The 144,179-nt window shown below is 28.6% G+C and overlaps 12 protein-coding genes and 6 pseudogenes across 17 annotated transcripts; 5 read left to right on the forward strand and 13 right to left on the reverse strand.

Moving 5' to 3' along the window:
* Positions 1-9,936: 9,936 nt before the first annotated feature.
* Positions 9,937-11,540, reverse strand: LOC111304425 (pentatricopeptide repeat-containing protein At1g31790 pseudogene; annotated as a pseudogene).
* A 1,650-nt stretch (positions 11,541-13,190) lies between these two features.
* LOC111304411 (epoxide hydrolase 1-like) lies at positions 13,191-15,014 on the reverse strand. The gene is made up of 3 exons (XM_089742752.1): positions 14,444-15,014; positions 13,881-14,122; positions 13,191-13,715 (listed from the first exon to the last, which is right to left on the reverse strand). The coding sequence occupies exons 1-3, from the start codon at positions 14,912-14,914 to the stop codon at positions 13,466-13,468; spliced, it is 963 nt and encodes a 320-aa protein (XP_089598878.1). The 5' UTR covers positions 14,915-15,014; the 3' UTR covers positions 13,191-13,465.
* A 22,093-nt stretch (positions 15,015-37,107) lies between these two features.
* LOC111303953 (epoxide hydrolase 1-like) lies at positions 37,108-38,936 on the reverse strand. Its single transcript, XM_022900509.2, has 3 exons — positions 38,355-38,936; positions 37,798-38,039; positions 37,108-37,632 (listed from the first exon to the last, which is right to left on the reverse strand). The coding sequence occupies exons 1-3, from the start codon at positions 38,823-38,825 to the stop codon at positions 37,383-37,385; spliced, it is 963 nt and encodes a 320-aa protein (XP_022756244.1). The 5' UTR covers positions 38,826-38,936; the 3' UTR covers positions 37,108-37,382.
* Positions 38,937-42,677: 3,741 nt separating this feature from the next.
* LOC111304426 (pentatricopeptide repeat-containing protein At1g31790-like) lies at positions 42,678-44,334 on the reverse strand. The gene has a single exon (XM_022900977.2). It carries the CDS (start codon positions 44,097-44,099, stop codon positions 42,864-42,866), a length of 1,236 nt encoding a protein of 411 aa, XP_022756712.1. The 5' UTR covers positions 44,100-44,334; the 3' UTR covers positions 42,678-42,863.
* Positions 44,335-45,933: 1,599 nt separating this feature from the next.
* On the reverse strand, positions 45,934-47,771 carry LOC111304427 (epoxide hydrolase 1-like). The gene is made up of 3 exons (XM_022900978.2): positions 47,192-47,771; positions 46,624-46,865; positions 45,934-46,458 (listed from the first exon to the last, which is right to left on the reverse strand). The coding sequence occupies exons 1-3, from the start codon at positions 47,660-47,662 to the stop codon at positions 46,209-46,211; spliced, it is 963 nt and encodes a 320-aa protein (XP_022756713.1). The 5' UTR covers positions 47,663-47,771; the 3' UTR covers positions 45,934-46,208.
* A 3,675-nt stretch (positions 47,772-51,446) lies between these two features.
* On the reverse strand, positions 51,447-53,411 carry LOC111304428 (pentatricopeptide repeat-containing protein At1g31790 pseudogene; annotated as a pseudogene). The gene has a single exon (XR_016327073.1). The product of XR_016327073.1 is annotated as a pentatricopeptide repeat-containing protein At1g31790 pseudogene (transcript).
* A 994-nt stretch (positions 53,412-54,405) lies between these two features.
* On the reverse strand, positions 54,406-56,234 carry LOC111302718 (epoxide hydrolase 1-like). The gene is made up of 3 exons (XM_022898494.2): positions 55,653-56,234; positions 55,096-55,337; positions 54,406-54,930 (listed from the first exon to the last, which is right to left on the reverse strand). Exons 1-3 carry the CDS (start codon positions 56,121-56,123, stop codon positions 54,681-54,683), a joined length of 963 nt encoding a protein of 320 aa, XP_022754229.2. The 5' UTR covers positions 56,124-56,234; the 3' UTR covers positions 54,406-54,680.
* Positions 56,235-59,976: 3,742 nt separating this feature from the next.
* Positions 59,977-62,311, reverse strand: LOC111303955 (pentatricopeptide repeat-containing protein At1g31790 pseudogene; annotated as a pseudogene). The gene has a single exon (XR_016327074.1). The product of XR_016327074.1 is annotated as a pentatricopeptide repeat-containing protein At1g31790 pseudogene (transcript).
* A 731-nt stretch (positions 62,312-63,042) lies between these two features.
* On the reverse strand, positions 63,043-64,746 carry LOC149515259 (epoxide hydrolase 1-like). Its single transcript, XM_089742753.1, has 3 exons — positions 64,251-64,746; positions 63,554-63,795; positions 63,043-63,387 (listed from the first exon to the last, which is right to left on the reverse strand). Exons 1-3 carry the CDS (start codon positions 64,719-64,721, stop codon positions 63,138-63,140), a joined length of 963 nt encoding a protein of 320 aa, XP_089598879.1. The 5' UTR covers positions 64,722-64,746; the 3' UTR covers positions 63,043-63,137.
* Positions 64,747-67,109: 2,363 nt separating this feature from the next.
* On the forward strand, positions 67,110-69,014 carry LOC111303899 (molybdopterin synthase catalytic subunit pseudogene; annotated as a pseudogene). Of its 2 annotated transcripts, none has more exons than XR_016327075.1 (2): positions 67,110-67,297; positions 68,174-69,014. The product of XR_016327075.1 is annotated as a molybdopterin synthase catalytic subunit pseudogene, transcript variant X1 (transcript). The 2 variants fall into 2 exon arrangements; XR_016327076.1 differs by having other exon boundaries at positions 67,161-67,301.
* Positions 69,015-69,414: 400 nt separating this feature from the next.
* LOC111303898 (G2/mitotic-specific cyclin S13-7-like) lies at positions 69,415-72,431 on the reverse strand. Of its 2 annotated transcripts, none has more exons than XM_022900404.2 (8): positions 72,139-72,431; positions 71,271-71,365; positions 70,954-71,187; positions 70,733-70,858; positions 70,376-70,624; positions 70,121-70,282; positions 69,841-70,022; positions 69,415-69,758 (listed from the first exon to the last, which is right to left on the reverse strand). In XM_022900404.2, exons 1-8 carry the CDS (start codon positions 72,176-72,178, stop codon positions 69,602-69,604), a joined length of 1,245 nt encoding a protein of 414 aa, XP_022756139.2. In that variant the 5' UTR covers positions 72,179-72,431; the 3' UTR covers positions 69,415-69,601. The 2 variants fall into 2 exon arrangements, with proteins under 2 accessions (XP_022756139.2, XP_022756138.2); XM_022900403.2 differs by having other exon boundaries at positions 71,271-71,368; positions 72,139-72,408.
* Positions 72,432-75,095: 2,664 nt separating this feature from the next.
* Positions 75,096-77,832, forward strand: LOC111304429 (F-box/kelch-repeat protein At5g26960-like; annotated as a pseudogene).
* Positions 77,833-78,522: 690 nt separating this feature from the next.
* On the forward strand, positions 78,523-87,074 carry LOC111303901 (uncharacterized). Its single transcript, XM_022900407.2, has 13 exons — positions 78,523-78,729; positions 78,834-78,929; positions 79,047-79,124; positions 81,644-81,724; positions 81,803-82,022; positions 82,102-82,160; positions 85,194-85,243; positions 85,357-85,444; positions 85,532-85,792; positions 85,895-85,987; positions 86,152-86,256; positions 86,434-86,550; positions 86,668-87,074. The coding sequence occupies exons 1-13, from the start codon at positions 78,664-78,666 to the stop codon at positions 86,737-86,739; spliced, it is 1,386 nt and encodes a 461-aa protein (XP_022756142.2). The 5' UTR covers positions 78,523-78,663; the 3' UTR covers positions 86,740-87,074.
* Positions 87,075-87,228: 154 nt separating this feature from the next.
* On the reverse strand, positions 87,229-89,107 carry LOC111303902 (feruloyl CoA ortho-hydroxylase F6H1-3-like). Its single transcript, XM_022900408.2, has 2 exons — positions 88,557-89,107; positions 87,229-88,019 (listed from the first exon to the last, which is right to left on the reverse strand). The coding sequence occupies exons 1-2, from the start codon at positions 89,051-89,053 to the stop codon at positions 87,446-87,448; spliced, it is 1,071 nt and encodes a 356-aa protein (XP_022756143.2). The 5' UTR covers positions 89,054-89,107; the 3' UTR covers positions 87,229-87,445.
* Positions 89,108-94,777: 5,670 nt separating this feature from the next.
* On the reverse strand, positions 94,778-96,664 carry LOC111304412 (inorganic pyrophosphatase 2-like; annotated as a pseudogene).
* An 11,290-nt stretch (positions 96,665-107,954) lies between these two features.
* LOC111303904 (Copper transport protein family) lies at positions 107,955-108,517 on the forward strand. The gene is made up of 2 exons (XM_022900411.2): positions 107,955-108,039; positions 108,132-108,517. Exons 1-2 carry the CDS (start codon positions 107,955-107,957, stop codon positions 108,272-108,274), a joined length of 228 nt encoding a protein of 75 aa, XP_022756146.1. The 3' UTR covers positions 108,275-108,517.
* Positions 108,518-109,247: 730 nt separating this feature from the next.
* LOC111303903 (cysteine desulfurase 1, chloroplastic) lies at positions 109,248-114,589 on the reverse strand. The gene is made up of 10 exons (XM_022900409.2): positions 114,316-114,589; positions 114,103-114,236; positions 113,836-113,995; positions 113,548-113,734; positions 112,833-112,978; positions 112,684-112,756; positions 112,487-112,550; positions 110,564-110,663; positions 109,915-110,073; positions 109,248-109,607 (listed from the first exon to the last, which is right to left on the reverse strand). Exons 1-10 carry the CDS (start codon positions 114,502-114,504, stop codon positions 109,437-109,439), a joined length of 1,383 nt encoding a protein of 460 aa, XP_022756144.2. The 5' UTR covers positions 114,505-114,589; the 3' UTR covers positions 109,248-109,436.
* Positions 114,590-116,849: 2,260 nt separating this feature from the next.
* On the forward strand, positions 116,850-119,062 carry LOC111303905 (cysteine proteinase inhibitor-like). The gene is made up of 3 exons (XM_022900412.2): positions 116,850-117,003; positions 117,121-117,331; positions 118,805-119,062. The coding sequence occupies exons 1-2, from the start codon at positions 116,902-116,904 to the stop codon at positions 117,328-117,330; spliced, it is 312 nt and encodes a 103-aa protein (XP_022756147.1). The 5' UTR covers positions 116,850-116,901; the 3' UTR covers position 117,331; positions 118,805-119,062.
* The last annotated feature ends 25,117 nt before the right edge of the window (positions 119,063-144,179 follow it).

Genomic DNA, 144,179 nt, shown 5'->3' on the forward strand with positions numbered 1-144,179 from the left:
AAATTTTTATTTAATTTATTTATTTGTTTTATTGAGTTTTTTATTTAATTTATTTATTATTTTTATTGTTTAAAAAGGAGACAGTCCAAAATTATAAAAGAAAAGAATTTGGATTGAAAAAGGATTGAAATCCTTAAAAGTGTGTTTTATTTAAAATTTTGAAGTTGAAACCAAATAAGAAAAAAGTTAAGGTAATTGTTTCAAATTTGAACTCTATTAAAGTTAGAATTAAATCTCTATTTAATGTCCCACAATTAACACAAAGAGAACAATCAAGAAAGAATCAAGATCAATCAAAGAAGAAAAGCAAGAGAGTAAAAAACATATTTGTGAAAGTATTAGGCAAAAAAAAAAAGTTTCAAGAAAATTGTTTTGGTAACGTTGTTTGTTAACTCGCTCCATTGCAGTTGAGTAGCCAAGCTGCTTCTTTTTGTCTTTACAATTTAGTCAAGTTGAGTCGAGCTGGATCTTTATTCAATCAAGATAATTTTTTTGGGGTTTTTTTTTTATGTATTTAAATTTTTTTAGATATAAATTTTATATTAAATATATATTTTTAATTTTACTAAATTTTTAGATGATTTAGGCAAAAGCAAGAGAGTAAAAAACATATTTGTGATAGTATTAGGCAAAAAAAAAAAAAGTTTTAAGAAAATTGTTTTGGTAATGTTACTTGTTAACTCGCTCCATTGGTATAAGTCGAGTCGCCTGTCTAGTTGAGTAGCCAAGTTGCTTCTTTTTGTCTTTACAGCTTAGTCGAGCCGAGTTGCACCTTTATTCAGTCAAGCTAATTTCTTTGGGTTTTTGTTTTTATTTTTATGTATTGAAATTATTTTTTTAGATATAAATTTTATATTAAATATATTTTTTTAATTTTACTAAATTTTTAGAGGATTTAAATCTCAAATTAAAATTTACCAAATTATTAGAAGGTTTAATTATTTTTTAGAAAAAAAAAAGTTTTTAAATAAAATCAATACTATTAAACTATTAAAAGATTTAAATATCGAATTAAATCTTATCAAACTATTTGAAGATTTACTAATATTTTAAACAAAATCATAAATAAGTTTTGAATATCAATATTACCAAACTATTAACGAATTTAAATATTGTAATTAAATCTTATCAAACTATTTGAATGTTTAATTATTTTTTTTGAAAGAAAGTTAAATTTATATATTTTTTAATCTTACTAAATTTTTAGAGGATTTAAATCTTAAAATAAAATTTATCAAACTATTGAAAGATTTTATTAATTTTGAAGCAATAAATTATTTGGTAAATTTAAAAAAAAATTTTAAGGTTTTTGATAACACAAAATCAACTGATATCTTTTTTTGGATGGACGTTGTAGGGGTGTTATAACCTTCCATGCACATAACAATACTCTCGAACCCAATTTTAGTTTCGTAGACTTGAATATATTCTTTTAAAGATACTTGAGTCAATTAGGACTTTTTTTTTTTAAAGGAGATATATTTATTTAGGTGATTAATTATACTTAAAAAAAAAATTAGTGGTAACTTTTAAAATTATATTTAGCGATAGGTTCAGGGATTTATATGTTAAAATAAAAATAAAAAAAAGAGTAAATAGAAAGTACTACATTAACATCTAATATTGAATTTAAAATAAAAAATTCTTAAATTAAGATAAAAAGAATTAATTTATTATTATAATACATATATATGTATAAAATTCAATAAATAATAAAAAATGTATACACTTCTAATCTAATCTCTCCTTTTTTAAAAAAAACTCAAATTTGTCACAATTAAATTTTGATTTTTAACAATCACCCATTTTATCGAAATGAGATGGGTCAAAATCTATGAAATACGAATTATTTTGATAAACATCTTACGTTGTAAAATTTATCTTATTAAAAAATACAAAAAAAAAACAAAAAGCAAAAAAACTAAAATTGAGGGTCATGTGAATATATTCATAGTTCTTTTTTTTTTTTTTTACAAAATTACTATTTTAAAAAAGATAAAAAATAAAAAAAGAAAATAGTGAAAAAAAGTGATGGTTAAAAAAATTAACAAATGATAAAAAAGAAAAGAAAGCTTATTGAAATATTATGTGGACATTTCAATTGAGTAAGACTTATCAGGTAACAATTGTTTCACAATTTGCTATGAATTAACGCTTTTTGTTGCAAAATTTTTTTGATTGAAAAATTGAAAGGAAAAAAGTAAATTGGGGTGTCACGTTGGCACCTATATTGTTTTTCACAAAATTTATCTAAAAAAAATCTAAAAAAAGGTTAAAAGAAAAAATAAAAAATATAAAAATAAACATAAAATGAAACATTGAGACTTCAAATGGGAGTAAAAAAATTAAAATTAATCAAAATTAATATAATGGATGGATTGATTGATTGATTGATATATTACATTTTAATTAGGCATAACTATAATGTTTTATTAAATTAAGATATCAAATAATAATTTTATTAATATAATATATAAATATAAAATTAAGTAAATAATTTAACATATAGAGTCAAGATAAGGGAAAACATTTATAAATCCATCTTTGACTTGACATTAGTTTTTTGTTAAAAAACCTTAATTCGATCCCACGTAAAAAGGCACCGATTAAATCTTAATGAATTGAAATTCATTGGATACGTATTATTTTATTATTTATATTTTTATTAAATTTTTTTTTTATAAATTAATTTATCGATTGTTTTTATTATCAATTTTATGATTAAAAAGATAAAAAAGCAAAAAAATTAAAATACATTGACGTGTATGCATGAGTTGATTTTCTTTAAAAAAAATTATCTAATTAAAAAAATTAAGGAAGGATAAAAAAGTAAAAAAAAAGAAAGATGTAATAGCTAAAAAAAAGGGGAGAAGTTGAGCGGCCACACCATATTAGCAATGATAAATCTTTCTTGCAAAATTTATATTTATATTTTAATATTTTTTTATATTTAATATTATTTTGGTTTATACTGTATTTTTTTTCACAGAGCCAATTTGATATTATTAATTAAAAACATTTTTTTCTTATTCAAGAAGATTTTAAAAAATGTTTGAAAAAATATCAAATCTAAATGCTACGTTAACATCTACATTAATATATATTTTTTATAAAATTATCTAATTACAAAAAAGTAAAAAAAATATTTTTAATTATTAATATACAACTGACCTTACTCATAAAAATATAAATATAAAAATATTTATTAAATATAAAAAAGAAGAGAAAAACTTAAGAAAATGAAAAAATGAAGAAAAGAAAAAAAAAAGAGTTGGCACATAATATGAGCAATAATTATTTTATTTTTTAAAAATTTATAACATGGATTTGGAAAGAAAACCAGAAATAAAAAAAAGAAAGGATGATACAATAAAATTAATAAATTTAATATGTGATGTTGACACCTCTGTTAATATCATTTTAAAAAATTTATCAAACAAAAAAGCGAAAGTAACTAAAAATATATTTTTAATAATAATAATACTAATAATAATAATAATATCAAATGAGCTAACATTTTAAAAAATTAAAAAAAATTTCAAAAATTTATTAGATAAAAAAAGAAAAAATATAAATAAAAACAAAAAAAAAAGAATTATATTATTTGACACGTGTCATATTTTTTATATCAAGCCAATAAAAAATGATATCTAAAAAATAATTTATTAAATATAAAAATAGAAACAATAGAAAATGAGAGAAAATATAAAACTGAAAAAAAATACGTGGCATACTACTAATATAAAGTGGGTTTAACAAGAAATAAAAAATAATAATTAATATTTTTTAAAAAGAGAAAAATTGGTATCAAATAAGTCCAAATATATATATATATATATAGTATGCATTTAAAAAAATAAAAAAGAAAATGTGTCATTAAAAAAAGGAAAAAAAGAAAAAAAATAATAGAATAATTGATCTGTCAAACAATAGTGGGTCCTATTAAAATAAAAATAAAATACATAAAAAAAATTAAAAATTTTGTAAAGATAAACCATAAAAAAGGCCCGTTAAAAAAGAATTATGTGTCTCACTTAAAAAATTGTTTAATATAAAATATAGTGGAAAAATGAAAAAATATAAAAATATATATAAAAAATTTTTAAAAACAAACAAAAAGTGGATCTCACGAAATAATGGGCTCCATTGAAGAAAATACATAAAAAAATTTTTTTTGAAAAGCCAAATTGTGAAAAAAAAAAAAAAAAGTGAGCTCCACCAAAATAAAAAAAAAATTTGTGGTTCTCACTTAAAAAATTTTATAAGTCATTATAAAGAATCTAATATATATATATATATAATATTATAACATATAAAATTATGTGATAAGATCTACTTACATATAATTTTATGTGTATAATCTATTTTGATGACACATATGATAATTTTGAATATACAATTAGATAAAATTTTTTAAAACTTAGACGTACACTGTATCTAAATGATAAATATGATATTTTTTTTAATCTTATTTATTTATCAAATAATTTTATTCAATTAATTATTTATTTTTTAAAATTTCAAAGTTAAGATCATCTAAATCTTTCAATATATATAAATGTTATCCTACATTTAAGTAACATAAAAAAATTTCATAACTCACATTTATATATATATTTTAAATTTTAAATATAGCTTTTAAAATTAAATTACTAAATCTTAGAAACTATATATCATACCCCGATAAAATCATTCACAATCTCAATCAATAGTTTTATAAATTTAATAGAAAAATAGCTTTATAAATTTAAATTAATTAGAATTTGTGGTTGAGTAATTATGGTTTTCCAACTTTCTTATTTCTTTTTTTATAATTTAAAATAAAAAATATCTTATCTCAATTTAAAACACATACATATTTTAATTAAATTTATACAATTTTTTTATCTTAATATAAAAATATGCATTATCACTAAATGGTTAAAAATTATGAGATAAATAAACAAGCCATGCAAAAATAAATGAGAGCAATTGAGATGCATCAAAGATTAAAACCTTCGTAATATTTAATCTCAACAATGAATACATTGTAAAAAGTTATGGCAAATGATGTCAAGAGCAAATTAGATCTAAAAAATGCAGGAAAATGCAGTAGCACTCAATATTTTCAAAGGTAAAAATATGTAAATGACTATCAACTTTAATTTAATATTTTTTCGTGTTACTCATTTTTTATTTCTTATTGCTTTCTTTTTTCTCTATTTGTTGCTTTTTTTTGTTATTATTTAAATTTATTATCATATTATAGGTGCCCATTTGATCTATTATATGCCACTTTGGACTTTTTGTCTTTGTATGCACAAGCTCTTTTATATTATTACTTGCACATTATTTAATAGTGTGTTCATCATAATTAATCAATAAATTGAACATGAAATTTTTGTTTGGATAGCATTTTTTTTTATTTTTTCAATATTTGCAAAATTTTTTTCTTTCTTTTTTCTTTTGTATTTGATTGTCTTTAAAAAGAATTTAAGATTATAATGAAATTTTATTTTTTTAAATAAAAAGAACATATTTTCTTTCCTAATTTTATTTTCCAATTTACTTTTCATATTGTAAAGGTTTATTTTAGTATAATTCTTTTGTAATTTACATTCTATTTGTATATTTTTATTTTAATTGGATACTTGGTTAGAAAATTGATTAGATTATTTAATTATCACAATGGTATCCTTACTAAAACCATTACTTCAAATTTCATTGGTCAACATTACTATTTCAATATTATATGTAGTATATACTATATGTTATAAAATCATATTGAATCAAGCCTTCGTGTTTTAAACTTTATATATGATTATATTTTTTTATTTATCTTTCTCAATTGTAATTGTTATCTAGGATTGTTAAATTAAATGAATTATATATTAAAAGGTTTTTGAAGAAAACAAAAGATAATATGAATTTAAGTATGAATTATAAGATAATGAAAAAATTTTGGGAGTATACAAATTGAACCTTTATATGAGTTTTAGTACATATATTAATTATCATATCTCCTTAAATTCCATAACTTTCAATATCATTTTAAAAAAGTTTTATTTCTTAAAAAAAAAAAAAAGAAATTGGATTAAGGAGTATAAATGAAAATAAACAAAACCAAATCTATTTTTACCATTCGTCAAATAAATTTTAAAAATTAAGTATATCAATCTAAAATTGTCAAATCTTTTTTTTAATATGCTATTTAATTAAGTTGTAATTGATAACATTTCTTTAATATTTCATTTAATTATACTGAATATCATATTTAATGTTTAACATTTTTTGCTTTTTTGTTGATTTGAATTGGTAAGTCATGAATCAATAAATTTTTTTTTATTTTTTGAACAAATAATTTTTTTAAAATTTTTATTTATCATGTTTTTATTATCTTTATATTAAATAAAAATTGGACTATGAAAATGAAAGAAATATATGGCTTTTCCATTACTATTTCTATTACTATTTTTTTAATAGTTGATTTTTTAATTAACATTTATATCAGTTTATAACTATCTCAACCATAAATCAATTCAAGATATGATGTAAAGTAACTACTATACATATTATATATATAATACGTGTAGTAAAATAGTAAAATTAAAAAAAATAAAGAAAGATAAAGATACTTTTGATATTAAATGTAAAAAATGAAAAAAAAGAAAAGGAAGAGATCAAAAGAGGAAGAAGAAAGAGGACAACAAAGGGGCTTTGTGGCGTTGACTAAATGATTAAAAAAATAGGAAAGGTAGAAGGTTCGCGAGAGGGGTGAAGAAATCTGAAAAAAGATAAGTAAAGAGTGAAAGGGAGGAAAATGGGGATAGATGCAGATTATTTACCTCAATTTTCATTTTTTTAATTGCCATATACATTTTTTTACAGGACAGTCTTCGGCCCAACACCTGTGCACTTAGGACATAAAAGAAATTTTGTATGAGGGAATTTTTGGATTTTTATTATTAAAAAATCTAAAAAGAAAAAAGATTCTTCTAGAGAAAGGGCAATGAAAAGACGAGAGGGAGAGAGAACAGAGATGGAAGGGGTGGGAGGAGAGTCCGAGCGAGAAAGATAGAGAAAGGTTTAAAATAGTCATTATAGAAAATGAATTATAGGTTGACTATAGCCATTTCTATGGAAAAAAAGACAAGGAAAGAATTGTATCAATTGTTGAATTTTGGCAAAAATTTTGAGTTAAATGAAAAGAAAGCAATTGGGCAAAGAGATGGAGACAAAAGAAAAATGAAGGGAGAAATTGATTGGATGAGAGAAGATAGATAGATAGCCATTGAAAGCCAAAATCCAATCTATATCAGGTTGTTTCCATGCATACAATGGTTGGAGTTGACATTCACCGACTGTATTTATGATTATTTTTATTTTTAAATAAACTTGTTTAAAAAAATGTTAAAGCTTTTCATTAAGTTTTGAGAGATATGCTTACTACAGTTATTCTTTTAGTGACAGCTGTTTTGGGATATGATCGATTTAAAAAAATATGTGCTCTTTCTCGTGGGCAATGGTAGGGACGCTCAATTTGGCAGATGAGATCTACCATGGGATGGATTGTTTCAACGAGGACAAACTTACTATTTAATATATTTATTTAAAATTTTTTATTTAATGTAAAGTTGATGTTTTTTAAAATGTAAAACAGACTTTTAACAAAATTTTTTTTCTATATTTCTTATAATATCAAATGTATAAATAGTTTAAATAGAAATTAACACAAATACAGTAAAAATTTATAATATTGAGACTGAAAGTTTAAATATCAAATTTTATTATTTTAAAATTAAAATAATTAAAACTCTATAATTGAGTAAATAATTTTCATAATTGAAAAATGTTAGACTTTTTTTCCTTGTCAATTTATATATATTGATTTGATTTTGTATATTTTCTTCAAAATTTAGTTTCTTTTATTAAGATATTTGTCCTTAATTAATTTAAATCAAATGCTAATTTAGTTTATCTATAGTTTATAATGCATAAAATAACATATGAAAAATACAAAATAAGATCAATAACATGCTACTTTCATAAATATACATTAACTTTTTTAATAAATTTATAATTGATGTTAGCTTTTTTAAAATTTTAAATTTTGTTAGATTATACCTCTATATCATTCTTTTACACTAAATAATATATTATTAAAAATTTTAAATAATATTAAATAAACACCTTATCAAATTGTCCATATAAAAGAAAAACGATAAAAAAAGAGTACTTTAATATATTAAAAATAAAATTTTATATCATGGGTTTTTTTTTGTGATTGTTTCATTTCACCTATTATGTAGTTTTAAGCTGCAAAAGTTTTTTAGCTCTAATTTTTACTTATTTTTTTATTTTACAAATATTTTTATGTTTGACTTGGATAATTTTACATTAATGTTAATGGGTATTTGTCACAAATTAAAAATGAAGTCTGAAAATAAAATAAAAGATAATAAATAAATAGAACAAAGGAGAAAAACAATGGTAGGTTATAACTTTAGCTAGTTAAAGTAAGATTTACATAAATTAAATTATTTACAAACCAAAATTTATTAATATTTATATATAATACCCCAAATTTTTTTTAAAATAAGAAATTTTCTACTACTAAAGTACATTTATTCTTTATAATATTTCTAAATCCTTTTCATTCATATTTTTTACATTCTATCTAGTGGGGGAAAATGTAAAATTATTAAAAAATTTTCTAAATTTATATTATATTTAAAAAAGATTTTAAGATTTCACTTAAAGGGCAATTGCTCCAGCCTCCATTGTAAATCCGTCCTTGATGGAATATGTTGGGATTTGAGTTAAAAATGTATTTGATAATATTAATAATGATACAATTATATATTTTTAAAAATATTAAAATTTATATTGAATAATTATAATAATATATTATTTCAAAATTTTACTTATAATAGTATTAAATATATTATAAGTGAACACACTAATAAAAAAATTCTGAACCTGTCATTACAGTAGACTAGTGAATGGGTGAGTTATTTACAAACTTAATAAATTTGAAAGTTAATATATAATATAACTGTTTATAGTTTAGAAAATTCAAGTAAATTAATTATGTAGACTTGATATAATTTTGAGTGCAAATTATAGCCTCCTGAGGAAAAGCAGGGAGTTTTCCATCATTTTGATTTGCTGTCCTCTATTCTGCTAATTTGTTGGATATGATCAGGAATACAATTTGTACATTAAGCTTTTTTTTTTTTTAATAAAATCATGTTAAATTGTGATTATGTTGGTTCCGGATGAACCAATCCATATCAGCTAGCCTACCATAAGGCAACTAATATTTATTTAAAAAAAAATCAATTTAAAACATCTGCATGAAAACATACAATTGCACAATCCACATTCAATTATATATGAAATTAAAACCAGTAAATGGACATCTAAATTTCATATTCAGAGGAATGGTTGTTGCTCGTGAAATTCTTTTCCTCCTCAAGGAATGGTTGTTGCTCGTGAAATTCTTTTCCTCCTCAATTTCACATTTCAGCAGCTCATTTGTGACAGTATATGGGAGATCAACCACTGCTCTTTTAACCTTAAGTTTTAATGTTCTTGCAACATTAATTTGGAAAAAACATGCTCACCCATCGGCAATGCCCAAATATAATAAGTAGCTGGCTTCGTGTTAAAGTTCATAAATAATAATCTGCAATTTGTGGCGTTGATACAAAGCATATATACAATGACATACAAGAGTTGAAAGTATAGCAATGTTAAACATTAGACAAAAAATCGATTGGCAATAAATGAAAAAATCCAATTTCAATATACGATCGCAGACATTTCAAGATTTAACCAAAGTGAAGTCACTCGTAGGCGCAGCTACCATGTAACAAACTCAGAAAGATATAAACGCATGTACCCACCACATATGAGCATAACTATCAAGTGTTCAGAAGAGATACAAAGCAGAAAGAACATAAGAGAACCTGATTCTAATATCATTTTAAGCATCAAATTTAAAATCAATTGTAATAGGTGGTGAGACCCAAATTGAGTATAAGATCACATGTAATCCTAAACTTTAAAGATGTGAGACAACATCACTTGACAATAAATATATGATTTACAAGTTCGTGATTCAGCTATCTCTGTCATATTTCTAGTTTTGTACTAGCACAAGCAATCCTTACATCATTGATCAATGATTCTTGAACCTTGATTCCAGCTTCTTTCATTCGATACAGAAGTTTAATGGCCTGAATACAGAACTCATTATGTACATAGCCCAGAAGCATGGCATTCCAACATGCAATGTTTCTTTTATCACCAACAATCTCAAATGCCTTTTCAGCATCTTTCACCAATCTGCATTTACCATACATGTTGATCAATCCGCATTGTATGAAAACATCTGATTCTAAACCAAGCTTGATAGCACTGGCATGAACCTGCCGACCGGACATGCCGTCATCATTCATCCCAGCACATGCCTTTAAAACACTTGAAAAAGTAAAGCTATTTTTCTTAATAACCTGTCTGCCCATCTCAATAAAATCATCAATAACCTTACTGAATTGATCCTCCCTACAGCTATTTACGATTTTTGCTGTCCAAGTCACAGTATTACGTCGCGACAATTGATTAAATACATAGTTGGCATCATCTAGGCAACTGAAGTTTCCATAAAAGTTGATTAAGGACCCAGATAGAGACAAATCATTGCCAATACCCAACTTGAGTAACTGCCCATGCAGTTGCTTTCCTAATTCCATATTCTTTGTCAAAACACATGACTTGAGAAGACATACGATGATCCAAGCAGGAAATTTGAAGATAAGATTGCGCTGTTCCATAAGCACGAAATAAGCAATAGCCTGTTCAGAGTCACCAGCGTGGAGACATGCAACAATCATGATTGCCCAAGAGTTGAAGTCTCTAAGAAACATCTGATCGAACAACTGACGGGCAAGTTCCAGGTGACCGCATGAGACATGCATGAGAAGGAGGCGGTTAAGCAAAGGTAAGGAGAGCTTGATACGGCTCTTTTTGACGTGTGCATGTAACTCGAGAGCCCTCCGGGAGTGGCGGGTGATGGTACATTCTTTGATCAGGGAAGCATATATATCAGGTGGTATGGGAAGGGAAAGGCTATCCATTAAGCGCAAAATATCGGAGGTTGTGTGGCTGCTAGTACTTGGGTTGGTCGACATGGGTTTGGTGGTTGGAGTAGGAATGGCTGGTGGTGTTGTTTTCGACGATTGTTTCAGAATTCGAGGGGGCAATTGAATCTGCCGTTCGGATTTGGTTGGTGTTGAGATGGCTTGAGAGTTGAGCAAAAACTTGTTGGAATGTAAAATCTTAGGGAGACATTGGGAAACCACATCCATTTCTGATAAGAAAAAAAAACAATGTTTCATCTGTTTGACAGAAACTATACCTACGAGAAAGGCTGAGGAGAAGAATAGCGTTGCGTTTGAGAGGAGTAACGTACAGAAATCAGATTAAGGAAGTGTCTCTTGAGTTTTGACTAATTTTATGTACTCAATCACGAGTTAAGGGCACATATCTCCAAATGATTCAATGTACATATGAAAATCATATTTTATCTAAATACTATATCCCAAACAAAATGTATGCCCAAAAATAAATTGAAAAAATAAAAAAGGTTTGAGTGGTTGAAAATTTTAAATATAATAACATGATATGAAAATCATATTAAAAAATAAAATTATAACATGATTTAAAATTTTAATAAAAAAATCATATATATATTTACTAAAAATTAAAAAAATACATGTTATATTTAAAATGTCAAATGATAAAATAATTTTATATTTTATATATATTATATATATTTGATACCAAATAAATAATATATATACATAAATTATTAAGTCTAGCTTTGATTGGTTATAAACAATTTTACAACCCAACGATTACCATATAAAAATCAAAATTGTGAAACAAAGAAGAGGACATACGAGCTTTATTGCTATGACCATGGAATTGGAGATGTAATACAGAAAGGAGCTAAATTCTTCAACCTGATTTACTTCCAGTTTTATCTACCTAACCAAAAGGCAAATTTTATAACTGGAGAGAGGAATTTAGAGGGTTTCAGTTACAAGCATTAATTTTAGATTTTTTGGTTTTTTCACGTTCACGTTCGATTCGAATTATCAGGGATCAACGAATGAAGAAGAGTTCCCTATTGCAAATGTATTGTATGGACGAGGATGATATACACCAACTTGATTCTCAATACCAGCTAAAGAGGAAGAGATGAAGAAAACAAATCCACCTATTCCATAGAGAAAATTCACTCATAAAATTGAAAAATCAGTAAAATATTGATAAAAATATGTTCAATGGTGTGTCAAATCGATTCTTCAAAATGTTTCACAGGAATAACATCCAAAGCAACTTCCCATGAATCTCTGTTTAGTAAAATACCCTGAACAATTATATGCTGTTACCAACCAAACCTGAATGTGTGTTGAACATCAGTTTCATGATCTACCACCATGTTCTGTTGAGGTCATCAGGACCACCTCAAAAAAGTTTATAGGCCACTAATTTGCTATAATTTTCTGGTGACTGAGATCAGTTCTTTTGAGATTCCATAAAAAATTTCGTCATGTTAAGGTAAGCAACCGGCGAAAGCAGAAAATATTAGTAGTTTAAAATATGAAGTATCTTATATTAAATAAAAAAATTATTTGTATATAATTTAAAAGAAATTATTTATGTTATTTAAGTAATTAATTTAAGTGTTAAAATGGAGCAAATTATTTGGGTTTGTTAGAAATTTTTTTAATGAGTTAAATAATTTTAAAAGTTAAAAATTGGATATTTGAATTTGTTTAATAAATAAATTTATTTTTTTAATCTTTTATTTAATATATTTTTGAAATAAAATAAAATAATATTAATTTTATTCTCAATAACTTGTTTGAACAGAAAAATATAATCATACAAAATATCATAATTCTTTTAATGAAAAATTGTAATTATTCATTTATTACAGATAAATATTTTTACATGATCAATTTTACTAATTTTGATTTGAAAATTTTTAATATTTTATATCGTATAAGCATAATTACTTTTAAAATAATATTATTTACGTCTAAAAATTATATATATTTATTATTTCTATTTTCTTAAGGTTTTCTAACAAGAAATTAGTAAAAGAGGGATCAAACAATAATTTAAAAAAAAAAAACTAAATTAATAATTAATAGAGACTGATTATTATATAATATGGAGGTAAAAATTTTTTGGAGGCCATGGCCCCGCCTGCCCCACTCTAGCTCCACCACCGTTTATTGCAGATTTATCACTAGAGAGAATCTTCACAGTCACTCTCTGGCAGCGTTGGATCATCACAAACAAGATAATGAAAATTCCACCCAACAAGATATGTTGAATAAAGATTACATTATGATAAGACAAGTGGGAATTCAAGTTATTGCAATAGTTAAACACACTGGAGAACAAATTAATGGAACTTGGAGAAGAAATCAAACATTTGTTTGTTGATGTCATCAGGCTTTTCTTGGTTGATCCAGTGAGTAACTCCTTTCATTACAACTGCTTCCTCCAGAAATGGTACATCTCTCTTGAACGCGCCATTGTGAATGTATTCCTTCATACCAGGCATAGTGTAAACAAGATCGAGATTACCCATCACAAACTTTACGGGGACCTTAATTTGACTTCCAGACCATGGGGCTGATAGTTCCCAGTTTCTGTGATCAAGAGAAAGAGAAAGAAAAAGGAGATTAACGATCAGGAAATGCGGGTTGAAGAAAGAGATCAATGATCAGGAATCGGGCTTCCCTATGGACGAAAAGTTGAAGAAGCCAGAATTAATAGTTAAAGCGGGAAAATATTAAGAAATTTGATAAACGTACCGATCAAAGTTACGGTAATAGTTGAGAGCACCACTAATGCCGGTTTTCTCAAATTGGGTGGCATAGTAGTTGGCATCTTGGTGTGATAACCAAGGGGGCAAATTAACTGGATCATCTAATGGATGCCCGAACAGATTTCCTTTTGGTAAATAAGGAGGATCTGGTACACGGTACGATAGTAACTCCAATACAGCTCTTCCCACACCAATCTCTGCAAATTCTGCTTCCATTACTCCAGGCTCCTGCACCATTGTTACCATCAAACATAGATCACATTTTTCTCTTCTTTTCTTGGAAGAGAGCTACCATCTAAGTCAATCGAGTTTAGGATAAAGAACAGATCAAAGATTTAAAGAATCAAAGATCAAAGAAGGACAAAATCTAAGATTTAAATCCCTGTCGACAATATATATATATATATATATATACACACACACACACCAAAAGAAACAATTCATATGACCCAATTTATGGATCACAATTGGAAGCAAAAGAGTGAGAGAGAGAAAAGAGAAAGAACAAAGGAAATTATTTGGTTAATGAAAAACACAAAAGAATTCAACCTGAAACCTGACGATGTAATGGTCATTCCCAAAGAAAGATTGCCAGGTCTCGATGGGTTTAAATCTTGGATTATAAGGAATAAACGGCACACTCAAATTGAACAAAGCTTTCACTCTGTCCGGTCTGAACAAGCACAAGTACCAAGCAATGATGGCACCCCAATCATGACCAACCACGAACACCTTATTCTGATCCGGTGCAACGGCGTCAAGGAGGGCGATGAGGTCCCCCACGAGGTGGAAGCAAGTGTAGCTAGCGATGGAGGGTGGTGCATCGGTTTCGCCATAGCCACGGAGGTCAGGGGCCAAGGCTCGGTAGCCAAGGGAGGCTAAACCATTGATCTGGTGACGCCAAGAGTACCAGAGCTCAGGGAAACCATGAAGGAATAATATCACTGGGCCTTCCCCTTTCTCTGCTAAGTGCATGTTTATGCCATTTACTCTCACTGTTTTGTGCTGAATCCCCTCCATCTTAATTTCTCTGATTCAGTTCAATGTCTACTACTTTCTTCAGCTATTGGTATTTATAGAGAAGAAATTATGAGCGGTGATGGCTTAAATTTCCGATTTAAGAACGAGTTTGGTTTGGGGGCTGCAGCCACTTCTTATCCTTCAAATCCTATCCATTTGTCGTAAAAAGAATACGTCACTGATGAGAACCGAAAATGCTAAAATAACTTAAAAGTTATTAGATTTTGTAAATTTATTTAAATAAATTTTTATATTTTTGTTAGATTCAAATAAGTTTTTTATCTTTAATTTATATTTAAATTAATTTTTAAATTTTAATTTATATTCAAATAAATCTTTAACTTTTAATTTACATTTAAATAAGATTTTAATATAAATTAATTTATTATTTGAAATAAAATTTTATTTAATATAAATAAACAAAATTTATTAAATATAATAAAAAAACATATAATTTAATTAAAAAAATAATCCAAAGACTTTTTTTTTTAATATTTTAGCCAACCGAAAACGATGACAATCAATAAGCATTTACCTTCGGACGAGACGTGTTCACATGCCCAACGATTTGCATTTAGTTATTATTATTGTTATTATTATTTAGGTATGATTTGCTGTTAGCTATTAGTGAAATTTATTTATTTAGAAAAAATACGAGTAAACGTCATTTAAACTTTGATAATTTGATGGAAAAATAAAAAGATAAAAAATTAGTGAGAGATATAAAATAAAAACTGAAAAAAATATTATTTTTTATTAGTATGTTTGATAGAATTATAAAAAAGATGGAAAAGTGAAAAAAATTTCTTTCTATTTATTATTTTATAGAGTTTTTGAGAAAAATTAAAAAAAAAAGAAAACAAGTTTATGTTATTTTATTAATTATACTTTTATAAGTTAAAAAAAATAAAATTTTAAAAAATTCAATAATCTTATAAATATACACACTTATTTATATGTTTTCCATTTTCTATACATCAATCTTTTTAATTTGAAATAATTTGTTATTAAGAGTAAGGATAAAAATGACAATCCGCTTCATTTTCTTTCTCTACATTTTTCTCTCTTATCAAACACCTTTTTTTTTTTTCATTTTTTTTATCCACTCTTATTTATTTTTCATTTTTTCACTTTAAATTTGGCTTTTTTTATATATAAATTATTACTTTCATCTTTGATAAAAAGAAGTTTAATAGTTATCATTCACAAATTTAAGACTTGGTTGTCCTTTAAAAAAAAAAAATCAAGTTTTCTTCATGTGAATAAGATGATATATGTAGGGATTTTAATTAAGTATATGATACGATCATAAGTAAGTTTTAAATAGTTAATGTGATTATAATAATTCGATTCGGATTAATATGATTTTAAATAGTTACACATGAATGCAAGTAAGTTTAACTTACATAGTAAAATTAATACATATGTTATATGTAGTATATAATGGTATACTATTATAAACTATTTCAATATTATATGTAGTATATACTATATGTTATTTAATTATCACTGTAGACATCCAATTTGGTATAGGTCCGGATCAATTTGGCCTGGTCCAAATGGGTAAGTCTGTATTTTTTTTCTTTTCTTTTTCTCTTCATTTTATTTTTATTTTTTTAATTTATTTTTATTTTGTATTTTACATTTTTATTTTATTTTTATTTTTATTATTTTATATATGTATATATATTTTTCTTTTCTTTTATTATTATTATTATTATTATTATCTTAGATTTATGTATTTATTAATATGTATATATCTTTATTATTATTTATTTTTCTTTTTTTTCCTGTTAATATTTCTGTAATTATCTGTTATTTAATTTTAATTTATCTGTTAATTTTTTTGATTTATCTGATTTATTTTCGTTTGATTTTTTTTATTTTTTTTTATTTATCTGACTGGAAATTGGATTGGGATTCAATCAGAAGAGTTCATGTTGGATTCAATGATTGAATCCCGATTCAAAGAGGAATTGTGATTGATCAGAAACTCCTGATCAATCCCTATAAAATGGACCCTCTGGAACAAAACAAAATACATAGAAAATCAGTGAGCAAAAAACTACTGATTTGAGAGAAAATAGGCGTATAGAAGAGTATAGAAGGCTAAGAACAGGTTTAAAAGTGTTCTAGGAGTTAGCAGAAATTTTTTTGAGATTTTTGGTGATTTTTGGTGATTTTTTTTCTGGAAATTTTTGGAAAATTTCATATTTTGGTTGAATTTTTCGACGAAATTTGCATTTTTCGACGATGATTCCGGCAAACTTTGAAGTTTTCGATGAGCTGCCCAGTTTTCGATGAAGGATCCAAAAATCGACCAACTTTTCGATGAACTTCCGACCGAAAACCCAGATTTTGACGAAAATCCAAGAATTCGATGAATATTTAACCGGAGTTCTTCGACCGTTTAGAGAGAAACGAGAGAAAAAGGAAAGAAGAGAGAGAGAGGGGAAAGGGTTTCTATCGAAAAACAGAGGGAAGAGCCTTATATACCATCCCAAAACGACGTCATTTTTGCCTTAAGTAACTCAGAAGATCCACGCGTTTTGTCAAGATCCGACTCTACCCGAGCGTCGACCCGCTTCCTGACCTGCGCGTGTCTCCTTCCTCCGAGTCGATAGCCGAGCCGAGCCGAGGTCTTAAGCCGCTTCTCCTAGTCATTTTCTCTTCCTTGAGCCGAGCCGAGCCATACTTCAAGTCGCTCCAGGTTTTTTTTTTTTGAATTTATTTATTTATTTATTTGTTTATTTTTTTATTTTTATTTATTATATTAGGTTTATTTAATATTCTTTTTATCTTTATTTTATTTTTATTTTTGTTTTACTTTTTGTTTTATTTTGTTTTATTATTCTATTTTCTTTAAATAAAAACCAAAAAAAAAATATTTTGGGGAAAAGTTGAAAGTATCAATTTTTTTTAAAAATAAAATTTCAAAAAAAATATTTTTGGGGAAAAGTTGAAACTATCAATTTTTCTTGAAAATCAAAATTTTCAAAAAAATATTTTTGGGAAAAAGTTGAAAGTATCAATTTTCCTTAAAAATAAATTTCTAAAAAAATATTTTTGGGGAAAAGTTAAAAGTATCAATTTTTCTTAAAAATAAATTTTTAAAAAATCAATTTTTGAGAAAAATTGATACTATTCCTTGAAAATCAAAGTTTCCAAAAAATATTTTTGGGGAAAAGTTGAAAGTATCAATTTTTCTTAAAAATAAATATTCAAAAAGGGTTTTTGAGGAAAAGTTGAAAGTATCAATTTTCTTTAAAAATAAATTTTTGAGGAAAAGTTGAAAGTATCAATTTTTCTCTAAATTAAAGTTTCAAAAGAATATTTTTTCTGAAAAAAGTTGAAAGTATCAATTTTCTCTGCAAAAAAACAATCATTCTTTCTTTCCTTTTTATTTTGATTTTGATTTTTATTTTTTCTCTAAATAATCCGACGACGGAGCCTCTGCAAGTGAAACAGTAGTTTTTTTTGAATACTCTTAAGGTAAGGGAATTTTCTCAATTTTTTACTAAAAGTATTAGAGTCAATTGAGAATAATTTCCAACAATTAATTACTTGGTAAAATTTTAAGGCTCATTGGATAACACAAATTTAAGCTGGTACCATCTTTTGATGGGCGTTGTGAGGGTGCTATAACTTTCCTCACACGTAACCAAACTTTCGAACCCTGTTCTGGTTAGTAGACCTGAACCTATTCTTTTAGGGACCCTTAAACTTAGGTGTTCCCTAAAAGGACAGATTCTTTAGGTAGCCAATCGCACCTAGATAAAAAAGATTGGTGGCGACTCCTTTAAGTCAATGTCTAGTGATAGATCCCCGGATCTAGACGTTATGACAGCTTGGTGACTCTACTGGAGACTTTGAGAGTCAGGCCAGCAAATAATTTGTGTTATCCAAAAGCCTAATAAAATTGAACCTTTTTGTATATATGTGTTATTATTCATTCATGTTTATTTACTTTGTTAATTATGTCATTCATGTGCATGTGCATAACATGAGCTCTATACCTGAACTCCATTCCTCTAGGAGGGAGTAAAGTACCTATTGCTTTCGTGAGGTCTAATGCCTCCGCAATGGCTAGCGAAATACTTCCATTCAAATTGAACCTTTTTCGCTTGTAGCCTGTAATGGGTGAGGATTAGGGTACCTTACTAGTCTGTGATGGACAAGGATGTAAGGAGTAATTTGAGAACCTTTAGACTTTGACCCTAAAACCGCATATAGTGAACCTTAAGAGTGCCTAACCTATAGATAGAGCCATCACTCTTTCCTTTTAGAATTGACCAAAAGGATAAGATTTATCCCTTTTACTTTGTGTGATGTTTAAATTTACTTAGTTATTTGTTTTTTTTCTGGGTATACTAACCTTTTTCTTATTCTTTTGCATTGGTTCATACACATATCATAAAGTTGCATAAAGAATATTTGTTTGAAAAACGGTCTTCAACAAATTTTTTTCATGGACGTCAATGAACGCTTAGTTTGTTTTTCATCAGTATTAGCACCCTGTGGGACACCCAATGAAGTAAGGGCCCAATCAAAAAAGACTCAACTGAAGATGGGAAATTGTTTGCCAATTGGGCATGATTCTACTTTGTCTCAAGAAACATCTATCCTCCTCAAATAGAATAATTTAGAACATTTGGTTGATATCTGGAAGAAGATGAGTCCGTCAAGACAAAAGCAGTTTTGTCAGAAACATGGGCATATAGTACACCTTCTAGCAGTAGTTGTTGATGACCAACTAATTAGAGCTACATCATAATTTTAGGATCCTGCATACAAGTGTTTCATCTTTAATGAAGCTGATATGACTCTCACGATTGAAGAATACTCGATTTTGTTGGGTCTACACCTCAAGACTCCTGACAAGATATATGTCAAAAAACATAAGTCAGGATTTCATAAAAGTCTCGCTCAACTCATGGGGATAGACAAAGAAATTATGGATTTTCATACAAAGAAGAAACAAGAACAGGTTTACCTACCTTGGAAGTTTTTTCATGAGTTTCTGATGTAACATACCAATGAGGAACGGGGGTTAGACATATTTGCCTTGGCTATATACAGACTGGTAATTTTTCCAAAGGTTTTGGGACATATTAAGATACGGTGGTTGATTTCTTCCAAAGTGTGGTCAATGGCTGTAATTCTTCAACGGTAATATTAGCAGAGACTATCAGATCTTTGAGTTATTATCGTCAGAATGGAGGGCGCTTCATAGGATGCATACAATTATTGTACTTATGGATGAAAAGCCATTTTGAACAAGAAAATGGTGCTTTCTCGAAGCTTTATATTCGTAATTATTTTTCGATCAAAAAATTTTATGTAAGTGGATGGTCAAAGCGGAAGTTTAAACAAGAATGGATAACTTTTTTACAAAAGTTAAAAAGTGCCAGGGTGAGATGGTTGGCCCCATGGATGAATCGTGAGCCTATGTTGTATCAATGTAGGGATAGTACAGTGGTTCCACTTCTGGGTTTATGGGGAGTGATGAATTATGCACCACTCTTAGTGATAAGGTAATTTGAGGGAGAATAGTTTATTCCTATGACTTATGGGCTTCATCAGTTAGATTTCTCTTACAATGAGCTTAAAGCATTTCAAAGGATGAATGAGATGATTAAAGCATGGAAAAATCCCCAAAGAGTGAGTCCTGGACCGTTCACTGAAAAAGTCACCCCAGGGTACTTGGTTTGGAGAATAAAGAGAAGACAAGAAATGGTATTCACTTATGAAATCTCTCAACCACCAACAGAAAAAAATTTTGAAGAGATACCATCAGAGTTAGAGTTGGAAACAAAAGAATTTGAGTCTGAAAAGAGCAAGTTAAAGCAAGATATTCAGAAGCTTCAAAAAGAAAAAGCCTAGTGGAAAGGTAGAGTCGAAAGTTATAAAGTTAAAGTTCACAAGATTGCTAGAGAACGAGATACAGCTACTGAAGATCTAACAAGGTTACACCAGGAGCATAAGAGGCTATGTGTGAGAGAAAGAACCAAAGAGATAACCATTATCGAGCTGACTGAGAAAAATACAAGATTGAAATAAGAGTATACCGAATTGAAAGAAGAAAGTACCGAAGTACAGGCAAAAATTAACATGCTAAACAGTTATTTGAGCAGGATGAACAAGATGAACAAGTCTGGTGTGGTAAAAGAGAGAACTTAAGAAGGCAAAAATACATTAAGCACTTAACAACCCAAGTTCATAAAGAGGTATGTAAGGTAAGAGAGATGGTGGAAGAGGCAGAGGCATTAAGACAAGTGGTGGCCCCAGTAAGAGAACATGGACAGCATCTCTTGAACTTCATAGAAGAAGCCAAGGCTCAGTATGAACAGATCAAACAAATTTATGGCTATAATTCTAGGATGATAAACTCAATGTAGATCAAAGTTTTTTTGTAGTAAATGAAATTTTTAATTGAATACCGTTTCTAAAGCAAATGTTCTTTGCATACATGCATTTTTCATTCATTGCATTTTCATTCATTGCATTTTCATTCATTACACTTAACAAAGTAACCATGTGATAATCATGCAAATTTACTAATTCTAAGATATGGTACTCAAAGTTCCAGGATAGCTCCATCTAACGAGAACACTACCCATCGATACAACACAAGATCCAAAGCAAGACAAATGGAGCAAAAAAATTATCATAGATTTGAAAAGATAAAAAAAGTATAAGAGAAAATTGAAAGTGAGCTAAGTAAGATTTTGGAGGCTCTTAATAACATGAATAAAGAAAAAAGAGTTGAAGAAAATACAAGCCAGCAAGTTCCCCCATTACAAGAAGTGGCTGACCCTTTGTACCCTCCAGGTTTTGGCCCACCTCAAGCTCCGTCTGCTCAAGAGGTCCCGCCACAACACTTCGTATATCCAATATATCCTGGAATGCCATCAGCTTCCAACGCAGGGCAATATAATAGCTATGTAAATCTTGTCTTCACTGAAAAGGTAGCAGAATCAATTCCTGATCTAGATGATTTAAAAGATAAGAAAAAAGAAAGGATAAAAGTGAAAGTTTAGGAAAGCTTCAAGATTAGCATGCTAGAGCAAAAGCTACGGGCTGTGAAAGGATTTGGCTTTTATGGGTCAGTTGATGCTGCTGGGCTCTGCCTAGTTTCTAATGTGGCTATTCTCCATAAGTTCAAAGTACCAAAATTTGAAAAATATGACGGTACAAAGTGCCCTAAGACCCACATCATCATGTATTGCAAGAAAATGACAGCTCATGTTCATGATGAAAAACTTTTGATGCATGTTTTTCAGGACAATCTTACTGGCTCTGCGGCCAGATGGTATGTTCAGCTGGACAGAACTCGCATTCACTCTTGGAGTGATATGGCACATGACTTTATCTGTCAATATCGACATATCATCGATTTGACCTCTGATCGTTTATCTTTACAGAATCTGGAGAAAAAAGTAAACGAATCTTTTAAAGAGTATGCCCAGAGGTGGATGGATGTTACTTTTCAGGTACAACCTTCTCTGATCGAAAAAAAAACTACAATACTATTTGTTAGCACTTTAAAACCTTCATATTATGAAAAGATGATAGGGAATGCAACGAAAAATTTTGTTAATATGATAATCTTGAGAGAAATCATTGAGAGTGCCATCAAGAATGGCAAACTAGAAGGAAATGAAGCATCTAGCAAAAGAGTCCCGAAGAAAAAAAAAACTGAAGCTCAGGCTGTAAACTTTGATAGACAGCAACTTAGAGGTTATTCACCCTACCCACCATCAGAATATATGCCATATCACCCCGCTATAAATAACACTTTCTTTCACCCATATCAACCATTTACACAATCACCATACCCTCAAACATATCAAACCCTTCATAGACCCTAAAATACCATGTATAGTTCTAACATTCAACCTACCTCAAGACCCTAAAATCACCCAACTAACCCCATTGATGGCTCGCGGGAGCAACGAACCACTCGTGAGAAACCTGTTTTGACCCAATTCCAATGTCTTATACAAAATTATATAAAAAGCTCTACAATAGTCATTTGATTGCTCAAAGTAAATTGAAACCCCTCAAACCACTTTACCCCAAGTGATATTATCCCACCGCCCACTGTGACTACCATTATGGGATTGCTGATCACTCTACCAAAAATTACACTACCCTAAAACATAAAGTGCAATGGTTGATCAAGGATAGGATGATTTGCTTTGATACTGGAGAGATGACTGCACCGAATGTTAGTGGCAATCTTTTGTCGAATCATAATGTGAATGCTATAGGTGAAGAACATGAGCGTCATGTGAAGAAGAAAGTGGCGGATATTAAGACACTTTTCAGCCAACTATTCGATGTTTTACGAAAAGTAGACATGATGCAACTGGTAAGTCCACACAACTATCATGGAGCATATATAGTTGGTACTAGTTGTAAGTATCATAATGGGGCAATGGGCCATTCCATTGAGACCTGTGAGCAGTTTCATCAGGAGCTGTAAAAACTCTTGGATTCACATCAGATGGAGGTCTATGAAGGAAAAGAAGACTTGAAGAATATTGAGGTACATATGACTGATAGGCCTGTAAAGCTGTTTCCAAAACCAGTGACAATTCAGTGTGGAAACAAACCAAAGTCAGTCATAGATAAACTCTTTCCCAGGTCGATAACTTTTAAAGTCTCGACTTCTTTTTCATACAAAGATGATAAAGCTATACCCTAGAGATATGGCTATGACACTGTAGTTCAAGGACAGAAAGAAGAGGTTTCTAAAACCGATGCTTCTAATATTACTGATGTATGAGGCATTACTCGAAGTGGGAGATGTTACACTCTAAAAATGCTAGAGAAGGCTAGAAAAAAGAAAGCTAAAGAAGGAGAAAGGTAAAATAATCCTGAGATACAACCTGAAGAAGATCAACCGAAGCCAGTATCAGAAAGAGAGGTTTGTGAATTTTTAAAGCTGGTAAAATATAGTGAGTATTCTGTTGTGAAAATAAAATACCAGCTCGAATCTCATTATTATCATGCTACTGAACTCAGAGCCACACCAAAATGCCCTGTTTATAGTGTTGAATCAGGCATACGTGGCACATAACGTGTTTGTTGAATATGTGAACCACTTGGCTGAAAATCTAGTCATGCCAAATCACATTTCATTCAGTGATGATGAGATTCTTTTGGAGAGAAAAGAAAATGCTAAGGCTCTGTATATCACAGTCAAGTGCAAGAGTCATATCATAGCCAAGGTCCTTATTGATAATGGCTCTGCCATCAATGTCATGCCTATGTCAATTTTGGCAAGGTTACCCATTGATTACTCTCATATGAAAGACAGTCAGATGATTGTAAGAGCCTTTGATGGGACAAGAAGAGAAGTCCTAAGGGATATTGAGATGCCTTTACAAATTGGGCTATGCACCTTCAATGTAAAATTTCAAGTGATGGATATTTCTCCATCCTACAGTTGTCTGTTAAGAAGGCCATAGATTCACATGGCAGGAGTTGTGCCCTCTACTTTGCATCAGAAGATCAAGTTCAACGTAAAAGGTCAATTAGTAGTGGTAGTTGGGGAAGAAGATATGCTAGTGACCCAACCATTGAACACTCTATATGTAAAGGCTATCGAAAAAGCATTGGAATGCTTCTATCGATCTTTTGAATTGGTCAATTCTTAGAAGAAAGATTTTAAAATCAATCTTTTTCAAAGATAGTGGTGAGCCAAGTCATCAATAATGGTTGATATCCAGGACTTGGGCTAGGAAAAAATTTACAAGGAATTAAAAAACCTCCGACAATAATAGATAATAGTGACAGGGTAGGCCTAGGTTATGAGATGGCAGAGTGGGAAGTCAAAAGAAGGTAATCAAGAAAGACAGTAAGACTGATGTTTATCCCACATTTGTATGAAACCTTCAGACCTGGAGGATTCATGTACCCAGATACAAGAAAAAGTGTGAAAGATGATTTTGTCCAGTTAACCATTAATGCTGTTGAAGATGAAGTAGAGGTTAATCAAGAGGAGTGGGTTCGCCTTTGTCCACCAGATTTTGAGCTCAATAATTGGAGTGCCATCAAGATGCCTTCGACTTTTGATTTTGATGCAATGTAATTGTAACATCTCAATAGCTATTGCCCAAGGCATTGGGGTGATCTTTTTGTTTGGGCCATTCATCATTTATTATTTTTAATAAAAATTAAGAAGGATGCATTTTCATTTATTTCTTCTTATGTCTTCATTATTTCTAAGCACATTTTTCCAACATATCCCATTTCATTCAATTGCAGTCCTTTAAATGAACATGAAGATAATCATGATAACAATCAAGAGGTTAGCTTTGAGAATTCAATTAACACTGATGAACTTGACAATGAAGAAAATTTTGAAGAATATGTTATGCCTCCGGACCTAATGAGGATGATTGAACAAAAAAATAAGCCAATTAAGCCTTATCAGGAGGTAGTGAACTTAGTGAATCTGGGAGATGAAAAGAATAAGAAAGAGGTCAGAATGAGCACTTCACTTTCATTAGGAGATAGGCAATGATTGGTAGACCTTCTTCGAGAATTTATAAATATATTTGCTTGATCTTACCAAGATATGCCAGGGCTAAGTACAGAGATAGTGAAGCACAGATTGCCTCTAAAGCCAAAATGTAAGCCAGTTCAGCAGAAACTGAGACGGATGAAACTCGAAATGCTACTAAAGAATAAAAAAGAGGTGAAGAAACAATTTGATGCAGGTTTTTTGCAAGTGGTTGAGTATCCAGAATGGGTAACCAATATAGTCCCAGTTCTTAAGAAGGATGAAAAAGTATGAATGTGTGTAGACTATCGAGACTTGAATAAAATTAGCCCAAAAGATAACTTTTCTTTACCTCATATTGACACACTGGTAGATAACATGGCTAAGCATTCGATTTTCTCTTTTATGGATGGTTTTTCGGGGTATAATCAGATAAAAATAGCTACAGAGGATATGGAAAAGATTACTTTTATGACCATGTGAGGAACTTTTTGCTATAAAGTTATGCCTTTTAGGTTAAAAAATGCTGGGGTAACATATCAAAGAGCCATGGTAACACTTTTCTATGACATGATACATAAAGAGATTGAGATGTATGTAGACGATATGATTGTAAAGTCTTGTGAGGATGAAGATCATGTCACTAGCCTCAAAAAATTATTTGAGAGATTAAAAAAATTTCAGCTAAAATTAAACCCAGCCAAGTGCACTTTTGGGATAAAGTCAGGAAAGTTGCTAGGCTTTGTGGTCAGTGAAAGAAGAATTGAAGTCGATCCCGATAAGATACGGGCTATTCAAAATCTGTCACCTTCCAGCATACCAAAAGAAGTTCGAGATTTTTTGAAGAGATTGAACTACATTTTTCGATTCATCCCTCAGCTTACTTACAAATGTGATCCCATATTTAAGCTTTTCCGTAAAGATAATCCTGAAAAATGAAATGAAGAATGTCAAGAGGCGTTTGATAAAATGAAGCAATATTTATCAAACCCTCCAGTATTGGTGTCGTCTGTTCCAGGGAAACCTTTAATCTTATACTTAACTGTATGTGAAAATTCAATGGGATGTGTGCTGGGACAACAAGACGAGGCTAGTCGAAAGGAGAAAGCTATTTATTATCTGAGTAAAAAGTTCACAGAATATGAATCCAAGTATTCTTCATTAGAGAAAATGTGTTGTGCATTAGTGTGGACTGCCAAAAGACTCAAACAGTATATGCTTTATCATACTACATAGCTCATAGCGAAACTGAATCCAATTAAGTATATCTTCGAGAAGCCTTCTTTGTCTAGGAGAATCGTTAGATGACAAGTAATGCTATCGAAATATGATATTATATACGTGAGCCAAAAGGTAATAAAAGAGGGCGTTATAGCAAAATTTCTTACAGATCATGCTATTAAAGAGTATGAGTCGATGAAGCTGGAATTCCCTAATGAAAACTTAATGAATATCTCCTAACTGAAGAAAAGGGAGCATGGAGAAAAATATTGGAGAATGTACTTTGATGGAGCTGCTAATGCCTTGGGGCATAAAATTGAGACAATTCTAATCTCTCCAGAAGAACAATACTACCCTGTAACAACGAGGTTAAATTTCAATTACACAAATAACATCGCTGAATATGAGGTGTGTGTCATGGGCTTACAAGCTGCTATAGATAAAGGAGTGAAAGTACTAAAAGTGTTTGGAGACTCAGCTCTAGTTATATACAGTTGAAAGGAGAATGAGAGACTAGAGATTTAAAACTCGTTCCGTATCATAAGTATATTCTAGAGTTAACGAAACAATTTGAAGATATCTAATTTGATCACTTACCTCGAGAAGAGAATTTGATTGCTGATGCATTGGCTACTCTGGCTGTAATGATTCGAATCAATGATAATACCGACATTCAACCCATCAAATTAGACGTTAAGGATACACCAGCTTATTGCTCTAATGTAGAGGGAGAAGAAGATGGAAAACCTTGGTATTGTGACATCTTATAGTATATTAAGGATCAGTAATACCAATTCAAGCAACAAAAAATAATAAAAGGGTCATCCGAAGATTGGCTATGAGCTTTTTCCTGGATGGGGATGTCCTGTACAAAAGAAATAAGGATCAAGTATTATTGAGGTGCGTAAATAATACTGAAGTGAAGAAAATCATTAAAGAGGTGCATGACGAAATATGTGAGGCACATACCAGTGAACATATGATGGTAAGACAGATCATGAGAGCAGGATATTACTGGTTGACGATGGAGAATGATTGCATTGATTATGCTCGTAAATACCATAAATGTCAGATATATATTGATAAGATTCATGCTCCGTCGTCTGCTTTACATGTTATGGCACCACCATGGCCATTTTTAATGTGGGGCATGGATGTCATTAGTTCAATCACTCCAAAAGCTTCTAACGGGTATAGATTCATTTTTGTGATGATAGATTACTTCACAAAATAGGTAGAGGCAGCATCATATGCAAGTGTGACACGCTCTGTGGTTTGTAAGTTCATAAAGAAAGAGATCATCTGTAGATATGAACTTCCGAAGAGAATTATTTTAGACAATGCCAAGAATTTAAATAGTAAGATGATGCAAAAAATATGTGCTCAATATAAGATCAAGCATCATAACTCGGCACCATACCGTCCGAAGATGAATGAGACAGTTGAGGTAGCCAATAAGAACATAAAAAAGATTTTAAAAAAAATGACTGAAACTTACAAAGATTGGCATGAGAAGTTACCATTTGCATTACATGCATATCGAACGTCAGTTCGCACCTCTATTGGGGTAACCTTATTTTTTTTGGTTTATGGGATGGAAGCTGTATTACCAGTGGAAGTAGAGATCCTCTCTTTGAGAGTTTTAAAAGAAGTTAAGTTAAAAGAAGTCGAATGGATTTGAGAACATTATGAGCAATTAAATTTCATAGAAGAAAAGAGATTGACTGCACTGTGCCATGGTCAGCTATATCAAAAAAGAATGATGAGGGCTTATGATAAGAAAATTCAGCCCCGTTGCTTTTGAGAAGGAGAGTTGGTCTTGAAAAGAATTCTCCCAATCCAACACGATAGTAGAGGAAAATGGACTATGAATTGGGAATGATCGTATATGGTGAGACGAGCTTTTTCGGGTGAAGCGCTGATACTAACTGAGATGGATGGAAATGATTTACCCCATCCTATAAATTTTGATGTTGTGAAGAAATACTATGCTTGAAAAAAATGAAAAAATAAAAAAATAAAAAAAAAGTGAAAAAAAAGACTCAATGTGAAAACCCTAAAAGGACGGTTTGAGTCATAGGGGGTTTGTCTAAGTTGAAAACTTGAAAAGGCAACTTAGATAAGGAGAATACAGCATTGAATTTAAAAGTCCACTGATATGGAGGCTAGCAAATTCGGAAGAGTTCCAAGTTGTTAAATACATCAGAAGGTTGAGTTTTTAGAAAAAACTTTGAGATATGTTATCATGATTATCTGATTGTTCATTTTGGGCTTTGTCCCCACACTTATCCTTGTAATTCTTTCTTGGCCAAAGTTTGTCAACATTTTGCTAATAAGAGACATTCTATTTCATTCTTTGTGTCTTTTTCTTATAACTGTTTCTCAACATTCAGATTCTTTTCTTCTTAATACCCCACTATTGAAGAAATGTGCAAATGTATTCTTACTTTTTGAATTTGAAATAATGATAGATGAATGAATAACAACATGAAAGATTTTTACATTACATTGAATAAGTCAAAAGTGAAAAAGGCAGAATCGAGATGTTCAGCTCCTGATTAGGACATTGAATCTGGGAAGAGTTTTTTACAGGAAGAATGTGAGTGGAAGAGACAATTAAGAGCTACATTGGTTCAATCTTAGAAGAGCAGTGTAATTGAATCTCTGAAGAATCAAAAGGCTTGATGCCAAAAAAAAAAAAGCTTGAGAAACTTGAGTACCATACATTGAATAGGAATTAATTGGCCAACATTTGCATAGCATGCATTGAAATTCATATGCATTGCATAGCATACACTACTTTCAGGAAAGTATAGTGTATAAATTCAAGAAGCAGGGTGTTCCAACATCCCACATAGAGAAGACAGATATGAAGATATTTTACAAATTTGAGAAGAAACTTGTCAGGTAAGTTCCTAATCCTTGAAATAGGATGTCTTTTGGTATCAGGGTTGATTTATAAGACCTTTGGGCATAATCTCCTGAAATTCTTTCAAACACAACTTTCAACTCCTTTGGACATGATTGTCGATGAGTAATTTACTTTTTCAAAGTCGTGGTGCCTCTTTTTAGAGGAGCAATTTACTTTTCAAAGTCATGGTGCCTCTGTTTAAAGGAGCAATTTATCTTTCAAAGTCGTGGTGCCTCTGTTTAGAGGAGCCATTTATGTTTCTCAAAGTCGTTGAGCCTCTGTTTATAGGAGCTTTGATCAAAAATAAAAAAAGAACAAAAAACAAAAAAAAATAAAAAGGTCGAGTTGAGATTTGATTGGGTGTCTATGTCTTTGCGTAATTTTTGTTTCACAGAAAATGTACAAAGAGGGGCAGCTGTAGACACCTAATTTGGTCCAGGCCCGGATCAATTGGGCCTGGTCCAAATGGGTAAGTTTGTATTTTTTTTTCTTTTCTTTTTCTCTTCATTTTATTTTTATTTTTTTAATTTATTTTTATTTTGTATTTTACATTTTTATTTTATTTTTATTTTTATTATTATTATTTTATATATGTATATTTTTTTCTTTTATTATTATTATTTTTTTATCTTAGATTTATGTATTTATTAATATGTATATATCTTTATTTTTTTTCTTTTTTTTCTGTTAATATTTATGTAATTATCTGTTATTTAATTTTAATTTATCTGTTAATTTTTTTGATTTATCTGATTTATTTTCGTTTGATTTTTTTCTTTTATTTTTTTTATTTATCTGGCTGGAAATTGAATTGTGATTCAATCAGAAGAGTCCATGTTGGATTCAATGATTGAATCTCGATCCAAAGAGGAATTGAGATTGATCAGAAACTCATGATCAATCCCCATAAAAGGGACCTTCTGGAACATAACAAAACACATAAAAAACTAGTGAGCAAAAAACTACTGATTTGAGAGAAAAGAGGCGTATAAAAGAGTATAGAAGGCTAAGAAAAGGTTTAGAAGTGTTCTGAGAGTTAGCAAAATTTTTTTGGAGATTTTTGGCAATTTTTTTTTTGGAAATTTCTGAAAAATTTCAGATTTCAGTTCAATTTTTCGATGAAATTTGTATTTTTTGACGACGATTCCGGTCAACTTTGAAGTTTTCGGTGAGCTATCCAGTTTTCGATAAAGGATCCAAAAACAGACCAACTTTTCGGTGAACTTTCGGCCAAAAACTGAGATTTCGACGAAAATCTCAAAATCCGATGAATATTCAACCGGAGTTCTTTGATCGTTTAGAGAGAAGCGAGAGAAAAAGGAAAGAAGAGAGAGAGAGGGAAGAGGGTTTTTATCGAAAAACAGAGGGAAAAGCCTTATATACCTTCTCAAAACGACGTCATTTTTGCCTTAAGTAACCAAAAGGATCCGCGCGTTTTACCGAGATTCGACTCGACCCGAGCGTTGACCCACTTTCTGACCCGCACGTGTCTCCCCCTCCGAGCCGATAGTCGAGCCGAGCCGAGGTCTTAAGCCGTTTCTTCGAGCCGTTTTCTCTTCCTTGAGTCGAGCCGAGCCGAGCCGCTCCATTTTTTTTTTGAATTTATTTATTTATTTGTTTATTTGTTTTTTTTTATTTATTAGATTAGGTTTATTTAATATTCTTTTTATCTTTATTTTATTTTTATTTTTGTTTTACTTTATTTTTTTTTTGTTTTATTATTCTATTTTCTTTAAATAAAAACCAAAAAAAAAATATTTTTGGAAAAAAGTTAAAAGTATCAATTTTTCTTGAAAATCAAAGTTGCAAGAAATATTTTTTGGAGAAAAGTTGAAAGTATCAATTTTTCTTAAAAATAAAATTTCAAAAAAAATATTTTTGGAAAAAAGTTGAAAGTATCAATTTTCCTTAAAAATAAATTTCCAAAAAAATATTTTTGGGGAAAAGTTGAAAGTATCAATTTTCTTTAAAAATAAATTTTTAAAAAATCAATTTTTGAGGAAAAGTTGAAAGTATCAATTTTTCTTAAAAATAAATCTTCAAAAATGATTTTTGAAGAAAAGTTAAAAGTATCAATTTTCTTCGAAATTAAAGTTTCAAAAGAATATTTTTTCTAGAAAAAGTTGAAAGTGTCAATTTTTCCTGCATAAAAACAATCATTCTTTCCTTTCTTTTTATTTTGATTTTGATTTTTATTTTTTCTCTAAATAATCCGACGAAGGAACCTCTATAAGTGAAACAATAGTTTTTCTTGCATACTCTTGAGGTGGGAGAATTTTTTCAATTTTCTGCTAAAAGTATTAGAGTCAATTGAGAATAATTTTCAACAATTAATTACTTGATAAAATTTTAAGGCTCATTGGATAACACAAATTTAAGCTGGTACCATCTTTTGATGGACGTTGTGAGTGTGCTATAACCTTCCTCACACGTAACCGAACTTTCGAACCCTGCTCTGGTTAGTAGATCTAAACCTATTCTTTTAAAGACCCTTAAACTTAGGTGTTCCCTGAAAAGACAGATTCTTTAGGAGATCAATCGCACCTAGATAAAAAAAATTGGTGGCGACTCCCTTAAATCAATATCTAGCGATAGATCTCCGAATCTAAATGTTATGACAATCACAATGGTATCCTTACTAAAACCATTACTTCAAATTTCATTGGTCGACACTACTATTTCAATATTATATGTAGTATATACTATATGTTAAAAAATCATATTGAATCAAGCCTTTGTGTTTTAAACTTTATATATGATTATATTTTCTTATTTATCTTTCTCAATTGTAATGGTTGTCTAGGATTGTTAAATTAAATAAATTATATATTAAAAGGTTTTTGAAGAAAACAAAAGATAATATGAATTTAAGTATGAAATATAAGATAATGAAAAAGATTATCAGAGTATACAAATTGAACCTTTATATCAATTTTAGTACATATATTAATTATCATATCTCCTTAAATTCCATAACTTTCAATATGATTTTTAAAAAGTTTTATTTCTTAAAAAAAAAAAAAAAGAAATTGGATTAAGGAGTATAAATGAAAATAAACAAAACCAAATCTATTTTTACCATGCGTCAAATAAATTTTAAAAATTAAGTATATCAATTTAAAATTGTCAAATCTTTTTTTTAATATGCTATTTAATTAAGTTGTAATTGATAACATTTCTTTAATATTTCATTTAATTATACTGAATATCATATTTAATGTTTAACATTTTTTGCTTTTTTGTTGATTTGAATTGGTAAGTCATGAATCAATAATTTTTTTAAAATTTTTTGAACAAATAATTTTTTTAAAATTTTCATTTATCATGTTTTTATTATCTTTATATTAAATAAAAATTGGACTATGAAAATGAAAGAAATATATGGCTTTTCCATTACTATTTCTATTACTATTTTTTTAATAGTTGATTTTTTAATTAACATTTATATCAGTTTATAACTATCTCAACCATAAATCAATTCAAGATACGATGTAAAGTAACTACTATACATATTATATATATATATATATAATACGTATAGTATCAATTCAAGATATGATGTAAAGTAACAACTATACTTATTAAATATATAATACGTATAGTAAAATTAAAAAAAATAAAGAAAGATAAAGATACTTTTGATATTAAATGTAAAAAATGAAAAAAAAGAAAAGGAAGAGATCAAAAGAGGAAGAAGAAAGAGGACAACAAAGGGGCTTTGTGGCGTTGACTAAATGATTAAAAAAATAGGAAAGGTAGAAGGTTCGCGAGAGGGGTGAAGAAATCTGAAAAAAGAAAGTAAAGAGTGAAAGGGAGGAAAATGGGGATAGATGCAGATTATTTACCTCAGTTTTCATTTTTTTAATTGCCATATACATTTTTTTACAGGACAGTCTTCGTCCCAACACCTGTGCACTTAGGACATAAAAGAAATTTTGTATGAGGGAATTTTTGGATTTTTATTATTAAAAAATCTAAAAAGAAAAAAGATTTTTCTAGAGAAAGGGAAATGAAAAGACGAAAGGGAGAGAGAACAGAGATGGAAGGGGTGGGAGGAGAGTCCGAGCGAGAAAGATAGAGAAAGGTTTAAAATAGTCATTATAGAAAATGAATTATAGGTTGACTATAGCCATTTCTATGGAAAAAAAGACAAGGAAAGAATTGTATCAATTGTTGAATTTTGGCAAAAATTGTGAGTTAAATGGAAAGAAAGCAATTGGGCAAAGAGATGGAGAAAAAAAGAAAAATGAAGGGAGAAATTGATGGGATGAGAGAAGATAGATAGATAGCCATTGAAAGCCAAAATCCAATCTATATCAGGTTGTTTCTATGCATACAATGGTTGGAGTTGACATTCACCGACTGTATTTATGATTGTTTTTATTTTTAAATAAACTTGTTTAAAAAAATGCTAAAGCTTTTCATTAAGTTTTGAGAGATATGCTTACTACAGTTATTCTTTTAGTGACAGCTGTTTTGGGATATGATCGATTTGAAAAAATATGTGCTCTTTCTCGTGGGCAATGGTAGGGACACTCAATTTGGCAGATGAGATCTAATGGTAGGGATGGATTGTTTCAACGAGGACAAACTTACTATTTAATATATTTATTTAAAATTTTTTATTTAATGTAAAATTGATGTTTTTTTAAATGTAAAACATACTTTTAACAAAAACAAATTTTCTATATTTCTTATAATATCAAATGTATAAATACTTTAAATAGAAATTAACACAAATACAGTAAAAATTTATAATATTGAGACTGAAAGTTTAAATATCAAATCTTATTATTTTAAAATTAAAATAATTAAAACTCTGTAATTGAGTAAATAATTTTCATAATTAAAAAATGTAAGACTTTTTTCCTTGTCAATTTATATATATTCTTTTGATTTTTGATATTTTTTTTAAAATTTAGTTTCTTTTATTAAGATATTTGTCTTTAATTAATTTAAATCAAATACTAATTTAGTTTATCTATAGTTTATAATGCATAAAATAACATATGAAAAATACAAAATAAGATCAATAACATGCTACTTTCATAAATATATATTAACTTTTTTAATAAATTTATAATTGATGCTAGCTTTTTTAAAATTTAAAATTTTATTAGAGTATATCTCTACATCATTATTTTACACTAAATAATATATTATTAAAAATTCTAAATAATATTAAATAAACACCTTATCAAATTGTCCATATAAAAGAAAAACAATAAAAAAGAGAGTACTTTAATATATTAAAAATAAAATTTTATATCATGGGTTTTTTTTTTGTGATTGTTTCATTTCACCTATTATGTAGTTTTAAGCTGCAAAAGTTTTTTAGCTCTAATTTTTACTTATTTTTTATTTTACAAATATTTTTATGTTTGACTTGGATAATTTTACATTAATGTTAATGGGTATTTGTCACAAATTAAAAATGAAGTCTGAAAATAAAATAAAAGATAATAAATAAATAGAACAAAGGAGAAAAACAATGGTAGGTTATAACTTTAGCTTGTTAGAGTAAGATTTACATAAATTAAATTATTTACAAACCAAAATTTATTAATATTTATATATAATACCCCAAATTTTTTTTTAAATAAGAAATTTTCTACTACAAAAGTACATTTATACTTTATAATATTTCTAAATCCTTTTCATTCATATTTTTGACATTCGATCTAGAGGGGGCAAAATGTAAAATTATTAAAATTTTTTCTAATTTTATATTATATTTAAAAAAGATTTTAAGATTTCACTTAAGGCAACTGCCCCAGCCTCCATTGTAATTCCGTCTTGATGGAATATGTTGGGATTTGAGTTAAAAATGTACTTGATAATATTAATAATGATACAATTATATATTTTTAAAAATATTAAAATTTATCATGAATAATTATAATAATATAGTAATATATTATTTCAAATTTTTACTTATAATTTTATTAAATGTATTATAAGTGAATACAATTTGTACATTAAGCTTTTTTTTTTTTAATAAAATCATGTTAAATTGTGATTATGTTGGTTCCGGATGAACCAATCCATATCAGCTAGCCTACCATAAGGCAACTAATATTTATTCAAAAAAATATCAATTTAAAACATCTGCATGAAAACATACAATTGCACAATCCACATTCAATTATATATGAAATTAAAACCAGTAAATGGACATCTAAATTTCATATTCAGAGGAATGGTTGGTGTTCGTGAAATTTTATGGACTCAATCACGAGTTGAGGGCACATATCTCCAAATGATCCAATGTACATATGAAAATCATATTTTATCTAAATACTATATCCCAAACAAAATGTTTGCCCAAAAATAAATTGGAAAAATAAAAAAGGCTAAATTCTTCAACCTGATTTACTTTCAGTTTTATCTACCTAACCAAAAGGCAAAATTTATAACTGGAGAGGGGAATTTAGAGGGTTTCAGTTACAAGCATTAATTTTAGATTTTTTGGTTTTTTCACGTTCACGTTCGGTTCGAATTATCAGGGATCAACGAATGAAGAAGAGTTCCCTATTGCAAATGTACTGTATGGACGAGGATGATATACACCAACTTGATTCTCAATACCAGCCAAAGAGGAAGAGATGAAGAAAACAAATCCACCTATTCCATAGAGAAATTTCACTCATAAAATTGAAAAATCAGTAAAATATTGATAAAAATATGTTCAATGGTGTGTCAAATCGATTCTTCAAAATGTTTCACAGGAATAACATCCAAAGCAACTTCCCATGAATCTCTGTTTAGTAAAATACCCTGAACAATTATATGCTGTTACCAACCAAACCTGAATGTGTGTTGAACATCAGTTTCATGATCTACCACCATGTTCTGTTGAGGTCATCAGGACCACCTCAAAAAAGTTTATAGGCCACTAATTTGCTATAATTTTCTGGTGACTGAGATCAGTTCTTTTGAGATTCCATAAAAAATTTCGTCATGTTAAGGTAAGCAACCGGCGAAAGCAGAAAATATTAGTAGTTTAAAATATGAAGTTTCTTATATTAAATAAAAAAATTATTTGTATATAATTTAAAAGAAATTATTTATGTTATTTAAGTAATTAATTTAAGTGTTAAAATGGAGCAAATTATTTGGGTTTGTTAGAAATTTTTTTAATGAGTTAAATAATTTTAAAAGTTAAAAATTGAATATTTGAATTTGTTTAATAAATAAATTTATTTTTTTAATCTTTTATTTAATATATTTTTGAAATAAAATAAAATAATATTAATTTTATTCTCAATAACTTGTTTGAACAGAAAAATATAATTATACAAAATATCATAATTCTTTTAATAAAAAATTGTAATTATTCATTTATTACAGATAAATATTTTTACATGATCAATTTTACTAATTTTGATTTGAAAATTTTTTATATTTTATATCGTATAAGCATAATTACTTTTAAAATAATATTATTTACGTCTAAAAATTATATATATTTATTATTTCTATTTTCTTAAGGTTTTCTAACAAGAAATTAGTAAAAGAGGGATCAAACAATAATTTAAAAAAAAAAACTAAATTAATAATTAATAGAGACTGATTATTATATAATATGGAGGTAAAAATTTTTTGGAGGCCATGGCCCCGCCTGCCCCACTCTAGCTCCACCACCGTTTATTGCAGATTTATCACTAGAGAGAATCTTCAGAGTCACTCTCTGGCAGCGTTGGATCATCACAAACAAGATAATGAAAATTCCACCCAACAAGATATGTTGAATAAAGATTACATTATGATAAGACAAGTGGGAATTCAAGTTATTGCAATAGTTAAACACATTGGAGAACAAATTAATGGAACTTGGAGAAGAAATCAAACATTTGTTTGTTGATGTCATCAGGCTTTTCTTGGTTGATCCAGTGAGTAACTCCTTTCATTACAACTGCTTCCTCCAGAAATGGTACATCTCTCTTGAACGCGCCATTGTGAATGTATTCCTTCATACCAGGCATAGTGTAAACAAGATCGAGATTACCCATCACAAACTTTACGGGGACCTTAATTTGACTTCCAGACCATGGGGCTGATAGTTCCCAGTTTCTGTGATCAAGAGAAAGAGAAAGAAAAAGGAGATTAACGATCAGGAAATGCGGGTTGAAGAAAGAGATCAATGATCAGGAATCGGGCTTCCCTATGGACGAAAAGTTGAAGAAGCCAGAATTAATAGTTAAAGCGGGAAAATATTAAGAAATTTGATAAACGTACCGATCAAAGTTACGGTAATAGTTGAGAGCACCACTAATGCCGGTTTTCTCAAATTGGGTGGCATAGTAGTTGGCATCTTGGTGTGATAACCAAGGGGGCAAATTAACTGGATCATCTAATGGATGCCCGAACAGATTTCCTTTTGGTAAATAAGGAGGATCTGGTACACGGTACGATAGTAACTCCAATACAGCTCTTCCCACACCAATCTCTGCAAATTCTGCTTCCATTACTCCAGGCTCCTGCACCATTGTTACCATCAAACATAGATCACATTTTTCTCTTCTTTTCTTGGAAGAGAGCTACCATCTAAGTCAATCGAGTTTAGGATAAAGAACAGATCAAAGATTTAAAGAATCAAAGATCAAAGAAGGACAAAATCTAAGATTTAAATCCCTGTAGACAATATATATATATATATACACACACACACACCAAAAGAAACAATTCATATGACCCAATTTATGGATCACAATTGGAAGCAAAAGAGTGAGAGAGAGAAAAGAAAAAGAACAAAGGAAATTATTTGGTTAATGAAAAACACAAAAGAATTCAACCTGAAACCTGACGATGTAATGGTCATTCCCAAAGAAAGATTGCCAGGTCTCGATGGGTTTAAATCTTGGATTATAAGGAATAAACGGCACACTCAAATTGAACAAAGCTTTCACTCTGTCCGGTCTGAACAAGCACAAGTACCAAGCAATGATGGCACCCCAATCATGACCAACCACGAACACCTTATTCTGATCCGGTGCAACGGCGTCAAGGAGGGCGATGAGGTCCCCCACGAGGTGGAAGCAAGTGTAGCTAGCGATGGAGGGTGGTGCATCGGTTTCGCCATAGCCACGGAGGTCAGGGGCCAAGGCTCGGTAGCCAAGGGAGGCTAAACCATTGATCTGGTGACGCCAAGAGTACCAGAGCTCAGGGAAACCATGAAGGAATAGTATCACTGGGCCTTCCCCTTTCTCTGCTAAGTGCATGTTTATGCCATTTACTCTCACTGTTTTGTGCTGAATCCCCTCCATCTTAATTTCTCTGATTCAGTTCAATGTCTACTACTTTCTTCAGCTATTGGTATTTATAGAGAAGAAATTATGAGCGGTGATGGCTTAAATTTCCGATTTAAGAACGAGTTTGGTTTGGGGGCTGCAGCCACTTCTTATCCTTCAAATCCTATCCATTTGTCGTAAAAAGAATACGTCACTGATGAGAACCGAAAATGCTAAAATAACTTAAAAGTTACTAGATTTTGTAAATTTATTTAAATAAATTTTTATATTTTTATTAGATTCAAATAAGTTTTTTATCTTTAATTTATATTTAAATTAATTTTTAAATTTTAATTTATATTCAAATAAATCTTTAACTTTTAATTTACATTTAAATAAGATTTTAATATAAATTAATTTATTATTTGAAATAAAATTTTATTTAATATAAATAAACAAAATTTATTAAATATAATAAAAAAACATATAATTTAATTAAAAAAATAATCCAAAGACTTTTTTTTTAATATTTTAGCCAACCGAAAACGATGACAATCAATAAGCATTTATTTACCTTCGGACGAGACGTGTTCACATGCCCAACGATTTGCATTTAGTTATTATTATTGTTATTATTATTTAGGTATGATTTGCTGTTAGCTATTAGTGAAATTTATTTATTTAGAAAAAATAGGAGTAAACGTCATTTAAACTTTGATAATTTGATGGAAAAATAAAAAGATAAAAAATTAGTGAGAGATATAAAATAAAAACTGAAAAAAATATTTTTTTTATTAGTATGTTTGATAGAATCATAAAAAAGATGGAAAAGTGAAAAAAAATTTCTTTCTATTTATTATTTTATAGAGTTTTTGAGAAAAATTAAAAAAAAAAAGAAAACAAGTTTATGTTATTTTATTAATTATACTTTTATAAGTTAAAAAAATTAAAATTTTAAAAAATTCAAGAATCTTATAAATATACACACTTAGTTATATGTTTTCCATTTTCTATACATCAATCTTTTTAATTTGAAATAATTTGTTATTAAGAGTAAGGATAAAAATGACAATCCGCTTCATTTTCTTTCTCTACATTTTTCTCTCTTATCAAACACCTTTTTTTTTTTTCATTTTTTTTATCCACTCTTATTTATTTTTCATTTTTTCACTTTAAATTTGGCTTTTTTTATATATAAATTATTACTTTCATCTTTGATAAAAAGAAGTTTAATAGTTATCATTCACAAATTTAAGACTTGGTTGTCCTTTAAAAAAAAAAAATCAAGTTTTCTTCATGTGAATAAGATGATATATGTAAGGATTTTAATTAAGTATCTGATACGATCATAAGTAAGTTTTAAATAGTTAATGTGATTATAATAATTCGATTCGGATTAATATGATTTTAAATAGTTACACATGAATGCAAGTAAGTTTAACTTACATAGTAAAATTAATACATATGTTATATGTAGTATATAATAGTATACTATTATAAACTATTTCAATATTATATGTAGTATATACTATATGTTATTTAATTATCACTGTAGACACCCAATTTGGTCTAGGCTCGGATCAATTTGGCCTGGTCCAAATGGATAAGTCTATATTTTTTTTTCTTTTCTTTTTCTCTTCATTTTATTTTTATTTTTTTAATTTATTTTTATTTTGTTTTTACATTTTTATTTTATTTTATTTTTATTATTATTATTTTATATATGTATATATATTTTTCTTTTTTATTATTATTATTATTATTATTATCTTAGATTTATGTATTTATTAATATGTATATATCTTTATTATTATTTTTTTTCTTCTTTTTTTTCCTGTTAATATTTATGTAATTATCTGTTATTTAATTTTATTTTATCTGTTAATTTTTTTGATTTATCTGATTTATTTTCATTTGATTTTTTTTAATTTTTTTATTTATCTGGCTGAAAATTGGATTGGGATTCAATCAGAAGAGTCCATGTTGGATTCAATGATTGAATCCCGATCCAAAGAAGAATTGGGATTGATCAGAAACTCCTGATCAATCCCTATAAAAAGGACCCTCTGGAACAAAACAAAACACATAAAAAATCAATGAGCAAAAAGCTACTGATTTGAGAGAAAAGAGGCATATAGAAGAGTATAGAAGGCTAAGAAAATGTTTAAAAGTGTTCTAAGAGTTAGCAAAAATTTTTTGGAGATTTTTGGTGATTTTTTTTCTGGAAATTTTTGGAAAATTTCAGATTCCGGTTGAATTTTTCGGTGAAACTTGTATTTTTCGACGATGATTCCGGCCAACTTTGAAGTTTTCGACGAGCTGCCCAGTTTCCGATGAAGGATCCAGAAATCGACCAACTTTTCGACGAACTTCCGACCGAAAATTCAGATTTTGACGAAAATCTCAAAATTCGATGAATATTTAACCGGAGTTCTTCGACCGTTTAGAGAGAAGCGAGAGAAAAAGGAAAGAAGAGAGAGAGAGGGGAAAGGGTTTCTACCGAAAAACAGAGGGAAGAGCCTTATATACCATCCCAAAACGACGTCATTTTTGCCTTAAGTAATCCAGAAGATCCACGCGTTTTGTCAAGATCAGACCCTACCCGAGCGTTGACCCGCTTCCTGACCCGCGTGTGTCTCCTTCCTCCGAGTCGATAGCCGAGTCGAGCCGAGGTTTTAAGCCGCTTCTCCAAGTCATTTTCTTTTCCTTGAGCCGAGCCGTACTTCGAGCCGCTCCAGGTTTTTTTTTTTTGAATTTATTTATTTGTTTATTTTTTTTATTTTTTTTATTAGATTAGGTTTATTTAATATTCTTTTTATCTTTATTTTATTTTTATTTTTGTTTTACTTTATTTTATTTTATTTTATTATTCTATTTTCTTTAAATAAAAACCAAAAAATAATATTTTGGGGAAAAGTTGAAAGTATCAATTTTTCTTGAAAATCAAAGTTTCAAGAAATATTTTTTTGAAAAAAGTTGAAAGTATCAATTTTTCTTAAAAATAAAATTTCAAAAAAAATATTTTTGGGGAAAAATTGAAACTATCAATTTTTCTTGAAAATCAAAATTTTCAAAAAAATATTTTTAAAAATATTAAAATTTATCATGAATAATTATAATAATATAGTAATATATTATTTCAAATTTTTACTTATAATTTTATTAAATGTATTATAAGTGAATACAATTTGTACATTAAGCTTTTTTTTTTTTAATAAAATCATGTTAAATTGTGATTATGTTGGTTCCAGATGAACCAATCCATATCAGCTAGCCTACCATAAGGCAACTAATATTTATTCAAAAAAATATCAATTTAAAACATCTGCATGAAAACATACAATTACACAATCCACATTCAGTTATATATGAAATTAAAACCAGTAAATGGACATCTAAATTTCATATTCAGAGGAATGGTTGTTGCTCGTGAAATTCTTTTCCTCCTCAATTTCACATTTCAGCAGCTCATTTGTGACAGTATATGGGAGATCAACCACTGCTCTTTTAACCTTAAGTTTTAATGTTCTTGCAACATTAATTTGGAAACAAAAAACATGCTCACCCATCGGCAATGCCCAAATATAATAAGTAGCTGGCTTCGTGTTAAAGTTCATAAATAATAATCTGCAATTTGTGGCGTTGATACAAAGCATATATACAATGACATACAAGAGTTGAAAGTATAGCAATGTTAAACATTAGACGAAAAATCGATTGGCAATAAATGAAAAAATCCAATTTCAATATACGATCGCAGACATTTCAAGATTTAACCAAAGTGAAGTCACTCGTAGGCGCAGCTACCATGTAACAAACTCAGAAAGATATAAACGCATGTACCCACCACATATAAGCATAACTATCAAGTGTTCAGAAGAGATATAAAGCAGAAAGAACATAAGAGAACCTGATTCTAATATCATTTTAAGCATCAAATTTAAAATCAATTGTAATAGGTGGTGAGACCCAAATTGAATATAAGATCACATGTAATCCTAAACTTAAAGATGTGAGACAACATCACTTGACAATAAATATATGATTTACAAGTTCGTGATTCAGCTATCTCTGTCATATTTCTAGTTTTGTACTAGCACAAGCAATCCTTACATCATTGATCAATGATTCTTGAACCTTGATTCCAGCTTCTTTCATTCGATACAGAAGTTTAATGGCCTGAATACAGAACTCATTATGTACATAGCCCAGAAGCATGGCATTCCAACATGCTATGTTTCTTTTATCACCAACAATCTCAAATGCCTTTTCAGCATCTTTCACCAATCTGCATTTACCATACATGTTGATCAATCCGCATTGTATGAAAACATCTGATTCTAAACCAAGCTTGATAGCATTGGCATGAACCTGCCGACCGGACATACCGTCATCATTCATCCCAGCACATGCCTTTAAAACACTTGAAAAAGTAAAGCTATTTTTCTTAATACCCTGTCTGCCCATCTCAATAAAATCATCAATAACCTTACTGAATTGATCCTCCCTACAGCTATTAACGATTTTTGCTGTCCAAGTCACAGTATTACGTCGTGACAATTGATTAAATACATAGTTGGCATCATCTAGGCAACTGAAGTTTCCATAAAAGTTGATTAAGGACCCAGATAGAGACAAATCATTGCTAAAACCCAACTTGAGTAACTGCCCATGCAGTTGCTTTCCTAATTCCATATTATTTGTCAAAACACATGACTTGAGAAGACATACGATGATCCAGGCAGGAAATTTGAAGATAAGATTGCGCTGTTCCATAAGCACGAAATAAGCAATAGCCTGTTCAGAGTCACCAGCGTGGAGACATGCAACAATCATGATTGCCCAAGAGTTGAAGTCTCTAAGAAACATCTGATCGAACAACTGACGGGCAATTTCCAGGTGACCGCATGAGACATGCATGAGAAGGAGGCGGTTAAGCAAAGGTAAGGAGAGCTTGATACGGCTCTTTTTGATGTGTGCATGTAACTCAAGAGCCCTGCGGGAGTGGCGGGTGATGGTACATTCTTTGATCAGGGAAGAATATATATCAGGTGGTATGGGAAGGGAAAGGCTATCCATTAAGCGCAAAATATCGGAGGTTGTGTGGCTGCTAGTACTTGGGTTGGTCGACATGGGTTTGCTAGTTGGAGTAGGAATGGCTGGTGGTGTTGTTTTCGACGATTGTTTCAGAATTCGAGGGGGCAATTGAATCTGCCGTTCGGATTTGGTTGGTGTTGAGATGGCTTGAGAGTTGAGCAAAAACTTGTTGGAATGTAAAATCTTAGGGAGACATTGGGAAACCACATCCATTTCTGATAAGAAAAAAACAATGTTTCATCTGTTTGACAGAAACTATACCTATGAGAAAGGCTGAGGAGAAGAATAACGTTGCATTTGAGAGGAGTAACGTACAGAAATCAGATTAAGGAAGTGCCTTTTGAGTTTTGACTAATTTTATGGACTCAATCACGAGTTGAGGGCACATCTCTCCAAATGATTCAATGTACATATGATAATCATACTTTATCTAAATACTATATCCCAGACAAAATGTATGCCCAAAAATAAATTGGAAAAATAAAAAAGGTTTGAGGGCGTGATAATTTTAAATATAATAACATGATATGAAAATTATATTAAAAAATAAAATTATAATATTATTTAAAATTTTAATAAAAAAATCATATATATATTTAATAAAATTTTAAAAAATACATGTTATATTTAAAATATCAAATGATAAAATAATTTCATATTTTATATATATATTTGATACGAAATAAATAATATATATACATAAATTATTAAGTCTAGCTTTGATTGGTTATAAACAATTTTACAACCCAACGATTACCATATAAAAATCAAACTTGTGAAACAAAGAAGAGGACATACGAGCTTTATTGCTATGGCCATGGAATTGGAGATGTAATACAGAAAGGAGCTAAATTCTTCAACCTGATTTACTTCCAGTTTTATCTACCTAACCAAAAGGCAAATTTTATAACTGGAGAGAGGAATTTAGAGGGTTTCAGTTACAAGCATTAATTTTAGATTTTTTGGTTTTTTCACGTTCACGTTCGGTTCGAATTATCAGGGATCAACGAATGAAGAAGAGTTCCCTATTGCAAATGTACTGTATGGACGAGGATGATATACACCAACTTGATTCTCAATACCAGCTAAAGAGGAAGAGATGAAGAAAACAAATCCACCTATTCCATAGAGGAAATTCACTCATAAAATTGAAAAATCAGTAAAATATTGATAAAAATATGTTCAATGGTGTGTCAAATCGATTCTTCAAAATGTTTCACAGGAATAACATCCAAAGCAACTTCCCATGAATCTCTGTTTAGTAAAATACCCTGAACAATTATATGCTGTTACCAACCAAACCTGAATGTGTGTTGAACATCAGTTTCATGATCTACCACCATGTTCTGTTGAGGTCATCAGGACCACCTCAAAAAAGTTTATAGGCCACTAATTTGCTATAATTTTCTGGTGACTGAGATCAGTTCTTTTGAGATACCATAAAAAATTCCGTCATGTTAAGGTAAGCAACCGGCGAAAGCAGAAAATATTAGTAGTTTAAAATATGAAGTATCTTATATTAAATAAAAAAATTATTTGTATATAATTTAAAAGAAATTATTTATGTTATTTAAGTAATTAATTTAAGTGTTAAAATGGAGCAAATTATTTGGGTTTGTTAGAAATTTTTCTAATGAGTTAAATAATTTTAAAAGTTAAAAATTGGATACTTGAATTTGTTTAATAAATAAATTTATTTTTGTAATCTTTTATTTAATATATTTTTGAAATAAAATAAAATAATATTAATTTTATTCTCAATAACTTGTTTGAACAGAAAAACGGAATTATACAAATTATTATAATTTTTTTAATAAAAATTTGTAATTATTCATTTATTACAAATAAATATTTTACATGATCAATTTTACTGATTTTGATTTGAAAAATTTTAAAATTTTATTATATCGTATAAACATAATTACTTTTAAAATAATATTATTTATGTCTTAAAATTATATATATTTATTATTTCTATTTTCTTAAGGTTTTCTAACAAGAAATTAATAAAAGAGGGATCAAACAATAATTTCAAAAAAAAAAAAACTAAATTAATAATTAATAGAGACTGATCATTATATAATATGGAGGTAAAAAGTTTTTGGAGGCCATGGCCCCGCCTGCCCCACTCTAGCTCCACCACTGTTTATTGCAGATTTATCACTGGAGAGAATCTTCACAATCACTCTCTGGCAGCGTTGGATCATCACAAACAAGACAATGAAAATTCCACCCAACAAGATATGTTGAATAAAGATTACATTATGATAAGACAAGTGGGAATTCAAGTTATTGCTATAATTAAACACACTGGAGAACAAATTAATGGAACTTGGAGAAGAAATCAAACATTTGTTTGTTGATGTCATCAGGCTTTTCTTGGTTGATCCAGTGAGTAACTCCTTTCATTACAACTGCTTCCTCCAGAAATGGTACATCTCTCTTGAACGCGCCATTGTGAATGTATTCCTTCATACCAGGCATAGTGTAAACAAGATCGAGATTACCCATCACAAACTTTACGGGGACCTTAATTTCACTTCCAGACCATGGGGCTGATAGTTCCCAGTTTCTGTGATCAAGAGAAAGAGAAAGAAAAAGGAGATTAACGATCAGGAAATGCGGGTTGAACAAAGAGATCAATGATCAGGAATCGGGCTTCCCAATGGACGAAAAGTTGAAGAAGCCAGAATTAATAGTTAAAGCGGGAAAATATTAAGAAATTTGATAAACGTACCGATCAAAGTTACGGTAATAGTTGAGAGCACTACTAATGCCGGTTTTCTCAAATTGGGTGGCATAGTAGTTGGCATCTTGGTGTGATAACCAAGGGGGCAAATTAACTGGATCATCTAATGGATGCCCGAACAGATTTCCTTTTGGTAAATAAGGAGGATCTGGTACACGGTACGATAGTAACTCCAATACAGCTCTTCCCACACCAATCTCTGCAAATTCTGCTTCCATTACTCCAGGCTCCTGCACCATTGTTACCATCAAACATAGATCACATTTTTCTCTTCTTTTCTTGGAAGAGAGCTACCATCTAAGTCAATCGAGTTTAGGATAAAGAAGAGATCAAAGATTTAAAGAATCAAAGATCAAAGAAGGACAAAATCTAAGATTTAAATCCCTGTCGACAATATATATATATATATATATATACACACACACACCAAAAGAAACAATTCATATGACCCAATTTATGGATCACAATTGGAAGCAAAAGAGTGAGAGAGAGAAAAGAAAAAGAACAAACAAATAAGGAAATTATTTGGTTAATGAAAAACACAAAAGAATTCAACCTGAAACCTGACGATGTAATGGTCATTCCCAAAGAAAGATTGCCAGGTCTCGATGGGTTTAAATCTTGGATTATAAGGAATAAACGGCACACTCAAATTGAACAAAGCTTTCACTCTGTCCGGTCTGAACAAGCACAAGTACCAAGCAATGATGGCACCCCAATCATGACCAACCACGAACACCTTATTCTGATCCGGTGCAACGGCGTCAAGGAGGGCGATGAGGTCCCCCACGAGGTGGAAGCAAGTGTAGCTAGCGATGGAGGGTGGTGCATCGGTTTCGCCATAGCCACGGAGGTCAGGGGCCAAGGCTCGGTAGCCAAGGGAGGCTAAACCATTGATCTGGTGACGCCAAGAGTACCAGAGCTCAGGGAAACCATGAAGGAATAGTATCACTGGGCCTTCCCCTTTCTCTGCTAAGTGCATGTTTATGCCATTTACTCTCACTGTTTTGTGCTGAATCCCCTCCATCTTAATTTCTCTGATTCAGTTCAATGTCTACTACTTTCTTCAGCTATTGGTATTTATAGAGAAGAAATTATGAGCGGTGATGGCTTAAATTTCCGATTTAAGAACGAGTTTGGTTTGGGGGCTGCAGCCACTTCTTATCCTTCAAATCCTATCCATTTGTCGTAAAAAGAATACGTCACTGATGAGAACCGAAAATGCTAAAATAACTTAAAAGTTACTAGATTTTGTAAATTTATTTAAATAAATTTTTATATTTTTATTAGATTCAAATAATTTTTTATCTTTAATTTATATTTAAATTAATTTTTAAATTTTAATTTATATTCAAATAAATCTTTAACTTTTAATTTACATTTAAATAAGATTTTAATATAAATTAATTTATTATTTGAAATAAAATTTTATTTAATATAAATAAACAAAATTTATTAAATATAATAAAAAAACATATAATTTTATTAAAAAAATAATCCAAAGACTTTTTTTTTTAATATTTTAGCCAACCGAAAACGATGACAATCAATAAGCATTTATTTACCTTCGGACGAGACGTGTTCACATGCCCAACGATTTGCATTTAGTTATTATTATTGTTATTATTATTTAGGTATGATTTGCTGTTAGCTATTAGTGAAATTTATTTATTTAGAAAAAATAGGAGTAAACGTCATTTAAACTTTGATAATTTGATGGAAAAATAAAAAGATAAAAAATTAGTGAGAGATATAAAATAAAAACTGAAAAAAATATTTTTTTTATTAGTATGTTTGATAGAATCATAAAAAAGATGGAAAAGTGAAAAAAATTTCTTTCTATTTATTATTTTATAGAGTTTTTGAGAAAAATTAAAAAAAAAAGAAAACAAGTTTATGTTATTTTATTAATTATACTTTTATAAGTTAAAAAAATTAAAATTTTAAAAAATTCAAGAATCTTATAAATATACACACTTAGTTATATGTTTTCCATTTTCTATACATCAATCTTTTTAATTTGAAATAATTTGTTATTAAGAGTAAGGATAAAAATGACAATCCGCTTCATTTTCTTTCTCTACATTTTTCTCTCTTATCAAACACCTTTTTTTTTTTTCATTTTTTTTATCCACTCTTATTTATTTTTCATTTTTTCACTTTAAATTTGGCTTTTTTTATATATAAATTATTACTTTCATCTTTGATAAAAAGAAGTTTAATAGTTATCATTCACAAATTTAAGACTTGGTTGTCCTTTAAAAAAAAAAAATCAAGTTTTCTTCATGTGAATAAGATGATATATGTAGGGATTTTAATTAAGTATCTGATACGATCATAAGTAAGTTTTAAATAGTTAATGTGATTATAATAATTCGATTCGGATTAATATGATTTTAAATAGTTACACATGAATCCAAGTAAGTTTAACTTACATAGTAAAATTAATACATATGTTATATGTAGTATATAATGGTATACTATTATAAACTATTTCAATATTATATGTAGTATATACTATATGTTATTTAATTATCACTGTAGACACTTAATTTGATCTAGTCTAAATGGGTAAGTCTATATTTTTTTTTCTTTTCTTTTTCTCTTCATTTTCTTTTTATTTTTTTAATTTATTTTTATTTTTATTTTTATTATTTTATATATGTATATATATTTTTCTTTTCTTTTATTATTATTATTATTATTATCTTAGATTTATGTATTTATTAATATGTATATATCTTTATTATTATTTTTTTTCTTCTTTTTTTTCCTGTTAATATTTATGTAATTATCTGTTATTTAATTTTAATTTATCTGTTAATTTTTTTGATTTATCTGATTTATTTTCATTTGATTTTTTTTAATTTTTTTTTATTTATCTGGCTGAAAATTGGATTGGGATTCAATCAGAAGAGTCCATGTTGGATTCAATGATTGAATCCCGATCCAAAGAAGAATTGGGATTGATCAGAAACTCCTGATCAATTCCTATAAAAAGGACCCTCTGGAACAAAACAAAACACATAAAAAACCAGTGAGCAAAAAGCTACTGATTTGAGAGAAAAGAGGCATATAGAAGAGTATAGAAGGCTAAGAAAATGTTTAAAAGTGTTCTAAGAGTTAGTAGAAATTTTTTGGAGATTTTTGGTGATTTTTTTTCTGGAAATTTTTGGAAAATTTCAGATTTCGGTTGAATTTTTCGACGAAACTTGCATTTTTCGACGATGATTCCGGCCAACTTTGAAGTTTTGGACGAGCTGCCTAGTTTCCAATGAAGGATCCAGAAAATCGACCAACTTTTCGACGAACTTCCGACTGAAAATCCAGATTTTGACGAAAATCTCAGAATTCGATGAATATTTAACCGGAGTTCTTCGACCGTTTGGAGAGAAGCGAGAGAAAAAGGAAAGAAGAAAGAGAGAGGGGAAAGGGTTTCTACCGAAAAACAGAGGGAAGAGCCTTATATACCATCCCAAAACGACGTCATTTTTGCCTTAAGTAATCCAGAAGATCCACGCGTTTTGTCAAGATCAAATCCTACCCGAGCGTCGACCCGCTTCCTGACCCGCGCGTGTCTCCTTCCTCTGAGTCGATAGCCGAGTCGAGCCGAGGTTTTAAGCCGCTTCTCCAAGTCATTTTCTCTTCCTTGAGCCGAGCCGAGCCGAGCCGTACTTCGAGCCGCTCCAGGTTTTTTTTTTTTGAATTTATTTATTTGTTTATTTTTTTTATTTTTTTTATTAGATTAGGTTTATTTAATATTCTTTTTATCCTTATTTTATTTTTATTTTTGTTTTACTTTTTTTATTTATTTTATTATTCTATTTTCTTTAAATAAAAACCAAAAAAAAATATTTTGGGAAAAAGTTGAAAGTATCAATTTTCTTTGAAAATCAAAGTTTCAAGAAATATTTTTTTGAAAAAAGTTGAAAGTATCAATTTTTCTTAAAAATAAAATTTCAAAAAAAATATTTTTGGGGAAAAGTTGAAACTATCAATTTTTCTTGAAAATCATAATTTTTAAAAAAATATTTTTAAAACTATTAAAATTTATCATGAATAATTATAATAATATAGTAATATATTATTTCAAATTTTTACTTATAATTTTATTAAATGTATTATAAGTGAATACAATTTGTACATTAAGCTTTTTTTTTTTTTTAATAAAATCATGTTAAATTGTGATTATGTTGGTTCCAGATGAACCAATCCATATCAGCTAGCCTACCATAAGGCAACTAATATTTATTTAAAAAAATATCAATTTAAAACATCTGCATGAAAACATACAATTGCACAATCCACATTCAATTATATATGAAATTAAAACCAGTAAATGGACATCTAAATTTCATATTCAGAGGAATGGTTGTTGCTCGTGAAATTCTTTTCCTCCTCAAGGAATGGTTGTTGCTCGTGAAATTCTTTTCCTCCTCAATTTCACATTTCAGCAGCTCATTTGTGACAGTATATGGGAGATCAACCACTGCTCTTTTAACCTTAAGTTTTAATGTTCTTGCAACATTAATTTGGAAAAAACATGCTCACCCATCGGCAATGCCCAAATATAATAAGTAGCTGGCTTCGTGTTAAAGTTCATAAATAATAATCTGCAATTTGTGGCGTTGATACAAAGCATATATACAATGACATACAAGAGTTGAAAGTATAGCAATGTTAAACATTAGACAAAAAATCGATTGGCAATAAATGAAAAAATCCAATTTCAATATACGATCGCAGACATTTCAAGATTTAACCAAAGTGAAGTCACTCGTAGGCGCAGCTACCATGTAACAAACTCAGAAAGATATAAACGCATGTACCCACCACATATGAGCATAACTATCAAGTGTTCAGAAGAGATACAAAGCAGAAAGAACATAAGAGAACCTGATTCTAATATCATTTTAAGCATCAAATTTAAAATCAATTGTAATAGGTGGTGAGACCCAAATTGAATATAAGATCACATGTAATCCTAAACTTAAAAGATGTGAGACAACATCACTTGACAATAAATATATGATTTACAAGTTCGTGATTCAGCTATCTCTGTCATATTTCTAGTTTTGTACTAGCACAAGCAATCCTTACATCATTGATCAATGATTCTTGAACCTTGATTCCAGCTTCTTTCATTCGATACAGAAGTTTAATGGCCTGAATACAGAACTCATTATGTACATAGCCCAGAAGCATGGCATTCCAACATGCTATGTTTCTTTTATCACCAACAATCTCAAATGCCTTTTCAGCATCTTTCACCAATCTGCATTTACCATACATGTTGATCAATCCGCATTGTATGAAAACATCTGATTCTAAACCAAGCTTGATAGCATTGGCATGAACCTGCCGACCGGACATACCGTCATCATTCATCCCAGCACATGCCTTTAAAACACTTGAAAAAGTAAAGCTATTTTTCTTAATACCCTGTCTGCCCATCTCAATAAAATCATCAATAACCTTACTGAATTGATCCTCCCTACAGCTATTTACGATTTTTGATGTCCAAGTCACAGTATTACGTCGTGACAATTGATTAAATACATAGTTGGCATCATCTAGGCAACTGAAGTTTCCATAAAAGTTGATTAAGGACCCAGATAGAGACAAATCATTGCTAAAACACAACATGAGTAACTGCCCATGCAGTTGCTTTCCTAATTCCATATTATTTGTCAAAACACATGACTTGAGAAGACATACGATGATCCAGGCAGGAAATTTGAAGATAAGATTGCGCTGTTCCATAAGCACGAAATAAGTAATAGCCTGTTCAGAGTCACCAGCGTGGAGACATGCAACAATCATGATTGCCCAAGAGTTGAAGTCTCTAAGAAACATCTGATCGAACAACTGACGGGCAAGTTCCAGGTGACCGCATGAGACATGCATGAGAAGGAGGCGGTTAAGCAAAGGTAAGGAGAGCTTGATACGGCTCTTTTTGATGTGTGCATGTAACTCGAGAGCCCTCCGGGAGTGGCGGGTGATGGTACATTCTTTGATCAGGGAAGCATATATATCAGGTGGTATGGGAAGGGAAAGGCTATCCATTAAGCGCAAAATATCGGAGGTTGTGTGGCTGCTAGTACTTGGGTTGGTCGACATGGGTTTGCTAGTTGGAGTAGGAATGGCTGGTGGTGTTGTTTTCGACGATTGTTTCAGAATTCGAGGGGGCAATTGAATCTGCCGTTCGGATTTGGTTGGTGTTGAGATGGCTTGAGAGTTGAGCAAAAACTTGTTGGAATGTAAAATCTTAGGGAGACATTGGGAAACCACATCCATTTCTGATAAGAAAAAAAACAATGTTTCATCTGTTTGACAGAAACTATACCTATGAGAAAGGCCGAGGAGAAGAATAACGTTGCGTTTGAGAGGAGTAACGTACAGAAATCAGATTTAGGAAGTGTCTTTTGAGTTTTGACTAATTTTATGGACTCAATCACGAGTTGAGGGCACATATCTCCAAATGATCCAATGTACATATGAAAATCATATTTTATCTAAATACTATATCCCAAACAAAATGTTTGCCCAAAAATAAATTGGAAAAATAAAAAAGGCTAAATTCTTCAACCTGATTTACTTTCAGTTTTATCTACCTAACCAAAAGGCAAAATTTATAACTGGAGAGGGGAATTTAGAGGGTTTCAGTTACAAGCATTAATTTTAGATTTTTTGGTTTTTTCACGTTCATGTTCGGTTCGAATTATCAGGGATCAACGAATGAAGAAGAGTTCCCTATTGCAAATGTACTGTATGGACGAGGATGATATACACCAACTTGATTCTCAATACCAGCCAAAGAGGAAGAGATGAAGAAAACAAATCCACCTATTCCATAGAGAAATTTCACTCATAAAATTGAAAAATCAGTAAAATATTGATAAAAATATGTTCAATGGTGTGTCAAATCGATTCTTCAAAATGTTTCACAGGAATAACATCCAAAGCAACTTCCCATGAATCTCTGTTTAGTAAAATACCCTGAACAATTATATGGTGTTACCAACCAAACCTGAATGTGTGTTGAACATCAGTTTCATGATCTACCACCATGTTCTGTTGAGGTCATCAGGACCACCTCAAAAAAGTTTATAGGCCACTAATTTGCTATAATTTTCTGGTGACTGAGATCAGTTCTTTTGAGATTCCATAAAAAATTCCGTCATGTTAAGGTAAGCAACCGGCGAAAGCAGAAAATATTAGTAGTTTAAAATATGAAGTATCTTATATTAAATAAAAAAATTATTTGTATATAATTTAAAAGAAATTATTTATGTTATTTAAGTAATTAATTTAAGTGTTAAAATGGAGCAAATTATTTGGGTTTGTTAGAAATTTTTTTAATGAGTTAAATAATTTTAAAAGTTAAAAATTGGATATTTGAATTTGTTTAATAAATAAATTTATTTTTTTAATCTTTTATTTAATATATTTTTGAAATAAAATAAAATAATATTAATTTTATTCTCAATAACTTGTTTGAACAGAAAAATATAATTATACAAAATATCATAATTCTTTTAATAAAAAATTTTAATTATTCATTTATTACAGATAAATATTTTTACATGATCAATTTTACTAATTTTGATTTGAAAATTTTTTATATTTTATATCGTATAAGCATAATTACTTTTAAAATAATATTATTTACGTCTAAAAATTATATATATTTATTATTTCTATTTTCTTAAGGTTTTCTAACAAGAAATTAGTAAAAGAGGGATCAAACAATAATTTAAAAAAAAAAACTAAATTAATAATTAATAGAGACTGATTATTATATAATATGGAGGTAAAAATTTTTTGGAGGCCATGGCCCCGCCTGCCCCACTCTAGCTCCACCACCGTTTATTGCAGATTTATCACTAGAGAGAATCTTCACAGTCACTCTCTGGCAGCGTTGGATCATCACAAACAAGATAATGAAAATTCCACCCAACAAGATATGTTGAATAAAGATTACATTATGATAAGACAAGTGGGAATTCAAGTTATTGCAATAGTTAAACACATTGGAGAACAAATTAATGGAACTTGGAGAAGAAATCAAACATTTGTTTGTTGATGTCATCAGGCTTTTCTTGGTTGATCCAGTGAGTAACTCCTTTCATTACAACTGCTTCCTCCAGAAATGGTACATCTCTCTTGAACGCGCCATTGTGAATGTATTCCTTCATACCAGGCATAGTGTAAACAAGATCGAGATTACCCATCACAAACTTTACGGGGACCTTAATTTGACTTCCAGACCATGGGGCTGATAGTTCCCAGTTTCTGTGATCAAGAGAAAGAGAAAGAAAAAGGAGATTAACGATCAGGAAATGAGGGTTGAAGAAAGAGATCAATGATCAGGAATCGGGCTTCCCTATGGACGAAAAGTTGAAGAAGCCAGAATTAATAGTTAAAGCGGGAAAATATTAAGAAATTTGATAAACGTACCGATCAAAGTTACGGTAATAGTTGAGAGCACCACTAATGCCGGTTTTCTCAAATTGGGTGGCATAGTAGTTGGCATCTTGGTGTGATAACCAAGGGGGCAAATTAACTGGATCATCTAATGGATGCCCGAACAGATTTCCTTTTGGTAAATAAGGAGGATCTGGTACACGGTACGATAGTAACTCCAATACAGCTCTTCCCACACCAATCTCTGCAAATTCTGCTTCCATTACTCCAGGCTCCTGCACCATTGTTACCATCAAACATAGATCACATTTTTCTCTTCTTTTCTTGGAAGAGAGCTACCATCTAAGTCAATCGAGTTTAGGATAAAGAACAGATCAAAGATTTAAAGAATCAAAGATCAAAGAAGGACAAAATCTAAGATTTAAATCCCTGTAGACAATATATATATATATATACACACACACACACCAAAAGAAACAATTCATATGACCCAATTTATGGATCACAATTGGAAGCAAAAGAGTGAGAGAGAGAAAAGAAAAAGAACAAAGGAAATTATTTGGTTAATGAAAAACACAAAAGAATTCAACCTGAAACCTGACGATGTAATGGTCATTCCCAAAGAAAGATTGCCAGGTCTCGATGGGTTTAAATCTTGGATTATAAGGAATAAACGGCACACTCAAATTGAACAAAGCTTTCACTCTGTCCGGTCTGAACAAGCACAAGTACCAAGCAATGATGGCACCCCAATCATGACCAACCACGAACACCTTATTCTGATCCGGTGCAACGGCGTCAAGGAGGGCGATGAGGTCCCCCACGAGGTGGAAGCAAGTGTAGCTAGCGATGGAGGGTGGTGCATCGGTTTCGCCATAGCCACGGAGGTCAGGGGCCAAGGCTCGGTAGCCAAGGGAGGCTAAACCATTGATCTGGTGACGCCAAGAGTACCAGAGCTCAGGGAAACCATGAAGGAATAGTATCACTGGGCCTTCCCCTTTCTCTGCTAAGTGCATGTTTATGCCATTTACTCTCACTGTTTTGTGCTGAATCCCCTCCATCTTAATTTCTCTGATTCAGTTCAATGTCTACTACTTTCTTCAGCTATTGGTATTTATAGAGAAGAAATTATGAGCGGTGATGGCTTAAATTTCCGATTTAAGAACGAGTTTGGTTTGGGGGCTGCAGCCACTTCTTATCCTTCAAATCCTATCCATTTGTCGTAAAAAGAATACGTCACTGATGAGAACCGAAAATGCTAAAATAATTTAAAAGTTATTAGATTTTGTAAATTTATTTAAATAAATTTTTATATTTTTATTAGATTCAAATAAGTTTTTTATCTTTAATTTATATTTAAATTAATTTTTAAATTTTAATTTATATTCAAATAAATCTTTAACTTTTAATTTACATTTAAATAAGATTTTAATATAAATTAATTTATTATTTGAAATAAAATTTTATTTAATATAAATAAACAAAATTTATTAAATATAATAAAAAAACATATAATTTAATTAAAAAAATAATCCAAAGACTTTTTTTTTTAATATTTTAGCCAACCGAAAACGATGACAATCAATAAGCATTTATTTACCTTCGGACGAGACGTGTTCACATGCCCAACGATTTGCATTTAGTTATTATTATTGTTATTATTATTTAGGTATGATTTGCTGTTAGCTATTAGTGAAATTTATTTATTTAGAAAAAATACGAGTAAACGTCATTTAAACTTTGATAATTTGATGGAAAAATAAAAAGATAAAAAATTAGTGAGAGATATAAAATAAAAACTGAAAAAAATATTTTTTTTATTAGTATGTTTGATAGAATCATAAAAAAGATGGAAAAGTGAAAAAAATTTTCTTTCTATTTATTATTTTATAGAGTTTTTGAGAAAAATTAAAAAAAAAAAGAAAACAAGTTTATGTTATTTTATTAATTATACTTTTATAAGTTAAAAAAATTAAAATTTTAAAAAATTCAATAATCTTATAAATATACACACTTAGTTATATGTTTTCCATTTTCTATACATCAATCTTTTTAATTTGAAATAATTTGTTATTAAGAGTAAGGATAAAAATGACAATCCGCTTCATTTTCTTTCTCTACATTTTTCTCTCTTATCAAACACCTTTTTTTTTTTTCATTTTTTTTATCCACTCTTATTTATTTTTCATTTTTTCACTTTAAATTTGGCTTTTTTTATATATAAATTATTACTTTCATCTTTGATAAAAAGAAGTTTAATAGTTATCATTCACAAATTTAAGACTTGGTTGTCCTTTAAAAAAAAAAAATCAAGTTTTCTTCATGTGGATAAGATGATATATGTAAGGATTTTAATTAAATATATGATACGATCATAAGTAAGTTTTAAATAGTTAATGTGATTATAATAATTCGATTCGGATTAATATGATTTTAAATAGTTACACATGAATGCAAGTAAGTTTAACTTACATAGTAAAATTAATACATATGTTATATGTAGTATATAATAGTATACTATTATAAACTATTTCAATATTATATGTAGTATATACTATATGTTATTTAATTATCACTGTAGACACCCAATTTGGTTTAGGCTCGGATCAATTTGGCCTGATCCAAATGGATAAGTCTATATTTTTTTTTCTTTTCTTTTTCTCTTCATTTTATTTTTATTTTTTTAATTTATTTTTATTTTGTTTTTACATTTTTATTTTATTTTATTTTTATTATTATTATTTTATATATGTATATATATTTTTCTTTTCTTTTATTATTATTATTATTATTATCTTAGATTTATGTATTTATTAATATGTATATATCTTTATTATTATTTTTTTTCTTCTTTTTTTTCTTGTTAATATTTATGTAATTATCTGTTATTTAATTTTATTTTATCTGTTAATTTTTTTGATTTATCTGATTTATTTTCATTTGATTTTTTTTAATTTTTTTTTATTTATCTGGCTGAAAATTGGATTGGGATTCAATCAGAAGAGTCCATGTTGGATTCAATGATTGAATCCCGATCCAAAGAAGAATTGGGATTGATCAGAAACTCCTGATCAATCCCTATAAAAAGGACCCTCTGGAACAAAATAAAACACATAAAAAACCAGTGAGCAAAAAGCTACTGATTTGAGAGAAAAGAGGCATATAGAAGAGTATAGAAGGCTAAGAAAATGTTTAAAAGTGTTCTAAGAGTTAGCAAAAATTTTTTGGAGATTTTTGGTGATTTTTTTTCTGGAAATTTTTGAAAAATTTCAGATTCCGGTTGAATTTTTCGGTGAAACTTGCATTTTTCGACGATGATTCCGGTCAACTTTGAAGTTTTCGACGAGCTGCCCAGTTTCCGATGAAGGATCCAGAAATCGACCAACTTTTCGACGAACTTCCGACCGAAAATTCAGATTTTGACGAAAATCTCAAAATTCGATGAATATTTAACCGGAGTTCGTCGACCGTTTAGAGAGAAGCGAGAGAAAAAGGAAAGAAGAGAGAGAGAGAGGGGAAAGGGTTTCTACCGAAAAACAGAGGGAAGAGCCTTATATACCATCCCAAAACGACGTCATTTTTGCCTTAAGTAATCCAGAAGATCCACGCGTTTTGTCAAGATCAGACCCTACCCGAGCGTTGACCCGCTTCCTGACCCGCGTGTGTCTCCTTCCTCCGAGTCGATAGCCGAGTCGAGCCGAGGTTTTAAGCCGCTTCTCCAAGTCATTTTCTTTTCCTTGAGCCGAGCCGTACTTCGAGCCGCTCCAGGTTTTTTTTTTTTGAATTTATTTATTTGTTTTTTTTTTTTTTTTTATTAGATTAGGTTTATTTAATATTCTTTTTATCTTTATTTTATTTTTATTTTTGTTTTACTTTATTTTATTTTATTTTATTATTCTATTTTCTTTAAATAAAAACCAAAAAATAATATTTTGGGGAAAAGTTGAAAGTATCAATTTTCCTTGAAAATCAAAGTTTCAAGAAATATTTTTTTGAAAAAAGTTGAAAGTATCAATTTTTCTTAAAAATAAAATTTCAAAAAAAATATTTTTGGGGAAAAATTGAAACTATCAATTTTTCTTGAAAATCAAAATTTTCAAAAAAATATTTTTAAAAATATTAAAATTTATCATGAATAATTATAATAATATAGTAATATATTATTTCAAATTTTTACTTATAATTTTATTAAATGTATTATAAGTGAATACAATTTGTACATTAAGCTTTTTTTTTTTTAATAAAATCATGTTAAATTGTGATTATGTTGGTTCCAGATGAACCAATCCATATCAGCTAGCCTACCATAAGGCAACTAATATTTATTCAAAAAAATATCAATTTAAAACATCTGCATGAAAACATACAATTACACAATCCACATTCAGTTATATATGAAATTAAAACCAGTAAATGGACATCTAAATTTCATATTCAGAGGAATGGTTGTTGCTCGTGAAATTCTTTTCCTCCTCAATTTCACATTTCAGCAGCTCATTTGTGACAGTATATGGGAGATCAACCACTGCTCTTTTAACCTTAAGTTTTAATGTTCTTGCAACATTAATTTGGAAACAAAAAACATGCTCACCCATCGGCAATGCCCAAATATAATAAGTAGCTGGCTTCGTGTTAAAGTTCATAAATAATAATCTGCAATTTGTGGCGTTGATACAAAGCATATATACAATGACATACAAGAGTTGAAAGTATAGCAATGTTAAACATTAGACGAAAAATCGATTGGCAATAAATGAAAAAATCCAATTTCAATATACGATCGCAGACATTTCAAGATTTAACCAAAGTGAAGTCACTCGTAGGCGCAGCTACCATGTAACAAACTCAGAAAGATATAAACGCATGTACCCACCACATATAAGCATAACTATCAAGTGTTCAGAAGAGATATAAAGCAGAAAGAACATAAGAGAACCTGATTCTAATATCATTTTAAGCATCAAATTTAAAATCAATTGTAATAGGTGGTGAGACCCAAATTGAATATAAGATCACATGTAATCCTAAACTTAAAGATGTGAGACAACATCACTTGACAATAAATATATGATTTACAAGTTCGTGATTCAGCTATCTCTGTCATATTTCTAGTTTTGTACTAGCACAAGCAATCCTTACATCATTGATCAATGATTCTTGAACCTTGATTCCAGCTTCTTTCATTCGATACAGAAGTTTAATGGCCTGAATACAGAACTCATTATGTACATAGCCCAGAAGCATGGCATTCCAACATGCTATATTTCTTTTATCACCAACAATCTCAAATGCCTTTTCAGCATCTTTCACCAATCTGCATTTACCATACATGTTGATCAATCCGCATTGTATGAAAACATCTGATTCTAAACCAAGCTTGATAGCATTGGCATGAACCTGCCGACCGGACATACCGTCATCATTCATCCCAGCACATGCCTTTAAAACACTTGAAAAAGTAAAGCTATTTTTCTTAATACCCTGTCTGCCCATCTCAATAAAATCATCAATAACCTTACTGAATTGATCCTCCCTACAGCTATTAACGATTTTTGCTGTCCAAGTCACAGTATTACGTCGTGACAATTGATTAAATACATAGTTGGCATCATCTAGGCAACTGAAGTTTCCATAAAAGTTGATTAAGGACCCAGATAGAGACAAATCATTGCTAAAACCCAACTTGAGTAACTGCCCATGCAGTTGCTTTCCTAATTCCATATTATTTGTCAAAACACATGACTTGAGAAGACATACGATGATCCAGGCAGGAAATTTGAAGATAAGATTGCGCTGTTCCATAAGCACGAAATAAGCAATAGCCTGTTCAGAGTCACCAGCGTGGAGACATGCAACAATCATGATTGCCCAAGAGTTGAAGTCTCTAAGAAACATCTGATCGAACAACTGACGGGCAAGTTCCAGGTGACCGCATGAGACATGCACGAGAAGGAGGCGGTTAAGCAAAGGTAAGGAGAGCTTGATACGGCTCTTTTTGATGTGTGCATGTAACTCGAGAGCCCTCCGGGAGTGGCGGGTGATGGTACATTCTTTGATCAGGGAAGCATATATATCAGGTGGTATGGGAAGGGAAAGGCTATCCATTAAGCGCAAAATATCGGAGGTTGTGTGGCTGCTAGTACTTGGGTTGGTCGACATGGGTTTGCTAGTTGGAGTAGGAATGGCTGGTGGTGTTGTTTTCGACGATTGTTTCAGAATTCGAGGGGGCAATTGAATCTGCCGTTCGGATTTGGTTGGTGTTGAGATGGCTTGAGAGTTGAGCAAAAACTTGTTGGAATGTAAAATCTTAGGGAGACATTGGGAAACCACATCCATTTCTGATAAGAAAAAAAACAATGTTTCATCTGTTTGACAGAAACTATACCTATGAGAAAGGCCGAGGAGAAGAATAACGTTGCGTTTGAGAGGAGTAACGTACAGAAATCAGATTTAGGAAGTGTCTTTTGAGTTTTGACTAATTTTATGGACTCAATCACGAGTTGAGGGCACATATCTCCAAATGATCCAATGTACATATGAAAATCATATTTTATCTAAATACTATATCCCAAACAAAATGTTTGCCCAAAAATAAAAAAGGCTAAATTCTTCAACCTGATTTACTTTCAGTTTTATCTACCTAACCAAAAGGCAAAATTTATAACTGGAGAGGGGAATTTAGAGGGTTTCAGTTACAAGCATTAATTTTAGATTTTTTGGTTTTTTCACGTTCACGTTCGATTCGAATTATCAGGGATCAACGAATGAAGAAGAGTTCCCTATTGCAAATGTACTGTATGGACGAGGATGATATACACCAACAGGATTCTCAATACCAGCTAAAGAGGAAGAGATGAAGAAAACAAATCCACCTATTCCATAGAGAAAATTCACTCATAAAATTGAAAAATCAGTAAAATATTGATAAAAATATGTTCAATGGTGTGTCAAATCGATTCTTCAAAATGTTTCACAGGAATAACATCCAAAGCAACTTCCCATGAATCTCTGTTTAGTAAAATACCCTGAACAATTATATGGTGTTACCAACCAAACCTGAATGTGTGTTGAACATCAGTTTCATGATCTACCACCATGTTCTGTTGAGGTCATCAGGACCACCTCAAAAAAGTTTATAGGCCACTAATTTGCTATAATTTTCTGGTGACTGAGATCAGTTCTTTTGAGATTCCATAAAAAATTCCGTCATGTTAAGGTAAGCAACCGGCGAAAGCAGAAAATATTAGTAGTTTAAAATATGAAGTATCTTATATTAAATAAAAAAATTATTTGTATATAATTTAAAAGAAATTATTTATGTTATTTAAGTAATTAATTTAAGTGTTAAAATGGAGCAAATTATTTGGGTTTGTTAGAAATTTTTCTAATGAGTTAAATAATTTTAAAAGTTAAAAATTGGATACTTGAATTTGTTTAATAAATAAATTTATTTTTGTAATCTTTTATTTAATATATTTTTGAAATAAAATAAAATAATATCAATTTTATTCTCAATAACTTGTTTGAACAGAAAAATATAATTATACAAATTATCATAATTCTTTTAATAAAAATTTGTAATTATTTATTTATTACAGATAAATATTTTTACATGATCAATTTTATTAATTTTGATTTGAAAATTTTTAAGATTTTATTGTATCGTATAAGTATAATTACTTTTAAAATAATATTATTTACGTCTAAAAATTATATATATTTATTATTTCTATTTTCTTAAGGTTTTCTAACAAGAAATTAATAAAAGAGGGATCAAACAATAATTTCAAAAAAAAAAACTAAATTAATAGTTAATAGAGACTGATCATTATATAATATGGAGGTAAAAATTTTTTGGAGGCCATGGCCCCGCCTGCCCCACTCTAGCTCCACCACCGTTTATTGCAGATTTATCACTAGAGAGAATCTTCACAGTCACTCTCTGGCAGCGTTGGATCATCACAAACAAGATAATGAAAATTCCACCCAACAAGATATGTTGAATAAAGATTACATTATGATAAGACAAGTGGGAATTCAAGTTATTGCAATAGTTAAACACACTGGAGAACAAATTAATGGAACTTGGAGAAGAAATCAAACATTTGTTTGTTGATGTCATCAGGCTTTTCTTGGTTGATCCAGTGAGTAACTCCTTTCATTACAACTGCTTCCTCCAGAAATGGTACATCTCTCTTGAACGCGCCATTGTGAATGTATTCCTTCATACCAGGCATAGTGTAAACAAGATCGAGATCACCCATGACAAACTTTACGGGGACCTTAATTTGACTTCCAGACCATGGGGCTGATATTTCCCAGTTTCTGTGATCAAGAGAAAAAGAAAGAAAAAGGAGATTAACGATCAGGAAATGCGGGTTGAAAAAAGAGATCAATGATCAGGAATCGGGCTTCCCAATGGACGAAAAGTTGAAGAAGCCAGAATTAATAGTTAAAGCGGGAAAATATTAAAGAAATTTGATAAACGTACCGATCAAAGTTACGGTAATAGTTGAGAGCACCACTAATGCCTGTTCTCTCAAATTGGGTGGCATAGTAGTTGGCATCTTGGTGTGATAACCAAGGGGGCAAATCAACTGGATCATCTAATGGATGCCCGAACAGATTTCCTTTTGGTAAATAAAGAGGATTTGGTACACGGTACGATAGTAACTCCAATACAGCTCTTCCCACACCAATCTCTGCAAATTCTGCTTCCATTACTCCAGGCTCCTGCACCATTGTTACCATCAAACATAGATCACATTTTTCTCTTCTTTTCTTGAAAGAGAGCTACCATCTAAGTCAATCGAGTTTAGGATAAAGAACAGATCAAAGATTTAAAGAATCAAAGATCAAAGAAGGACAAAATCTAAGATTTGAATCCCTGTAGACAATATATATTTATATATATATATATATATATATATATATAATCGAGTTTAGGATAAAGAACAGATCAAAGATTTAAAGAATCAAAGATCAAAGAAGGACAAAATCTAAGATTTAAATCCCTGTAGACAATATATATATATATATATATATATATTTATACACACCAAAAGAAACAATTCATATGACCCAATTTATGGATCACAATTGGCAGCAAAAGAGTGAGAGAGAGAAAAGAAAAAGAACAAACAAATAAGGAAATTATTTGGTTAAGGAAAAACACAAAAGAATTCAACCTGAAACCTGACGATGTAATGGTCATTCCCAAAGAAAGATTGCCAGGTCTCGATGGGTTTAAATCTTGGATTATAAGGAATAAACGGCACACTCAAATTGAACAAAGCTTTTACTCTGTCCGGTCTGAACAAGCACAAGTACCAAGCAATGATGGCACCCCAATCATGACCAACCACGAACACTTTATTCTGATCCGGTGCAACGGCGTCAAGGAGGGCGATGAGGTCCCCCACGAGGTGGAAGCAAGTGTAGCTAGCGATGGAGGGTGGTGCATCGGTTTCGCCATAGCCACGGAGGTCAGGGGCCAAGGCTCGGTAGCCAAGGGAGGCTAAACCATTGATCTGGTGACGCCAAGAGTACCAGAGCTCAGGGAAACCATGAAGGAATAGTATCACTGGGCCTTCCCCTTTCTCTGCTAAGTGCATGTTTATGCCATTTACTCTCACTGTTTTGTGCTGAATCCCCTCCATCTTAATTTCTCTGATTCAGTTCAATGTCTACTACTTTCTTCAGCTATTGGTATTTATAGAGAAGAAATTATGAGCGGTGATGGCTTAAATTTCCGATTTAAGAACGAGTTTGGTTTGGGGGCTGCAGCCACTTCTTATCCTTCAAATCCTATCCATTTGTCGTAAAAAGAATACGTCACTGATGAGAACCGAAAATGCTAAAATAACTTAAAAGTTATTAGATTTTGTAAATTTATTTAAATAAATTTTTATATTTTTATTAGATTCAAATAAGTTTTTTATCTTTAATTTATATTTAAATTAATTTTTAAATTTTAATTTATATTCAAATAAATCTTTAACTTTTAATTTACATTTAAATAAGATTTTAATATAAATTAATTTATTATTTGAAATAAAATTTTATTTAATATAAATAAACAAAATTTATTAAATATAATAAAAAAACTTATAATTTAATTAAAAAAATAATCCAAAGACTTTTTTTTTAATATTTTAGCCAACCGAAAACGATGACAATCAATAAGCATTTATTTACCTTCGGACGAGACGTGTTCACATGCCCAACGATTTGCATTTAGTTATTATTATTGTTATTATTATTTAGGTATGATTTGCTGTTAGCTATTAGTGAAATTTATTTATTTAGAAAAAATACGAGTAAACGTCATTTAAACTTTGATAATTTGATGGAAAAATAAAAAGATAAAAAATTAGTGAGAGATATAAAATAAAAACTGAAAAAAATATTATTTTTTATTAGTATGTTTGATAGAATCATTAAAAAGATGGAAAAGTGAAAAAATTTTCTTTCTATTTATTATTTTATAGAGTTTTTGAGAAAAAAAAAAAAAAAAACAAGTTTATGTTATTTTATTAATTATATTTTTATAAGTTAAAAAAAATAAAATTTGAAAAAATTCAATAAGCTTATAAATATACACACTTAATTATATGTTTTCCATTTTCTATACATCAATCTTTTTAATTTGAAATAATTTGTTATTAAGAGTAAGGATAAAAATGACAATCCGTTTCATTTTCCTTCTCTACATTTTTCTCTCTTATCAAACACCATTTTTTTTTTTTCATTTTTTTATCCACTCTTATTTATTTTTCATTTTTTCACTTTAAATTTGGCTTTTTTTTATATATAAATTATTACTTTCATCTTTGATAAAAAGAAGTTTAATAGTTATCATTCACAAATTTAAGACTTGGTTGTCCTTTAAAAAAAAAAAAAGAAAAAGAAAAATCAAGTTTTCTTCATGTGAATAAGATGATATATGTAGGGATTTTAATTTAGTATTTGATGCGATCATAAGTAAGTTTTAAATAATTAATGTCATTATAATAATTCGATTCAGATTAATATAATTTTTAATAGTTACACATGAATGTAAGTAAGTTGAACTTACATAGTAAAATTAATACATAATTTTGAATAAAATTTCAATTAAAAGTTTTTTGTCAATAATTAAGTGGTTTATTGATGCAATGTTTAATTATTTTTTTCGTGATTAAGATTTAATTTTTAATAATTTAAACATTAAAGTCTTTTATTAAAATAAATAAATTAAATTCCTTCTAATATTATGATTAAAACATTGCCAAAAAAAAAAAAAAAAACACTCTTTCAAGATCTTAACCAACCGTTCCAATTGAAATTGCTTTTTACCTTATTTATGGATTTCAAATTATGTGTAATTTTTATGTGTACTTAAAGATTTCAGTCCTAATCTTATAAAATTTATCATTTCACAGTTAACATTCTTTACATTTAAAAGTAATTTATCAAATGTTGAGTTTATTTGGTAAAAATAATGAATTTATTTTCTTAATATAATCTATACAATCTACATTTATACATATATACAATTATATTTATTACAGTCAATAGATTTAATTATATTTATTTATTAATAAATATTGAAATTTACAGTAAATACATAAATTTTAAAAGATTAATGAAAAATTTAAAAAAAAAAAAAAAAAACTCTCATGTGTTGTAATTAGGGATGTCAATAGATAGAATATAAGTAGGATAAAATATTTCTCATTTTTATCATATTATACTCATCTCTATACCCATATTCAATACGTATTTTAAATTTATCTTTATCATCATTTTTGCAGGTATTTAATAGATATGGGTAATCCACATATTTATAACTTAAAAAAATTAAAAATTAAAATTTTTTTAATTTTTTTAATTTTATCTTGTATATTTGATTAATTTTTATAAATATATATTAATATATATTTTTAATAAAAATATATTAATTTTAATTTATATAAAATAATAATTTATATTATTTAATAATAAATTTATAATATAAGATACGAATATGAATACTAATATTATTTAGCCCTCAAAGTTCAAACCTTGAAAGCACAAAGCAGTTAAAATTCCAACATACATTAAGTATTTTAGGGGTGGACTGCTTTTCCCTTCCTCGGCGGCGGTGGGTGGGGTGGCTTTTTCCTTTTTTGCGGCTCTCTCCCTTCGTCTGTCTCTTATCCTTTGACCCATCTCAAGAAACCAAACTTCTGCTGCTTCTTACCCATTCCTTTTGGTAGGTAAATTAAGTTTCCCACTTTCTTTTTATTTCCTTTTCAATAATTTTATTCTCTGTTCTGTCTTTGTGAGATTGCTATAACTGAATTTCCATTGTTTGAGATGTTTAATTGGGGGATTCTTTTTTCTTTTTTCTTTTTTTTGTAATAATTATTTTAGTTTATTCCACTAATTTGACTTAAGTTAAACCTGAATTTGATTTGGGAACTCTTTTTTTTTGTATGAGAAATTATACCACTGTTTGATTCTCTTTCCCCAATCGGTGACTCTTTTCAGGGATTTGATTTAAATCTTGTAAGATTAATGCTTTGGAATTGAATTAGTTGAGTCGACCCTTGGGGGATAATTTTGGAAGGATCCCACCACTTCCATCAACTTTTCCCAATCTAAGCTTTTTTTTTTCCCTTTTGCTATGATCTGATTTGAAATTGCATTTGATCTAATAATTGTAATTATTATAGAATTATCATTATCCTTTTGGCCAAGCATCCATTAATCCCACACTGCCAGAGTCAATGTGACAAAGTTCATTCTGGAAACTACAACGGAAAGGAAAAGGCTAAAAATAAAAGAGAACGATCAGTGAAGTCAAAATTTTCTCGTATCCCTGGTATAAATAGGGTTTTTCACGTATCGACAAAGCTTTGAGATTTAAATCCAACCTTATTGGATGCCACCCTTTAATGATGACTGTACGAACTGAATGCATTCAATCTTATTTCAATTTTAGTTTAGCTGGTGCATTATATAAGTTAGTTCAGTTATTTCAATCTGTTAATGAATTAGATTTCCTGTTTGGTTTGATAGATACTTGTTTTATAGGTTAGTTTGATAGAATTCATTGTGATTCATATTACATTGTTTTGATGTCCAGACTGCAACCATGGTTAGCGGTTCCATAATTCCTTCAGAGAGCAAAAGATATTTTTGATATTCAAGTTAGCACTTATCAATCGAGGTTCAAGATAACCACAAAGCTTCAACACCAGAGATGAATTCTGAGGAGAAAACTCTTGTTGAAATCATAGATGAGAATAAACAGATTGACCTTGCCAAGTATATAAACTACGTCAGTGCCCCTCAGGCTGGTGCCATAGCAACATTTTCAGGCACGACACGTGACACTTTTGAAGGAAAAACAGTAGTGGAGCTAAGATATGAAGCATATGTACCAATGGCAGTTCGAAACCTCAAGTCCATCTGTTCCTCAGCTAGGTCATCCTGGGATCTCCATTCTATTGCGGTTGTCCACCGTCTGGGCACGGTTCCGGTAGGAGAAATGAGTGTGTTCATTGCAGTATCAGCTACTCATCGTGCTGATGCCCTAGACGCTTGTAAGTTTTTGATTGATGAGTTAAAGGCATCTGTTCCAATATGGAAGAAGGAGGTTTATTCTAATGGAGAGGTTTGGAAGGAGAACAAAGAGTTTTTGGAGCGGAGATTAGAACTTGGCAAGGATGGCGGCTGCTGCAGAAGGAAGATTGAGACTGAGGCACATGATAAAAAGGAATGTTGCAAACCCAAGGTCAAGATGGACGATAATGCAGATTTTTAGCACCAGCTAAGCTAATTAAAGACAATAGGGATGTGATCACTTTCACGTTTTCATTTACCTATTTTGTTTTCAAAAATATGTCAGAAGTTTTGTAATGCTACATAACCTTGGAACATATCTTATAGATTGCTTCAATCTAAATCTCATCCTGCTTTCTTTTCGTCGCTGTGGGCCATAGATATTGATGAGACGTGATGCTGTTAAGAGGAGATGCAAAGAACAAAATCACTGTTATAGATAATAAAGAGGAGTCCCAGACGGAATCGTTAAAGGTATTTGAAGAGACGTAAAAGGTTTGGTCTCGAGTAAAATTTTTTTTTTCTCTTATATATTAAGATTTTATCTTGATGTAATAAAAAAATAGTAATAAAGAGGAAACTTTTCTATGTCACAGATGATAAAAGAGGAAAGGGTTTCCATACTTGGGTTTTTATCCAATCAGTAGCGAAATTCACTTTTCTATGTCAAATCAGTGTTAACACCTGATAAAGTGTTTCATACTTGGGTTTTTTATCCAATCAGGTTGGTGCAAGTGGAAAATACAAAGGGTACATTACATGTGAGAAACAACAAAGAGTCAAGTAAATGAGAAATTAGTTTACATGAGATTAAAAGCAAAATGCAACTAAGCATCAACCTTTACAAACATCACACTTGGTCAATATCAAATTCCTAATAATAGATAGTCCAACCCAAACAAAGAACAAAATATACAAACAACATCCTGATTTGGCAAATCATCTGAATTCAGAATAACTCTCCACAATGATTTGACAAAAGGCTTTTTGCGGGCGAAAGAAGAGCGACGGCACAGCGATCTGGAGTCGAGAATTTCCGATACACTGCCTTGAGCTTGCTTTCTGAAGCTGTGGAGTGAAATTTAACCAAGAGTTTTGCACAATTCCTGTTACAACATACCAGGAGATGTCACATTGATCGAAATTGACAAAAATAAAGGATAGGAGAAAAGGGAGAGGAGAGATTACATAAGCTGGCCTTCAGAGTAGCCTGTGTGGTGCTTTAGAGTTTCACTCCAAAGAGGGCTCTTGTCAAGGGTGCATCTTGCAGCATACACCGCAGCAGCAGCTAACATGGAAGGACAGTACAAAACAACAGTTGGGTATTGCATCAGACCAAGCTCAGCAAGGAAAAACACCAAGTCCTCCATCTGCGTTACACCCAAGATCAACCAAATTATAATCTAGAATTCTATATAGTAGACAATTCTGAAAGAAAATGATAATGAGCTGTCAGATAAAATTCTACCTTATCATCAGATGGAATAGAGGCTTTGATGTACCGAACGAGGAAGACATACGGTGTAGGAATTGTTAGGTACCATTCTAACCTATCCAAGATTGCTTTCTCCATGGCCAAGACCTGCTCTCTAACATAAGCATTGTCTGATATGAAAACAAAGTCATTGACCTGAAAAATTGAAAACCAGAATGAAAAGTAAGAGAAACAACAGCAATATCAGCAGAAGCAAAACCCAATTATACAAATGCGCACAAAAAGTACCTCTGGTGCCCAAATCTCTTCGTACTTGCATGCTATTAGCATTGCACTAATTCCTACTAACTGTAGTTCCTTTCTTGATACAACCTTCATCGAAAGGAATCGATCAACAATATTCATGGTAAGATATAGTGTTTCTGGCATAAGGTCGAATTTGCGGTGGACTTCAATCAACCAGTCCATGAGGATTGATCTCATCTTTGCATTGATATCAGGCTGCAAATCGATATAGTCATGTACTCGACCTTCGTCCTGCATCACAAGACTTGTAATGTTAGCATATGAAATATATAGAAAGAAAAAAAATTATGAAATATATAGAAAGAAAAAAAATTATCAGTAAAAGCTAAAGAACATTACTTCTGTGAGCTTGTAGAACTTATAGATATCATCCACATATTCAGTAACAGCCAATTCATTACCAACATCAGCTCCATCAATGTCCTCAATGGAATCTTTAGGCTTATTGGTAAGACCACAAACAGCCTGAAGCGAAATCAAGTAATCAACAAACAGTGAACAACATGAGAAAAACAAAAATGCAATCAATTATTCACTTGATATATCTATGTATGTATTACCTTGCTTCGAGCAGAGAGGATTGAAGTGAGGGTTTTAACTTCCTTCCTTGAAGATTCTTCTCTTCTGGTAACATTTCTGCTTTTCTCAGTTTTTTCATCAGAACTTATTACGATCACAGTCTCATGTTTTAGTTTGTCAACTACCTTTCTTTGAGCTACTACCACCTTTGTCACTGCACCACCACCTCTTTTCAGAGCTTGTGCAACAGCAGCAACTCCTTCAGTAATTGGTTTCTAAATAGCAAACCAAGAGTAATTAGTTATTGACTGACAAAAGTGAGGAAAAGGAAAACAAACTTCTATGTTTATGGAACTACCTTTCCCTGTGCTGCTCGTTCATTGACAAAATTGCCAATGTCTTGAAGAACTCTTCGATTCCTTCCATCTGCTATTACATTTTTCTGCTTCACTTCTTCTAAAAACAAGTATAAAATAGTTAAGATGTTAGAAAAACATAGCTGGAAAGATAACAAAGTATATTATCGATCCAAGCAGTGATTCGGAAAGGAAAAATGAAATAGGTCCAATGGAGGAAAATGAAAAGCTTATTACACATATATTAATACTGGTTAAGGAAAAATCTCAGACTATAAAAAAAGAAATATTTCTCCATCATAACAAAAAAGAACACCCCAAAGGCCAAGAATATAGAACAAATCAAAGAAATGAACAAGTAATAATTCTCCCAATAATTCTTTTTCTTATGTTTTAGATAAGAAATAAACATAAAAAAAAAAAAAATTCCTTCATATTTCCTACACACCACCAAAAAAAATTTCTTTCCTTTTTTCTTCTTAACTTTCCTCCATAATTTATTTTCCTTCAAAATTATCCACAAGCCAAATAGAGTCTAAAGAAACTAATCAAACAATTTTAAATTTAATAAAAGGAAGTCAGCAAATCGAACTACAAAAGCCTCAAAAGATCATTGAAAATAAAAAATAATACTAGTGATATGAAGAGCTAGTCGAAATCCTGAAACCGATTCAACAAAAAAAAAATGTCAAAAACCAAAAGAAATAGCATCAAAATAAATAAAAAAAAAGAACTAGTAAATAAGGAGAACCCCACCAAGATTCCCAAGATCAGTGCAAAAAAAAAAAAAAAAACTCAAAAATTCAAAAGAAATGAACCCAAAAGAGCAAAAACCAGAAAGAATCAAGAGCCAGAAAAAACAAAACCAACCATTGTTTTCCTCCTGAGGAACAATAGCTGTAGACGCCATCTCTGGTTCTTCTTCTTGTTCTACAACCTGGCCTAAAACTCCACCAATGCTGGCTAACAATGATGAAAGGAACACCTGGAGACGGCTTCCACGCGTCTCCCCTTCTGGATTTCTAGTCGCCACCCTATAACTCTTTTCCTAACTGTATAAATTCTTGGTTTCTACTGTTTTCCCTGTGTTGTTTTTCAGTTTTTGAATGGATTTTCCTTTGTTAATGAGAATGAGTTGTTAACTTTTTTTTTTTTTTTTAAGTAGTCGAGTGCCCTTTTGAAGCTATCTAAAAAGGAAGGCGCTTCTCTCCAACGGTCCAATTTCTGAAATCGAATATTGGCCGTTTGATTGAATGGGAATCTAACGGCTATCAAGCGCTATATTTTGGATTTTTCTAGCCGTTACAGGTATACGGGCATTTGGGCATGTGGCTTGATGAGTTAGGTTGGGCCGAATTTTGTTGATATTGGCTATGGGCCTATTGGAGCTGAAATGACAATTTTGTTAGTAAAAAATTAGGAGCTAAACAATTATTACTTCTTTTCTTGGTCATACAAAAATGAAAAATTTTGGAATTAAGATTTAAGGCCGATTTTGCTATTATATTTTAGGTTAACGTGGAATTTCCCAATGCACTAAAATTTCGTTCGATTTTTACCATTTTATTTTTAATTTTGTTGATTTTCTACATAAAATAACGTAAATAATAAAAATTTTTCATTAGTATTAACAAAATATTTTATGAAATATCTTACTTTCATTACTTTTGTCAAAAACTAAATTTCACATTTTGAAATACAAACGATGACATGATATGAAAATGATACGAATAAAGAATAAGAAGATAATACTATTTAAAATTTTTAAAAAATCATAAATAAATTTAATCAAATGAAAATTTTATATTTTTATATCGATATAAACTGTAAACGTAAATTTTTTATAAAATATAATACGAATATAATATTTTACACTACACTGTAACACAAATTATCAAGTTTATCAAAAATCGATGAAATTGGCTATTTAATTAAAGTAAATTAACAAATTTCAATATTAATTCAGATGATAAATTTTACCTTAATCTCAATTTTTTTTGGATTCCTATTTGGTTATTTCCTAACTATTCTATTATTGTAGCTATTGATACTTGTTTTCATTATTATTTTCATCTTAATATACTTAAAATGTGTTTGATACATAAAATTATGATTTGATAAAATAAAATAATATTATAAATATGACTAGATTAAATAATATCATCATATTTTATGTTTGATATGTACAAAAATTAAGATAGAATAATTAATTTATTAATCAAAATTATTTTTTTTTTAAAAATTATATAATTTAAATTATTGATGTAAATTTTAATGGTATAATAGGACATGAAAGTTCAATATCATATATTAAAAATAATTATTTTTACTTAGAAATGATTGAATCGTCCTATATCAAGAGAATAATTAATTTTCCTTGTAATGTTATTTTTTTTTTTTAGATATACAAATCAAATATAATATAAAATGATTATCATTTTATTTTATCTATCATTTTATACATTAAACATAATCTTGACGTATAAAATACGTGACATTGGTACTACAATTGCTATGTGGAATAAATAATTCTCCTAAATTTGCTTAGACAACGATACCATTGGCACTTAACATGAACTTTATAAAATAATCTCCCAATCATTAGATTAACAATGCATGAACTTTATACCTCAAAAGAAAAAATAAATACATAAACTTTTAGATTTCGTCCATTTTTTTTTTTTTTTTACATAAGTAAATTATCCTCTTGGTCCCTTAGCAGTTAGCATAAGGGTACATTCACTTTAGTCTCCTAAATATATACATACATACATAAATATACATATATATATATATATATTAAACTTCAATCCTATTATAATTTATGATTTCAATATTGCTCTCTTTCTATTAACATTGATGAAATTTTAAGAAGTTGTGAGATAACTGATAAGATGCCACGTGAATAAATTATTAAAGACATTATAAAAATTTGTGGGTTTACAAATTAGCACGATGTCAGTTTTTTTTTTTTTTTTTATGAAATTACATGATATTAATATTGAATTTAAATGTCACTAAAGCTTTTCTTAAGGAGGTTAGATGATATTTATTTACATGAAAGTATGTTGATAAGAAGGGAACATAATTCTATTGGATGAAATTAATTTTAGTTGTTAATATAGTTTTATTTGAATTGATAAAAATCAAATATTTTATTTGTAATGTTTATATTTGATTTTTTTTTTGTAAATAATACTATTTATAAGCAATTTATAAATTTAATGTAATTTTTTAATAATATAAATAAAATATATATATCATGTTTGATGCATAAGATGATGAATGTGATAAAATAATAATCGTCTTATATTACGTTTGTTTGGTATCTAAATAAAAGGATAAGATTATAAAGAAGATTAATCATCCATTTAGTATGAGATGATTTAATTCTCCCAAAATGAATATGATTAAATTAATCCATGAAATTAAATTTACATATTTTATGAGATCTTTTAAAATTACATTAATAATTTAAATTGTATAATTTTAAAAAATAATAATTTTAATTAATAAATAAATTATCATAGCTTAATCGTTTCACACATCAAATACAATATAAAATTATATTATTTAATTTAATCATATTAATAATATTATTTTATCTTAATTTATCATATTTTGTGTATCAAGCACCTCTATAAATTTACATTACTTAAGCACATTATTATTACTTATTATTATTTTAGAAATTCAAACTATTTAACACAACTGGAATTATATAATTAAAAAGTCTTGAATTAGAAGTCTTTATCAATTCAATTTATGACTCCTTCCTTTATCCATGGATCATATTCACAACCCACGCCCAAAGAGGAGTTCTTGTTTTGAATTTGAACTTTTGTAGATGTCATTTTACCCGTTAAACCAAATAAAATCCGTTTCTTTTTGTTTCGTTGTCAATATACATTAAGCTTGCGGGAAAGCAAAGCAAAGCCAAAACATTTGTTTGACATTTTCCCATCTGTCTGCTCACTCAACGCCATTTATCAAATTCATCATTTCCTTTTCCAATCAGAAACTGCCACCAACTCATTTTTTGCTGCAACTCTCTTGCAATCTCATTTGTTTTCTTCAATCTATTTTCCATGTCAGAGGACTGCAACTCTAGCCACTTCTCATGGCTAAGTGAAATCCTGTTTCCCTAACCACAATCACAAAGCTTTGACAATTATACCCTAGCACCTTAACCTCACTGTTCCTCTCACTCTCTCTTCTCTCCCCTTCCTTCTTCCTCCTTCGCCGTCAACTCCACCTCCTCCACCCTTCCGTCTTCGTCTTCTCCGCCACTGACTCCGGTGTCTTCTCTGCCACCCTCTTTTTCTTCCCCGAACCATAACCCTACTTGGGAACTCTCTTTATGTCTTCCTGTGAACACTCCCCTTCACAACATCCAAGTTTCTATGGGACCAAGAATTTAAATCATTTGTAGAAATTCCGCGCTTAGATATAAGGTTTGGACCCATCACGTTACAATTTAAAACTCGATATAAATATAATTAAAAAATAATAAGTAAAAATAATATAATTTAATATTTTAATAATTATTATAAAAAAATTTAACATAATTAAAAATATAAATTTTATATTTTTATGTTTTTAAAATATATAACACGTAATTATACATAATATTATATTACAACATACATAGAAAAAAAATTTGCTTACGTTAATATTTAGGTAGACAACTTATATTTTTGACATGTAAAATATTTTCAAATAATTTTATTAAATCAATTATTTAATTTTTAAAAATTTTAAAGTTTCAAAATATACATTTATCAAAATCTTTTCAAATATATAAGGTTTATCTTAATTTAAATATAATAAAATATATCTTCTCATATTTCACTCTTATCCAATTCAAATAGTTTTTAAAGTTTAAATTCTTAAATCTTAAAAATCATAAAAAATTTTGCACCACCTAAATTAATATTCATATAAATTTAAATAAATAAAATTTATAGTTGAATCTATATTATTTACCAATTTTTGTCTTTATTTTTTTATAATTTAAAATAAAAAATATTTTATCTCAATTCAAAATTACACATATATCTAAATTTAAAATTATACTAACTTCTTTTATCTTAATTTAAAATTAAACTTGGATAAACTAAATTTTTAAAAATTTAGATTTTTTTAAATTAAATAATTATTAAATATATATTTATGATTTTTTCTCACAATCAATATATTTTTTTTGTCATAAAAGTTTGACAAGATAAAGTTTCAAACTTAAATATAAAAAAGTCTTTCTTAGTTTTTATACTAAAATAATATATACTTATAAAAAATTTATGTAATTGTGAATAAAAAATTAACTTTCTCACTGATATTTGTATATAATTTTACTTTCATAATCTAAAACTTTCATAATACTTATTTAGATTCTTTCATAATAATTTATATATCAACAATTTTTTTAATTTTAAACTACAAATTATAAATAATTATGATTATTTTTATTTATCTATATATAATATAAAAATTAATTTAAATTAAAAATTTAAACTATAAAAAAAATATAATAAAAAAACTAGTTTATATATAAAGTATAACATAAATATATAATTTTAATAGTTTATATAAAAATAAACGAATTATCAAATCTAATGTTTTTCTCTCGCAAAAAGTTCGCCACCCGCCGTGGATTTCAACAAAATTTACGTAGCTGGCGATGGTGGTTCTAAAGCTGCCTCAGCCGTGGAGGAATACAACTCAGAAAATGACTCGTGGCGCTTGGTGGCTCACTCGCAAAGGAGGCGTTCTGGGTGCATAGGGGCAGCGGTAAATGGCATCTATTGTGTGATAGGTGGATTGAAGATTGGTGGCGGGTGTGGAAACGAAGGTGGTGGGGTAGAAGCTTACGTTTATGCAAGTTCGATGGATTTGTATGATGTGGAGGCGCGTGTGTGGTTGAGGAGCAGGGCGGTACCAGGAGGCGGCTGTGTTGTGGCAGCTTGCGCGATAGCGGGATTCATATATATTCTAGCAAGCCACGCGGTGGAACTTTCTTTTTAGCGGTTCGACGCGCGGAGAAAATGCGGTGACGGTGAAGGGTTTGGAGCGTGGTGTAGAATGAAAACTCCACCAATGCCAACTCAAATAAGGCAGGCTATTCTGTTGTGTTGGGGTTGGGGATAAAGCACTTTTGATACAAGTTGTTGGGTGCACAAATAACTTTTTGAGAAGAAGTGGAAGGAGCCAAAGGGGTCTAAAATATGGGCTTGTTTTTATATATGATAGCATTGATGGTGAGTGGAGTCGAGCGGCGGATCTCCCGGTGGTTAGACAACGCGCCACCTGCGTGAGTGTGGAGTGCTAATGGGCACAATTGCTGCTAACTGGCACCTTTAAAAAGCTTTGGACCTTTGGTGATTTGTGTAGCATAAGAAGCAGACAAAATGTTCATTTGTAACATGGAGAAGAAAAAAGGCAACCAATAGCACATAAAATATTGATTATTTAAAATCTTGATTCCTGATTGGATTGAAAATTTTGAAGCAAATGCAGGATAAAATCTTATCAAAAAAGCTTGCGCGTTTGTTGGTCAATCTTAAAGTTACCCATCATATTCCAAGATAAAATTTCTTAAGTTAGAGTTTGTGAGATTTTTTTTAATTAAAAATGATTAAATAAAATTTTAATTTAATAGTTTGAAAGATTTTTACTTAAATTAAATATATAATATTTTAAATAATTTGAATGTGTTTTGATATTTTATTCAAATAAGCTTTTTTATTGATGAAGTTTGCACAATCGAATAAATATCGATTACATCTTATGGATAAATACTATTTTTGATTAATTTTAATATATTATTAATTTTTTCTTTAAGTTTCATTTATTTATCGATTTTGATTTTTAAATTTAATTTTTATTTAATTGATTTTAATGGAGAACATTATGAACATGACCTAGAAAACGTTACATAAGTTCTCTCCTATATTTCTTGGCGATAATATTATATAAACAAATACGAAACTTTAATTTGTTTACAAAATTATCAAAGCAAAGCATATGGACTAAATTGAACATCTAAAGAATATTTGAGGGTAAAAGGAAATTATCCCAAAAGGAAGAAATATAAAAAAACAGTAATGGAATTTTATATTTAAAAAGTCTGGTTCGGAAATGCAAGGAATCGAACCTCTTACCTCACTCATGGCAAGCCAGCGCCCTCGCACGCCACTATTGGATCCAAATTGCTTACGGAAGCTCGTAAACAAAAAAGGTGTCAAAAGACGCCCCAAAAGCCGGAAACTCCTGGAACTCTTTTACTGTTGAAAAAAGAAAACTCTTTATTTGAATCTTTATGCATTCATAGATTCACCAAAACCCCACGGCAAAACCCTTCATATAATTTGTCCCTTTCCCTCCCTCCCTTTGGAAATGGATTTCCAAGTTGTGGTTTTAGCAGGTGACACTTCAAAGAATCTAGCTCCCCTTGTCTCTAAGGTCTGCCCTCTCAATTTTTTTTTCCATTCAAAATACCCTTTTCATAATTTGATTAATCTTTTACTATTTTTTTTTCTTATTTTTATTTCTTAAAATGCTTGCAGGAATTGCCTAAACCGCTGCTTCCGGTTGCCAACCGCCCTGTTCTTTACTATGTTTTGCACCAATTGGAACAAAGTAACCTTAAAGATCTCATTGTTGTAAGAAAAAAGAATTGCCTAAAGGGAGATGGTTTAAATGGATGTTATTATTGTTTATAGTTTTTAGGGTTTTTTTTTTTTTTAAATTTTGATTTGAATGTTTGCGGATGCAAATAGGTGGTCGAAGGGAAAGAAACAGCGGTTCTTGTTGGTGGTTGGATTTTTGGGACTTTTGTTGATCGTCTACATGTTGAGGTACACTTACCTTTTTATCTTACAATTTAATTTTATGATTGTTTATGTTGAAACTATGCCATTTTATTTCTTAATGAAGGATTTATATTAGACTTGAATTACTTGTCTGTGTTTTATGAATTTTATTACTTGATTGGAACAAATGTAAGGTACATTTGAATTTGATTAGTCTCATGAAATTTGATTTTGAGAAAAAAAATTTGGGGAGGGTTGTTTTGTTGCAACTAGGTCAACTGTTAAGGTATTTCAAGGTTGTTGATGATGCACAATATCAAGAAGCTGATTAGTATCTCAAAATATCAATGGATAACTTGATTAAGAGTCTTTTGTTGCTTTGCTAGAAAGGACCAAACGTCGGTTTAATTGAAGTTTATGGAATGAGTTCTGTTGCATGTTATTTTGTGTTTTATTAATTCTTAAATTTTGAACTACAGTTTCTCGAGCTCAAAGTTCCTTCACCTACTCAGAGTTTTAACTCATTTTCGCTAAATTCTCATCAAGCTTCAAGACTAAGAACAAATTTGCTAGAATCAAACAAGAATAAGCAGCATGTGAATTCTAGTTTAGGAAATCCCTAGAAACCTACCATTTGCTCATTCTGTAACTTGACTGGCAGAATACCACACTCCAAGAAGGTTGTCACCTTCACAGCACCAAAGAAATGAACTAGAGATGCTTTTTTTTGCCTACTCAGAGAAAACAGGCAAGCTAATTACATAAATATTGAAAAAATAATCTTCTCACGAAGGCTTCAAATTAGAAGCTCTGCCTTCTTATGAAGATTTAACTGGAGAGACATACATCAAATTTACAGGATGCCCGTCTTTTTCACACAATCATATTCTTTCTTCGTGTCGCTATTGATGCAAGACTTTGAAAACGGTTCAAATGTTTTGGATGTTGTGATTGGTGTTGTGGTGGCTTACGAGTAGAACTATTTGTCATTGAGAGAGAGGAACACATGAACTTTTAGGTGACTTTGTGTTTGTAGAATTAATTTCAGAAATAGTATTGCGCTTTATGGGTTTGTTTTAGTTGTTTGTTTTGTCAGATCTGGAATTATAACCGTACAATTTGTGAAGTACTAAACAGTCTTCATTGGGTGAGCTTGAGTTAAAAATTTTGTAAATGTCATAATAGGTAGTTCAAGCTTGGGAAGGTACATGGAGCAAGTATTGTAGGTTTAGATGACAAATATATCAAATCAACGGAATAATGTGAGGTAAATCTCTTTTGGCAGATCTTGTGCATTGACTTGTAAGGGACCATGACACAATGTCAATAATGAGTGTGATATTAACAACATCATTTGCCCTTTTGGGTGCAGTGTGGCATCTGCATTCGATGGTGGGAAACTTAATATATGCCCATTCATGCATGTGCTGGAGTCTCAGAGTTATTTTCATGGTGCTTCTCTGGACCTGAAAATTTCAGTCCTTGTCTTAGCTAGGCTGAATATTGCCTAATGAATTGGGCTTTGCAAATTGCAAGATTTGCAAATCTGTTATCAAGAAGAAATGGAAGAAGGCTTTATGAATGTTTATGCCAATATGATTATATGATAATCAGGCTAAGCTCTTCTTATTATGTTACACTATATTTAATGGTTAAAGGTTGTGTAATGCAGTCATGGAAGCAGGAGTTTTCCTGTTATGGGATTTTAGTTTGAACAGTTTTGATTATTTTATGTATGGGAGCAAATGGCAATTTCATCCATTTGTGTTTTTCTCATTTTGGCAAAGTCTGGAGTCTGGCAGAATCTTATGGGCTTCATGTCTTTCCTCCTTTCTAGGTCGTCTTCTGTTATCTAGTTTCTTTAAAAAATCAGGTGAAGTTCATTTTTTGGTAACTTGGGGACCAAACTTTAGATCTTCATAAATTGACTTGTCCTGTTTTGATTTCTTTTCACCAAGAGATGTCTTTTGTCAAAAAGTAGACTTTTGACTACTTTAATATTTTCTAAAGTATGGTTTTCAAACAAATGCTTTTGATATTAGTTTTTCTCATTACTTTCCCTTTTTCCATGCCGTTCCACCTTTTTTGCCTTCTATTTTTTTTTTTTTTTTTTTTTTTTTGCAATTAGTATTTCTTCATATCAGAATCTGTTGTCATTAATCTGAAGCTAATTGGGGTTATACAAATTCTATTGTAGAATCTGATGACCCCCCATCCTATATTGGCTATCCTAGAACATTTTGATGTTAACAAAAATAGATGTTACTCTACAAAACTCTCATCACTTTTTTGTACATAAAGAATCCATTTATCAAATGTTGTTCTTCTTTTTGCTTTCAAATTGAGTCTATTAGTGTAAATGTTTTCCTTTTTTCTTTCCCCATATCCAAAATTCATATATCTAAGATGATGCATGCTTTTAGTTTCTCTTCTTTTTTCATGAATATGCTTTTTAAGGTTGTAAGGTTGCATTTCATTCTTGTGATTATGAATCACTTGTTTGCTGTGATGTTCTTCTTTGCCTAGTTAATAACTAATTAGGTTCCTTTTTTCTGACATTCCAGATTGCTGCAGTACCTGAGGTTATTGGGACAGCCGGGGCAATTAGGGCAATCTCACACCACCTTACTGCAAAAGATATTTTGGTTAGAATTGGTTTCGCTAATAGTCTTTTAGTTCCCAAGCAAAGTAGTTTCTTTACAGGCCACTTCATTTTCCTGCAGGTCGTGAGTGGTGATCTCGTTTCTGATGTTCCTCCTGGTGCAGTTGCGGCCACCCATAGGCGACATGATGCAGTAGCTACTGCAATGCTTTGCTCTGTTCCTGTTAGTGGACCTTCAGAGTCAGGATCCGCTGGTGGAAAAGACAAAGCCAAGAAACCAGGAAGATACAACATCATTGGACTGGACCCTGGCAAACAATTTTTATTACATATAGCAACAGGTTGGATTTTTAACTTTCTGTTTTATTTAATTTGTTACTTGGACTGGATCCTTACATAGAATCTTTTAATGCTTTGCAGGGGCAGAAATTGAGAAAGATACTCGACTTCAGAAGCGCATTATCCGTGCAGTAGGCCAGGTATTGCTTGCCAGTTACTTTTTTTTTTTTTACAACTCTTCAGTAACTGACAACTAATGCCCGATTGGTGAAATTGATTAATGGTAGCCTTCTGTGCTCCCACACACAAGTGTAGAGTCTCAGTTTTTTACTTAAAACAAAACATATTCTATCGATTGGACCACCCTTTACCTGCCCATATGCCAATTTAAAAGCTACTAATACTCAATTTGACTGATAATTTAAAGGCTACTATTTTAGTCTAGTGCTTCTAAGAGGCATTAAAGTTACCATAAAATGTCCTTGTGTTTGTTGGCATAGCTAGACTTGGCAATTCGTGTTGGCTTGTTGTATCTCGTGTCATGTTTGACACGTGTAATGGCACGAATTATTAAAACATGAACACGGCACAAATTATAAAATGTGTTTAAATCTTAAACACGAACATGACATGTTTATTATATATGTTACACGCAACACGACATAACTAACACATGTACAATTAATCTATTTACACATGATATGAATAAATACAAATAACAGAGATATACACAAATAGATACGACTAACACGAATATACATGAAAACATGACTAAAATAATAAACAACTATAAATTATCCATCATTTACACCTTACAACTTACAATTAAGCATTTGCCTAGTAAGAATAAGTACTAAATTCCTAAGACACTAAACGCTAAACAATAGTCAATAGCTTATGCCTTATTTACATAGTGTAAATCACACTACATCAAGTCCAAGTCTCTAACCTTCATAAATGATGTTCCACTAAAGACATTAAACAGTAACTTACATAAAAAGTAATAATGTCTCCAATCCATTCCATACTCCATATTATATATATTTAAAATAGAAAATAATCCTAAATATCCAAGTCAATGTTTAGTAGATAGTAGATACTAACATGTCATCATAAACATCATACCCAATTCAACAAATAAGGCATACCAACCTATTAGGTCAATTTATTCAAAATAAAAAAAATAAAAATAAGAATATGTATATATAATAATCATATATGTATCTATGATAAAAAGTTTATTCTAAAAGCTATGTTTTTTTATACTTCTTATTTTTTCGTTTTTCCCTATACATAATATAAATATATTGATACTAGATTTTTTGTTTCTAATAAATATTACTATATATTTTCAATAGTTGCTTAATTAGTATGATTTATTTGTTAAAGATCCTAATGATTTATGAAAATTATTAAAAAATATCTAATTAATATATATTTTTAAAGTCAAATTAATATATTTATGTTACTTATAGTAATTTTTTATATGCTATAATATGATTAAAATAAATTACATATTTTATTTATCATGGTTATACTCATATACATATGATTTAGAATAAATTATATATTTTCTTATGATTATATATGGGTATCATATGATATGATTTAAATTTTAAAATAAAGTAGATAAAACAAGTCGTTAAGATGAGTATATATATTACATTATAATAATATCTTATCATGTTATATAGAAATATAAATTATATAATCTCTTATCATTATAAATATTATTTAGAAGAAATATGTTATATTTAATTTCAAATGTATAATTTTTTGTCAGGTAATTTAAAAGAAACATGTTAAGTTTAATTTCAAATGTATAATCTCTTATCCTGTGATTTAAAATAAAGTATTTAAAATAGATAATCGCAATGTATATTTACACTAATAATTTATAAGTTACGTTTTAATAATATCCTATCATGTAATGTAGAATATATTATATAATTTTTATCATCATGCATATTATTTAGAATATGTGATTTTTAATTTCAAATATATAATCTTTTATTTAACTCTTATGATTTAAAATATTCATATATCATGATTCATGTTATTAAAATGATCATATAGTTTCTTATTATTATAAATGTTATTTATTATCAGTATGATCTATCATTGTGTATTCATGTGATTTGGATTTGCATTATTTGATTAATGATCATAATGGATGTTACTTGTTATTAACAATTAAGTGTATATTATTTTTCTTAATTCTTTTTTTAATAAAATACTTTTTTTTAATCTTATTGTAAAAAGTTATAAAGAACAATCTATATTTAATATGTTAAGATTTATATATCTGTATAATATATGCATTATTAATATAAAAAAAATACTGGCATATTAAAAAGTATAAAAAATTTGATACCCATTTAATATGCATTTAATATATATATATTTAAATTTTAATATATACATTACTAATATAATAATCATGTATACATAATATATTAGTTTTTAGTATCAAATCCAAAATGATGGATTACTAAAGATTAAAGAATAAAATAATGATGTATCGGATTAATATTATTATTTATATTGTATTTATTTTATTAATATAAAAATAATTATTATAAAATTATTAAATAAATATCATAATTAAATGTTTAAAATAATCTTTATATGCTACTTAATAGCTAATTAGGTCTCATTATTAAAAGATTAAAAATTTATCTTTATATGTTTATATTAAACTAAAATAAATATAAAAATTGTGTTAAACATATTAAATGTGTACTCATATGATATAATTAAATTGAATGTGTTTTTCGTATTGTGTCACGTGTCACGTGTTAAACATGTATTTTTGTAACATATTTTATCTAAATGTAGTTTTCGTGTCTTACACGTGTTTAGACATATTAATAAGTATAAAATACGAATTATGTCGTGTCGAAATTCGTGCTAACATGAATAAACACGAGACGTTTTTCTTTGTGTTGTTTTCGTGCCATGTCACAGTATCGTGTATGAAATTGCCAAGTTTAAGCATTTGCTTATCATGTCATTCTATTGGTCTTATGATATTATTCTATGCTATTTACTTGTAATGGTTCTCCTTCACTCTATATGCGTGTGCCTATGCATTTATTTTCCTTTCGTCAAATGGGAAAATAAATTCTGTTAAAGAAGTTTTTTTCCTTTTGCATTTCGATCATCCATCAAATGTCTTATATTTGTGAGTTATTCTGTTGTTAAGCTCATTTTTGCTTTTATCTTTTATATAGATGGAAATTCGATCTGATTTGATGGATGCTCATATGTATGCATTCAAGAGGTTGGTTCCCTCTCCCCGACACCTCTAACCCAATGCTTGCTTTGAAATGAAATCAGCTTTCAAATCCAGCGTGTTCTGTTTTTCTTATAATTTCTCATTGTATTTCCACTCAGGTCTGTCCTGCAAGAAGTTTTAGACCAAAAGGATACATTTCAAAGCTTGAAACAGGATGTACTTCCTTATCTTGTCCGGAGCCAGCTGGTTAGTATCACTACATGTCAGGATGCACAAAGACCACATGTATATCTGTGTATCTAATTTTGTTCCTGATTCTTTTATAACTATCAGAAATCAGAGGCTTTATTAAATGGATTTCCAAAAGCTGAAGAAACTGGTAATGGGAAGGTTAGTTCCCAGAACAAGCAAGTATTCGTCTCTCAAATCCTTGCCAATGCATCTACCACAAGCTTTCACCAACCCTCTTCTGTGGATCCTGATGGTTATGTCTCTACTCGTAAAACCCATACATGCTGTGCATATATTGCAAGTAGCAGCAAATATTGTGTGCGCTTAAATTCCATTCAAGCATTCATGGACATCAATCGAGATGTAAGTTCTATTTCTCATTTATACTCTTTTTATTTGACACTCTGCTTTTTAATCCACTTTTTATGTCATTCAGTTGACTTATTTCTATCTCTAATATTTCAGGTCACTGGTGAGGCAAATCATCTGCTAAGTGATACCTCCTCAGATCATAATAATATCATAGGTCCTTCACCGAAGCTTGGAACCAAAACTACAGTAAGCCTACATCACCAGCACAAACTTTTAGAATTATTTAAAATCAATTTGGTAACAACTGACGGTTATTATGATATATAATAACAATTGGGGGGGGGGGGGGGGGATTTAACATACATGCTTTACACTCCTAAAACTAAGGTCTTCTCTTTCTATACTTTTAGGTGGGACCAAACTGTATGCTGGGAGAAGGTTCAGAAATGGGTGACAAATGCCAAGTAAAACGATCTGTTATTGGTCGTCACTGCCGGATAGGTTCCCATGTGAAGGTATGATGATTTCTCTCCAGATAGGCAACTAAGATGCATGAGAAAGTAAATATGATGCTGTAAATAAAGCTTCTCCCCTATTATTTTGTCATTTATGCATTTTTAAATAAAAGGAAACTTTCAAACTTAGATAATTGTTCACTTTGTAACTGAAAATTCCTTTCCATGCATATGCAGGTTGTTAATTCGGTTGTAATGAATCATGTTACCATTGGGGATGGCTGTATAATACAAGGTTCTGTGATTTGCAGCAATGTACAGCTTCAAGAGCGTGTTGTATTGAAAGATTGCCAAGTAATTCTCTAACACTCTAGTGTAAACTTTACACACACACATGAAATTGCAGTTGTTTTTATTCCTTTATTACTGTTAGTATTTATAGCAGTAATTATTGTATTTTGCTTCTTTTAGGTTGGAGCAGGTTTTGTAGTTACTGCAGGAAGTGAATATAAGAGAGAATCTTTGGCTAGAAAAGAGAAATGAGTGAAGGCCATATCCCAGAATTGCAAGAAAAATGCTGATCGCGACCCATCTCATTTTTGCAGTGCTTTTCAGACATGGTTTTCCGGAACTTCTGCTGCTACTAAAATGCGATCCTTGTCAAAGTGAGGGAAAGGCCGATGTCAATAATTGTATTTTCCTGCTCTCATTTTATTTTCATTTTTAATAGTTGTGTTGCTTGTATTGGATGGACTCAACCCTGTGTATTTTTCATCGACTAAAGGGTATATATAGGCTACCCCAATTTTGGCTAATTTTTTTGATAAAATTTATTAGTAGTAAAAAAACGGGAAGGCCCTGATCATATTCTTATTCAATGATGTTTTTTCTTCTCTTGAATGTCAACCAGACCCTAATTCAATTAGGACTGGCGTTCAACACACCAAAAGATAAGCTAAAAATCAACATGAAATTTTGTTTGCATGAGCAATCAAGATCAGCATGTCAGAGCATTATATCAGAGACAACAGATCAAAGCAACACTCTTATAGCATGTTTATTTTCTTAATCATTTTTATGTCGGAAAAGGAAGCACAGGAAAGCCAACAGTCACATGGTTTGTTGGTATTATTAGATTTTTAGCTTCAGTGATCAGATTTAAATCTTTATAATCTCATATATATATATATATATATATATATATTATAAAAGGAACCACAGGAAAGAGTAATGCAACAGAGAAGGATTATCATATCTTGGCAAAATCCATCGTTTTCTTTCCGTCATGCTTCTTGCTGAAAAAGTATTTGAAGTAATCAGAGAAGATAACTTCCTTGTATAATGGTTGCTCTCCGCTTTCTAGCACTTCTGGCAGAGGACCAAAAACAGCATCAGGTCCTGGATTCACAAAAATGGGCACTGAAACTCTGTCCTTCCTTCCATTGGCAACCACACGATGTTCAATGCTTTTGTATCTGTCATTGCTCATTATCTGAAGAATGTCTCCAATGTTGATTACAAGTGCCCCATCAATTGGTGGAACATGAATCCAGCTATCATCATCGCTTGCTCGTACGTAAAGGCCACCATTATCATCTTGGAGGAGAACGGTAATTGTCGATATATCAGAGTGAGGGAGTACTCCTGCTGTGAGGTCGGGTTTTGGGCAACGTGGATAGTAATTAAGGTTGACTATTGGTGAAGCCATTGAGGTGTATTCTCTAGCTTTGTCAATCTCTTTCACCTTGAGTCCCTTCAATAGGACATCCAGCAGCTTCCTGATGACCGGTTCTGCCCTCTTCATATATTCCACCACTTGATACCTATAAAGCACATAGATGTCAGTGATTATGGACTGTACGATAAGATACTTCCATTCTATGTTTAGGATAGACCAAGGAATAACCACCACCAGGAATTGGAGGGGAGGGGAGGGGAGGGGGGAGGGGGGCAAAAAAACTGTTCGCAGCATTTAGAATGGCAATTTTCAGCCTCTGAAAAAGCACCAAAATCAAGGTGATAAAGTAGACTGCCGATTCTTGTATTCGTTTCTTAAATAACATTTGCAATTCGTGTATTTATATGATATTTTATACAAAATTAAGTGTTACAATTCGCCTAAATAGAAAACATAAGATACTTCCTTTTTGTCAAGCCCATATGTGGCATTTCAAAAACTTTAAACCGTGTCAAAGCAGCTTTGAGTAGTAGACCAATCCCCTCAAGCACCCATTTAATTAGGCAAATGTCTTAAGAAACTGCTTAAAATTAACATCTTACAAACCTAAAGCTAGAAGAAGATCAATTACCCCCAAAAGAGAAATAAGAACAGATCCAAAGAAAAAAGTTGGAATAATTACTTGCATACAGGAGGCCACAAGGCAGATGATTCCTGATCCCCTGAAACATAGCGAAAGCTGAGATAATCTTTCCATTCAAGAACGGCCTCTGCCTGAGGAACAAAGCTTGTTTTCAGAGCCACTGTATCACTAGGCGAATTCCCTGTCCAATACTTCTTTCTCTCTTCGTTTGGTAACCCAAAGAACCTATGAGCCGCTTCCTTTACAGAGTTGAGAACTTCCAAGGGTATTCCATGGTTAATTATCTGAAAGAAACCCCACTTGCTCGCTGCTTGACAGATTGATTCTATAACCTTCGAGTCATCCCAATTGGAAACATCGATAACTGGAATGGGCTCTTCAGGAACTACTCTGCTAGCGTCGAATCTGTCTTCAATAGGTAGGATATATAGCTCAGGAACGCTTTCGATGCCAGCATCAACTAGACCCTTTATTCCATTACCTTGGTTTACGACAAAATCAATTATCTTTTCTGAGTTTGGGTTTCTTGAGGGCATTGCTGGAGATGTAAGAGTTGCACTTTGTATCGAGAGACGAGACAGTCAAAATGGATTTGTCTGAATTTGTAGCTGCAAAATTGTCAAGTGGAGAGTTGAAAATCAAAAAGGGCGGCTGGAGTTGGTGGGATTAGAAAAACGAGTTAATTACTTATTTAACAAGTATGTCACTCGCGCTTCGCGTTAGGTAGTATAGTTGAATTTGACATACTTTTAAGAGAGTTAAAGAAAATTATATTCTAATTTTTTTAATAAGATAAAAAACAATGTAAACAACTTAAATTTGTGAAAAACAAACTCATTCTATTTGCATTTTTTGGACCGAAGATTGTATGTTTTATGAGTAAATAAAAAATATATTTTTGTATGTATTAATTATAGTATCATGTAAATTTAAGAACAACAAATAAATAATGTATTAGTGAGAGAACTATTTGATAGTGTTTCTCGTCCTTATAAACGCAGCTCATATCATCTACAATTTCATTTACGAAGTCATAGAAATTTCAGAATTTTCTAATATCTTCAAAGCAATAATATGAAGTGCTCAAATAAAAGGAAATGTAAATGAAAACATTTTGTTAATCCTACTCCAATTTGAAAAATGGAATTTAGATCTTGATAAATTTTATATGATCAAAGGCACATGTATATGATCATGGCATGAAGTCAATGACACAATGTACCAATTCAATAAAAAAAATATAACATCCTCTGTGGCTTAACTTCAATCAAAGTCATGAGAAAAGTTTTTTTATGAAAACTTGCTATTAATTAGTATTTTTTATGATAACTTGTTTCAAGGAATTCGAAGCCGCAAGTTTAAAAAAAAAAAAATTCTAAATGACTGAAATCTAAATGAAATTGAATGATTAATCATTTAGATAAAAGTTTCTACCAAGTTAAAGTTGGTTGATAAAAGTTTATTATCTAAGATTTGCCCTGGAAATCAAAATCATATATAATGTCCAAAAATCAAATTTGTAATACAATAATTATATTGAAAGTAGCCTTAAAGAAAGCACAAAGAAAAGTGACTGTAGAGAAACATGCTTGAAAATAATGTATTGACATGAAAAATATTAAAATAGAGCATTAGTTATATTCACATTCATGTAGGACATTAGAAAATAAAATAAATTGTCAAAGGAAATCTACGACCTTTCCAATTTAAAAACCAAACTGACTTTAACTTAATCATTCAAATAACTTCAACAATCCCTTAAATAAATACAAAAAATAACAATCAAATATTTAAAACACTTCAACAACCAACTAAAGTATAAAAACAATTCAACAATTAAGATAGTAAGAAAAATCAATAATTAATTTTAAATTCAAAATAAACAACATGAAATGGACTTAAAAAGAGCGAAAAAATAATTAATTTTAAATTCAAATTAAACAACATGAAATGGACTCCAAAAGGTAAAGTTGCAAGACCCAAATTAAAAGCAGATGTAAATAACATGAGATCCAATCCTAATTGTAATGATCAAGCTTAGATCAAATTGCAACTAAGTTAATGCATATAACACAGAGAAAGAGCCGGTGAGAATCTATATTCAATAAGAGGATGCTCTATAGTAAATCATACATTTGTCTTCAAATTAATTAGGTTAAAAGAAAAAATAAAAAAAATAAATATATGCAAAATAATATAAGAAGAAGCAATACTTATTCATCTTTACAATTTTTAGCACTTTGCTAAAGTATATAAATGTATGTATCAACCTTCTTTAAGATTTCTTCTTGTATGGCATAAATGCTTGTTTAAAAAATTTTAGGACATCACGAGCTTCCATAACCTATTACATCAAAGAACACTAAATAAAAGGTAAAAAAAAAAAAAAAAAAAGGAAAACATTCAATTGACATGTTTTTTTATTTCTTAAATATAATTTTATTGTAGATCCTAATAAAAAAATATTTTCCTTACTTTTTTCTTTTCTTTCTTTTTTTAAATATTCTTTCGTTTCTGTTCCTTTCAACAACGATCAGTGATAAGATGCCTGACCTTTAAGGGCGAACTTGGTAAATGGAGTCCAACATGAGGCCCTGTTTCGGTGTCCATTGCCCACCTCATCTTTCCCTTTCCTTTCAAACTCCTTTTTTTACCTTTTTTTATGAGAACCGGTAATAAGTAGTCAGTCATCAATCCTCCCAATGAAGGGGCAGAAAACTATATAGAAGGTTCAACCTTCATTAGAGCAACAGAAACTGTCTTAAATTCATCTTTTATGCAATTAGTCATCCTTGAAATGTTGCCCAATCTGTAAAAGAAATCCTATTTATAAGTGAAACACAAATTCCGTGTTATAAACTGCATTTCAGATGCACAAACTAGCATAAACAACCATAATTTATATTCCTTTTAATCTAGTTGTAAAGTTTAAGAAAGAAAAAAGAATATGACATAATTAATGATATATCTACACACTACTGAATACAGTGTTTGCAGTTTTTATAACAAGTATAACTTCTCCCACTTCGAATGCATTGTGTAAGTATTTTAGCTACCACACATAAGAGGAAACAAAACTAGCAGAGATAGTAGCACAATCGAGTATAACTATTACTGTTTAGACACATCATGTTATCTTTCCATCTAAAAAAATCAACAAAAAATTGTATCCAATGCATCAAGAGCCATACAAAAACAATAATTCATTTTCATTTCTACACTAAATTATGAAATGTAAAAACCCAAAAAAAAAGACTATAGAGACCTAACTAAAGAATATACCTCATGTAAAATAGATCTCATTCTTATGTTTGTCTTGCCAACTCCAGTTGATACATAAACCTTAAAGTATATCAACATGACTTTAAACTTAACAAAAAGTAATTTTTTTTTACCAATATATTTTTTAATATTTTTCTAAAAACAAATATCATAATATCAACGCAAAAACTCAACCAAAACAAGACACTAAACTTTTCGCTCACCTTGAACCTAATTAGCCAATAACTTTCAACAATTCTTCCACAAAACAATTTTAACGATCATTTATACAATCAAATCTTAAACAATACAAGCTTTAAACATTAAAAAAAAAAATGCAAAGCTCTTCAACTATACCTTTAAAACAAATATCACAATATTATTTCAAAAAACAACCAAAATAGAACACCAAACTTTTTACTTACCTTAAATGTAATCAGCAAACAATTTTCAACAACTTCTGCAAGAAAAAAAAACACCCAATCTTAAATAACACAACCTTTAAACCATTTCATATTAAAATAAAACAACATACGAACATCAAAACATCAATAATGAATCAAACACAAAAAACTTACAAATACACAAACTCAAACCGAACCAAACATACAAGTCAAAAACAATGACAACTCAAACAACTATCACCACATTACATGCAACAAAATAAAATTTCATTCAACTTAAAGACACAAAAAGATAATTACAAAAGCAAACCATCGACACACCTTGAGCTCAATCAAAAAACAGCACTGAACAATCTTTGTCAAAAAAAAAAAAAAAACTAATCAAATAAAAAATAGAAACCAATCTACAAAAAAATCCCATTCTAATCACCATCCATGCAACCTAATCTCAAATAATACTATATTTACATCATTTTTAAATGAGAGTAAAAAACATGCAAATCCCAAAAAAAAAATAATAATAATAATTTAAACAAATAAAATACAAAAAAATTGAAAAAAAATTTTCAATAAGAAACAAAAAATCTGAAAAACATAAAAATCCAAACCCTATTCAACAATTTAGCTTCATAAAACCATATTCAACCTTATAAAACGAAAATAATTTGAAGAAAAAAAAAAAAAGAAACCAATATTCAATCGAACAACTAAAAGAAACAAAAATTTTTACCGAAAAACAAAAGAAAAGACAAAACTGAAAGAGAAGGAAAAGAGTATAGACCCAAATACAAAACACAAAGCACTTCTCTGTCTTTCGCCCCCCCCCCCCCCCCCCTTTCAATTTTCCACCCTTTTAATTTTTGAAATAACCTTTAGTGCCACTAATCATGAAGACAAAAAAAAAAAGCTTTGAAAGTTGGGTGTCAAACACGGGTGTCGAGTACAAAATAAACTTCAAAATTTGCATGAAGCTTTAACAAGAATCGGTTAAAAATAGTAAAAAAAAAAAAAATTTATCAAGCAAAAAAAGGAGAGAAAATTAGAAAAATAGGACAGGTGTCCAACATAGGATGCTTAAGGGATCCTTCTTAGTTATAGTATTTTAGATATCATAATTTTGATAAAATATATAAATTGATCTTTAAAAAAAGTATAATTTTCACACTAAAATTTTAAATTATATATTATTAGAATGATGGATGGATTATTTTTAAAAAATTAAATTGAATAAAATAATAAATGATAAAAGTAATTATGTTATTTTTCTTGTTCTAAACATTTTCATAAAAAGATTTATATTTTACTATATATGGGAAAATCATAAATTTAATTAAGTAATTTATAATTTTGCAAAAATAAAAAATTACAATGCTCAGCACACAGTATTAAAAGCAAATACGAAGCATTTTTTTTAAATCAGCAATTTTTTAAAATTTTGAAAATATTTATTTTTTTTTGCATGTACTACTATAAAATAATATAAATATAATTAGATTTTGTTATCAATTGATAGTTCTAATAGTAAGATTACAAAAAATCATATATATTGAAAATAATTATTTATAAATTGCATATCAGATATTCCGTTGATTTTTCTTTTGATTTTTTTCATTAACTTTTAGGTTGTGCCACTTAGTCAACACATGTATGGAACACTTGTTTGATGACGTGTACATAATTGTTTTGTTGAAAAATTTTAATTTAATCATAATTTTTCGTAAATTTATTTTTATTTTAAAAAATAAAAAATATATTTTACTAATATATCATAGTATAATAAAATATAAATACTAATGGCTTTTAATATGATAAATTATATTAATTACTTTGTTAAATTTTTTAATTTAATGTTAAATTTTTAAATATATATTTTCAATTTTTAAAAAGAAAAATATTTAACTAATAAATCACAACATAATAAAAAATAAATACTAATATATTAATAATATAAATTACATTAATTGCGTTGTTACATTTTAATTTAATATAAAACAAATATAAATTTAAAAATATTCACAAATATAAATTAAATTTATATATCAATAATAAAAATTAACTAAATATTTTTATCTTTTAATCTCATTAATTATATTATTATTGATATTTGTTAATTTATTCATTAATTTATTGCCAATAGGATTGTATATGTTTTATTCAATTACAAACAATTTTTATTTTTTATTATCCCCTAAAATAATCAAAACCTTTTCATCTAAATTATCAATCAATCAAATGTTTTATTTTATTTTATTCTATTTTCCCTATTTCATATTTTTCTCTATTTTTGAAAAATAATTTGATTATTTTAAAGACTCATGTCAAGTCCTCATAAGCCAAATGCCAAATAAAGCAATAGGGGCATTATAATAAATTATCATGTACTTATAGATAGTTATATATTTTCAGCTTTTTCATAATAAAAACCATTTGCTTCTACTTGAGTTAGGCTGTATTTTATGCGAATTCCATGGCAAATGTTTTAATTACATATTCCATAGAACCACACAATTGACAATTCTTAAGAATGATAAAAAAAATTGTCATAGATTATTTGATTCAAAGTAAAAAAGACATAAATTTGCAGAAATTAATTTGCTAAGCCTTGGCATCAGCCATTTTGACTACAACTTTTACTTCTAATGCAGAACAGAAATGGCATGGGAGAAGGCTTTGCGGGTGGCTCCTGGCATTGTTTGTAGTTTGCAATCTGACTGAATACATCTTAATTAGCAGTTTTAATATCAGTACTGTTATTTTTATCAATGGAAATCCAGGTAATAAGGTGGAGCAACATGTGCTCAAACTCCTATCCAATCTTCATTCGCGCGCATACTTCTGCCTTTAATTACTAGTCTCCTGTATTTGCAAATCAAGTCCCAAACTAGGAAATTCTTCCTGGGCATCATATAGTCCCCATCTCCAAGCTTCAAACTCGGACAGAAATCACCTAACCCATTATCGAGAAGTAGATTATTGTTTTCTTCTCCTCCATGGACAGAGAACCTTGGATCTTTTCAATCAAAATACCCCCTTAAGAAGGAATTAAACCATAGTCAATAAGATGGGAAGAATTAACGAAGATAACTTAGAATAGTAGCATATTATATATCATACGGCTAATCATGCTTTGGATTCATCACGTGCACTAAAGATGTGTTCTCAGCTAATTATACTTATGTTATTAAAACACAAATGTGGGAAAAGCTATTTAAATAATGCATTAGATTATGTCAAAATTTGAGGCATGTCTCAGATAACATGTGTTCTCAGGGTCCTTTTATTGGCAAGCAATAAAGGCAACTTTAAAACTTTTAATTTTATTCAAGAAAATTTAGAGTTCCTGGTCATGTTTATTTGATGCATACGGCATGGTTCAAATTGTTAGTAAATGTGATTTGTAACATGTTTGGAGGGTAGGGACTAGGGATGATCACATCCGTGAGGAGATTTAGTGAAATCATGGTGAGGGAAGATCCTTAGCCTGCCCTGCCTTCTTCATCTACGAAACATGGGTTGGTATTGATCTCTGAAAAGCATTCCCTCAGGTCATGATGCGTCATAATTGTATCGATGAGGAGCACGTTCGCATTGCTTACAATCTTCAAATCACACCTGAAATTAATAATGCCATTGCCATCAAAACTTTGAGAAAACTGGAAAGAAAAATTAAATATACACCAAGAGAGAAAAATGTATACATACCCTAGTTAAAGCATGAGCCGATTTAACGCCTTGGATGATTGGAGTTCTTTTCAGAACAGCTACAATGTCCTCAAACTTTGTTTCTTGTGAATGAAGTTCTTTCATCATTCGATCCTGTAATTTTTTTGTACATAGAAAAATAACGATGATCCAATATCCAGTTCTCACTATCACAATTAATAATCGTTTTATCGAAATCGAAAATCACAACTATGTCTGCTGCCATTTTTTATGATGAACGAAGGAAAAGTTTGAGGGATGAGACACGCAAAACAAATATTGATCATCAACGAAAGAGAAATTGGCAAAAAAAAAAAAAAAAAAAAAACTAAAGAGAAGGGATATTTGATTTGAGGTTTACGCTGTGTTTTGCGGGGCGGAATATTGAACAAATAAGAGGGTATTCATAGAGGAAAGATGGGTACGCGTGAATTTGAAAATGAACGGTTCTGATTTTTGGAAACATGTAATTAATGCTTGTGACCAAAGTTATTGGCTATTATAGGTGCCAGAAAAGTTCTTAAGGTGGGTTATTTTGGTGGGATATTGGCCCCTTTGATGAGCTAACAGTTTGAAAGATCAAATGGTTGCAAATATATACATTAATAGTCTGATTTTTAATAATAATAATAATTATTATTATTATTGCCAGAGTTTACTATTGTTATTAGCCAACCGCTTTCATGGCAAAAAGGAAAAAATATTGGGAATATTTATACCTATACATGAAAAAATTCCGTTAAGGATTCTATACTTGATAAGAATCTATTATGCAAAATGACTGTTTTACCCTGTAAACAACGAAACATAGAGTAGAAAGTCATATTGCTAAAACCACCTAAAGCTTCATTACTGAACCATCGTTATCAACCCGTCGTCAAAGCCCATCACCGAATCCTTACTAAAGGTATAAATGATACATTAGTACTCACAAATTATTCGAATTCGATTCAAAAAAAATTTGAATTCGGTTCGATTATTATCGAGTCGAGTTCGAATTCGAGTAGCTAGATTTATCAATCGAACCGAATTCAAGTATTTTTATATCTGACTCGAGTAGCTCACGTGTCTAATCAAATTTTTATATTTAAATATATTTTTATTATTTTAATTAATAAAATATTTCAAGTCCGAGTTTGAGTTCTAGTTCGAGTATGAATAATCAAATTTTTATCGAGTATACGAATTGAGCTTATTTTTACATATTAATCGAACTTAATCGAGCGAGCTCAAGTAACTCGAATTCGATCACGAATCGAATTCAAACTTAAAAAATAAAACTCGATCGAGCTCGAATCGAATATCGAGTCCCGAATTACGAATCGAGCTCGAACTCAAACTTCTCACTATTTGACTCGTTTACAACCCTAATCACTACCACTGACCACTTCACTCTATCTTCACTATCAAAAAAACTCCTACAACTAACTCACACACACAAAAATAAAAAATAAAAAAAAAAAACCTTCCGTCATCAATTAAGAAAAAATATTTTTTAAGTAAAAGCCCTATTCATTATTAAAAATCAATTAATTATTGAATATGATGTGATAATTACATTAAATTTATTTAATATTTTTATTTAACATGTGACGTGTATATAACACAAATGTAAACAAGCTAGATTAAGAATGTTAAAGTTTGAGTTTATATGATATATCATTTAAAATTTTCATTGATTGCAAATTGTATATTTTTTAAGTATTACTTTGTGCATTTTGTTATAATTCAAATACCAAAAGCGTAATTAAGTTTTAAAAAAAACTTACCCAAATATGGTGCTATCTGTCTATAATTTTTGTACCCTTAAAAGAGTCGGTTAAGTTAGATATCATAAAACAAGTGAGATTTAGCAGTTGAAATTTTTTTAATCAAAAATCTTATACACAAAAATAAAAAAAGAAAATCAAATTGAGCACTAACATTCTATATATAATTTCCGCCTTATTCAACAACACGAAATGCAACAAATTTTTTCAACGCACAATTCAAGCTAAAGAGAAATTAAGGACAATAGATAAGTTATTTTTATGAGCATTTTTTCAAATTATAATCGAATGATAAATTTGATAGTGTCCAAAACTTGAATATAGGTAACGAAGAGAGAAGCATTTATCATCTATTCCTATGCAATTGTTTTTTATATTCAGCTATTAATGTTTATTTTAAATGCTGCCATTTTCGAATGAACACGGTTTGCAGTCCTTTATTTGTTTTTATATTTGATTTTTTAATTAATAAATAATTAATTTAATCGTTTAAATTCATCTTTTTCGATGAAAAAATTTTAAATTCGAATTTTATTGATGATCATTTGTTGAGATCATTTCGAATACATAATTTGTAATCATTCATCTTAAATTATCAGATATAACACATCTTATTTTAATTTAAAAAATTAAATAATCTATTTATCTTTAATTTTTTTTAATATATATACATATATATATATATTTGATCTTTTACTTATTGAAAAAAAACAAAACATTATTTGTCTCGTCGTCTTTTATCTTTTCTGATGTAACAATAATTTATTGATTTAAATATAATATTTTCTTTATTAATAAATTGATTTACTCATGAATTGATAGATCCCACTTTTAATTATCAACCTGACTCAAATTCTTTGTAAAGCAAAAAAAACCTTCAGTTGTATATATGTGCGCCAGAGTGGTCATGCTGGGCTATTGAGGCTAATGTACAATATATTAAATATGTAACATTAAACATTCGGTACAATTGAGAGTTTATTAAAGAAAAACATAAATTATCTATTATTGTATAATTTGACTAGTCTATTATATGTGCAAAGCACGGATTTTTTTTATTTAAATGTTCTTAAATATAAAAATTAAAATGATTTAATATATATGTAAATTACAAATAATATAATTAATATATCAAAACATAATAAAATTAAATTTTAATTAAAACTTTAAAATATATAATAATAAATAATATTTGAGAAAAAATATTCAAAAGATTTATATATAAATAGTATTATTGAACACACTAACAAAATATTAAATTAAAAACTAATAGTTTCATTACTTTAAATTAACTTTCTTCAATTCGTGTCATTTCTATTTTATGCAATCATTTTTATATACCTATAAATCTATATAATTTTCAGATAAGTTTGATTTATTTGAAAAAAATAATGATTTTAAATATTTAAATAATATGTGTGATAGCTTACTCATATATATATATATATTGCATAAGTTTTAGTAATATCCTGATTTTAACATCTATAAGATTTGTCAGATTAATTATTGTACTTGTTTTAAATTTTATACCTGATACAAAATTATGTTACTCTAAAAACTAAAATAAAATAGTTTTAAATTTTAAATAATAATATTAAATTTTAAACAAATATTTTAAAAATTTATTGTAAAAATACTTTTACTACTTACGTTTCACTTTAAAAAAACCAATAATATTGTAAAAGAATTAAATTATAAAAACTTAACTTCTAATAAATAAACATAATTTTACTTTTGTATAAAATAATTATGTTAGAATTAGTATTGTATTTTAGTAATTCATTTTTATTTATAAATTAAAAAAACAAAAAGAAAAGCATAATAAAGTCAACATTAAAAATAAGCCTATATAATCTTTTTCAAATAAATAAATAAATAAAACTAACAAATAATGCGTAAATAATTAAATCAATATTTTTTACCCTTAATTGTCAAAATATTTTAGAAGAATTATTATTGTGCTAAATCTATCTTTTTCCTAATTTGCTCCAACATCTATGAATTGTAAAAAAAAAAATTTCTATTAGATATATGCATACTCATTGAAACAAACAAAATATTCAAAATTTTATAAAAATTTCTAAAAAAAGTTATTGATTTTAATTTTTTAACATGTGGATGCACAAATTATAAAATTATAATAGAAAATTGTGCATCTCATATATAAAAAAGTTATAAAATTATTATAAAAAGTTTTGTGCATAGTACAGGTCAAAAAATCATTTCTTTACAAGCATAAAGGTTGAAAAAAAAATTAAAGAAATAGAATTAACATTGAGAGCATCATTAAAGAATAAATTATCTTCTAATATATGTATATTTGATTTTTTTAAAAATTTAAAAATAATCAAATAATAAAATATTATTATGAAATCTCTAAAAATAAAAATTATATTTTAAAATTACGCATATTTAAATTATTAAAAAATCCATTTTATAATATCACCACATTTGAGATTTTTAAATTTAAAAATATATATTTATATTATTAGGAAACCTATATTGGAAGATAATATATCATTATATTTAAAAATTTTAAATGAAAAAAGACATATATTTAGATTATTTGGAAATGCATTTTTAAAAGAATACAGATAGTTAAATTAGATTTTATTGCTAATAACTTAAAAATAATTGAATTGATCTTACAATTAATTTTGAAAATTTTGAATGATTAAATAATTTTTAAATATATATTTTTTGATAAATAGCTTAAAATTAAGAAACATCTTACATATTATTGTAAAAAAAATTTTAAGAATTTTTTTATATATCAAGAAAAGAAACCATCCATCCAAACATCCATATAAATAAATTTTATAAAATATCTATGTACATTGTAATATAATATTATATATGATGTATGATTAAAATTAAATTGAAATTGTACATAAATTAAGAGTAAATTACTTATTCTAGATTTTCTTTCAAATACTTAAAACATTATGTAATCCTGTTCTACCATTAATGTTAGTTCACGATCATGCCTTGACAGCCCAACAAGGCTGCTCGATGTTGGCAACCATACTTTTTATTTTTTTTTCATCATTTTAGGATATGTAATAGAATTCTGTTTGAAATTTGCACATTTGCCATTGAAAACTCAAAAAGAATACGTACTTTTACCATACAAATAAAACCCTAGTTTAAATTAACCTACTTTGAATTTATCTAACATTATGTAATAGAAAATATGAATGATTATGCAAATCCAATAGCAATGCCAAATTTTACCTCATTAAGAATTATAAGAGCTAATAATATTTACAATGAAAATAATACTGCATTATCTTAATATGGAAAGAATTCTTTGAATTTTGAATGGGTGAATTCTGTCCTTTTGCTAAAAAAATACTAAAAGACAACTATTAACTCATTAAACAAGAATGCGTCAGGGGCCTCAGAGCTTTGTCTTATACACTGACTTCGGCTTCGTATTGGTTCAATCAAAGTGCCGTTAGCCCGTCTATCTAGTAAACAACGAAATACATTATGAATTTACATTGGATACGTTATCTGTATATAAATTTAATATATTATTAATAAATTAAATAATAATAATTTATTAATAAAGTAAATTAGAAGATAACTTTTTATTAATAAGTAAATTTTTTTAAAATTTATAATTTGTGTTCATTTATTTTAAAAATTGATATTTATTTATTAATAAAATATTATCATTTAATTTATTAAAAATATATAAAATTTATATACAAATAATGTATTAAATATGAAATTAAAAAATTTATCTTAACGTTGTATAAAAAATTTGTTTATTAATGAAGTCTTATCATTTGATTCATCTCATTAATAAATTATTATAATTTAATTCATTGACAATATATAAAATTTATATACTAACGATACATCAAATATAAATTCCTTTATCAATCTCAAATTTTATTAACCAAAAGTACAAAAAAAAAAAAAAACTGCTTTTCTAACCAGTGAAAAAGGAAAAAAAAATAATAGTAACAATAATGGCACTTATTCAGTATACAGTTTACAACGAGAAAAACAGAGCAGAAAGGAATCAGAAAATCCATAGTAGGTTAGCTTTAGCTTTTATGTATGAACTACGGTTTGTTAGAAAGAGGTCTTGGAGTCCTCCTTTTGACATCTCGTTAAATTCTCCTCCTTGGAGTCCTTCCTACTGTTTCTCTGCTTCCAAGCAACCTCCAAAATTTTTCCCTTCCAATTCATCTGCAATGTAAGTATCTCTTAATTTACTCTCTTAATTAATTTCCAATCATCAAACTTTCCTTTCACTAGCTTTTTATGGTTTCCATAAGTGTATGGTAATGCATAGTTTTGCTGTTGCATGAGCTTTAATTTTTTTATCATTTCCGTCAGCCTGGGAATGGGATTGTTCTGCCTGGCTCCCTGAATGCCATCTAGGAAGCTTGTCAAAGAGTGTTGGCTGCCTTTTTACATGGCATGAGGGGAGTCATGCAGGCTGAAAAATCCCATCTTTTTATGATTCTGATATGTATCAAGTGCCTTTACTTCATTCATATTCCCTACTGAAAATGGATGAATTCATTGATTTATTGTAAAATATGGCTTCCTTTTGAGCATTTGAGAATCAGGTCATCTAAAAAATTGTTCATTTTATTCTACATTTGGCTGAAAATAATAATTAATGTCAATACATATCTATATCCTAAGCCTTATCAATCTTTCATATATATAATTAAGTAAAGTGTCTGTATTAATGAATAATGTTTACTGAGCAGATAGACAAACTACTGATTAGACCTGGTTATTCCAATTATTCAAAAAGTGAGTGGTACTGGTAGTATTTTTCTCAACATGTGGCTGCCATCGAAATCAGATTGTGCAGGGCATTGAACGTGGGGTGGTCCTTTTTGTTTGTCCTTTAAATTTATAACCAGAAATAGTCACCATAGCGTCGGATAAACTATTTTTCTATTAAAAATTTATGATTATGATTATTATTTATTAATTATTTATTATTTTAAATATATTTACAATTATTTTAATACATAATTTTGTAAAGTTATTATAACGGTTTTCAAACAAAGTGCCACATATTATAATAGATACCCCGTTGCGTTTGAAGGCTTAAATCGAATGATCAAGTTACATAGCTTGTTCGGGTAGGATTTCATTTGAATCATTGGACCTTTGACATGTTTGTTGGGTCGTTTGGGCTTTGAATGGATCTATCCAATTAGTGTTTAAGCCTTAAGCTCAGCAGATAGATTTCTTTTGGTTTTCCCTATTTTTATTTGGGCTTTAAGCCCAGCATATAACTTTCTTTTGTTTTTCCTGCATTTTGCTTTAATAAAAATTAAACAAAAAACCAAACAAAAAAGGGGTTCACGAAAATTTTGATTCTGTGGAGGGATTCAATCCCAGAAATCAGGTTGAATAAAAAGGGAAACTAAATCTCAAAAAGTATTGACCGAAATCAAAAGCAATTTTTTTAATGCAAGAAAATTATGCCATGAACAGATTTGATCTATGCCAATTAATGAGAAATCCCTAAAATTTCTGATCAAAAGCTCTATACAAATCTTATTCTAACACACGGATACACACACAGGGAATAGAGAAAAATTCATAAGTAGACTTTAGCAGTTTTAGGCGTTGAAGGTTTTTCTGGATTTTTGGTTATAATTCTGGGATTGTTATTTTAGTAAGCAATTTTTGGTTCTGAAGTTTTGATTGTGGTTTCTGGGTTGATTTTTAGAGTGCTGTTGAATTTATAGGATTGGGTGATTATTTTGGGATTTTTGGAGATTTTTGGATTCTGGGTTTTTGGGAAATTGTTTGAAATTTTCGACGGATGTTCGAAGTTTTCGGTGACCGGCGTCCGGCATGTGATTGGTTTCTGGAATTTTACTTGAATTTCTCGATGTATTTCTAGAGAGAGAAACAGAGAGATATTGGGTAGACAGAAAAGAAGTAGGAGAACTCTGAAACACAAAAACCAAAAATTTAGCCCCTTTTATACTGGTGGTAAAGGGCATCGTTTTGAGTCCCAGATTCATTAAAGGTTCGTGTTTTTTCTCATACCGGATGCAGTCAGTTACGTTACTTGGTTCATGACCCGTCTTTCAACAGTTGTTGGCGATCCGAGCCGAGCCGAGCTCTGAGCCGTTATATGGGCGAACAGAGCAAAGCCCCTAGCCGTTCATGACCAGTCTTTCAACAGTTGTATGTTCCATTTCTGCAACTGAGCCGCATTCTAGCCGAGCTCAATTACATCTAAACCTTTGGTAAATTTTTGTTTTATTTAATTTAAAATTTTCTAATTATTCATTTTATTATTATTATTTTCTCAAAAATAAAAAATTTCTTTTTTAAAAAATAAATTCATGAGTTCTATTAAATTATTGAAAATTTTTTTATAAGTTTGAATTTAAAAAAATATGAATTCGATTAAACTATTGAGAATTTTATACCATAATTTTTATTAAAAAAAATAAAATAAGTTATTTTGTATTAATCCTACCAAATTATTTGAGAATTTAAATATTGAATTAAAATTTTTCATACTATTAGAAGGTTTAATAAATTTTCTTAAAATAAATTTCATACATAATTTTATAATAAAAATTTTATCAAATTATTGAGAGATCTATATTCAAATAAATTTTACTAAATTATTTAAGGATTTTACTAATTATATCTTTAAATAAAATATATTAATGAATTCGACAACAGATTCTCTTCAGAGTATGAAATTAATTTTTATAAATACTCTTAAGGTAAGAAAATTATTTTAAATTGTTACCAAACTATTAGAGTAATTTTATGATTAATTTTTAATAATTAAATTATTTTGGTAAAATTATAAAAATGTTTTAAGACTTTGATAACTTGAAATCAAACTAGTACTATCCTTCATATAGGTGTTATAAGGGTACTATTACCTTTCTCATGCGTAACAATATTAATGAATCTAAAATCTAATTTTGTAAAATAAAATCTACCTTTTAAAGATACTCGGATTAAATTTAAATTTTTTTAAATGAAACAGATTCAGTTTGGTAATTAATTACACTAAGCAAAAAAAAATAATAGTAACTCCTTACATCTATATCTACAGATAAGCTTGCGAATTTATTCGTTACAACAAGTATTATAGTAATTTTGATCAATTATAGTAGGAAAGATATTTCTATAATTATGGTTAGATTATGGTTAGAAGAACATTATAATAATTTTAGCCAATTATAGTAGAATGGATATTTTTATAAATATAGTTAGAGGAATATTATAACAAATTTGCCTACTAAAACTTTGATTCTACTGTCATTTTATGCGTCAACTTATTACTTAGGGCCATATTCAGCTTCTAGTGATTCAAATATGACATCATTTCTTGATATGAGCTGTTTGAATATATACAATTGGGTCATTCAAGTTTTAACACAAAATTTTTTTCACCTAATTGTCATTGGTAAATGACCTATCAAAAGATACTTGATTGCAATTTTAAATTAAGTACCAGCAAATTCCAAACAATTCTTAGTTTAAAGTGTAAGAAAAAATATGAGGGATTTGATACTTCCCTGGTTTCTCAATTTCAATAACAACAAATTTAGTAAAAAAAAAAATGTAAATCTATATAATAATTACGTCCCGTCTCAATCTCAACCATAAATGATGATAATTGAATAAGGCCAGCGAGAAGCAACTCATTGGGTCGCATGATGGCTCCACCGCTCTAGCAGAGATGGAGCTAGGAAGCAAAGGAAAGAAGAGAAACGATTGAAGCTTTATGTCCCCTTCCTAAGTTGTATGGGTGACCAAGGATTTTGAGCATGGCTTGCACTTTGTTTGTGAGCTTCAGTCCAAATTTCCACATTATTTTTTTAATGCTCGGAGCAGCTAAGAAGATTTTGTCCAAAGACGTTAGGAGGAAAGATTTTTCTTTTTTAATCAGAAAAAAAATGGAGATTTGAATCCAAAAATAAAACTATATAATTATATATCATTAACTAAATATTAATTTCCTTGCGTGCTTGTAATTTAACATTTGATGCTTATCTGGAAATTTTTAAAAATAAGAAAAAGGAATAATACAAACTCAAATCATTAAAAAATAAAAAAAAATTAAAGATTTAAAAACGGCTTAGATAGCTAGATTAGCATAAAGTCCAAATTAATTAATGGGCCCAAAAATTAAATAATTTTTTAAGATATAATTATAATCAAATATTATATTTATATAATTAATTAAAAAATTAATTATTATATCATAATCAAATTATAAATATTTAATAATTAATTAATAAATTAAAATATAATTAAATAATGAAACTTATACAATAATATTTAAATTTAAAATCTCAAAATTTTAAGATCTATTTTTTATCATTAAATCAAAATCTTATTAATTGTAATTAAACCATATCATTTAATAGGTGATGAATAAAAGACCAACAGGCGAAGTGAATTAAATTTAGGAAAAAATTTTTTTTTTCTGAAAGACATTTTTTAGAAAAAAAATCATATTCAATTTTTTGGATAGCTTTCGAGAAAAATAATTTCTTGAGTTTATTTCAAATGAAAATCAATCTTCTTTTTCTCTCTCTCTAACTTTTATCTCACTGTTAAAATCAATCATCAATTTTTCACAAAACTCCAACTTTTCTTGATCAAAACCCACCAGAAGAGAGCACAAAGCCGTGGGTATTTCATTGCTTTTCAAAATCTTGTTGGTCAACTTAAGCTTGCGGAAAAATCTTTTATGGGTATTCAAAATCATGTAATATCTCTCTTCAGATTTACTTCTGTCAGTGTTTTTAGTTTGATTTGCAAAAGTAAAGCTTGTGGAGAAGTCTTTTATGGGAGGCTTTTGAGCATTCTTGTGGCTGCAAAGAGAAACTTACAATCAAAGAAGGATTTTGGTGATTGTAGGAAAGAGGGTGTGGAGGAGATAAGTTGTTGCCGGTTGCTTCAGTGGTGGCCGTCGTAGTTGGGTAACTTTCGGGTTTGTTAACGTTTGTAGAACGATCTTAGAGAGCTCAAAGGGGAAGAATCCAAAAAGGATTTGGTGAAAAAGAAGGAAGAGATGAGAGACGGGGAAATTGTCTTCTGGAAGACTTGATCATTTTTTGATATCCAAACACAGAAAATTATGAAAATTAACTTCCAAAAATCATTCTCCATTCATGTCTTTTTTTTTTCAACTCATCAATTTGATGATATTCATTTTGTCAATAGCACGTTAATCCAATTGGTAACTAAAGAAACTCTCTTTTCTTATCAATTAGAGAATTCGAATTGTATGGGAAAGACTTCGAAAATAGAATTTTAAATATATCAAATTGATGTAAGGCAATAAGTCTTTAAAATCATCTAAAAAGGGGTTATCCTCAAAGTAAATTTGAAAATATAATTGATCATTTAACAAAAAATATTTAAATATTTATTTTTATGAAATTACAAGTACAAAAAAATTAAAATTATAATTAAGTACATTTATATATAAGAAATTCTTAAATAATCAACCAAAAAAATAAAATATAAATAAACAATTTGATATAAAACCGAATCAAATCCACATAAAAAATTAAATCAATTTAACTTTATAATAGTCATGTTGCTAAAAGGTGGGGAAAAAAACACATTAAAGAAGGGGGGGCACTTGTGCCCTTTTATTCTCAACTTTTTAAGAAACGTTAGGTAATCAGAACTACCAGAAACCTATTAGTCTTAATCTTTTGATAATATTCATATGTTTGATAAAACAGTTGGAGGTGTTGAACCTATCTCCATAAAAAAAAATAAAATAAAAAAAAATAATTTCACAATATTTAACCACCCCCCCAAAAAAAATCATAGTGCTACTATTTAAATTAGCAAATCAAAAGACTTTATTTAATTAAATGCATTTTCCATTTTCAATATATCAAATAGACATATATAAACACACATTTAGATTTGAAATTAATAAATTTTCTTATGAAAACCTGTCTAACATTTTTTTTTGAGAATTAATTCAATGTCTTAGAAACCCACATTACTTGTTTGTTGGGCATCACCAAAAATGGGGAAAAATGAGAGGAAACTTGAGCACTAAGTCAATTGGCTCATAATCACTATATAAATAAGATTCCTGCATGTAATGTTTGCTCATCCTTCCTAGTGTTTGGCACCTTTATAACATTTTCTTCGGCGTCGGAAAATAAGAACAAAATGAAGGTAATATTTCGTTTCATGCATAAAATTACTAACAATATTTTGTTAGTAATATTTATAAATTCTATTGTTTGGGTTTATTAAATCATTAGTACTTAATTTTTGTTTGTTTTGCATAATGCATGCAGCAAAAGGTGGTGTTGAAGGTGGCTATGAAGTGCCAAAAATGCAGGACTGAGGCCCTTAAGGTGGCTGCAAAACAAGAGGGTGAGCTATTTCTTGGGGTTACTTTTCTTTAATTTGTTTGTTTTTGTGTTAAAACTTGATGAGAATTAAGATCAAGTAACTGGAAAACACAGGTGTCAGCTTTGTTGGATTTGAAGGGGAAGAGAAAGAAAAAGTGGTGGTGATTGGAGATGGAGTTGATGCTGTCAAGTTGACTACCAACTTGAGGAAGAAGGTTGGACATACCCAAATTATCAGTTTGGCTCCGGAGAAGTAAAGTAATGACATCCAGCTCATTGGTTTCGATCGGAGTTGCTAATTGCCTCCCCAAAAATCACGGGCCACTGGGAGAATACTAATAATTATAGAATAGAAAGCTTTATTTTTCTTTCTTCGCTTGTTGCATTTTTGTGTTGAGAATGAGAAATTTCACAAATTTCTGTTTTAGACACTGAATTTTCTTTTGTATCAGATTAGCTTTGGTATAATTTAATCATCTAATTCTGATTTGTTGGAGATATATTGCTTTAGTTTCCTTTTCTTTTTATCCTTTCAACCTGTGATTGTTTAAGGAGAAAAAAATTAGAAATCAAATTACAGCTAACTAATTTTTATATGCAGAGCTTAATTCAATTAATTCATATAATTACTTTTAAAAAATGATATCGAAAAAACAAAAATCTCTACACCTGCCACCTCTTCTTTTATCTTAAGCTACCATCTCCTTTGTTAAAGAAAAATTACTATCAGCAGAGCATTTTGCAGACATGGGTATTAATTAATGTTTTCCCAATTGATAATACCGCAAAAAATGAGTACATCTTTTTCATAATTTAACTGAACCAGAAATCACCAATCCTATAGGAAATGAGGGCAATGCCCCAGTTTAGAAGTCAGTTTTAATGATCTCATTGCTAGCCTCAACGAAAGATGGAAACGCGTTTGTGTACTTAGCCTTCCATACTGGGGCTCATGGCTGTAAAGTGTAACGTCCAAATTTACCGTCAAAGGGGAAAGGCGACTTTCCCATTTTTACAGCTTTGAAACTTTGAATACTTTCCCCCAGCAGAAAGTACAAACCTATCAACAAGCAAGCAGCGAAAGGGTTTTACTCGCCATCTTATTATCTTTGGATATCCATTATTCCTTTTTCCTGGTTATAATCCCATGACCCATAGACCATACACTTGTAAAAACAAAGGACAATAACCAGTTCATACATTGAACCTTTCCATCTCTGACTACAAGACTGAAGTGAATTTCTAGTATTGATTCTGGATGTGTCGGTCCATTTTGTTACGCAATAGTTGTCAAACACGAAATAGACCAGACACTTATACACGATAATTGTGTAAAAAATGAAAAAGGTCCTTATCATGAGGTTTAATATAGTATACAGGATTGTTTGACACGATCTTATGAGGAAAACAAGAAAAGTACTACTTGAAAGAATTAAAGAAGCTGACTGTATCATTGAGCGAACGGATGAAGTCATCAACATCTTCCTCGGTATTGTAGAAGTAAAGGCTCGCACGTGCACTTGCACTCACTCCTAGATGGCGATGAAGAGGCTGGGCACAATGGTGACCTGATCTGATAGCCACTCCATGCTGAGATTAAACAAAATAAGTTGCCATTCAACATAAAAACCCTTGCAACACATCTACTCTATAGCCAGTTACTGAATTTGCATCCCCAAAGGTTGGTTTGAGCCACAACTGCAATGCTGACTTCAGTGGGTTCTAACTCAAACTGGGGTTTGAGTCATTTAAGTGGTTTTCCATCACAGTTTCACAAATCATAATTTTCAAGGACAGTAATCCAAACTAACCACAATGCCAAACCAAGCTTTAAGAAAATAGATAAGAGCAAAAAACTAAACAGTATTACACTGTTATTCCTTATTTATTATACTACCTGTTGGTCTAGAAAAGTTGCAAGGTCCGTAGGATGAATATTCTCAACATTGAAAGAACAGAGAGCAGCACGGTGAATGCTATCTGAAGGCTTTGGACCATAGATCCGAATATTCGGAACAGAACAGAGTTTTTCATATAAATAATTAGCCAGCTCCATCTACAAAATCAAAATTGCATCATAAGAATAAAAAAATTACAACTTATAAGAAAGTGGCTTCTAAATCCATCGAGCCCCTTCCCTCCCAAAAATAAATAAAGTTACTGTCCAATCATTCAATGCACCATGGCAATTGAATCCCATAAAATAACAATTTCTCCACAATTTTAAACTGCCTTGGAATCAATATAAAGCAAGAAGAAAGTCTAATGGGAAGCATGATATAATACATTCCAAACCATAAAAGTACTCAACAAAAAATCTAAGGATAGATCAATAACCATAGCATAATTTAATAATTGCTTTCTTAAGTCTTTATAACCAATAATTTATACCAAGTTTTTTCTTTTTAATTATAAAGCCAACAAATATGGTTGGCATTTTATCTGTACATGGTGCATTAAATCAGGAGCCTAATGCGTAAAATGTAAATGAATGGTTTTTACTTTATGATGAACAGAAAGTGCAAACAGTAAAAATTGTAACTCACCTCATAGTCATGAATCTTCTGCATGCCAATCCCGGACAAGTACTCAATTGCAGCCCCTAATCCAATTGCTTCCCCAATTGCAGGTGTTCCAGCCTCAAATCTTATCCAGTTGAAGAGCACGAACAGAATAAATCATGAGAAGCAAAATATTGAATATTTAGACCAACAATTACTTGAATGACATGTGGCTTTAAAACAAAAATGGGGGAGTTTCTTTCAGCATACTAAATTCTATGTAGCCAAGGACCACAATTAATTGCAATTAGACAAAGGTCTCATCTAGCATTGCTGTAGAAAGTAACTTTTGCATTCAAAAATTGCTTTTGACCCAATCGCAACACTAAAAAATAACAAAAAAAAATCAGCTTTTTAGTTTATGAGCTTGGTTTTCCAACCCAAACCAAAAAGCTCCTTAAGAGATGCTTTTGTGATGAAAAAGTGCATTTGAAAAAAAAAAGCACTTTATTATTCCTATATTTCTAATATTTTATTATTTTATACATATCTTTTTAGATATTTCAATTACTTACAGCTATACCAAACACTTAAAATTCCTAATCACACTTTTTAATAATTTTAGTATTAATTAAATTCGATGGACTCCTAAAGATAAAGAGTAACTTAACCATCAGAAGTGCTAACAGGGTGACTAAATAAGTCAGGTTGGTGTTCCTTGGTAAAGATTCACATAAGCACATGATGCCCAGGCAAAGTTTCATCTTCTACTTGCTTAATTTGGGAACCTTTCATATCATGTAGAAAGGGGCATTCAGCAGCAACATAGCGAGTTATGTTCAACAAGAGCTAAGAACATTATAACAATATTTAAAATGTAGCTATCCCAGGTGGATTTGAATAAATATTATTCAGAGCAGCTCCATTGCCAGGAAATTGTACAGTTGGTAGATGGTAAAATGATCTGATCTTGCAGCAATACACTATATAATAGCAAAGGTACCATTAGCAAGGTTTTGAAAAGTGCTTTTGCAGTAGCAGCACACAAATGGAGCATTCAACAAGTAAAGGCTGATTACTCCGCAATTCCACGGAGAACTATAGCTATTATCCAGAAACATTGTGAACTCCATTTTGCAGATCTTTCTTTGACAAGTGGCAATAGATGTGCAGTAAAATTCTCATTGAGGCTAACTACTATAACATCAGTTAACAGGAGCCATGCACAAGCCTGTATAGTTGTTTCTGCTTTTCTGGTTTTTTTTTTTTTCCTGTTGAGAGTGTTGACTGTACTTTGTTGTTTTCTTTCTTTCAGTTTGGAAAAATTACTCCAATTACTGGAATTTAAGAAAAAAAAAACAATTTTTGTTGCATTAGCTGAAGATAAACGGCAATGGTTTAGCAAAAGCCTGAATACCCCATGTTTTAGTTCTTCAACCTTAAGCAATTATATAGATGTTGCTTTAGGTCAGTCTCTTGATAATATGGATGCTCATATTCATTGATCTCTTTAAAGCTACACGTCCAATTATCTCACCATAAAGGGATCTTACCAGCTGGAGACCTAGAGAGGATCCATTACAATGTGGAAAGTAGAGAAAAAAAATTAAAATTCCATGCAGTTGACAGAGAGATGAACTCGGACCTTGTAATTATAAGCATACAAACACAGCAGAGGTATATCCATGACCATATTGATCTTCCAGCATTTTTCAACATGTTCAGTGACTCTCAATGAAGTAGCAGAGTAAACTAAAAAGTAAAAGAAAAAAAAGAAGTTGTATTTGCAGTATTTCTGTCTCTCTTTCTACTTTTGAGAAAAGGAGGGTTACAGGACTCAAATTCCGCTATTCAAGAAGCCAACTTAATCATGCATACACAAGTCAAACAATGTAAAAACTGCTAAAGTTCCTCTCATCCTCAAACTCCATAAAATCATAATTTTAAGATAAAGATAAGATCACTAACCTGGATGGGGGTTCTGCATATGTTGAATGATCTAAAAATACATCAGAGATCATTTCTCCACCACCTAAAAGGAGAAAAACCATTATCAGCATCAGCTTCAAACTACTTCCATGACTCAATTCCCACAGTTATTGATGCACAGAACTGTTGCACATAAGAATTAAACTTTGAAAAAGAAAATGAAAGCAATAGCATACCTAAGAATGGAGGCATGGCTGACAAGAGATTGCTCTTACCAAATAAGAATCCAATGCCTGTAGGCCCACACATCTGAAGCATGTTTATTCCTCAACTTCATAAACTGATCCATATATGGCTTAGATCATACATAAGGCAACAAACTAACCTTGTGAGAAGAAGCAACAAGAAAGTCAGCATCAAGACCTCGGACATCAACCACCATGTGGGGAACACTTTGACAAGCATCTACAAGCACTTTTGCTCCAACCTCATGAGCCCAAATCACAATGTCTTCAATAGGAAGAACAGAGCCTACAAGAGAAAGAAAGTTTGGATGAATAAATATGATCATGCTATATTTATTCCCGTGTCTAGGAAACTAAATATATTGATAAAAAGGAGATCATCCATCAATAACTTTAGAAGAACATGATATGATCAGGTGGTGATAAAATTTTTCTACAATAACCTGGTTCTTTCTGTTAATTCTAATCTTTTTATTTTTTCACAGAAGGGGTAGCAAGACAGCATCACGTAGTTTATTTGGGGATATTGGCCAATAAAAATATAATTAAATAAAGATCAGAAGTACCTATATATAGCAACATCGCCATAACCTGATATTCCCAATAAATCAAAGACCACAGTTCTCAACTAAAAAATATATTGACTTAATCTGATTTAGTGGGCTCAAGCAGTAATGAGTAATAGAGAAATTTCAAGTGCATGTCCAATAAGGTTAGACTCAAATATAAAATTTACCTAAATTCAATTCACAAAGGAAAAGATAAATTAATGTTAAATTGAAAACAAGATTAATTTGTCTTCTTTTAAAGTATTCACAAGTGAAACAGAAATAGTCGATATAAAGAGGAACATACCGAGCACATTAGAAACATGATGAACAACTACAAGTTCTGTCCTTGTAGAGATCATCTCTCTCAGCTTCTCTACATCCGGAACCTCATTCTCACCTAAACTTACAAATTTCAAAACAGCACCCGTCTTTTGTGCCACAATTTGCCAAGGAACAATAGCACTATGATGTTCAGCAATAGTAAGTACAATCTGCAAACATAAATCATCATAACATCATAATTCAATTAAAATTAATAACTATCTTACACTACAAAAACAAGAAAATAATTAAAAAAAATCAATTACATAACCTCATCCCCAGGCTTTAAATTGGACAAACCCCAAGAATAAGCAACTAAATTAATAGCCTCAGTAGCATTTCTTGTGAAAACAATCTCAGCAGAATCTGATGCATTAATAAAAGCCGCCACTTTCTTCCGTGCCAGCTCGTACTCATCAGTTGCCTTGGCACTGTATTTATAACCAAAATAAAACAAATAAAAAAATATATCATGCTTTTACTCTTTGCTTCCTAGAAAGTTACTAATAAGCAATCAATTAGCCTTAAAAGGAAGTACCTCAAGTAATGAATTCCTCTGTGAACATTTGAATTGTAAGCTTCATAATATTTGTGCAAAGCTTTTAACACAGCCGTTGGTTTTTGAGAGGTTGCCGCATTGTCTAAGTAAACAAGTTTCGACCCATTTACTTCCTGCCCAAATTAATAACAATTTAATAAGTTGAAATTAAAAAATTACAAAAAAAAAGGAAAAGAAGGGAAATTTGAGGACCTGGTGGAGGATGGGGAAGTGGGGACGGGTTAAGTGACCTAATGAGACGGAGCCTTCTTTAACGGCGGAAAGCGTAGCAGAGAAGCGGCGGAAGCCTAGCCGAAAAGTTGGGGAAGAAGGAGAAGAAGAAGAAATAGTAGGGTTTAGAAATGGAAATGAAGGAAGCTTTACAACTACTCCGTCCATCATTTTTTCTCATCAAAAAATTTCAATACACTGCAAATTTGCTTCCTGCCTTAATCCCCATATCGTCCTTATGTTGCTACTCCAGTGAAAGAGTTGCCGGCTTTAAACTGTTGGGCTTATCAAACTAAAGCCATTGGGCCTGGCTCTGTGTTTTATTTTTTCTATAATCCATATATCTAACGAACCACCGGCCATTGGGTTCCAAGTCCAATTACGACACAACCAATAGAATAAAAGATTATAAAAAATTTAAAACTTAATTGATTTGTTCGAACTTTCTACTTTGACTTCTTCTTGCACTAAATCCTTACGTTTTGTTGTTCCAATTTCATAGAATGGGAAGGTTGATTTTTTAATGATAACCTTATTCCGTAGCAAAATTTGTGAAACTATGTTTCGAATGGTTGATGTTTTGAATGGTATTTGTACTAATCTTATGTGTAGACATTTCAATTTCCATAAGATGCAAAAAAAAAAAAAAAAAGAAAAACAAAAGACATTTTCAATTTGCCTGATGTTTTCAACATCTTTAACATGGTAATTTTTTAATAAATGTTTTACTTTTGACCTTAAGACTTCATTGTGCTCATTAAGATTTAATATTCCTTGGAAAGAAAAATTAATGAGATATCTGATTATCCATGTTTGAGATTAGACTAAGAAATTGGAACTCATTCACATTAATCATTGGATGATTGTCTTAGTAAAGGCATTTGGAACGCTTTTATGCATGCTAAATCAATGTTGGTTAAAAGTAATAAAAAAAAACCCATTGAATTTCATCATTTAGATAAATTTGTATACTTTTATTATTATTAAATAAGCCTTCAATTTTTAATTTACATTCAAATAGGCTCTTAATTTTTAATTTATACTTAAATAAAATTTTAACCTTTAATTTGTATATAAAAAACACTTAACATAATACATAATGCATAAACTATTATAAATACTTGAGGTAAAACTTTTACTTATATAAAAAAAAGTAAAATTTTACATTATTAAAGAGAAAGAGAAAAAAATTGTATTCATTAGTTTAAAATAAAAAATTGTTTAAATACAAATTAAAATATTATAATTTATTTAGATGTAGTAAAAATATCAAAATTTATTTAAATAAAATAATAAAATTAAATTTTTTTTCAATATTTTAACTATTTACACGTATCATCCAATTAGAATCAAATATCTTATCAAAACAGCACAAAACATTTGACTTTGTGATAAATTCATGTATTGTTTTTCTCGTTCAAGATAGCTTCGAATTCGAATCCTCTTTTAGCCATCCAATTGGAATTTATTTCTTTCTAAAAAAGGGTCTCTCGTAAAAGTATCAGCTTAATCTGTGTATTCTTATCACTATCATTGAGATTTAATGACATCCTGTGGGAGACTAGTTGTAACAACGGCTCCATTGTATCCACTAGCAACTTTCTTATCTTTAATCTTCACTCTCAACTGCCACCCTTCTTTTTTCGTCATTGCGAGCGGATATAAATAAATACACGTAAGAAAAAAAAATTAAATTATATATTTTTATTTTTTTTATAACTTAATAGGAGTATATGATTAATAATTTTAGAAATCAATTGTCAAATTTAACAATTTACTCATGCTGGTCGTACACATAAAATTTTAAGTTGAAAGTAATTTTTTAATATGTATTAATGGTTAAATTTTTATTATTGAATAAATAATTAAATTTTTTTTTATTTATTTGAAAGTTTATATGTATGATTTATGTGAATAAAATATAAAATTCAATGGTTATATTAATAAAATATAAAATATATAAAATATTGCAAAACGAAATTAATTTTATAATAATATAAAAGGATTACTCTCTAAATGAATATTTATTATTTTTAATTCAATTTAATTAAAAATAGTAATTTAATAATAGAAATTGTTATAAAACGATTTAAAATCAATCTAATTTGTGTTAATCTAAAAATATTAACAATCTTTAAGGAAATTATTTGAACTTAATTGATTTATATCTAAAATATCCCTCTCGAAATAAATTCAAATAGCAACTGACGTAATCCAATTGTCCTAAACCTAATTGGCCCACGTTCAAACAGACGTAACTCAAATCTCATCTGCCAAATCTCCACGTGTTTTTTGGCAGCTATTGTCAACGATCAAAATTCCATCACGACTCTTATCCTGAAGCTTGGGAAATCCATGTGCCACGGCTCACGGATAACATGCAATCTAGATTTTGACTCTCGAAATGCGAGTACTTGATTACGCCAATTATGAATTTTAAGAATTCTAAAAACCCATCTTTTTGTCATTTCTTACCTTTGTTTCTCTATAAAAAAAACACAAACACTTGGACACCTGAATTACGGATAGAAAGAATCATACATCCGAAAAAAAAAAATAGAGAGAGAAATGGCATCGTTGGGTGGAGTTAGCCAGGTTGAAGGAAACGCCAATAATCTGGAGATGGAAAACCTCGCTCGTTTTGCCGTTGATGAACATAACAAGAAGGAGGTACCTTTTTTTCTTTTTTCTATTACGATTTTACATCTTAATTCTATTCAAAGTATTGTCAATTACTGGGTTTTTTTCTTTTTTTTTTTTGGGGGGGGGGGGGGGTTATGAATTTAGAATGCGATGCTGGAGTTTAAGAAAGTGGTGAACGTAAAGCAGCAGGTGGTTTCTGGGACTGTTTACTACATAACATTGGAGGCAATGGATGGTGACAAGATGAAAATTTATGAAGCCAAGGTGTGGGAGAAGCCTTGGATGAATTTCAAGGAATTGCAGGAGTTCAAGCTTATTGGCGATGCCCCTGCCGCTTGTACTGCCTCCGCTTAGGGTAAGGCCAACCTCATACTTAATTTTGTTTTCATTTCTTACTGTAAAATATCACTATCGGTTATCTTTTTTGGACCATTAAAATTGTATATGATCATGAAATCTTGTTTGTTCGTGGATGTGGGTTCACTTGGACCTTGATGGATCCTGATATAATTAAGTATAAGATTGAATAATTGTAGAATTGCAATAAAAATAGTCGAAGATGATATGAATCCAATAATACAATCTAGTCATATATGTTTCATCAAACCACAAAGTAACGATAGTTGGAAAGCAACTATGTTTTTATTGGAATTTATTTGATTTAACATCTCTTGTTCTTCCTCTGTGTATGGTCGCTTGTGCAGGCTGTGGCTTCATTTGGTATTTACTTGTGGACCAACTACATTTCTCAGATATAAAACTAAGGAAAGGAGATTGAATTTTGGTTTTTTGGGACAACTTTTTCAATGGTTGTTCTTGTTAAACAAAGAGTCTATCCGATTATTCTATTTTTATCTGATAGGGATGGCGATTTGTCGGCAATAATAATGGATAAGATAGGATGAGGTTTGGAGGGGAGCAATTGAGGCTTAGGGGTTCAAATAGTGCCTAAAGACTAAACTATGTAAGGTGTGGAAGGATGATATGATAACACCAGGAGATTGAAGGAATGATGAATATGGTTAAGTGTGGTTTGGTGAGAAACTGAGAATAACCATAAAACAGTTGGAAAATAAATGGGAACCAAGAAGGATGGAAAATAAGGGAGGGTTCATGATACTAACAAATAGAATTATACATGTTCGGATGAATAAAAGGAATGGTCAATCTTGGCTTATTATAAGCTAGAACAGTAGACAGCCTGAAGCGATTTTAAGCAAATTTGTGAAACTGAGATATGGTAGTGGCATGGATAATTTATTATCTGGTTTGCTCTGTTTTGTGTGGCTTAGGAATATGAAAACTGAATAATCTTTCCATAATCCTGTGCCTAATACATGATTTTCATAGTGTTATTCTGAAACTAAACTAGACTATTTAGAAAGGAAATAAATAATCTTGTCTATAAATTCTACTACAATCTGGTGCTGTTCCCATAAAGGTGGACCATTTAGGGTTCCGAATTATTCTAGTATTACAATTATCTGAACTTTAATAGCCTCTGGCCCTCTTACAGAAGGGAGTAGCTCTTCTTCATCTGAATCTCATAAACCCTATTACCACAAGATTTGAACCAAAGAGCTCCAAGTTGACAATCCTATAATCTAATTATCAGGCTGTCTCTTTGGGGAAATTTTTGATAGCTTTGACTATCAAGACTATAGCCACTAGCAGTTATGTTACCTTTTTCTTTTATACAAAGTTACATCACTTCTTGTTTCTGCATTTTCCTTCTATGCTAGGGAAATCTGGTATACTCTTTTTGTTCATCATATAGCCCTGGCGGTCTAGTTTTATTAGTAATACTATTCTCTTCATTTTAATTCAGGTGACTGGAGATTGGAGGTGAAAGGATATTAGGATATCAGAGGCGTCTTCCGCCTTTAAATAAATGTAACTATGTCTTATGTTGATTCGGATTTAACCTGTACTAAGTTCAGTGGTTTTAAGCTTATCTAGAACAATGTAAATTGATGTAAGTACATAATTTTACTTATATTGTGTATCTTTTGCCTCTTAATTATTTCTTCTGTAATCTCTTTAAATTAAATTAAATTTAAGGTAAAGTATACCATTGTTCACTCAACTATAGTCATATTTTTGAAATAGTCATTTAACTGTAAAATTTTTTTTTTTTATTTAGTCACTAAACTTTAAGTAAGTTTTTTTGTTATTCTTAGTCATGTATTGACATGGAAATGCCTTTAAGTGCCACGTAGTATTGTGACTTTAAAAAAATTATTTTTTAAATTTATAATATTACATCAGCAATGTCACATGTTACTTGACAACTAACTTCATATTATCACATTAGTTCGTTGTTTGAGACCAACGAGAAGTGATAAAAAAAATAATAAATCAAACTTTAATAGTTGGGTGACCATTTTAAAAATACAACCATAATTGAGTGATCAATTATGTATTTTATGATTACACAGTCTGAAGTTAATCTCCATTGTGGAGAATTCCCATCTCTGGAAAGTTAATCACCATATGACTCTCTATCTGTATGTCTGAAGTCAATTTTCCAGTACCTTCGTTGAGGCTTTGACAGACTTTATGCAAAATTCGCATCTGTTGAATGAGTTGCTTTATGTCTGCTGTACCTCTTGCATGATCGCCCTACCATCCTCTGCATCTCAAACATCTCTTGGGTTTCAGCCTGGAAACTCTCCCTCTTCTTGCATTGTTGGAAGTTGGATTCCCTATATATACTTGATAACATAGCAATAGACATACAATATAAAACCCAAAGGGGCTGGCATCTTAGCTTGCGAGAGAAAGGAATAGAAAGAGCAGCTTGTTCTTGAACACTATTTATAGAAGCAGGAATACCTCAATTAGATCTATAAAAGAACTTTATATAGCATGAAAACTTACAAAGATTAGACCTTAAACCTTAAAATAAGACTAATTTAATCCATTCAAATTAAATTAATAATTTTTGCAATCATCTTTAAGAAATGGTATTCAGTAGTTACAATCTTTTCTATATATAACCTTAAAATAAGAAATATGATTTTGCCGTCCCTTAGGAAGTGTTTAGGGGTTTTGCAAAGTGAAGTTAAACAAAATTTCATAATTGTATTTTATGACTATTTCATTCAAATTGTTGCATACTATAAATGGTGAAGGCAAAAGAAATCTAAAGGAAAATGATATTATATCACACTTTGAGGTCATAATTTTTAATGTTATGACTTTCCATTTTACACCCACCGAACTAAATGCATGAATACAACACTAATTTAGACAAAACATAAATTAGTTATTACTTATTTTTATTTACCATGAATGAAGTTTATGAGAAAAAAAATTAGAAGTACTTAAATCAAACATAAAGAGAGACAACCATTCAGTTTGCATAATCTTCTTTATTCGAGCCTTTTAAATAATTAACATCAATTAAAATGAGATAAACAAATTTCATAACACACTTGCAAAAATAAATAATATTACTCCAAGCAATAGCTTATAAAGTTGTGTAATAATTGACTAGAAAAACATAACCAAAAAGAATAATCCAAAAATATACTTTAACTTTGCAACAAAAATAGAAAAAATATAAAAATAAAAAATGTTATTCAAACAAATTCTAATAGGAAAACCTAAATTAAACAAAAACAACTTAATGGGAAAACCTAAATAAAAATAACTTACGGTTGGGAAACGAGTGTGGAGTTTCTTCTTCATGTTTTGTTAAAATATGTTGAAAGAAATTACAAAATTCCTAGAGAGACATGAATAAAGATAAAATAAAAAATAAAATTGCTAAAACTTTAATTTAGTGACTGCAAACTCTCTCCTCGGATTGTTTTTTTCTGGTCCAACTCTACTTTATTTTTATTTATAGTATTACTTTTTTTTTAAAAAAAAAAAATTTTACTTGTGTTTTTTTTGCCAACTCCTCAGTTATGTTTTTTTAGTTATTTTTTAAAAATATTTTAGAAATTTATGATTAGGGTGACTTTGATACATTGAAAAAAAAAAAAAAGAATGGATAGGGGAAGAGAAAAAATTAAAAAATAAATTTTGAGTATGCTTAATAGAAAAAAAAGTGAGAGAAAAAAATAAAAAATATGATAAATTTTAACATTTTAGTTATAAATACAAATTATTTCAAATTAAAAGATAAGATAAGAGAAATAAGTAAGTATTATCAGTGGTGAAGTAAAAAATTTTATCTAGTGAAAGACTTAGGTCAAATATATTAAATTATTAAAAAAACAATAATAACTATAATGATAATAGTAATAAAAAACTTCTATATCCAATCATAATTGTTAAAAGTTTTATAATTTTATGTGATAATATTGCACAATAAATTCGTTATTAATAATTTTTAAACACATCTTTTTAATTTACACAACTGAGTTATCATTCAACTATTGATGAATCAAACTGAATGCATGAATACAACACTAATTTGGACAAAACATAAATTAGTTATTACTTATTTTTATTTACCACGAATGAAATTTATGAGGAAAAAAAATTAGAAGCACTTAAATCAAACATGCAGAAGGACAACCGTTCAGTTTGCATAATCTTCTTTATTCAAGCCTTTTAAACAATTAACATTAATTAAAACGAGATAAACAAAATTCATAACACACTTGCAAAAATAAATAATATTACTCCAAGCAATAGCTTATAAAGTTGTGTAATAATTGACAAAAAAATGGCAAAAAAGAATAATCCAAAAAAACACTTTAACTTTGCAACAAGAGTAGACAAAAATAAAAATAAAAAATGTTATTCAAACAAATTCTAATAGGAAAGCCTAAATTAAACAAAAACAATTTAATAAGAAAACCTAAATTAAATGAAAACAACTTACGGTTGTGAAACGAGTGTAGAGTTTCTTCTTCATGTTTTGTTAAAATACATTGAAGAAATTACAAAATTCTTAGAAAGAGATGAACACAGATAAAATAAAAAATAAAAATGCTTAAACTTTAATTTAGTGACCGCAAACTCTCTCCTCAAATTGTTATTGTTTGGTCCAACTCCATTCTGTTTTTATTTATAGTATTATTTTTCTTTTTTTAAAATTTTACTTGTGTTTTTTTTGCCAACTCCTCAGTTATGTTTTTTTAGCTATTTTTTAAAAAATTTTCTATAAATTTATGATTAAGGTGGCTTTGATACATCGAAAAAAAAAAAAAAGAAAGAAAGAATGGATAGGGGAAGAGAAAAAATTAAAAAAATAAATTTTGAGTGTGTTTGATAGAAAAAAATTGAGAGAAAAAAATAAAAATATGATAAATTTTAACAATTTAGTTATAAATACAAATGATTTCAAATTAAAAGATAAGATGAGGGAAATAAGTAAGTATTATCAATGGTGAAGTAAAAAATTTTATCTAGTGGAAGACTTAAGTTAAATATATTAAATTATTAAAAAAACAATAATAACCATAATGATAATAGTAATAAAAAACTTCTATACCCAATCATAATTATTAAAAATTTTACAATTTTACTTGATAATATTGCACAATAGATTCGTTATTAATAATTTTTAAACACATCCTTTTTAATGTACACAATTGAGTTATCATTCAACTATTGATGAATCAAGCTGAATGCATGAATACAACACTAATTTGGACAAAACATAAATTAGTCATTACTTATTTTTATTTACCATGAATGAAATTTATGAGAAAAAAAATCAGAAGTACTTAAATCAAACATGCAGAAGGACAACTGTTCAGTTTGCATAATCTTTTTTATTTGAGCCTATTAAATAATTAACATCAATTAAAGCGAGATAAGCAAATTTTATAACACACTTGCAAAAATAAATAATATTACTCCAAGCAATAGCTTATAAAGTTGTGTAATAATTGACAGAAAAACATGACTAAAAAGAATAATCCAAAAAAATACTTTAACTTTGCAACAAGAGTAGAAAAAAATAAAAATAAAAAATGTTATTCAAACCAATTCTAATAGGAAAACCTAAATTAAACAAAAACAATTAAATGGGAAAACCTAAATTAAATAAAAACAACTTACGGTTAAGAAACGAGTGTGGAGTTTCTTCTTCATGTTTTGTTAAAATACGTTGAAAGAAATTACAAAATTCCTAGAGAGACACGAACAAAGAAAATATAAAAAATAAAAAATAAAAATGCTAAAACATTAATTTAGTGACTGCAAACTCTCTCATCGGACTGTTATTTTTTGGTCCAACTCCATTCTATTTTTATTTATAGTATTATTTTTCTTTTTTTAAAATTTTACTTGTGTTTTTTTTTTTTTTTTTGCCAACTCCTCAATTATGTTTTTTTAGCTATTTTTAAAAAAATTTTTAAAAATTTATGATTAGGGTGGCTTTGATACACCGAAAAAAAAAAAAAACAAAAGAAAAAATGGATAGGGGAAGAGAAAAAATTAAAAAAAATAAATTTTGAGTGTGTTTGATAGAAAAAAAGTGAGAGAAAAAAATAAAAAATATGAAAAATTTTAACACTTTAGTTATAAATACAAATTATTTCAAATTAAAAGATAAAATGAGGAAAATAAGTAAGTATTATCAATAGTGAAGTAAAAATTTTATCTAGTGGAAGACTTAGGTTAAATATATTAAATTAATAAAAAAAAATAACTATAATGATAATAGTAATAAAAAACTTCAATACCCAACCATAATTATTAAAAGTTTTACAATTTTACTTGATAATATTGCACAATAGATTCGTTATTAATAATTTTTAACCACATCTTTTTTAATGTACACAATTGAGTTATCATTCAACTATTGATGAATCAAGTTGAATACATGAATACAACACTAATTTGGACAAAACATAAATTAGTTATTACTTATTTTTATTTACCATGAATGAAATTTATGGAGAAAAAATCAGAAGTACTTAAATCAAACATGTAGAGGGACAACCATTCAGTTTGCATAATCTTCTTTATTTGAGCCTATTAAATAATTAACATCAATTAAAATGAGATAAACAAATTTTATAACACACTCGCAAAAATAAATAATATTACTCTAAGCAATAGCTTATAAAGTTGTCTAATAATTGACAGAAAAACATGACCAAAAAGAATAATCCAAAAAAATACTTTAACTTTGCAACAATAGTAGAAAAAAATAAAAATAAAAAATGTTATTCAAACAAATTTTAATAGGAAAACCTAAATTAAACAAAAATAACTTAATGGGAAAACCCAAATTAAATAAAAACAACTTACGGTTGGAAAACGACTGTAGAGTTTTTTCTTTATGTTTTGTTAAAATACGTTGAAAGAAATTACAAAATTCTTGAGAGACACGAACAAAGATAAAATAAAAAGTAAAAAGTAAAACTGCTAAAACTTTAATTTAGTGATCATAAACTCTCTGTTCGGACTATTTTTTTTGGTCAAACTCCACTCTATTTTTATTTATAGTATTATTTTTATTTTTTAAAAATTTTACTTGTGTTTTTTTTGCCAACTCCTCAGTTATGTTTTTTTAGCTATTTTTTTAAAAATTTTCTATAAATTTATGATTAGGGTGGCCTTGATATATGGAAAAAAAAAAAAGAATGGATAGGGGAAGAGAAAAAATTTAAAAAATAAGTTTTGAGTGTGTTTGATAGGAAAAAAGTGAGAGAAAAAAAAATAAAAAATATGATAAAATTTAACACTTTAGTTATAAATACAAATTATTTCAAATTAAAAGATAAGATAAGAGAAATAAGTGAGTATTATCAGTGGTGAAGTAAAAAAATTTATATAGTGAAAGATTTAGGTCAAATATATTAAATTATTAAAAAATAATAATAACTATAATGATAATAGTAATAAAAAACTTCTATACCCAATCATAATTGTTAAAAGTTTTATAATTTTAATTGATAATATTGCACAATTGATTCATTATTAATAATTTTTAAACATATCTTTTTAATGTACACAACTGAGTTATCGTTCAACTATTGGTGAATCAAACTGAATGCATGAATAGAATACTAATTTGGACAAAACATAAATTAGTTATTACTTATTTTTATTTACCACGAATGAAATTTATGAGGAAAAAAAATTAGAAGCACTTAAATCGAACATGCAGAGGGACAACCGTTCAATTTGCATTATCTTCTTTATTCGAGCTTCTTAAATAATTAACATCATTTAAAATGAGATAAACAAATTTCATAACACACTTGCAAAAATAAATAATATTACTCCAAGCAAAAGCTTATAAAGTTGTATAATAATTGATAGAAAAACATGGCCAAAAAGAATAATCCAAAAAAATACTTTTAACTTTGCAACAATAGTAAAAAAAAATAAAAAAAAAGTGATATTCAAACAAATTCTAATAGGAAAACCTAAATTAAACAAAAACAACTTAATGGGAAACTTAAATTAAATAAAAACAACTTCCGGTTAGGAAATGAGTGTGGAGTTTCTTCTTTATGTTTTGTTAAAATATGTTGAAAGAAATTACAAAATTCCTAGAGAGACATGAACAAAGATAAAATAAAAAATAAAACTGCTAAAATTTTAATTTAGTGACCGCAAACTCTCTTTTCGGACTATTGTTTTCTGCTCTTACTCCACTTTGTTTTTATTTATAATATTATTTTCTTTTTTTTTTAATTTTACTTGTGTTTTTTTTGCCAACTCCTCAGTTTTTTTTTAGCTATTTTTTAAAATTTTTCTATAAATTTATGTTTAGGGTGGCTTTAATACACCAAAAAAAAAAAAAAAGAAAAGAAAAAATGAATAGGGGAAGAGAAAAAATTAAAAAAATAAATTTTGAGTGTGTTTGATAGGAAAAAAATGAGAGAAAAAAATAAAAAAATATGATAAATTTTAACACTTTAGTTGTAAATACAAATTATTTCAAATTAAAAGATAAGATGAAAGAAATAAGCAAGTATTATCAGTGGTAAAGTAAAAAATTTTATCTAGTGAAAAACTTAGGTCAAATATATTAAATTATTAAAAAAATAATAATAACTATAATGATAATAGTAATAAAAAACTTTTATATCCAATCATAATTGTTAAAAATTTTACAATTTTACTTGATAATATTGCACAATAGATTTGTTATTAATAATTTTTAAACAAATCTTTTTTAATGTACACAATTGAATTATTATTCAACTATTAATGAATCAAACTGAATGCATGAATAGAACACTAATTTGGACAAAATATAAATTAGTTATTACTTATTTTTATTTACCATGAATGAAATTTATGAGAAAAAAAATCAAAAGTACTTAAATTAAACATGTAGAGGTACAACCATTCAGTTTGCTTAATCTCCTTTATTCAAGCCTCTTAAATAATTAACATCAATTAAAATGAGATAAACAAATTTCATAACACACTTGCAAAAATAAATAATATTACTCCAAGCAATAGCTTATAAAGTTGTGTAATAATTGATAGAAAAACATGACCAAAAAGAATAATCCAAAAAAATACTTTAACTTTGCAACAAGAGTAGAAAAAAAATAAAAATAAAAAATTTTATTCAAACAAATTGTAATAAGAAAACCTAAATTAAACAAAAATAACTTAATGGGAAAACCTAAATTAAATAAAAATAACTTACGGTTGAAAAATGAGTGTGGAGTTTCTGCTTCATGTTTTGCTAAAATACATTGAAAGAAATTACAAAATTCCTATAGAGACACGAACAAAGATAAAATAAAAAATAAAAAATAAAAAATAATACTGTTAAAACTTTAATTTAGTGACCACAAATTCTTTCCTCGGACTATTATCTTCTGGTCCAACTTCACTCTATTTTTATTTATAATATTATTTTTTTAAAAAAAATTTTACTTGTGTTTTTTTTTTTTGCCAACTCCTCAGTTATGTTTTTTTGAGCTATTTTTTAAAAATTTTCTATAAATTATGATTAGGGTAGCTTTGATATACTGAAAAGAAGAAAAGAAAGAATGGATAGGGGAAGAGAAAAAATTAAAAAAATAAATTTTAAGTGTGTTTGATAAAAAAATTGTAAGAGAAAAAAATAAAAAATATGATAAATTTTAACGCTTTAGTTATAAATATAAATTATTTCAAATTAAAAGATAATATGAGAGAAATAAATAAGTATAATTAGTGGTGAAGTAAAAAATTTTATCTAGTAAAAAACTTAGGTCAAATATATTAAATTATTAAAAGAAACAATAATAACTATAATGATAATAGTAATAAAAAACTTCTATACCCAATCATAATTGTTAAAAGTTTTATAATTTTACTTGATAATATTGCACAATAGATTCGCTATTAATAATTTTTAAACACATCTTTTTTAATTTACACAACTGAGTTATCGTTCAACTATTGATGAATCATGCTGAATGCATGAATACAATACTAATTTGGACAAAATATAAATTAATTATTACTTATTTTTATTTACCATGAATGAAATTTACAAGGAAAAAAAATCAAAAGTACTTAAATCAAACATGTAGAGGGACAACCGTTTAGTTTGCATAATCTTCTTTTTTTGAGCCTCTTAAATAATTAACATCAATTAAAATGAGATAAACAAATTTCATAACATAGTTGCAAAAATAAATAATATTACTCTAAGCAATAGCTTATAAAGTTGTGTAATAATTGACGGAAAACATGACCAAAAAGAATAATTCAAAAAAATACTTTAACTTTGTAACAAGAGTAGAAAAAAATAAAAAAAAATGTTATTCAAACAAATTCTAATAGGAAAACCTAAATTAAACAAAAACAACTTAATGGGAAAACCTAAATTAAATAAAAATGACTTATGGTTGGGAAATGAGCGTGGAGTTTCTTCTTCATGTTTTGTTAAAATATGTTGAAAGAAATTATAAAATTCCTAGAGAGACATGAACAAAGATAAAATAAAAAATAAAAAATAAAACTGCTAAAACTTTAATTTAGTGACCGCAAACTCTCTCCTCATACTGTTATTTTATGATCTAACTCCATTATGTTTTTATTTATAGTATTATTTTTCTTTTTGTTAAATTTTACTTGTGTTTTTTTTTTGCCAACTCCTCAGTTATGTATTTTTAGTTATTTTTTAAAAATTTTCTATAAGTTTATGATTAGGGTGGCTTTGATGCACTGGGAAAAAAAAGTAAGAATGGATAAAGGAAGAAAAAAAAATTAAAAAAATAAATTTTGATTGTGTTTAATAGAAAAAATGTGAGAGAAAAAAACAAAAAATATGATAAATTTTAGCACTTTAGTTATAAATACAAATTATTTCAAATTAAAAGATAAGATGAGAGAAATAAGTAAGTATTATCAATGGTGAAGTAAAAAAATTTATCTAGTGAAAGACTTAGGTAAAATATATTAAATTATTAAAAAAATAATAATAACTGTAATGATAATAGTAATAAAAAACTTATATATCCAATCATATTTATTAAAAGTTTTACAATTTTACTTAATAATATTTCATTGTAGATTCGTTATTAATAATTTTTAAACACATCTTTTTTAATGTATACAACTGAGTTATCATTCAACTATTCATAAATCAAACTGAATGCATGAATATAACACTAATTTGGACAAAACATAAATTAATTATTACTTATTTTTATTTACCATGAATGAAATTTATGAGAAAAAAAATCAAAAGTACTTAAATCAAACATGCAGAGGGACAACTGTTCAGTTTGCATAATCTTTTTTATTTGAGCCTATTAAATAATTAACATCAATTAAAATGAGATAAACAAATTTTATAACACACTTGCAAAAATAAATAATATTACTCCAAGCAATAGCTTATAAAGTTGTGTAATAATTGACAGAAAAACATGACCAAAAAGAATAATCCAAAAAAAAACCTTTAACTTTGCAACAAGAGTAGAAAAAAATAAAAATAAAAAATGTTATTCAAACCAATTCTAATAGGAAAACCTAAATTAAACAAAAACAATTCAATGAGAAAACCTAAATTAAATAAAAACAACTTACGGTTGAGAAACGAGTGTGGAGTTTCTTCTTCATGTTTTGTTAAAATACGTGAAAAGAAGTTACAAGATTCCTAGAGAGACACGAACAAAGATAACATAAAAAATAAAAAAAAATGCTAAAACATTAATTTAGTGACTGCAAACTCTTTCATCGGACTGTTATTTTTTGGTCCAACTCCACTCTGTTTTTATTTATAGTATTATTTTTTTAAAAAATTTTACTCGTGTTCTTTTTGCCAACTCCTCAGTTATGTGTTTTTAGCTATTTATAAATTTTTTTTTATAAATTTATGATTAGGGTGACTTTGATATACCAAAAAAAAATGGATAGGGGAAGAGAAAAATTAAAAAAATAAATTTTGAATGTGTTTGATAGGAAAAAAGTGAGAGAAAAAAATGATAAATTTTAACACTTTAGTTATAAATACAAATTATTTCAAATTAAAAGGTAAGATGGGAAAAATAAGTAAGTATTATCAATGGTGAAGTAAAAAAATTTATCTAGTGGAAGACTTAAGTCAAATATATTAAATTATTAAAAAAAAGAATAATAACTATAATGATAATAGTAATAAAAAACTTTTATATCCAATCATAATTGTGAAATGTTTTACAATTTAACTGGACAATATTGCACAATAGATTCGTTATTAATAATTTTTAAATATATCTTTTTTAATGTACACAACTAAGTTATTCATTCAACTATTGATGCAATTATGTACACAATTAAGCTATTTTTTAACTATTTATCTCCAATTCAATTATGCAAATGAGTTGTCAAGATGTTCATTACTAAAAGTACTCTCTATTGTGACAATGACAATTGATAAAATTAATACTAGTGTTAATAACAAATAAATTGGTTCAATAAAAAATCTTTGAATTTTTTTATCTGAATGAGGTTTAAACTTTCAATATGCCTAAAAAGACTCCGTTCATCTATGTTACATATTTATAAGATTATACATTCTATTTATATTTTTTTCATCTTAATTTAGAAAAATTTATAAAAGTAAAACAAATAGTTTTCTTTTTTTTTTATTTAACCCTAAAAATAATGGATGAAATAAAGATTTCTTTAAAAAAAAATTATTTATCCAATCAAGCACAACACTAGAAAAAATATAATTTTATCTTTACATTTTAATTTATAAGGGATAAAGTTGTAAAAGAATATAACTTTTATTTTCAACTTATCCAATTAATGAAAGAAAATTTTGTATTTTTTTGCATTTTTCTATCTTTCTTCTCTAGCATGTTAATGAAATAAATATATATTTTATATCTTTTCACTTTTTCCCTCTTTTTATCTTTTTGTTTTTTTCATCTTTTTATCAAGTAAAGTTTTAAACTTTATTAAGAAGTTTAAAAATGGTCATATATGCCATTTTAAGAAATATTAAAATATATAAAATTAATATAATAAAAACAAAATACATGTTAGTTTTTTAACACATTTATCAATATACCTATATGGAAAAAATATCCCTTAAAAGATATAGCATTGACATGTGTACTTTTTTTTAGGGTTCTTTTACAATTATTTGACGTTTCAGTAGAATCATGTAAGGTGTTTTACCAGGACCAAAAAGTATAAGGTTCTTTAACAAGTCACATTTGTCTTTTTTTTTTGTTGTTTTATGTTTGACAAGTATATTTTAACTCTAATTTTGAAGCTTTTTTTTTTTTGTTTTCATTGTTGCTTTAGAAAGGGAAGTTTGGTGTCAAAGAGAGCTTTCTCTAGTCTATATTTATTGGTTTTTTTTATGCATTTTGAGTAAAATTTATGGCTATTTTTCGTTGTTTAATTGAATGTGGGTTTTGTTTTTTTTTTTTTTTTTTTTGGTTTTGTTGGGTTGATTTTGCTATTTCATATTGTTATTTTGTTTAGTGGAGTTAGATTGTTAAATGGGGTTTAAGTTTTGTGATTTTGAGGTTTTCATGTTGTTGTGAATGTGTTTTTTTATAAATAATTTCTCTTTACATGTTTCAATGTTATATGAAAATCATATTATTTTTTTTATAGAAATATAGTTTTTCAGTGCATATTTTGTGTTGTTTTTTTGGTGTATTTTGTTTTGCATATTGTTTGAATGAAGTTGTGATTTTGTTTTTGTTTTAATTTTTTTTTATTTTTGTTTTAGGGTTTCTTGAAGCTCTTTAGATATTAAAATTTTAAATTAGTATGAATTGTATTATATGTTATTTTTCTTTATTTATTATGTATTTTGGTTTGTTAAGTTGTATGTGTTATTTTTTTTTTTTGGCATTGTATATTTGATTCCTCTATTATGCCTATCAAGTAATTGGTCTGAAGTTTGAGACCTTTTTATTATTATTGAGCTTTATATTTTGCTATACTTGATTGCTTGTGTGATATTGTAAATGTCGATTTTTTCATGTAACAATCATATAAACAAACTTGGATTATGTGATAGGAAATGATATTGAATACAAACATTTGTAAGGCAAAAAAAAGTATGAAAAGAAATAAGTAAGTAATTAGATTAATTAGCAGAGTAGGCGATAGATTAACTAGTAGGGTAAGAGATTTATGAGTCAAAGACAAATATGAAAAAAAAAATCTCATATTTGTAGTTGAAGAAGTAAGAGTGTTCCACCCACAGTTTCTTGACTAATAATAGCTTTTTGGAACTCCATATGTAGCTTCGAAGCCTGGGAAAACAAATAAAATTATTCACAAATATTTGTTATCATGGATCAGATAAATAAGATATCCCCCTAATTAAAAACTTAGGCAATGTATAGTATGTAGTATGATATATCCAAATGTCAGTTTTGAAAGTTCTTTGAATGTCAGTTTGAGTAAAAGATAGGTTGATTGGTCTAAAATTGAGACTTTTTTTTTTTATTAAGCTTTATAATACGATATATTTGACTGCTTTTGGGACATTTGTAAATGTTAATTTTTTTCATGTAACAATTATATAATCAAATGTTTGAAATTTACATTTACATTATATAAACAACGTTACTGCTTGTGTTTCAAAGAACATATATTGTGCTATATTTGGTTGCTTGTGAAACATTTGTAAATGTTAGTTATGTTTGAATGTTAGTAATGTTAGTAGTAGTACATTAATGTTAAAGACCATGATGGGTGCATTTAGAGTTTTGAATTTGTTCTATTTTTTTATACGATAGATGTGTATAGTTATTTTAATTTGGTGTGTGACATATAAGATTATGAAAAAATCTTTGTTTTCTTTGCACTTATATTGATTTTTTTTACATATAAGATTTACACTTGTCAAGTATTAGAGATGTTAGAATTAATGAAGTAGAAGAATTTAGGTTTAATGATTAAAGAGGTACCTTGATTGGTTAATGTTTCTTTTTTTGTTAAGTTGTGCTTTTCATGTTTGAAGGTTTTTTTTTTTTTATGTTTTCTTTCCTTGGATAAAGAATTGTGAACATATAAATATTAGGGAAAAACCAAAAAAAATTGTGAAAGTTTACACTTTTGTATTGAATGTAAGTTACATATAGTTGTTTTCAAAAGTGACATAATATCAAAATTTATACTTTTCCCTCGGAATGTCCCATGTTATTATTAGAGTGAGTTATATATGGTTGTTTTGAAAGTTCTTTGAATGTTAGTTTGAGTAAGAAATAGGTTGATTGGTCTGAAGTTGAGACTATTTTTTTTATTATTATTGAGCTTTATAATGCAGTATATTTAATTGCCTTTGATACATTAATAAATATCAATTTTTTGTCATGTAACAATTATATAAACAAACTTAGATTATGTAATAAGAAAGAATATTGAATACAAGCATTTGGAAGGAAAAAGTATGAAACCTTAGAAAACAAATCAGGAAGTATGAAAAAAAAATATCATATTTTCAGTTGAAGAATCAAAAGGGGCTCCATCTATAATTTATTCACTAACAACAATCTTTTGAAACTCTATATATAGCTTTAGAACCTGAGAAAACAAACAAAATTGTTTACTAATATTTGTCATCGCGTATCAAATAAACAAGATATCTTTTAATTAAAAACTTAACCGATGCACATTATGTAGTATCACAGATTAAGGAGTTAACTGTTAAATCATAGCCTTATAGTGATGCGAAAAGAAAGTAATTTTTTTTCATGTAATGTTGAAGACCGTGATAGGTGTATTTGAAGTTTTAAGTTTGTTGTTTTGTTTTTTATATGGTAGATGTATATAGTTATTTTAATTTGGTTTGTGATTTAAGATTTATGAAAATTCTTTGTTTTCTTTGTATTTATATAAAGTTTTTTGGCGTATAAGATTTACATGTAGTCTGCTACTAGATATTTTAAAAATAATGAAGTAGAAGAATTTGAGTGTAATGGTTAAAGAATATTACTTATGAATTATTGGAATATATATATAGAACTATAATTGAAATTATTATTTCTATTGTAATTTTTAAAAGTTGCAAGTGATTGTTAATTGAATGATTAAAAGACAAATAAATTAAAAAAAAAATATTACCTATTATTTGTTAGTAAGGTTATTTGTGTTTTTGTTTAGATAACAAAATCTCAATAAATCCCCTAGCTAGAAGATAGGAGCTTGGGATAGAAATATTTGTATTTATTTTTTTCTTTGCTTATTTTGTGTTGAATTTTAAATAGAAGTATTTAACAATAAGTTTATTTTAATTTTGTTATGTCATGTTGTATTGTTAGAGGTTATCTATAGATTGTGAGGTTTTCATTTATTTAGGTAAGATAAAAAAAAAGAATGAAGAAGTTGAATGTTATGAACATTTTTATGAATTTGTATATTTATAGGTTTTATTAATTTGTAAGTTACATTTAACTTCTTTATGTAGTATCACAAAAAAATTAATCTTTTTTTGTAATATAAGTTCTAGGTTGAAAGAAGAAGTTGAATGTTATGAACAACGTTATGAATCTTAAATTCTTTTTAAAAACTATTCAGAGCTTAGTTAGGGAATACGAAGATTGTTAATAGCTTAAGCAGTAAATTTTATGTTTACCAAATTCTTTTTATATTATAAAAAATGTGTATAGACAAATTTATATGAATGGATTTTAATTAAAATTAAAATTTTAATTAATGTAAGTTTTTTTAGATAAATTATAGTTAAATTATAATATTGACCAATCATTCTATCTATTTATGTATTTGTAGGTGAAAGTTGTTAAAAGAGCTTGTTGTTTTTGTTGCTATTTTCAGTTATATAGTTAATTTGTTATTCGATTTATTTTTATTGTTTTAAATTATGAGGTATTGTTTTTTTGCAAGTACAATTGTGAGTATTAGGTAGTTTGCGTGCAAGGTAACTTTTAGGTTGAGATGTTGGTTTTTGTATTATTATTATTTTTCTTTGTGTTTGCGCGTTTCTTTTTTTGTGTGTGCTTTTATTTATTTGTGTTTCAAGTTTCCTTTATGTGTATCATTTGATTAGGAATATAGTATGATATTATGTTTTTCAATTTTAGGTTTTATTCTTTTTTATTGTTTATGGTTTTGTTAGTGGATAATGTTTTGTGTATATATTAGTTATAAACTATATGTGCTAAGTTACTGTAATAGTGATTGATTCTATTAGTTAAAAAAAATATGAATAGAATTAGAATATTAAAGAAGTTGTGGTCTATAAGATTGTGAAGATAATAAACCATTCGTATAGGTAGTTTTCATTTGTTTGGCACCAATGGATTTGAACATGGTAGATTTTTTTTGGGGTTAGAAGAAGAAGATGTTTAGGTTTAGTTAGTAATTTAATGAAATTTGTTAGTGATGAAAGAGAGCATGATGATATTAGTTTCAATAATAGTAATAGAGATGAAGATAATACATTTGTTGACGATTGTTAGGAAAAGATGTGTTGTTTCATATTTTGATTTAATGCATTTCATTAGTCATGTATCTGAACATGATTCGGTTCTTGATAATGGAGAAAGTAGAGATCAACTTCATGTATTATTGCATTCCTTTGTTAATGCTAATGGGAAATTACAGACTATTGGAGTTAAAACATGCAAGTTTGTTGTTGTAAAAAATTCAATTGTTCATATGTCAAAAAAAAAAAAGTTTGGTTTAGAATTGAATCCTTTTACAAGTTCTTTTAGATGTGTTTGAAATCATATTTGGCTCTAGCAGATTTTATTGGTAATGCTTGTTTCATATGTTAATCTTTATATATATATATATATATATTATTAACATTTGACTTATACTTTTTTTTCCTTAATTTAATGTGTCTAGGTGATTGTAATTCTGTCAGTTTCTTTAGAGTAAGAAGACCAGTTGAATGTCTTTAATGGGGAGATAAGGCAAACCAATCATTTAATTAAGTGCTATTATGTTTTGTGTATTCTATTCATTTGTAGTTTAATTGTTATTCTTTTCATTCGTTTGATATTTATATTTTTTTTAAGGAACGTGTTTTGAACATTTTAATTTTGGTGGTCCAAAGTGTGTTTGTCCATTTTGTGATGCTGTTATATGGTATAAAGAGAAGGTTAATATCTTAGAACAAACACAGAATCCTAATTTACATTTTGTTGTCAAAAAGGTATTGTTCAGCTACCTCTATTTAGAAAAAATCCACAATATTTAGATCAATTACTAAGCTATAATGGAAGGTGTAGAAGTATAGATTTTAGAGAAAATATTAGAGTATATAACTCTATATTTCAATTTATCTCAATATGAGGTAAGGTTGACAGTGGTATTAATAATAGAGCAAAGCTTTATATTTTTAAGGTTTTTGGACAGAATCATCATAGAATTAAGTCTTTACTTTTTTTTTTTGTTAGAATCCTAAGTTTACTTAGATGTACATATATAATACTAAGAATGAGATTCTATAGGATGTTAGTATTTGAAATTGTGATGAGGTTTCAAGAGTTGATCCAACTATTATTGATGGTTTAATTAGAATGCTTGATGCAAACAATGTAATATTTAAAGTCTTTAGATCAGCTAGAGATAGATTTAGTGATTATAATTATATTTTTATGAGGTTAAAGTTGATTGGTGCAAGAGAAGAGAGAGATAAAACTTATATTCTTTTAAGTGGTAATAAAGTTGCTGCTTTGATAGTTGAAGATATAAATGAGTCTGATAGGCATTGAAATGTAATTGTTGATCATAGATTTAATGGTTTGAAGAGAATTAATGATCTTTATCCCTTTTTTATGGCTTTGCAGTATCCTTTGTTAGTTTTTTATGATGAAAATAGTTATTATGTTGATATTAAGGAAGTTAAATTTGCAAGAAAAAAGAAAGGTAAACAAAATAACTTGACAATATGTGAGTATTATGCATTTATTCCTTATAATAGAATGGATTCTAGTGATACTTTGTTGTGTAGTGGTCGATTATTTCAATAATTTATCGTCAATGCTTATGCAAATGTTAAGAAGATACGACTGCAGTTTATAAAGGATAATAAAAAAACTAATAGGTTTGAAATATATAAAGATGTTAGGGATTCAGTTGTAAAAAATAAGCTTCAGGTTCACTTTATTGTTAAAAAAGTCATATTACTACCAAGTTTTATAACTAGTCCTCGATATTTATTTCAAAACTATCAAGATGCCATAGCAATTTATAGGTTTTATGGTTATCCTGATTTATTCATAACATTTACATGTAATGCTCGATGGTTAGAAATCTAAGAAGCATTGATTTTTATTCCAAGCCAATGACCTAATAATCATCCCAACATTGTGTCCCATGTCTTCAAGATTAAGTTACGTTATTTTATGAATGATATAACCAAGAGGAATCACTTTGGTTGTGTTATGACAAGTTACGTTTTTTTTTTTTAAAATAATTGTTATTAACATTGTGATGTGTTTTTTTTTTTGTTGGAAGAATATTTTCTTGATAGTTTTTTTTTATATAAATGTTTTATATAGTTACTTATATAATTGAGTTCCAAAAGCGTGTGTTAACTCATGTTCATATTTTTCTATGATTACATCCTAATGTCAAATGTCATACTCTTGTTGAAATTGATAAGATTATATCTATTGAATTTTTTGATAAAAAATTGGACCTTATTGATACAGTGATATTACGAATTTTGTGATTTATGGTCCATGTGGTTCTACATCTCTTTAAGTGTCATGCATGTTTAAAGGTCGATGTTCAAAGTTTTTTCACAAAAAGTTTTAATCACATACTACAATGAATAAATATGGATTTCTATTGTATAGAATGATAGAAACAATTGTGTGAGAAAATATTACAGTTAGGAATAGAATTGTATTAGATAATTGTTTTATCATTCTGCACAATATGAATCTGGTTGTTAAATATGATGCTCATGTCAATAACAAAGTTTATAGTAAAACCAAAGCGATCAAATATTTGTTTAAGTACATAAACAAATGACCTAATAGATCAAGGATTGTTCTTGAAAGTGTTTAGTCATATGAAAATGAAGTTAATCATGAACATCCTGTTAAAATTGATGAAGTCAAAATTTACTTTGATTGTAGATATCTATTAGTTTTGAAGCATGTTGGAGAATTTTTACCTTTAAAATATATCATAGAGAGTCAGTTGTTCAAAGATTGCCTGTACATCTACCTAATTAACAATATTTATATTTCAATGATTAAGAAGATTTGTTTTTTGTTATTAAAAGGCCTTATATTCAAAAAATAATGTTGACTTAATGAATGTATACAAATCTTATGCATGAAGATGCTAGACTTTTGTTGTACGTTAATTTTCCCATAAAATGGGTTTGGAATACTAAGATCAAAGAGTATCAATCTAGAAAATAAGAAAAATCCATAGGTAAAATTATATATGTACATCCTACATCTAGTAAGTTATAAATTTTTAGGATGTTGTTAAACAATGTTAAAGGAGCAAGAAATTTTGAAGAAATTAGAATAATGGATGGAATTATTTATCCTACATTTCAGGCTACATGTCGTGTTTTAGGTTTGTTTAATGATGATCAAGAATGAAATGATACTTTGGTTCAAGCTTCTCAATGGATATCAGGTGAAGAACTTAGTTAACTTTTTGATACAATCATTATATTTTGTCAAGTTTGATATCCTTTTAGTTTTTTGGAATAGAATTGGAGATTTATGGCTAAAGATATTGAATACAGATTAAAAGTTGTATTTGGATCATTTGATTATTCTATTATAGTTGACGAATTGAAAAAAGATTTTTATAGCTCTGGAACAAATTTTTAATAGGAATTGTAGCTCTTTATCTAAGTATAAATTACATGTACCAACTAAAATGAATTTATATGGAATAAATGATAGATTGATCCATGAAGAATTGAGTTATGATTTAGTTGAGCTTTAACATGAACATTTAGAGTTGCTATCTATTTTGAATGAAGAACAAATGCAAATTTATGAATCTATAAAATTATCAATTAATGAAAACAAAGGCAAGAAGTTTTTTTTTTTTTTGTTTATGGTCATAGAGGAACAAGAAAGACATATTTATGAAATACACTTATTTCTAGTATTAGGGCAATAGGAAGAATTATTTTAGTAGTGGTTTCATCAGGTATTACTTTTTTGATTCTTATAGTAGGTAGAACAACACATTATTAGTCAAAATTCTTTTGACTATTAATAAATGTTCTATATGTCAAATAAAAAAAAAAGACACAACTTGCTTAATTGATACAAAAAATCAATTTGATTCTTTGGGATGAAGCTCTTATGGTTCATAAAAATTGCTTTGAGGCTTTGGATAAGTCATTAAGGGATGTACTTATAGAAGATGTTTTAATTCCTATAAAAAAACCATTTGGAGGTAAAATAATTGTTTTAGGTGGAGATTTTAAAGAAGTATTGCTTCTTGTTTAAACAGGAACAAAGATAAATCTTTTGAATGTTTTAATAAATCAATCCAAGCTTTGGCATAATTGTAAGATATTTCATTTAAAAACAAATATGAGATTACATATACAAAATCTAGATATGGCAATGCAGAATGAGATTGCAGAGTTTGGTCAATGGTTGCTGGACATAAATGATGGTAAGATCATATCTATAGTGCCTGAAAGTGAAGAAGCAGCAACTTGCATAAAAATTCTTCAAGATTTGTTGGTTCATTTTGTTGACAACCCAATAGCCAATATAGTTTTTGTAGTATACTCTGACTTTCAGAATAATTTTTTTGATCCTTGCTATCTCAAACAAAGAGTGTTTGTTACTCTATACAATGAAAGTTTCAATTCAATTAATTCTTATGTTTTTGATTTAGTTTAAGATGAAACAAAAACATACTTAAGCAATGATTACATTTCAAAGGACTCAGAACATGTTGGTAATTAAAATTTGCTTTATTCCACTGGATTTTTTAACTCTCTAAATTTTTCTAGTATTCCTAATCACCAATTGTCTTTAAAGATTGGTGTTGTTATTATGCTTTTGAGAAATATAAATCAATTTCAAGTTTATGCAATGGTACTAGACTTTTGGTGACATAATTAGCTTTGAATGTTATTGAGGCTAAAATATTATCAGGAATTCATGTTAGTGATAAAGTCTTTATTCTTTGAATTATTTTGACTATTAAACATCAGAAATGGCCATTAGTTTTGAATAGAGGGCAATTTCTTATGAGGTTATTTTATGAAATGATCATCAATAAAAGTTAATGATAAATATTAGATATTGTTGGTTTTTATTTACTTAAACCTATTTTTACACATAGTCAAATGTATGTAGCTTTTTTAAGAGTAACATCTAGAAAATGTTTCAAAATTTTGATTCATGATAAGCATGGAATAAAAAACAATGGAACAAAAAATATTAATTTCAAAGAAGTTTTTGAGAATTTAAATTTAAGTCAGTAATTTATTTATTTATTTTTTCTTGACTTTTTCTTGCAAACTGAGCATACCATTTTATTTGTTTTATGATTCTATGATTGATGTTTTGTTTTTTCATTTCTTTCTTCTTTGTTATGTGCAAAATCCTATGCTTTATTTCAATTAATCTTATTTTTGAATTTTGATTTTGCAATATAAACTAATAATTTTTCGATGACCTTGACCATCATATTTCATTTACTTTATGAGTTTATAATTAATACTTTCTTTCTTAGTTTCTTTTTTATTTCTCTTATACGAAATACTAAATTTTATTTCCATTATTTTTAATTTTGCATTTAGGTTTTGCAAGATGAGTTATTAATTTTTCAATAAACTTGATCCTTCCAAACCTTTAAAAGATGCTAAATTCAGAATATTTAGACTATGAATATGTATTAATTTTACTGAACCAAATAACATTCTTAGCTTTGAATTCGTAGGAACAGATGCTTGAGTTAGTACAATGTTAAGAAAACTTTGTCTTCTGTTACAATTTTAATTATTGTAGCATAAATGAATATCTTTTATTCTATTTAATTCAACATTTTTTGGAAGAAAATGCAATGCACTTCTATGTAAAATGATTTAATGTGCCTTTGTTTGAAATAGTTTTGAAAGAAGGTGTTTTGTATTCAATGACATGATTTTAGTTAAGAAATTACAAGCACAATTATAATATTGTTTCAGGCTTATTTAATTGTTTTCTAATGAGAGGAAGCCAAGTTGAAGAAATACAGGATGATGTGAGTCCATTACCTGATATTGCCTTAATTTTGTCTCTTTCGATAAGCTCAACTATCGAATTAGCCATGAAAAATATTTGATAGGTTTGTTTTTTTTTTTTTTAATTTACAATTACAATAATTTCCTTATTCTTTATTATTTATTAACTTTCTATTGAAATAGATTTCATTGGGATTTTGGTATCTATTAGACTTACTAGACAAGTTAGATTGAGCAATAAGTCTGATGATGTTACCAAAAGATATATATATATATATATATTCAGGATATAAGCTCTATGACTATTTGAAATATTTTATTGTTTGTTATTCAATTCTTACATATAATAATGTACTTATTATGCGTTATTATTTACTTTTTTTTATATTATTTACTATATGAAAACAACATCCATCATTTAAAAATTATTTTTTATGGTGTCATGGTGCCACAAATTAAGGAAGAAGATTTCATTCAAGCAACAAAAAATTGAGTTGTAATTTCTATTGCAATGATGGTAAAAAAATATATGGGTTTGTTATTTTGTTACAATCTACTTTCCATAACTCATATTAAACAGTACATTCATTATCATTTTTTTTATCATAATCTTTATTCTTGTTTTACTTATATATGAAGGAGAAATTTATTTGGCATCTAATTTTGTGATCAAATTTTATGTAGATCTTGATATTCTAGAGATAAATCAATTGAGAGAACATTAATATAAGAATTATAGTTTTATTATTATTTTTAATTATATATGTTATGTATATGTTATATAGATTTATTAATTATACTATTTATTTGATGGTATGTGTTTGTCAATTATGAACTTGATTTGATGCATGTATAAGTTTTGTAACAGTAACATCATTTTTCTTAGAAAACTTCTGAATAGAAACCAAATCAAGATGCAAAAATTGTAAATTTACTTGTTATTGATCCAACAAAAATACATATTTTACTATAACACTTTTACTTTACAATTTTGAATAAGAAAAATATGCTTGCTGATACTAATTGAACCATTTAAATGTTTGTTTAATAGAATACTATCTTTGTCATAAAAGCTAGAATTGTTGATATTGATCCATTGGTTTTATAATGCATGCAATGAATGTGTCAATACTCTGCGATTTTGTGCTAAAAAATTTTGGTGTTCGTAATATGCTGAAAAGATTCCTTTGCTATTTTAAGTTATTTTTAATAGAAAACAAAATATACTATCTTTTTGAAATTTGCATATAGTAATACATAATAATAAACTTATTTTTTTTTCATTCAGAGCTAAAATACAGCTTATGATTAAAGATGAGAATGCCGTTGATGGTATTTGGTAAAATAATGGAAAATTAACTGAGGCTACATTCACAGAATTGATGCAACTCTGCCAGATGAACAAGATGGTACTTCTAGGACCAATCAAATCATTAAAAAATGAAATAAGAATCTTGGATGTCGTGCTAACTTTTAGAGCTATCAAAACTGGAATCATTACATATAAATTACTTAATTGTGATGATTCAAAGTTGAATGAAAAAAGAAAATCAAAAGTTGATTCTCCTAAAACTGATCAAACTTTAGAACATTTGATGAAGTTTAGTGATAAGCAAATGGATAAGCTTTTGGAATAAGAAGTTTTACTATCCAAAAATATGTCTAAATCATCTATACTCACAATAGTAGCTAAGACAGCAATGACATCAATAGAAAGTATTCAACAAGAAATTGATGATTTATTAAACCAAGGGCATGAAATGTCTTCTATCAATTTGCAGCCTTTCATGGTGACCATTGCTTTTGAAACAACACCACCAAAAAGTTTTGATAAATTTTATCAACCAATAGTTGATATCTCTGAAAGCAAAATAAAAAAAAAAAAAAGATATTGCTAGTGCCTAACATTCCCAAACCAAGGGCAAGGTTTTACCATACCAATCATTGATCAAAAGACTAAGAACCACTATTGCCCAAGAAACAAGTAGGTTTCAAACAATTTACATAGTTATTAACAGCTTCTTTACTTTATTATAGTACTTTGTACTTTAAAAAATTCTATTGGTTATTACATTAATTATTTTTATATAATTATTTTAATTTTTTATATTTTCTATTTGCATCTACATACTTTATGCTAATATGATATACTATATATTATTTCTGATTGAATAGTTCATCAAAGATTGTGAAAGTTGATGTAGCTAAAGATCCTAAATCTATCACATTTGATGTAAAACATGTTTCAACTCATCAGGATGATATTGGAGTTATTGAAAAAACTACAAAAATTACTTCAAAATAAGAATCTCAAGAACTAGCTACTCCTCTTTTAAAGTAAGGTATATAACATTATTTATATCACCATGCATACAATTTAGTCTATATTATGTATTTTATTTTTCTTTTGACTAACATAAAATCATCAAATAACTATTTCCTACGATTTGCATATTAATTGTATTATACCAATAAATAGTATAACATTTTCATGCTTTATCACTAACACAATAAAAAGAAATAGCGTCACTAATTCAATGGAGCATTTCAAGACAATAGCCACATTCTTATTAATTGTATTAACCAAAACATGCTTAACCAAGAATATTATGAAAGACATCAAACATCACCTTTTGTGTAATGTTTGTTGATACCATCATAATGATGTTTTGTTTCCAAAATTTTTGACTTATTTTTTTTATATCTTTTGTTATTTATTTTATTTTTACTCTTTTGAGTTCTTTGTATATAGTTTAAAGCATGTAAAACAAAATTAAAACTTTTCAAATATTAAAGGTGGCAAATGTTTTTAGCAAGTAAGTTATGCTTCTTCATTCCACTATTTTATATTAGCAAGTTCACATGTTTATAACTCATTTATTCTGTATAATATTTTACCCTATTTAATTAATCAAACATAAGTAAATATTGATTTACAATATTGACATATTTTCCATTAATTACTTTGGCTTGCATTAATATTACAAAAAAAAAAACTATTAATTTAAATAATTACAATTTAAGACTTTAAGTATGACATAATTCCACTCAAACAACCAAAGATATTGTTAATCTTAAAAAAAAATCCAAAACCAATTAACAGAATTAGATAAGACTTTTATTAATTTATTAAACACTGGCTGTAAATACAAATTATAAAAAACTTATTTTTTTTAAATAACTTCTTCATTTTCATTCATGCCAAATTCTATACTCCAACAAAGAAACATAAATAGCTCAACAAATCACCATAACAAAATCTCATGTTTCAAAAACTCATATAACCAATTAAAATTAAAAAATTAAATTGCAAAAAAAAATATAAAACTCAATTTTATAAACCGAACAAATAAAAAAACAGTTACAAATAAAAATCCCCATAACTAGATCCAAATTCCTTATGCTCTTTTCCTCAATTTTGGTTTTCACAATTTTTTCTTTTTTTTTTCAACAACTCCCATTCCAATACTTTACCATTTCCATACCCCAAATCCCCACTTTACAAAAAAATCTAAATTCTTTGTATATTCAGCCATTTTTAATAAATAAACTCACAAACATATTTTTTTAACTCATTTTCTATAAAAACCCACATATATTAGTTACTTTCAATAACTTAAAGAACAAAAACAAAAATCAAAGGCTTCCATACCTTTAAGCAAAA

Source organism: Durio zibethinus, chromosome 13, assembly GCF_047325235.1.
Source record: "Durio zibethinus cultivar Kanyao isolate XHJ-2024 chromosome 13, ASM4732523v1, whole genome shotgun sequence".
Classification (NCBI taxonomy): domain Eukaryota; kingdom Viridiplantae; phylum Streptophyta; class Magnoliopsida; order Malvales; family Malvaceae; genus Durio; species Durio zibethinus.

Excerpts from the sequence above, each read along its gene's own strand:
- LOC111304411 (XM_089742752.1), bottom strand. The coding sequence starts at position 14,914 with ATGGAGGGGATTCAGCACAAAACAGTGAGAGTAAATGGCATAAACATG. Across the intron at positions 14,123-14,443 it reads ATTACATCGTCAGGTTTCAG|GAGCCTGGAGTAATGGAAGC; the intron begins GTTGAATTCTTT and ends ACAATGGTGCAG. Across the intron at positions 13,716-13,880 it reads TATTACCGTAACTTTGATCG|AAACTGGGAACTATCAGCCC; the intron begins GTACGTTTATCA and ends TCTTGATCACAG.
- LOC111303953 (XM_022900509.2), bottom strand. The coding sequence starts at position 38,825 with ATGGAGGGGATTCAGCACAAAACAGTGAGAGTAAATGGCATAAACATG. Across the intron at positions 38,040-38,354 it reads ATTACATCGTCAGGTTTCAG|GAGCCTGGAGTAATGGAAGC; the intron begins GTTGAATTCTTT and ends ACAATGGTGCAG. Across the intron at positions 37,633-37,797 it reads TATTACCGTAACTTTGATCG|AAACTGGGAACTATCAGCCC; the intron begins GTACGTTTATCA and ends TCTTGATCACAG.
- LOC111304426 (XM_022900977.2), bottom strand. The coding sequence starts at position 44,099 with ATGGATGTGGTTTCCCAATGTCTCCCTAAGATTTTACATTCCAACAAG.
- LOC111304427 (XM_022900978.2), bottom strand. The coding sequence starts at position 47,662 with ATGGAGGGGATTCAGCACAAAACAGTGAGAGTAAATGGCATAAACATG. Across the intron at positions 46,866-47,191 it reads ATTACATCGTCAGGTTTCAG|GAGCCTGGAGTAATGGAAGC; the intron begins GTTGAATTCTTT and ends ACAATGGTGCAG. Across the intron at positions 46,459-46,623 it reads TATTACCGTAACTTTGATCG|AAACTGGGAACTATCAGCCC; the intron begins GTACGTTTATCA and ends TCTTGATCACAG.
- LOC111302718 (XM_022898494.2), bottom strand. The coding sequence starts at position 56,123 with ATGGAGGGGATTCAGCACAAAACAGTGAGAGTAAATGGCATAAACATG. Across the intron at positions 55,338-55,652 it reads ATTACATCGTCAGGTTTCAG|GAGCCTGGAGTAATGGAAGC; the intron begins GTTGAATTCTTT and ends ACAATGGTGCAG. Across the intron at positions 54,931-55,095 it reads TATTACCGTAACTTTGATCG|AAACTGGGAACTATCAGCCC; the intron begins GTACGTTTATCA and ends TCTTGATCACAG.
- LOC149515259 (XM_089742753.1), bottom strand. The coding sequence starts at position 64,721 with ATGGAGGGGATTCAGCACAAAACAGTGAGAGTAAATGGCATAAACATG. Across the intron at positions 63,796-64,250 it reads ATTACATCGTCAGGTTTCAG|GAGCCTGGAGTAATGGAAGC; the intron begins GTTGAATTCTTT and ends ACAATGGTGCAG. Across the intron at positions 63,388-63,553 it reads TATTACCGTAACTTTGATCG|AAACTGGGAAATATCAGCCC; the intron begins GTACGTTTATCA and ends TCTTGATCACAG.
- LOC111303898 (XM_022900403.2), bottom strand. The coding sequence starts at position 72,178 with ATGGCGTCTACAGCTATTGTTCCTCAGGAGGAAAACAATG. Across the intron at positions 70,283-70,375 it reads AAGAGATTTGGGCACCAGAG|GTCAATGACTTTGTTTTCAT; the intron begins GTACTTTTTGTG and ends TCAATTTTTCAG. Across the intron at positions 70,023-70,120 it reads CTATTCCATCTGATGATAAG|ATGGAGGACTTGGTGTTTTT; the intron begins GTAGAATTTTAT and ends GGTGTAACGCAG.
- LOC111303901 (XM_022900407.2), top strand. The coding sequence starts at position 78,664 with ATGGATTTCCAAGTTGTGGTTTTAGCAGGTGACACTTCAAAGAATCTA. Across the intron at positions 81,725-81,802 it reads TTACTGCAAAAGATATTTTG|GTCGTGAGTGGTGATCTCGT; the intron begins GTTAGAATTGGT and ends ATTTTCCTGCAG. Across the intron at positions 82,161-85,193 it reads TTATCCGTGCAGTAGGCCAG|ATGGAAATTCGATCTGATTT; the intron begins GTATTGCTTGCC and ends TCTTTTATATAG.
- LOC111303902 (XM_022900408.2), bottom strand. The coding sequence starts at position 89,053 with ATGCCCTCAAGAAACCCAAACTCAGAAAAGATAATTGATTTTGTCGTA. Across the intron at positions 88,020-88,556 it reads TTGTGGCCTCCTGTATGCAA|GTATCAAGTGGTGGAATATA; the intron begins GTAATTATTCCA and ends TGTGCTTTATAG.
- LOC111303904 (XM_022900411.2), top strand. The coding sequence starts at position 107,955 with ATGCAGCAAAAGGTGGTGTTGAAGGTGGCTATGAAGTGCCAAAAATGC. Across the intron at positions 108,040-108,131 it reads GGTGGCTGCAAAACAAGAGG|GTGTCAGCTTTGTTGGATTT; the intron begins GTGAGCTATTTC and ends TGGAAAACACAG.
- LOC111303903 (XM_022900409.2), bottom strand. The coding sequence starts at position 114,504 with ATGATGGACGGAGTAGTTGTAAAGCTTCCTTCATTTCCATTTCTAAAC. Across the intron at positions 112,551-112,683 it reads AGCCATGCCTCCATTCTTAG|GTGGTGGAGAAATGATCTCT; the intron begins GTATGCTATTGC and ends TTCTCCTTTTAG. Across the intron at positions 110,664-112,486 it reads TATGCAGAACCCCCATCCAG|ATTTGAGGCTGGAACACCTG; the intron begins GTTAGTGATCTT and ends CAACTGGATAAG.
- LOC111303905 (XM_022900412.2), top strand. The coding sequence starts at position 116,902 with ATGGCATCGTTGGGTGGAGTTAGCCAGGTTGAAGGAAACGCCAATAAT. Across the intron at positions 117,004-117,120 it reads ATGAACATAACAAGAAGGAG|AATGCGATGCTGGAGTTTAA; the intron begins GTACCTTTTTTT and ends TTATGAATTTAG.